General features: G+C 46.9%; 1 protein-coding gene and 1 pseudogene across 1 annotated transcript; both read left to right on the top strand.

The window, feature by feature from the left end:
* Positions 1-1,919: 1,919 nt before the first annotated feature.
* Positions 1,920-71,924, top strand: WNT9A (Wnt family member 9A). The gene is made up of 4 exons (XM_073329600.1): positions 1,920-2,045; positions 48,010-48,269; positions 56,707-56,969; positions 69,709-71,924. Exons 1-4 carry the CDS (start codon positions 1,951-1,953, stop codon positions 70,180-70,182), a joined length of 1,092 nt encoding a protein of 363 aa, XP_073185701.1. The 5' UTR covers positions 1,920-1,950; the 3' UTR covers positions 70,183-71,924.
* LOC140907948 (small ribosomal subunit protein uS12-like) lies at positions 22,241-22,673 on the top strand (annotated as a pseudogene).
* Positions 71,925-144,179: the final 72,255 nt, after the last annotated feature.

Consider the following 144,179-nt stretch of genomic DNA (forward strand, 5'->3'; position numbering starts at 1 on the left):
CTATCCTGGGAAGCAGTGGCTCTGAAAAAGATATAGGGTTTTGGGGCTCATGGTGGATAATCAGTGGAACATGTGTTCCCAGTGTAACTCTGTGGCCAAAGGAGCTAATCTGATCCTGGGATGCACATACAGGAGAATCTGGAGTAGGAGTAGAGAGGTTATTTTACCTCTGTATTTGGCACTGGTGTGCCTGCTGCTGGAATATTGTGTCCAGCGCTGGTGCTCACAATTCAAGAAGGAGGTTGATAAATTGGAGAGGGTTCAGAGAAGACCTGCAGAACGATTAAAGGATTAGAAAACATGCTTTATAGTGATAGACTCCAAGAGCTCAATCTAGTTAGCATAACAAAGAGAAGATTAAGAGGTGACTTGATTTTAGTCTATTAGTATCTACAAGGGGAACAAATATTTAATAATGGGCTCTTCAATCTAGCAGAGAAAGATATAACACAATCCAGTAGCCGGAAGCTGAAGATAGACAAATTCAGACTGGAAATAAGGTGTACATTTTTAACAGTGAAAGTAATGAACCACTGGCACAATTGACCTAGGGTTGTGGCAGATTCCCCATCACTGGCCATTTTTAAATCAAGCTTGGATGTTTTTCTAAATGATCTGCTCTAGGAATTGTTTTGGGGAAGTTCTCTGGCCTGTGTTATGCAGGAGGTCAGACTATATGATCACAATGGTCCCTTCTGACTTTGGACTCTATGAATCGATATAGGATCAAGATTTTAGTCTGGTTAAATGGGTCTTGCTGCCCAAAAAAGTTGGGAATGCCAGAAAGATTTTTCTATTTTGGCCTCAAGGAATTTCTTTTTAATTGACATGTTAACAATTTTATGATTATTTTATTTTGATAGTTTTTATAACATATGCGCCTGGAGGTTGCACTGGGTGCATTTTACACATGGAAAAATGAATCCATTGAAGTATAACCCCCATGTCCCTGGACTTTATACTTCTTACTACACCAAAACATTCATTCACATACATGTGTTCATTCTTTGTCTCTCATTCACACACATCCACCACACACTCCTGGTCATTCATGTCTATTCACATTCGCACATTTCCTTTGACTCTCAGTCACACACTTCATACTCACGTTCATGCACACTGTATACACTCGCATGTCCACGAACTCACACATCCCATTCATTCAGGCACGACAGACACACAGGCACAGTGAAGCTCCCGCACAAGTTCCACGTGCTCATGCTCACAATCATGCAAGCTCAGTCACACTTTCACCTGTCTCTCTCACTCCTGCAGTCACACTCAAGCATAGATGCACACTTCCGCACTCTCATGCGCACAATCATGCAAGCTCAGTCACACTTTCACCTGTCTCTCTCACTCCTGCAGTCACACTCAAGCATAGATGCACACTTCCGCACTCTCATGCGCACAGTCATGCTCATGCAGCTGATTCTCACGCTCATGCACACAATTCTCACGCTTATGCGCTCGATCGCAGTCATGCTCCCCATTCTCACGCTCACGTGCACAATCACGCTCACACAACTGATTCTCACACTCACGCACAGTCTCTCCCTTACACACACACACACACACACACACACTCCGTGCCTCGATCACTCCCCTCCCTCCCAGCCCGCTATATCTGCCGGCCTCTTTCCCAGGGAGCTCCCGCCTGCCCCGTTGCAGCTGCTCCCAGCCCGCCCCTCACAGTCCCATGTGCCAGCCTCTGCTGGGGGCGGAGCCTGAGCCCCTAACCCCGCCCCCTCCTCAGTCGTCCCCGCCCCTCCCCGCAGAGCCCTCACGGCGTGTGGGCGGGGCCTGTGGGCGGGGCCGGCCCCCGCGGCCCCGCCCCGCTCCCGGCTGGGCACTCGCTGCCTCCCCGGCTATAAGAAGGCGGCTCGGGCAGCCGGAGCCTCAGCGGGCTCTGCGGGGAAACGAGATGATCAGCCCTAGCGCTGCAGCAAAATGCTGGATGGACACCTCCTTCTGGGATGGCTCTCCTCCTGCGCGCTCCTAGTGCTGCTCGGCGGCGCCCCGGGACCCTCCGCCGCCTACTTCGGGTAGGTCCGCCGGGCGCCCCGGCCCCAACGCCGCACCCCCGCTTCCCCCCCCCAGGGCAGCTCCCCCTGCACCCCCGCTTCCCCCCCCCAGGGCAGCTCCCCCTGCACCCCCGCTTCCCCCCCAGGGCAGCTCCCCCTGCACCCCAATGTAGCTTCTCCTGCACCCTCACTTCCCCCAGGTCAGCTTCATCCGGCACCCCACCTCCGCTCCCCCTGTACCCCCATTTCCCCAAGGCAGCTCCCCCATGTAGCTTCCGCCACTTCCGCGCGCCCTGCACCCCCGCTTGCCCCCAAGGCAGCTCCAACCTGCACCCTCGCCTCGGTGAGGCCAGCGCCCCCCCTTCCCCCAGGCTGCATTCCGCCGCCCCTCCCCTGCACCCTTTCGGTGCCCCTGGCGCTCGCAGCCCTGCACCCACCGTCTCGCAAATAGCCCGTGAGCTCCCCCCGCTGCACCTTGCGCCCCCCCCCCAGCTCAGCGGTGCCCCGGGACCCTCCCGTCTCCTCCCCCGGGCCGGTCAGCCGGGGCGCCTCCCTCCATGGTCTAGTCCCCCGCACCCTCTGCAACTGCCCCCTGGACCAGGCGGGGGGCGCGCCGCCCTGGGCGTGCTGGGGCTGGCTGCAAAGGGCTTGGCTTGCGCCGGTCGTACTCGGGGGGGGGGGTGCGGGGGTCGCCAAGGTGTCTCTCTGCCCCTCCAGGGCGGGGATGCTCCTTCTCTTGCCTGGTGCAAGGACTGTCAATGCCCCCCCCCACAACCCCTTCCTGGGGCGGGTCGAGGCCAGGGATCTAGCCCACATCTGGGCGCCTTCCCCTTGAGGCGAAGGCGTTTGGGAGCCAGTTCCCCTAACCCTGTACTGTGGCTGACCCACCCTGCGAGTTCTTGTAGCTGGCCTCAGCTAGCCGGGGGCCAGCCCTGGGAGCCGGCGGAGTGTGTCCGCGTAGGCACAGAACAGCGGGGAGAGCAGTCGGGTGGGTGGGTGTGGAAGGGACACAGACCGGACCCAGCCTCTCCTCCCCAATTCACCCCGCTCTCGGCTGACTCTCACCCGGCTCCGGGAGCCTTGCTCGTTGTCAAGCCTCTGGAAACCGGGCGCAGGACGTTGCTCGTCGTCTTGCATTTCCAGGTTGTCCTTAATCCCCGGGAGTCTAGAAGCTGCAGGTTGTTGCTTGGGAGCTGTTTGTTTGTGGGATTCTCCCTTCCCCCCCCCCCCCCCCCATTTCTCATAGCAATTTACAGCACTGAGTTGTATTCATGGCTCTTGTATTTGGCGTCTGCTTTGAATCTCTCCCTGTAGCCTGGGCAGACTGGCTGAGATCATTTGAACTGGGGTTTATTTAAAAATAAATAAATAGTGCTGATTCTGGAGTCTTATTTTGTCTTTCCTGTAATGTTTAGTGGAGGGTAGCACTGCAGTCTCCAAGCTGATATTTTGCTTATGTTTGTGGTCCACCCTCCCCCACCCCCTTCCCTCTCTGCATACAGTGCAACTTCAGGGCACGACTTATACAATGGCAAAAGGCACGTTGGTGGGTCTGTCCTAGGGATCCAGCTGCTCCTGACTCCAGAGCTCTTCTGTTTAGGGGTCATGTAGCTTTGAAATCAAGTTACTCTTTGGTTTCACAAACAAAATGTGACTTCCAAAAATTGGCAGTAGCTGGGAAAACTCTCTCTCTGTGTATGAGAGGGAGTGATTTGCTTTGGGATCTAGAGGATGGAGAAGGGATTTGCACACTCAGCGAGGTGTGGTTTTGTTGTTCAGTTGTCTAAACTTGCAGTACATCATGGGAAGCCCCCTTGAGGGATAAAAGCTCCTCTGTTCTTTTCCCCTCCCCCCCCCCAAGAAAATGACCATAAAACACACTGGCAAAATCCAGATGTTTACAAACTGTTTTATAGAAAAATAACTCACTCTAATTGTGTTTTTTTTTTTCCTGGCTCGCTGTTCTGTTGAAAGTGTCAGATCATTGCTATTATGCACCTCCTTTGATTTCCTGCCCCAGAAAGCACAGTTACAGAACAAGTTTTTCTTCCTGTATCTCGAGACCCTCTAGTCTCGAAGTGTTCATGTGGGTTTTTAAATGTAGCTTTTGAATTGGTATTTGTTTCTGGCTGGAACACCCCAGATTGGTCTGGTTCAGTGATTCTGGGTCTAATTTCCCAGCTTTTTCTCAAAGGAAGTGGAGTGACAATTGCACTCTGATTGGTGCGTGTATACCAAAGACCAGTCTGCTTGCTAGTGCTAGCAGAACCCTTTCTAGTCTGCAGGTAAAGAACAGTGAGACGTAAAGTGTGGGGGTTTTGGGTGGGGGTTTGCAGCTTTCACTGGTCTTGCATGCAGTTTAGGTGGCTTAGCGCTTACAAAGCTCAAGACTGGTTCCTGTTCTGCAGATTCCCCTGTAACAACAGCAAGCTCTCCTGGAATACACCTTTTCTTGGCTACATGGCGCCTCTTGGCCCCCTCTCCTGCAGTGTGAATTTGGTGTGCGGCTAGCATGGGTGGACCCCCGACTTCCCTGCTCTTGTCACCTGTCACGCCTTCCCCAAGTTTTGCAGAGGGTGCTTTGCGTGCAGTTTCACAGTTCCACCAGCAGAGGGTTCCGTCAACCCATGAATGGAGCTGTGGAGTTGGAGGGGCATTGACTGGCGGAGGCTTGCAGGTGTATCCTGTTCTCAAAGAAAATTAAATATTTTCATGGGAAAGCTTGCTTGGGGGGGGGGGTCTTCTCTGGGAGGATCCATTCTCTCAATACTCTGAATTGGGGTCTAAAGCTAATCATATGTAAGGAGGAAAAAGTACATTTCCCTCCCCCACCCCCCCATCTGCTTTCTTCTCCTGCTTTACCTCTGCGTCCTCCTGAAGACCTGGCTTTCCCTTTTAGCAATAGATCTCTCTGTAATTCTTCCCATGTCAGTCACTGGGCTAAAACCTCAGTGGCAAGATCAACTGGTCTCGGTAGAGAAATTTGAATTCAGACACCGAAGCAGTCGGGGCAGTTCAAGTCTTTTATGCTCTGTTAATCCTGGTATAGTTGCACTGCCGGTGGCTGGGGGAAGCATTGTGGGGTTATTTCTTGTCTTTTTCAAAGAATCTGTTTTGAAATGGGATCAGCTTGCAATGGGTAGAAGGAGCAGGATGGAGTGCAATCAGGAGAGCCAGTCCAGTAAACCAACATGAAATCTAATAGTGAGTCTAGCTTCTGTCTCTGGGGTTTGTATACTCCATCACCTTGAGCTACACAATCCCCAGTGAGTGGTTTCCTAATGGAGCTGAGATTTCCTCTTCCAGTAAGACATGTCTATTGTCTTGCTCTGTGGTCTGGCAAACTTCTCAAAACACTGCTGCTTGCCTGCTGCCTTCCCAAACCCATGCTGTTTAACTTTTTGCTCCTGGGCTAGCTTCGTGAGGTAGGCCCTCTCCTTTTGTGATGGTTTCGTGGTAAGGGTCCTGCAGTCCCGCGAGCACACTGAAGTTTGTGCCTTCTGCAAACTACATCACACAGCATCTAAAATATCAGACAACGCTAAGCATTTGCAGTCTGGCTCTAATCTCTATGCTGACTGGGGATTGTTCCGAGATCTGTTTAAACCATGCCGTGCTAATGCTGTAGTGGAACAGGTAGTCTATTGCAGCTGTCAGGAGTAGCCTTTCCTAAAGTCTGCCTCCAATGGCCAGTTTAGATTATAGGCACTTCAAAACTAATAGTCTGGGTCAAGAGAAGGGCACAGTGAACATTGCACCTGACTTAATTCCAGATTCCCTTCTTGGTCTCAGGGAATTTCTTGCATTGCTGAGCAGAGGGGCTGTTTGTGTTGCTACTTGAATTCTCCAGACTGGGCTTGATTATTCTTAAGCATCTTGCAGGGTAGGTTGGGGAGGAAATGCTGGCTGTTTTACCTACTAGGTGAGCATCCCGTTTTGCTGTGCAAAATGAAGTTTGCTTATGTTAATTAAGAATCTTTTCTGTTTGGTTAGAGCCCTGCAAATGATTAGCATCTGCTGCTAATACCTTCTTCTTTAAGAGGACTAAAGCAGAGATCATGCTCACTGAGCCTTCTCACACACCAGAATATTCAATAACTGGGTTCATGGTCCCTGTTAATCCACAACAATACATGATTTACAGAGTGTGCGTGGAAGGTATACTTGAGTGTGCTGCACTCTTTAGTATGGGGACCCCTAAGGTTGCAAATGGCAGAGCTTCTGCTTTACAAGCCAGAATCAGGGTGAAAAGACAAGCCACAGGGCACTAGGTGGCTCTGACAAACATGAATGTGATCAATTTGCCCCTGCCAGGCAGCATGGGCTGTATTTGACTCCCCTTGGCCCGAGTTGGAAAGCTGATCACCTCCCTTGCAAAGGTCTCCTGTGAGATTCTTTACTTAGGTATGAGACTAAAGTGAAAACTGCACTAAGGACCTAATCTCCAGGGAAATGCTGAGTCAATTCTGCTCCTAGATCTCTACCGGATTAACTAACATATACCCTCTTTCAGCATACTTGGGATTTACACCAGAGCAAAATCTGCCTCAGCTTGTTGTTAGCACCTGCTTTTAAAGCACCAAGATGTCTAGTGTGACTCTAGCTTGGCCTCCAGCACCCACCCCTAAGTGGCAATGCTTCTCTTTTGGCTGTTAAAACTGACTTCACTTCTTTGTGGAGCCTTTCCTAGGAGACGTAAACATCTCAGCAGTGATTCTTTAAAGTCTCCATGCAGAGAGGGGTGAACTGCAGGTGGCCGTGTTAAACAGATGTCACCCGGGAGCTCCCAACTTGGCTGCTCCGTTCCGCAGTCCAAAAAGGAATTGAGACAGCTGTGGATGATGCCTTCTCTTCCCTCTTCCTCTCTTCTCCCCCCCCTGCATTCCACCCAAACGAATCGTTTCAGGGAAAGAATTCGGTGTTTCCAAATGGGTGGCCTACCCAGTAATTAGTGCCACTGGGACAGAAATTGTGCATGGTTACATGTTAACAAGATTGTGTCAGCAGGCAGTAGTGCTGGTGTCTGCTCGCCTGCAAAGGAGAGACTGCAGAAGTAGCAGGATGGTCTAGCAAGGCTGAAGAGTGTCCCTCTAGAATGTAGAATTCAGGTTGATGGTATGAACACAATGGGGGGGGGGGGGGCTCCTTAATTTTCTTCTCTGGATTCCTGAAGGCCCCTCTCTTGAGACCGATCCACTGGGAATTGTAGAGTACTGAAAAGTGGTGAAGGAGGGAGAAAATATAGCCTGTTTTTCCTTATCTTAGTTCATCAAAGTTCCTTGCTTTGTGTACATGCTATATTGTAGAAGACTCTCTTAATTACTAGAATCACACAAGACCGTGTTTGTAGTCCTCTGGTTATACCGTGTTCTGTCCATGAAACTCAAAGAGCTTTACAAAGGCGGGTCAACATTATCCTGTAACAGAAAGAAAAGGCATAAGCTGTTTTGCCTGACGTTGGACTACCAATCTGTAGCAGATTGGAACTTGGATCTCATGACTCCTGTCCCTTTAATCCTAAATCTCTTCTTCCACTTGGGGGAGGAGAAGCAGGTGTTTTGTCAACTGATGTGCTTAGTGTAATATTAGATTGGAAGTGACTGGTCACAAATGTTGTTCCTGGAGTGATGGTGAAGGTGTGGTGCCCAAACAAGTCTGAATTCAGGCACTAGAGATGGAAAGAATATATGGTGGTGGCCCAAGGAAGCCTAACAAGCTTATTCCAAGAGTACTAAAGTGTATTTAAATGGAATACTCTAATCTGTGCTGATAGGGCCTCAGCTGGAGTATTGTGTCCAGTTTTGGGTGCCACATTTCAGGAAAGATGTGGACAAACTGGAGGAAGTCCAGAGAAGAACAACAAAAATGATTAAAGGTCTAGAAAACATGAACACCCCGCCCCCCCAAGGAAAGATTGGAAAAAATGGGTTTAAGTCTAGAGCAGAGAAGACTAGGGCGGGGGGGGGGGCATGATAGTGCCTTTTCAAGGACATAAAAGGCTGCTCCAAGGAGATGGGTGAAAAATTGTTCTTAATGTCTGAGGATAGGACAAGAGGCAATAGACTTAAATTGCAGCAAGGGAGGTTTTGGTTGGACTTTCCAACTGTCGGGGTGATGAAGCACTGGAACAAATTGCTTAGGGAGGTTGTGGAATCTGTCACTGGAGGCTCTTAAGAGCAGGTTAGACAAACACCTGTCAGGGGTGGTCTAGATAATACTTAGTCGTGCCATGAGAGCAGGGGACTGGAGTAGATGACCTCTTGAGGTCCCTTCCAATCCTATGGTTCTATGAACACTGGGTAGGGGAGAAAGACCTGTGATGACAGAAGAGGAGTCTGCCAAGGGAAGTGTGTGTGTGTGTGGGGGGGGGGGGGGGGGGAGGGAATCTTCCTCCCTTGTGTCTGTATGACTGACTTCATGAAGTCTAGAGCAGTGGTTCTCAACTCAATGGGGTGACTGATCATTAAGGCCAGTCATGTGTGCCACGCTACTACAGGTGAGTAGGAAGCAGAGGTGGCTGTTAGGCCCTGGTGTGTGTTTTGGTTCTGAGATCAGCTAGGGTTTTTCTGCCAATAGTCTGTCATCAGATCTGTCCCACTGCAAACACTTGACAAGGCAAGGTAATAACATTCAATAACAGTTGTGTTAGTGGTGTCCATCTTGACAGACCCCAATGTTCTTCGCAAACCTCACTGACCTGTACTCTACACATGGATTGCTATAGCTACCTCTGGGGTCAGGGCAGGCTGGCTGGGTTAGAGGCCAGCACAACAAGCACTTGCTGCTCAGGAATGCCTTCTCTGGCCCCAGATGCAGGCTGACTCTCCTTCCACATCCCAGGGGATGTCCTATACCCACCTTTGGTGCTTCTCCTGCATCTGCAATGTGGAGTGACTTCCCCTACCCCGGTTCACTCCAATGTTCAGAACTACTTACTGGTCCATAAGCAATTTCTGTCCTGGCAGGCCAAGAAACACTTGCCCTTTTAGTTTGGGTATTGCCTGGTACTGGTACTCTTACCAAGTGGTCCCACAGAAGTCATGAGACTGTCTGGATACCTGCATACTTCTGTCCATTATAGCACCTTGGGTAATAAACAAAATTAAGGATTCTATTTCTTTGTCTACAGTTGCCAAAGTCAATGTAAACATACTCTAAATATCCTAATTACCTTTCCATTTAGGGAATTTCTGTAGCTGACATTGGATGGTGGTGTGATCTAGGGAAAGTGGTGCATAGACTGAAGGTGTTACCTATGCTGCAGGTTCTTGAACTGTGGTATAGACTATGGACTAGTTATAACACACTCAGGCCTGTACTTTTGACAAGTACCATAGGCTCTTTCATCTTTCTCCAGAGTGAAACGCAGCAGCTGTTTAGAAAAATGAGCTATGATGGCAAGTGAGGAATACTGTATCCAGTTGAAACTACAGCTGGAATTTATATAGGCAGAATGTAATTCCCCAAATTGGAATCTGGCCAGGAATGTGGGTCTAACACCCCTCAATGCTGTTTAATGCTTCTATGGAACTCTTTAATGGTCCCAGTGGTCCATACAGAGGTCTCAATCCTCCAGACCCAAATGTGTGGTCTTGGAATCCAAACAAGGACAACACGCAAAAGTAGTACAAGAGGGAACTGGGAAAGGGTGAGAGATTCTCTAGTCCCTTTACTACATGGGACATCGGTTCAAGACTTTGCCTTTCCTCACATTTACTCCCATGAAGTACAAGGAAGAAGCATTTGGTTTGGTCCTGAGCTGGAATAGTAGTTTCTTCACCCCTTTTAAAATGAGTGAGGTGCATGTATGGGCTTTTTTATGGATATGATCAACAAACCATGATCTCCAGCTTCCAAATTGTAGGCCTTGACCTGGGTGAATTCAAGAAGCTGCTTTTAACGACCCCCCCGCAGAGGGAACCACTTACACAGGAGCAGATGATGAAGATGGAATCATTTACATTTTAGCCTACCTAACAGGAGTACTGGACTGTATTTGCAAAGTGCCCTGAAGATGGAGCTGATTGGGGTGGGGGGCTGCTGACCTATTCCTGTGGCTCTTTGGCAGTGTACACTGGTCAATTCTGGCCCCTTCTCACCCCAGGCTTGGAGGGCAGCTCTTGCCCATAGACCTGATGGAGTCTGACCTTAATGGACTTGCTGTTGCCACAGCAGCACGTGAAGGCCAGTGTTTTCAGACCTGGATGCACAAATCCACATGTGGGTGCTTAACTTCCTGGGATCTCAGCTCCCTCTGACAGAAGTGTGCAAGGCGATCTGGGAAAGGTTGCCCTACAGCCTTGGGAGAGGAAGGATGGCCCTGCACTTCAGGAGGCCTGGGTTCAATTCCTGGATCTACCACTTTTTTATTGCCTCAATTTCCCTTCTGTAGATGGGGGCTAATGCTTTTTCCTCTTACCCTGATGTTCAGCACCTGAGTAGGTAACCTTGCTTACAGCACCTAGTACAACCAGGCACCAAATTGGCTGGGGCTTCTAGGTGCAACTGTCCTCCACTCCTTAAGGAGGAGATCATCAGCTCTGAGGAGTTTAGTGTCTGACTCAGCAGGGTCTTTTCTTTCATGGAACTGGCTATGCAGAACTTGACACTTGAAATCTTTAGGACTCTGGTCTCCTGGTGGAGGGCCAGGTCAATGATTAACTTGCTTTTTGGAAGCTGCTAATCACAATTAAAGGAAGTCCAGTTTGCAGCCTTACAACCCCAATTCAGAAAGCTCATGTGTGTAATTATTAAAGGGCTCATGCTTTATCACCGCATAACCAAGTTGCCTAAAACTTATTCAGTGGCTGGTAATTGAATTAAGTTGCAGGGTGGGTTGGTGGGGCTGTGAACAGAAGGGGCTTGAACTGAACAAAGACAAACCTGATACATTCAGAATGGGGAACTATCGTGCCAGACTCTAGGTCATGTCAACGTTTGCTTGTCCCCCTCCCATTCCCATCAGTTCATTGCTAGCTCAAGGAAAACACTTTGTAGCACAGGATGCTCTGCTGGGCTAACCAACATCAGTGATGCCCTTTTAGGGCAGAAGGGAGGAAAATTGGGGGTACTTCTAGGATAGATTTCTTTCTCCTGTATTTGAGGAGATGGTGAGACTGGAAAAGCAACTGGGGTAGAAGGTAGAAGTGCATTGATCAAACTCCCAGTGCAATGCTTTGGCCAAAAGGGCTGTTACAGTACTTGGCTGTATAACTTGGAGTACTAAGCATGAAGAGGTGAGATTCCCATCATACATGGCATGGAGGATTCCACTACTACAATCTTTGCAGTTCTGACATCTACCCTAAATAGGATGGTAAATAAGGAAAGGATCAGGGAAGAGTAGCACACAAGATTCATAGTCTGGAAAATGCCCCCCATCACAACTAAGAGCTCAAGCTTCTGCAATAATCAGAGAAGGTTAAAAGGTGGGTCGATCAGTCCAGACAGTATCTACGCAGGGAGAAGACCTCCTCAAAGTTGAGGATGCTCTAACCTAGCAGACATAAGAGCCGATGGATGGATGGCTTCACCTGCCAGCCAAATTGGAAGTACAGTGCAGACTTTTCAGTGTGGGTAATTAACACTGTAGCAGCTTCCCAAAGGATGGGGTGAATTCAGTTACTGAACTTGAGGCAGGAATTGCTGGGTGAAGTTGTGGGCTTGGTCATGCCGCCACATCATGGTCCCTCTTAGCCTTTAAATCTACAGCTCTCAGCATAAGCATCTTTAGCTATTGTCACAGTGCAGTAAGTGAGGCTGTCTCCCCCTGAATGGAGATGACACCAATCAACCTTGAGACTTCTAGGGACTGACCCCAAAGTCACTTGAAAAGCTCCCATTTACTTGTGTGCTTGCATGAGACCCCTAATGAACATGAGTCTCATGAAAGACTCCATAGATCACCTTATATTCTGCTCCAATTTAGTGTGGTACAAGCCAGCAGAGCTAACTATGACTCTTAAATGGAGTGACAGAATCTCGCCAGTCAAATCCAATGTGGGGAGCAGGCATTCACGTTTGTGCTACCTCTCCCTCCCCCTCATAGTAATAGTGATGTATAAACACAAAGGGAGGAAACCATTTTTTAACCCTCCCTGCCCATGTTAAGCATCTGATCTTAATTCTCAACTGAGATGGAAAACTTGATCTAAAGGCTTGGAACTGCTTATGAAGAAGCACCCTTCCCCATGTCGCCTGAGGCTTGTTTATTGCTAGTATCCTGCTAATACCACATGCCACCGTCTGAATCTGCAAGCAAAACCATCCAGAAATGCACATCAGTGGGTGGCCCTTAGGTTCCAAGTGGGGCAGCTGGGTCAGACACTGTAGGACAAGATAGTATCTAGAAGCTTGTGATCTAAAGCTACATCTTAGACCACATGGTGGCAGACCCTGTGATGTGCTCTGAAGACTGTACCCCTACCAAATACTGAGCATTGGGTAGCCCTGGTTGTAACCAGCCAATATACACGTGTCCACTTACTCATCCTGATCTGTCAGATCCCACTGCTGGAGAACTAGTCCAAGTCAAATGACAGGTTTCAGAGTAGCAGCTGTGTTAGTCTGTATTCACAAAAAGAAAAGGAGTACTTGTGCTTTTTTTTGCAAATACAGACTTACACGGCTGCTACTCTGAAACCTGTCATTATGCAAGGCACTGAATTTAGCCATATGGAGTGGAAATCTATCAACTTCATGAAAAAACTCAAGGTGCCACAAGTACTCCTTTTCTTTCTCCAATTCCAGTGGAACCCAAGCCAGTGAACTGTGAGATAAAAGCTAAATATCTTAAATGCAACTGTCTTTGTTTAAAACAAACCTTCATTTGGGAGGTTGGGGAGTAGGAGGATAAAACCTTTAAGGCAGAATTTTGATTTTCGTTGGAAGGGGTAAAGTGTTAGCCTACGTACTTCTTTTAGACCAGGATTTTCAAAGGAGTCTATGGGAGCTAGACTGGCTTGAAAATCCTGACGACAAAGTCCAAAAAAAGTTCCTAGCTCTTTAGAGCTTTACGTGTTTTTGTTTAATATAGATCATAAGAAAGTCATAAAAGCCAAGTGCTAAGGAACCATTCCAGTGTCTAAAATAGATCAAGATACACAGAACTAAATGATTTCTGACTAGGTTATCTCATCCTTTTTTAATGTCAAAGATGCTGCAAAATGAGCTGTCATGTTTCTACAAAATTTAGTTCTGTCACAACTCCCTTTTTACTTCTAAAACTAGACGGCAAAATAAACTATTTGACTTCATATTCATGCAGTCCCCAAGCGCAATCTAGATCCAGAATCTGACCTTTGCTGGATGAAAAGCTGATCTTGGTTAAAATCTCAGACCTTTTTAATCTACCACAGTAAGCTCTACTCCTTATGGTAGCAGCACAGTGCAAAGTAGTAACTAGAACAGGGAGTATTTCATGACTTTACACAGATAAACATATTGGCTAAACTCAAGGGAATTGCTCTGGCATATGGAAAAATCAGAGTAGCTTTTTATATAGTGTTACAAACAACTTCATATTTGAAATGGTCAAAACAACTTTCTGACATGTGTAGTTCTTTGCTTTTGCTTCCAGTATTAAATCATTTTTCCAGAAGAGTCAAGGGTGGGGAGCTATCTTTACAAAAACTTGAGGTGAGGGGAATAATTTAAAAAATATACTTGCACTTTCCCAAGGGTTGCAAATAGGCAAAGATACATAGTAGATATTCTCTGAGCATGTCTAAACTGGAATAGATCTGGTGTTAAAGCTCTTAGTTTGTACGTACTTGGAATGCAAACACCACATCACTTTTCATGATGAGACAGATCCTTATGGTATTACTACACAGATCCCAAGTCAACCCTCTTTATATTAAGACTAACACTTCTTCATTAGAAGTCTAGATTGCTCATTCACCAGCTCTTACAGGATGAGACTGGAAGAAAAGTCACACTGGTCTGGTTTTTATTGACCTAACCATCCAGCAGAGCTACAAGATCATTGATAAGTATCTAGGGAAGACTGGAATAAAAACTCCTTTTGACAATGAGTAGCTGCTGCAAAAATGCTTCCTTAAACTGGGGGGGAGGTGGTGACAGAAGGCTTCAAAAACTGAAGTTATTTAGTTACACTATACCTAGTGGGTGGCTATGTAACAACTGTCCCGCCACTGTTGTGGAAGGATATGAGAAACTGTGCATTGACCTTCAAGGATGGAGCATTCAGGAGCTTAGAATGGGCACATTGTCTCCTGGGTCCTTCAAAGAACTGTAGAATGTGTACTATAGCCCATCTCTCAAGGGAAGTAGACCTAGGCTGTGGGGTTCTGGCATTCTGGACTAGAAAATATCTGAGAGGGAGCACTTTCATTGGGGGCGGCAGCAGGTGAATTAAGTGGCTTTTCCCTTCTCTACTGTGAATCCACCCACATAATCCTTGCTCCTTCCATGGAGCACCAATGAGTTTATCACTTGGGTACCTTAGTCCACTCTAAGGAATAACATTGTCACTAATTCTGATCCAGTGAAGATCTCACTGCTTGGAGAAGGCTTCATTAAATTTTTAAGGGAGAAACTTTCTAACGTGCCTCCATGATTTTAGCCACAAGTCCTCTTGTGAATCTGTGGGATTTGTGCTCCTATATCTTAAACATTCCTGAAATATTTCACCCACCCCAGTATCCTCACCTCAATCTGTTGGTCATTCTAACCTGGTGTAAGCGGAGGCTCTCATTGATTTCAGCTGTTTTGTAAACTTGTGCCAGGATAGGTTTGAGATGAGCCAATTCATTCTTAGGAGCCCTGTTAGGGTAAGCACCAGTCAGACACCTCAAGCTCCATCTTCATGAGGTGCCTTATTTATGGCTGTTTCTGTTGCCAATCAGCTGCATAAAAGATTCCTGAATTTAAAATTCCACAGCTGTGTGAGACCCATATGAGGGGAGATTAAGACTGAGACTTCATCTTGGAAAAGAGACCACTAAGGGGGGATATGATGGTCTCTAAAATCATGACTGGTGTGGAGAAAGTAAATGAAGTGTTCTTTACTTCTTGCCATAACACAAGAACCAGGGGTCACCCAATGCAATTAATAAGCAGTAGGTTTAAACCAAACAAAAGGAAGTATTTCATCATACAAAGCAGTCAACCTCTGGAACTCCTTGCTAGAGGATATTGTGAAGGCCAAGATTATAACTGAGTGCAAAAAGGAACTAGATAAGTTCATGGAGGATAGGTCCATCAGTGGCTATTAGCCAGGATGGGCAGGGATGGTGTCCCTAGCCTCTGTTTGCTAGAAGCCAGGAATGGGCGATGGGATGGATCACTTGCTTACCTGTTCTGTTCATTCCCTCTGAAGCCCCTGGTGTTGGCCACTGTCGAAGACTGGATATTGGGCTAGAAGGACCTTTGGTCTGACCCAGTATGGCCGTTCTTATGGTGCATTTGTTGAAATGAACAAGTGGTATCTGATGCCCAACAGGGAAATGGAGTAGGAACATATACAAGACTATTGCCCATAAGAGTGCTTAGTCGTTGTCTCCTGGACTTGGCACACACACAGTCCAGGTTGTACCAAGTTGTTTTCAGCATCTTGCAAAAATCCAGCTGTAACTTAAGACTCTGGTCTCCACCGCTTTTACTACATCCTTGACTTGCACGTGCAAGTCGATATTGATTCTGCTCTGTGAACCCTTCTAGGTCAGTTTCTGGTTCGTCAGCCATGCCTTGAAGGAGTGGGTGCTCCATGCAAACAAGTGTTGCAGGTTTTTTTGTTTTTTTTTTTTTTTTTAAAAAAAGCTTCCTGGTTGTGCCTCTCCTTCAGGCAGATCTATTCCTAATGCTCAAATAAAAGGCCAGGTCTCTAAAGACCCATCCAACTAACCAGCCTGATTCTAGTCCCACAGCCCTGTGCGCATGGCTTTTTCATAACTGCAGGCAGATCCCAGACAGCCCACAGGCAACATAACCCCTCCCAATACACCACCCTGACTTGGCCCACCAAGATCCCTTCTATAAGACGCAGCTGTTGCATTCAGGCTCATAGGTAGCATGGCATCAAGTTGGCATGTGCTTCCCTGGCTTCGCTTGAATAGGCGCTACTAGCTTCCAGTCTTGTATGTTGGCCCTAGGGATCCAAAATCTCATTAGACTGGGTCTGTGTGGGCCAGGACCGAGGTGAAAACCCTTCTAGGGAGAGCATAAGATGGACCAAACAAGGGTTTGAGTGGGTTGGTCTCAGTGCAGTGTAACTTCTCCTGCATCCTTCTCGTTTCTCCCCAGCTAGTCCTCCAGTCCAGTGTACTACAAATTGCCCAGGGTGAAGAACCCAATGAGAGCATATACCCTTGAGGAAATCTAGTCTCCTGACTGGTTAGGTACCATCCCACAGGCTTGGGTGGAGGCAAGGTTCTCAGAGCTAGGGGAAAGGAGCAGGCTGCAACTTGCGTTCTTGCACAGACTAGTCTCAAAACTCAGGCACATAGCAAGTGTGCGTCTCTAAAGGAATCGAACACTGATCTTGTAGGCACTTACTCGGCACAGATGCCTACATTAGTGACTGCTTCTTGTTGTGTACACACCAACTCTACTGGTACCTGAAACTTTTGGGTCTTGGTATTCTGAGGGGTAAATTCTGCCCTTATCTACCATATGCCCATGCAGCTCCCACTTATGTCAATGGGAGTTGTGGGTGTAGCCAAGGTTAGCACTTTGCTCTCACACACGTTTAAAGACAACTGCAAGACCAGCAATGGTGTCACCAAGTGTATTAAAATCAGCCTGCTCTCTGCAATGAGTGCAGAAATGCTCCCATGTGGAGGGTACTGACCAGGAGGAGGAAATGGGGATGGTTGAGATGGTAGGTGTGGTCTGGAGAGCTGACCACTGAGCTCTTATGCTCAATCACAGAGAACTTGCTCAAGACTGTCTCCAGAAATTACTGCTTGGCTCTCTTCTGGAAGAAGCCCCACCACATGTTAGGCTACTAGACTTGCTGTTCTAGACCTAGATTCATAGATGGTTTGGGGTTGCTTAAGGTTGAAAAGACTAGATCACCACAACGGGTCTGATCTTCTGCATAACACAGGCCCTAGGAGTAAATTCAGGGAAGTCCTATGTGAACTAAAGTGATCTCTTTGGAAATTTTAAATCAAGATTGGATTTTTTCTAATGGTGGACTTGATGGCATCTGGACAAGAGGATGCAGCATTAAAATTCTTGATCAGTGTCATGAACTGGTTCCACTTATTCCTGAAGTCACTTGCCTATGCTTTATTCCAAGCATGGAGCTGCAGATGGGTTCCAGAATGACAACCCACAACATACCTGTCTCTGTGGCTTTTGTTTGCTATTCCTGTTTTGTATTTACAGTAGCACCTGGAAGCTTTGGCTGTGATCAGTTCTGACTGCAAGGCAAAGTAGTCTTCACCCCAAAGAGTTTGCAATCTAAATAGACAAGCTCAATATAGAGAGGGGACATGGAAGCACTGGAGTTAACTACCTGACACTAAAAATAGGTCCACAGCATTGCTGGGAACAAAACCAGGTCTTCTGATGACCAGTGCCAGAGGGAATGAACAGAACAGGTAATCCTCAAATGATCCATCCTCTGTCACCCATTTCCCAGCTTCTGGCAAACAGAGGCTAGGGACACCATTCCTGCCCATCTTGGCTAATAGCCATTGATGGACATATCCTCCATGAATTTATCTAGTTTTGTTGAACCCTGTTATGGTCTTGGCCTTCCTAGCATCCTCTGGCAAGGAGTTCCACAAGTTGACTGTGCGTTGTGACTATCTACTACCTATGCAGCCCTCCTCTTAGTGCATGGTAATATGGGATTATATTTCATTGCATGAGCCCCTGCTGTGGATTGGGCAGATTGGATCCACAGTCAGCTGCCCTCATTCTGCCACAAGAGGGCACACTCAGATACATAAAGAGCAACTAGACTGGAATCCCCATCTCTGGCATGCTTTTGTTCTCAGGCATGTGGATTGCCAATGTGTAATAAAGCTTGCACTGAAGTCTGAGGAATGGGGCTGAAGGAGGAGGTGACATGGAGCTAAATGATGGCTTTGAAGCCTCAAACTCCTTCTGAAGACCTGAAGCCACATGGGCTGGCTAGCTAAATCCCCAGTGATCTTCTACATTCCTGGCCAGGTGCCTCTTGTGGCCTGGACCTTCAGTGAAGCACCTCACAATAGTATGTGGCTATAGAATGAGGAGCAGTCAAAAGCAGTCCAGAGGTCTAGGAGGGGAGCAGGGGTAGAATTTGCTTTGAAGTGCCCCTCCTCCCCAATCAGTAAAGAATTCCAAGACCAGTAACCACAGATCAGGCTTCCAATGGGTCTAAGTGCTGCTTGGCATGAATGCATTGCAGGCTAGAGCAAAAACAGTCTCCTGCAGCAAGAATAAATCCTGCACTTGTTCTGTAGGACAGCATTGTCTCAGCTTGTTACTGCCTTGCACCAGCTGTCATTTTTGTCCTCCACAAAGGCAGTATTTAGCAATCAGACTGCTTGAGCCCTCCTGCTGTCTGACCAGGTGACACTCTAAGACCCCAGAAGATATGTGCGTGCATGCTTGCCCTGTTGGTCTTTTTATGGGACTGTTGCTGGTGGGTTGTACTTGGTCAATTGTTGACCGATCTAAACTTGCCTTCCCTAAAACCAAGTGAGATTAGACCTCTGACTGTCCTTCCTCATTTAAGACCCTGCATTGGGACTCTGGAGATCTGGGTTTAGTTCCTGGCTCTGACACAGTCTGTGACCTCTGGCAAGTTACTTAGAATTCTTGTTTTACAAGAGTTTCTTGTGTACTGAAGACTTTAAGCCCTCCTGATCAGGAACTCCTATTAAGCATATCTAATGCTCCTTGCACAGAGCTCTGATCTTCATTGAGACTTCTGAGTGCTACTGGAATATAAATGTCTTGCTGGTCATAGTTCTCCCTCTCCCCCCTGCAAAACAGAAGCCTGCTGCTTGCAGACTGGAGCTACTGTTCCCATTGCAGCATCTAAAGGAATGCCAAGAAACACCAAAAGAATGATCGATTGATCATGTAGCCTAAGCCAACAAAGCTGGAATCTTCCCCCAGCGTTGTCCCAAGGTGTTTGGCCTTGCATCAAGTCTGATGCTTAGAGCTTCATCTGCTGGGGTGTAGCAATGTACCTACTGTGACAAAGTTCCTCCTCCTACCTTGGTGGGTCTTGCGCTTATTGGCAGATTTTTGCTCACCTTGGAGCTTCACAGCATCCCTCAGTTTGGCCATTTTCATGAACCCACGGTCCAGGTCAACTCCTCCAGTGTCTCCCCAGGAGTTGGGGGGGAACCCGGGCCCACCCTCTACTCTGGGTTCCAGCCCAGGGCCCTGTGGAATGCAGCTGTCTAGAGTGCCTCCTGAAACAGCTGTGTGACAGATGCAACTCCCTAGGCTACTTCCCCATGGCCTCCTCCCAACACCACCTTTATCCTCACCATAGGACCTTCCTCCTGGTGTCTGATAATGCTTGTACTCCTCAGTCCTCCAACAGTCCACATTCTCACTCTCAGCTCCTAGTGCCTCTTGCTCCCCACCCCTCACTCACACCACAAACTGAAGTGAGCTCCTTTTTAAACCCAGGTGCCCTGATTAGCCTGCCTTAATTGATTCTAACAGCTTCTTGATTGGCTGCAGGTGTTTGTCTTGTCTCCAGAAGGTTCCTGATTGTTCTGGAACATTCCCTGTTACCTTACCCAGGGAAAAGGGACCTACTTAACCTGGGGCTAATATATCTGCCTTCTATTACTCTCCTGTAGCCATCTGGCTCGACCCTGTCACATTACTTACAGCACAACATATGGCTGCAATGATGGAGATGAATGTCCAGTGTGCCTGGTGCTAAAACAAGCCTTGGCTTAGGCAAGAGCTACTGTCCCCTGCCTGAGCTCCTTTATTTAGATATCTTAAATTTGAAGGATGGAGAATGAAGAAATCTGACCAATGCAATGGAAACCTTCAATTCTCTTCAGTCCCATGAGGAGAATAATAGTTTCAGACTGTAGCTAGGAATGAACTTCAGTTGTACACTGCCTAGCCCAGCCAGGAATTCTAGCCAGGAAAAATATCAACAGTTCCATTAAAAAGTCTGCTGGTTTGCTAAAGTAGTGAAATAAACATACCTGTAGGCACAACAGGCTGAACCACACAGGAAACTTTAACTAGAATGAACAGACACAGATGTACTCCTTCTTTCCCTGAATATCTACCAGATAAAAACACTGGGCTTGAGTGGTAATATGTAGATCAAACAGCAGCCATGTGGATTATTAGTAGTGGAAGAACTCGTTCAGATCAAAATGAGAAGGGCTCAAATGCACACTCTAGAAGCAAAACTAAAACTCAGTCTAGTTTTGTTACCTTCCAGCTTCATGCTACTGTATTTGGCAAATTCCATCTGGAACTAGAAGGGCCATAATGACCAGCAAGAGGCTTTAGGTAACTGGTTTTCTGGCACAGAGTTTTACTAACTTGGTGGTGGTCTAAATTGGATTTTGCAGTTTAGGTCCATCTGGGCAGTATTTCCAGCCCAATTCTGTAGAGTTGGGACTTCAAAAGCACTTTCAGTGGCCATAAAGATTTGGTATCTTGTTCTATCTTACCTCTGCTGCTAGGCAGTAATGCCCAATGTGTTTCTAGAGCATTCCCTATTTACTGGGCATGTGCAGGGCTGAATTCTTCCAGTTCCATCACAGTTTGGGTCTAGGTTTGTCGAAGGCTTGAACCTTGCTTCATTTTAAAGGCTGTAGGTAGAACCTGCAATCCTACAAATGCAGCAGGCAGTCTCTGAAATTTGGACCAGTCCTCCGCTTGAGGGTTGGTAGACAAGTCAGGCATGAGGGACAAAAGAGATGGGAATTTCTCTGAAAGAAAACCAGCCAGCACAAATCTAGCATCCAAATGACTGGCCTGTGGGGTAGAGAATAACGTGTACTCTGCAAGTGAGTAGTTTCGATCTCCTGGAGCCTGTAACCCACTAAGATTTTTGTGGGGAGGGAGTTTTCATAGAACTACTGCTACCCTCATGGAGGGGGATGACCTACCGAAGGCTGCATTGCAAATGTGTCCTGCATGGAGGAGAGGCTAAAGCAGTAGTGAAATAAGCTCCCATGAAGTTCCCAACCCCCAAGCAGACTTGTGTATAACATTACAGGCAAAGTGATCTACCTACTGCAAGTTCAGTAGATTTCCTCCTCTTCAACCCCCTCACCCCCCTTCATACACCTCTAGATGTGGACAATGTCATCAGATTTGTTCAGCTAGGAAATCTTTCTACAAACGTGATGCCTAATGAGTTAAATGTCGCCATACCAAAGCAGTGCCTAAAAATTAAATGGGGGTGTGGTGTGGGTTTTTTGGAGGTGTTCAGTCTCCTCTTGCATTCCCATGTTATTACATTCTTGTCTTTTTCTTCTCTCCCCCCTCCCCCAACCCTGCATGCATCCTTTTGGCCATGCTACTTGCTTTTTCACTTAAATCCAGGGCAGCAGGACAGTGTCACTTTTCTCTGCGGCTTTAACCCACTGGAGTACAGTGAGCAGCTCCAATAACCACACTGGGCCCCTCATGAGCTAGGTATCCCAAATAAACTGCAAGTGGCGGTACCATGAAAAGGAACCCTCCTCACTTGTTAGTGGTTAGCCCTTGTTGTGGTTTACTCTGGTTCTTTGCTTCAGACAGCTGGAGTGAGGGAATGAGACTTCATTCCCCAGTCTTTCAGTAAGATTTAAGGGGGGCTGGGAGAGAGAATCCTGTCAGGCATGGGGCAAGTTAATGTCCACTTTTCTGGGGTCTAACTTCACCTGTCCCAAACCAACCTCCAGTATTAACACCCCCTCAAAAAAAAGTGTCTATGGAAACCTGAACTCCTCTCAATCTGGGAGAGGTGTTGGCACATGATGTGGGAGACTTTTTTCTCTTCCTAATCTTGGCATGGGTTTAAATTCAGAAGCCTCTTCTGAGATGCAGGTCTGAAGTCTCAAGAGACAAACCATGTCCCTTAAGTTGATGGCTGTGATGTGAAGGGCAAGAGTGAAAGACTGAGGTTTTCAGAGCAGCCCTCTTCATAAGGAGGCTTAGTTTCCTGATGTCTGTCATTGCAAAAGATGGGATCTTACTTAAAAATCCAGCCACCCACCTCCCCTGTGCTCTAGAGACAGCTGCCTGGGTAGAACAGCCTGCCCGGCAGCACAATGGGTAAGTGCCGGGGGCTTCATCCCACTAGTAAGCTTTGCTGCCACCAACAGGATCAGAAATGGCACGACCCACAATACAAGAAGGCCCACTTGAGTACTGCCCTGAAAGCCAACCCCTTTGGAGGAGCTTCCCATGCAAAGGGAATTGTTCTTGGAAAAAGCTGGTGTAGAGACTAAGCAGCCCAATTCAGCCATCAGGAAATGTGTCAGAGTCCAGCTGATCAAGAACAGCAAGAAACTAGCAGCCTTTGTTCCTAATGACAGTTGCTTGAACCTCAATGAGGAAACTACTGAAGTTCTGGTTGCCAGCTTTGGCCGGAAGGGATTCCCAGTGTCCACTTCAAGGTTGTCAAAGTAGCCAGTGTTTCTCTTAGCCTTGTACAAAGGCAAGGAAGAGACCACGGTCATGAATTCCTGTCATGCCATCTAAGCTACTAATAAACTTCAGGTTGATTTTAAAAAACGAACAACCAAAACATTGAAAATTCCTTGCAGGTGGGCTGTTCTGGGAACAGCCCGTGAGGTTATTCATAGCACTCTGCCTTGTTTCGATGTTCAAAGGGTAGGTGGCAGCAAAGCAGTTGAGAAAGTGTTAAAACCTGTGACTGAAATGTCTGCAATCCTCATTGCTACTGTTCCTTCAGCCTGCCAGAACTAGGGTGACCAGACGTCTTGTTTTTTAAAGGGGTGGTTCCATATTTAAGCCCTCCTGCAGGTGTCCTGACTTTTTCTTTAAAAAGGGGAAATTGTTCCATATTTTCTTTCCCCCTCTTCTTCTCTTCCCCCCTCCCCCATCAGTACTAGCAGGTCCTGCTGCTGGTCAGATCCCTGCTCGCCAGTTGCCCACGCACCAGCGCGGGGGCTGAGGGGTGTGTGTGTGTGTGTGCAAGGCTGGTGGCGACACAAAGATGCAGGGCCAGCCGCTCCCCATACTGGTCCGTCAGCACAGCCCCTGCTGCGTGCTGGCTCTTGGCCAGCAGGGCCCCATCCTGTTTCCAACCAGCATGAGCTGCGGTGGCTGGTAAGGGCAGGAGACAGCCAGTTACATGTCGCCTCTTCTGCCCCCACACTGGCCCTTTATGTGCTCCCCCTTCTCGCTGTCCTCTCCCTTCTTTGCCCCTTCACCCGCCCCACTACTCCTCCATATTCTCCCCCCGCCCCCCACAGGTGCATCCTGCTCCCAGCACACTGCAGAGAACCAGCCCCAGGTCAGAGCACTTCCTCCCCCCACCCCCCCGCCTCTAGCTGGAGCTACACTCTGGGGGTGGTGGTAGGGGGAAGCTATTTCCAGTCAGTTTGTGCCTCTCTTCCTCCCCTGCTGAGCCACCTCTCTGGCTGGGTTCACGGAAGCCCCTGCAGTCCAGTTCCTTGGGCCCTGGTGCACAATGCATCTTGAGGCTTAACCCCTTCCTGCCCACGCTGTAGCCAGGGCACAAGAGGCAGCTGTTGGGTTACATCTGTGGCCAGCAGCAGCCTGGAGTTGTTAGCTGCCTTTTGACATTGTGCAGGCAGGGACAAGCCGCTTCCAGCCATAGGGGAGCAGAGTGAGGGGGGTGACTGGGAGGGGAGAAGAGATGAGCTCTGCAAAGACACTGGCCAGGTCCTCCCTCCCCTGCAGCTGGAAGCAGGTCCTGGCCCTTCCCTCCCGCAAAGTGCTGAAAGGCTGCTGCTGGTCACATTCTGGTGTGAACCCTGGCAGAAATCTGGGGAGGAGGGTATGTGCCCACTGCCCCGCACCACACATGTTGCCTTGAAGATGTGGTACCAGGAGAGGCAAGTCTGTCCCAGGGGCCTAGCCAGGCATGGAGGGCAGAGAGCACCGGGCAGGGAGGGTTGGGTCAGTCAGTCACCCCTGGTGTGTGTCCTCTCCCTGTGCAAACCATAAAGCCTTAAAGATAAGAAGGTAAATAAAAAATGAATCCAACTACACAGGATTTCTTTTTAACACTGGCTCAGTCAACTTAATGTTAGTTTGAATGTTTGTACTGCATAGTTCTGATTTTTTGCTGTTGAACTCGCTTAATATGAGTAATCTGACCAGGTGGCCCATATTCAGCATGGGGAAATAAGGTCCCCCTAGCCAGAACTGAGGTTTATTTCGCCAGTAGTTCTGTCGCCTTCCAATTTCCCATCTCTTCCCTCCTATCTCAATTCCTGTACTTGGTTCAGCACTATTTAAGAAATACATGGACCATTTGGGTGCTCATAGGAGCAGTTGACCATTTCACAGGCTCTCTTTCTGGGAACAAACCTACAGTTTGCTTTGCTCAAACTTTTCATCTTTCTAAAGAGCCTGCTGTGGGCATGACATGCCAGAGAGACTGTAACAGACCTTGAACAAGTAAGTCAAACATTCCATTGTTACCCTCTCCTGGAGCCTTGAGTTGCCTCTACATGGTGGTCTTTGCAAAGCAATGACTCTAATCTTTTGAGGAATCTGCTACATGACCACCATTGAGGTGTTGCTTATTCAGATGGAGGGGTGGATGAGGTTACATTATGGGCGGTCTCTTTATTCAGGCTTCAAGAATTGTTCTGATTCTGGCCAACCTCTTGCTATGGAAGTTCTTGTAACTTTTTGTCAATTTTCTTGACCATGTGCATAGCATGACTTAAGAAGCTTTTGGCTTCAGGGGGTTGAAATTCCTTGGTGGGACTCGTCAGTACAGAAATGGGTGGGTAAACATGGTCATGTACGTACATAGCTGCCTGGGTGGGTGACTGTGTGTTTTTGTTGGTTGTGTTCAAAGCTTCTGAAGCTCTTCAGTTACTATAAACAATAGTACCACAAATGTTCATTTTGCAGCATTGTTGTAGCTGTGTTCTCTCATATGCTGGGACCAAGGTGGGTGAAGTAATATCTCTTACTGGACCAACTTCTTGGTCAAAGAGACAAGCTTTTGAGCACCACAGCACTCAAGGCTTCTAATCTGTCCCATAGGGTTAGATTTACATGGATCTCCTACCTACAGGCCACCACAATAGGTGGAAACCCAGGGGCAAAGATTGATGCTCCTTGCAAGCAACAGACTGATGCTTGGCCTTTCATTCCCAGCTCCCAAGTTGTCCAGTCTTAGCAACCAGCTCCCAGGTAGGCACCTCCAGCCTGCTGCTCCTGTGCAGTCAGCCTCCGTTCCCTCCTGAGCCAAGCCCTCCTACAATACTCAAGAGCTTATGAAGGGAGAGGCAGCCATTTCAATTGATACTCCTTGCATAGCAGGGAGAAAACTGAACCATTTGTGTCTGGAGATGGCCCTGCCAGAGCTGAAGCAGAGCAGTGGAGCAATATGGGGACATCTTAAGCAGCAGTGTCTACTGTGCAAGACAGGAGTGATGGTGTACAGAACCTTGTGGCTGACTCCTTAATTTATGGCATGGGGTTCACTGCTTAAGCACATGCAAGCTGACATCTGCCTGCTCCCACTAGAGATGGTGAAAGGCTGTCTTCTTGTAAGCAGGGGAATAGTCCCGCTATTGTGGGGAACTTTCCTGGCTTCTGCACTACACCAGTGAAATGGGCTAGCAAAAGGATCTGAGGACTCCCCTTCCACTCTCCTGTCTGGCAGAGTCCTCATAACCCCAACAAGGCTGGGCCCAGGATTCCTGGGGGGCTTGACCCCCAACCCTGCTGTGGTCACCTAGGACAGGGGCTAGAGTGTCCCCGCTCCAGGGTACTCTCTCTGCACTGGGCCCTTCTCTGACCATTACATGCAAGTTAAAGCAAATGCAAGTTATTTAATCAACAATTAATTTTAAAAAGAATAAGGAATGAGATAGGTTAAAGGAAACCCATCACACCGCTCTGTGGCAGGGAACATCACAAACAGTGTCTGTGGAAAATCCAGGCAGTTCAGTCTGTTTCTTGTAAGTCCCAGGTCTTCTGCTCCGGCCCTGGCTGTGCTGCAGGGATGCCGTGGGTTGGACACTTGCTCTGGTGGTGGCCACACACTCTCAGGCTCCAAGTGGTAGGACTCTTCTTCCCAGTGTCGCCCCCACCCTGTTGGAGTTATGATCCAAGCCTGGCCTGCAGAGCCTCTTGGCTGAGGCGTCTCCCTGTGCTGGGCCCACTGCCCAGGGTCCCCCCTCGCTCTCCCCAGCTGCTCACCGCACCCAGCTCCGGACTGCTCCAGCCCCAGCTGCACCACTCAGTCTCTGCACAGCTGCTGCTCTGCCTCCAGCTCCCTGGGCTGCTTCTTTGGCCCCTCTGCCTCTGGTTGCCGCAGCTCTTCTCCCAGGACAGGTCTGCTCTGCAGGCTGCTTCTGTGACTCTGCTCCCAGCACTGACCTGCTTCCTGGGCTGCTTTCCTGGCCCCTCTGGCTCTGGTTGCTGCAGCTCTCCTCCCAGGGCAAGTCTGCTCTCTCTGGGCTGTGCCTCTGGCTTTGGGGCTGCAGCTCTGCTCCCAGGACAGGGTCTGCTCTCACTGGATCTGGCACAGCTCTGCTCCCCAGCTCAGCTTGCACCCCTGCTTTCTCCTTAGCTCAGCTCCACTCTTGTCTAACCCAGGCAAATCCAGCTCACACAAAGGACAGGACCTCCCTGGCCTCCTGACTCTCTGATTAGCCTGCTTGCCCGGTCATTCAGGCTGACCTGGAGCATTGGCCTCTCCTCATTGTTCCTGGGGGCTGTCTGTCTCAGGGTCCTGATTCCCCATCAACCCTTCCCTCTTTTTTTAGTACTGGGAGCTAGCAACTAAAACACCCCCCACTGAATGTTAGTAAGGGGGGAAACAGTCCCCTTACATTCTGCAGGTTGACACACTCCAGTAGCTGCTAGCTAGCAAGCTGTGGTCTCTGGTTGCATTACCATGCAACAGCACATGTATTACATGGCGGGAGGTGCATCCCTGTCTCAACACTGTGCTAAAGCCAATGAGGTGGTCAAACTGAAGTTGGCACAAGAGCCCTGGGAGAGAGGAGTTGCTTTCTGGGCTCCAGGCACCTCACGTGGATCATGGTTACAAAGGACCAGAACATCTGCGGTTTGGTAGTTCCCGTGCTGTTCTTAGCACCGCAGCCTGGGCTCTAGTCCGAGACTTGGTGCTGTGGGTTTTTTGTTGCAATATAAAGTACCCTCAGTGTCTTGGGATCCTTCCTTACCAAAGGGTGGAATCTCTTTAGAGCAGGGACTTTCTTGGTTCTTTACCTAACAGAACAGGCCCACCAGTCCTGATTGCACTAGAAGTAAAACCTTGTAGCTAGGAATTTGTGTGCTCAAACTTCACTCTAAGCTAACACAAATTTTTAAGAACTCTATTTCCTGTCTTCCTGACACTACTGCTGGAGGCAGTGGCTGACTCCTGCAACCCCTTGGGATATGCATGCACAGAAATGATCCGTGATCTTGAGGTTACCTCCTGAGTGTAGCTGGAGTAAGACTCTATTTCTCCCCCTTCCCCCTAACTCCAGAGACATCTAGTGGGTAGCCACGTGCCAGTCATCACTCTTCTGACCCCGCCCCCAGCACCTCCTTTCCATCTTTAGCACCTGTCACCAACCCAGCTCCATAGGGACTGCTGTGAAATAGCTTGACTATGGTATGTGGGGTGGGGTGGAGGAAACAAAGTGGAATAGAATCTTTGTTGGGTTGGAGTGTTAGGTTTACAAGCACTGGACTAATGGAGTGATTCACCCAGCATCTATGTAGATAGCAGTCTGGATTCCTTTTTGTACACTATACTTGCAGTGAGGGTGAAGGGGGACACTTGTACTTTGAGATGAAGCTGCAATCTGACTGGGAATACTAACTAAACTGTGGCTCCTCTTACTTCATAGGGTATGTCCTGTTGTCCCACTACTGACCTCAACTCCAGCTGCAAAATGACCTGCTTTTTGCAAGAAAGGAGCAGGCTGGAATCCATAGAGTTCAGGTGGGGACTCCTTAATGATGTGCAGATGGCTTAGTGAGTGAGAGGAAAGCCTGACCCCGTTCAGGTCCTTTCATCCCAGGCTCTTGACCTCTCCCACCTTGGGGAGACGGGGTGAGGGGGGACAACCTGTAAATGGTTTGGTTTGCTCTCCAGAGGATGTGACCCTCCTCCTTTGTCATGCACTGGAATAAGACAACCCTGAAGAATAACAAGATATTGAGATCTACCACTACCAAGCCTTCTGAAGACAAGCTTACGGCAGCAACAGCCTTTCTCTAGAAAGGCTTCTGGAGTGGGACTTTCAGATTCTGCAACTTAAATGGATAATAGCAAGACCACTGAACATGAAACCTTCTGCCTTTTTAGGGCTTGTCTCAACTTGAAGTACTGCAGCTGTATCAATGTAGTACTTCAGTGTGGACCTTCACTATGCCAATGGGAGGGGTTTTTCCACTGCTGTGGAAAATCCACTGCCCCTGAGAGAGAGTGGCTAGGTTGACAGAGGATCCTTCCATCAGCCTAGCTCTGTTTACACCAGGGGTTTGGTTTGCTTAACTACACCTCTCAAGGGTGTAGATATTTCCACACCCCTGAGTGATGCAGATTGGTCAATCTGACTCTTGAGTGAAGACCAGGCCTTAAAGTGTCACCCTACCTTCAGTTTCAATAACGCAACTTATTTTCTACTATTTACCTCTTTCTGGAGGCTTACTTAAGCGAAGGTCCTGTAACAGTTCCTTGATGTCCATTCAGAACAGTGGAATTAATTGGCAACCACTGTGTAAATCCTACTGGTTTTTTTGGCTTACGAACATACAGGCTGCAGATTAGTGTGTTTCCTGGTTGCACAGGGCCCTTTCATAGCTGTTTGAATTCTCAGTGGGCCATACCAAGCTAGACCGACATCAGGAATTATAAGAATTTGTCCTCAATAGAGTCCACCTTTCTCCCACCCACTAAAAAAGTTGGGACATATAGAATTAAAGAAGAAACATTTGACAGTTTATTTTAAGGCTCCTGAGGTCCCTTCCAACCCTGATATTCTATGATTCTAACCCCTGAATAACTTGATCAAGTAGGACCTCCCACCCCTGCCCTACTAGGAAAACCTTGGAAGTAGGTTAATGTGCACCACAAACTCTGGCTTTCCCAATTATCATGCAATGAAAACTTTTTTTAAACTCTACTTAGCTTCAGCAGGGACCTTCTAATGATCTGTGTGAATGGCAGAGCTGAACAGAGAAATTTTCAGGTGAGAATTTTTCCCATATTGGGACAAAATTGTGACCCTCTGAGCTTTTTGGAGGAAAAAGGCTGCAGGGCTGGGTCTCCATCTCCCACTGGTCAGTCGCTTGCCCAGGATGAGACACCCAGGTTCGAGGCTCTGCTCTGAATCTGGCAGAGCAGGGGCTCAGACCTGGGTGTCTCATCCCAAGTGAATTCCCTAACTCCTAAAATTTGTTTTATTTCCGAATAGCTGAGTTACTTCTGGTCAGCAGGTATTTTCTGCTCTTCACATGTATCCAATTAAAATGAAAAGGCGTACTTGTGGCATCTTAGAGACTAACAGATTTATTTGGAATGCATCCAATGAAGTGAGCTGTAGCTCACAAAAGCTTATGCTCAAATTTGTTAGTCTGTATTTGCAAAAAGAAAAGGAGGACTTGTGGCACCTTAGACTAACACGGCTGCTGCTCTGACACCGATTAAAATGGTTTCTCCCAGGGTGGGAAGGTGCCCCCCATGCATGCACACCTATTTTATTGTACAATTAGATGCAAGTGTTGCTCTTGAGGCTTCATATAAAGGCAAAAAGTGCTGGCACCTTCCCCCTGAAGTATCTGGTGCAGGCCAGCATAGAAGACCTTTACCCAGTAGGAGTAGCAAACTAGCTTGATGGTCCACAAGGCAGTTTATTTGCAGGCTGCAAGATGACCTCACCATGGTCTTTAGTCCAATGCTTATCTTATGTCTAAATGGTCATGTCCATACCCTATTGCAAGTTTCCTGGTATAGTGTCTCCTTTGACTGGGGTAGTCAATAGGCAGACAGTGAGCCAAATCCCAACTGCCAGATGCTTTTGAACAGACCCCAAAATATTTGTATTTATTATGAATTGGTTTTTCTCTGGAGTCTGGACCTTCACTATTCCTTGACAAAGAAATTTGGAACTCGAAGGAAAAAATTGACTGCCCCTGCCTTAGCCACTGAGTAGAAGTCTGCTTTGTACATAACCTTCTGCATTAGATATTGTGTTATAGGAAACCCTGAGTGTTTACACACAACTCAGCTGAACCACATGCAAGACTTTTTTTTCTTTTTCTGGTTTTGTGGTGTAGCTCTTCTATAATTTGCACATACTTCAGGTTGAACTTTATTTTTAAGCTGTACCCTCCAGTTTTATCATTTTGAAATACTCTGGAAATGTAGTCACTTTATTTAGTTGGAATTTCCCTCCAACTTAAAGAAACTTTCAACTTGGCTAATGTTCTTGCTTAACTCAGAAGCTATAATAGATGGCTCCTTTCATCTCTAGAGTTAGGTGTCCTGATTCTCCTTTATTAAACCCATGTTAGTTCAGTGAAGTTGCTCCCACTTCTCTTCCATGCAAGTGAGAACAGAATTGCTGATTCATTGTTGAAGGTGGCAACACTAAATAAACTTGGATATCCTTCACCTGAAAAATTGTAGTGGGGAGGGAAATCACAATTCTAAGGGGTTATCTTTTTTGTTTTGTGCTTAAATTAACTGATGGTGGGGGAATAGATTTGTATAGACTTGCCATTCATTCAGGAGATGCATGAATGGTAATCCAATAGCAGTAAGCTTCTGCTGTGATGGTCCCTGGAAAACCAACATCACTGGCAGATAGCAAATGGTCAAAGTGCTTGGTTGAGGTGCTGCTGTGCTTGATCTGTGATTGCAAGGGTGGGTTACACATACAGTGCTTTGAGGTGGTAAGACTTGCAGCTTAACTCTCTCTAGCTTGGGGAGCAGGGTAAAGAATGTTGGAGGACTTCTTAGCCTCTGTGTAAGAGGCACCTGATGAGTTGTCTTCCTTGGAAGACCCAAGCAATTCCAAGAACTACTTCAGAAAGGAGAAACAAAGATGGCACTGATTCACTGAACTCCAGTTGGACTGGAAAGTATATATCCATCACTAGTCACCTTCGGTCTTAGAGTCAGAGGAGAAGCTCTTGGTGCTAAAAGAGCATTGTAATGAAACTTCACTGTGGAGCATCAACTTCTTGAATTAAATAGGTACACTATTTCCTAGCAGTTTGTCTTAAGACAATGAAGCTTCCACCACTTCCTTGGCCTTTGTATAAACTCTCAGTATCCTCCGCCTGGATTTTGTTTAGCTAAAATTTGTCCAGTTTCTAAATTTCTCCCTCCATCTGTATTTACATGCTAGCTCTGCCATTATGCTAGCAACACCCTCCTAACTCATCAGTTAGCCAGCTGTACATATAGTTAAGCCTTCCCTGCAGATCTCCAGCCCCTTGACCTCTTTCCTCTGAATACTCTAGTGTGTCTTTTTTTTTTTTTTTTTTTGTTTTGTTCTGGTGATGAACTGAATGTTATGTTCCAGGTCTTGTCATCCTAGTCCATGCAGGAGGATAGATTTGTTTTTAGGAGGGGGATTGTTTCACTGCTTTCAATTTGTTATGGCTTCTAACTTACTGGCATTACAGCTTTCCAGGTTTTTCCCTCTTTTACATTTATGTCCCTAGATGCACGGTAGAATTTAATCTGAATTCCTGCCACTGTCTCCAGCCTTCCCAGATTCCTTGTCATTTGTCCCTTACTAGTTTAGGGAAGGGGTGGGGGAATTCTACCTTCCACACAACTGAAAGGAGGGGGAATGTTGGTAGCTGTCCAACAGCACACAGCAGCGACCAGTTCCGAAGACCAGTGAAATGCCATATCCGATGGCAGTAGCTGACTGGACTACTGTAGCTGCACAGAGTATCTGTTGTAGAGCTGGGTATTGGAGAAATGGCATCCACTGTAACCCACCCAAATCCAGTTTAGTTCCTTGTCTCCCTCTGGCAGTAGAGTGACAAGCTTATGTTTGCTACCATCTCTTGAGCTGTAGAACCATTTGCTGGAGCAGTCAAAGTTCATGCTTTTATATCCATGGTCCCCAGTTAATCTCTACAAACCTCTTATGGGCAAAGATACCCTGGTCAGGCTCAGGAAGGAGGCGAGAGTTCTCATTTTATGCAGAAGATGGGATTAACTAGCTCAGGAGGTCTCCTCTTGGCTTGTTGACAATGGGCCAAATGCTAACCTTTTGTAAGAGTGTGTACACCTCCAATGACTTCACTGGGAGTTGCACACCTGTACTGAGGTTCAGAATCTGACACTAGGTGTATAAATCCCTCTCCTTCCTTTGACATGGCCACTCCTTGAAATCCTAGTAGCTTTTTGGCCCACCTTCTAAATGGGGGGTGAGTGGGGCTGGGGGAAGTGTTCTAAAGCTGTACTGTTTTTAAGAATGTTCTAGGTTTGTTTCCCCAGGGCTTATAACTAAAAACAGAAGTCCTTCGTGGGACTAGGGGCACTTCTCAAGAAAGCTATTGGACTGGACACATATATATTTTAAAAGGCAGTTTCTGAAAAGTCTCTGTAGAAATGGAGTTGTGTGGTTTCATGTTTGCTGGGTCTCCTGGATTTCTAAATCAAAATTCTATAGGCAATATGTGCCAAGTGTTTTTGGTTTTTTTTGATCTTTCAATGATAATAGTGTGACCTGTGGGCCCAAGATGTGTCTGCACAGGTGTCCTGGAAGGCATGACTTTTAAGGCAGTGAGGTAACATGGATGTAGCCAGAGGCCTAGTTTGGCCTGCTGAGCACCTCTAGATAGAGGTGTGATGGCAGGGACCCAATTTGGTGCATTTATGGGGCTGGCAACTGCAGGGGCAGAGTCTTGCAAAGTGACTGAGAGAAATATGGACTCCCACAATCCAAGTTGCTGGCTTTTTTTTCTTGGAGGGGGAAGCTGGTTTCTTTAGGGTAGAAACTCTCTGTAAGATATGTGGCAGAAGAACCATATTGTAAACTGGTTCCAGACCACTATAGGGAACAATCCTGTGTTGGAGTAGATCATGGGTAACATTGTGATAGGGCTTTCTCATCTGCAGTCTCACCCCTTCTAGTTGACACACAGCCCATTCAATTCATAATCTTGATGTAACACAACCACCTTGTGGCCTCTGTATTTGGGTTGATCTAATTTGGGATGGCAACCATTCCTGAATCAACAGCTTTGGGTTATTTTAGGTGGTGAAAATCTGCCATTGGCACCACTGAAGGAATTTACCAGTAGCAAGCTAATTGTGTAAAATGTCCACTTTAAGATCTTAAGTTTTTCCCTAGTCTGATTGGAATTTGCTATGTTTAATACTCGGTTGATTCTGTTTTTGGGGGTGGAGGTTTAACTTAATATATTGGATACATAATCAATACAGGAAGGAAATGCTTCTCTTAATACACCAGTCTGTGACTTTTGGAGAATAGATCTTTTTTATTTTGACCACTCTGTGTAAAGTACTGTGCAACTGCTAAGCGTGGAGAGACTCATCAGCATCAATTTGTTCATTCCACTCTCAGGCCTCAATTGAAACTGGGGCTCTTTGTACAAACATGCCAAGTAAGCCACAGCCCCTGCCCCCAAAGAGGTCTCTGAGACCAAAGGTAAGAAAGGGACTGTTTTCCCTATTTTACACGTGGTGGTGTCTAGGAATGATGCACAGCAGCTCCCATTGAAGTCCATGACCAGCCCAGCTGCAACCACTCACCACCTCTTGAAAATCCTACTCTAGGTGACATGTCCAAGGTTGCACAGAAAATATCAACACTTCAGACACATTCCTTGCTTTCACTCTTTTCTCCTCGGGTAAGAAGGGCAGGAGTGGTTTCTTGTGGTGACAGGCAGGGGTCTGGAGGACTCCCCTGTTTTCTACTAAGGCTTATCATGGACTTGGTCAAGGGGCCTCAGCAAACTTTCACCTCCCTTTGCCTTCTAGGCATGGAACTCGGTCAAGTCAGTGGAGCTACTGGCATGCGTGAAGCTGGGCATGTACTCAAGCACCTTGGCTGAATCAGGGTCTTGGTGTTGCCTTGCATCCATCTGTTTTGGCTGCGCAAGACTCAACATAAGCTGAGGTCTGGATCCGATTTGGTCTCCCTCTAGTTGTGTGTACTCATGGGATCATGGCAATCCATGTTTCTCTAGCTCAATCAGTAGATCTATACGAACATCACTGCCCTTCTACACAGGTGATGATCCTTGCTAAAGCTGCAAATGTGCTTCTTTCTAAGCTGTTCAGTTCCATCACACTCTTGGGGAGGCAGGATGTCACTGTCCTACGTTTTGCTGCTATTTAGGATTGGGAGCAGTAGCTAGGATTCCCTCTGAGGAGCTGCTGAACTCCACATCCATCACTTGGAAGGAAGACTGCATGCAACACAAAGCACTTGCTTTCCTCCTTCCTCCCACAAGGTATCAACACCAAAAGTTAAACCACAGGGCAGTTCAAGAGCCACTTATCCATTGCTCTTCTCCCTGGCTCATACTGACTCCCCAGCTACTTCTCCAGAAGGCTGCCAATGGATTTGTATATCTGTTATTACACCACCCTCATGACCAGAGGAGGTGAGCACCTTCCAGTAGCAGATTAAGGACTGTGGTGAATATCTTATCGCATTGTTTGCAGTGTGGCTGTAGCTGTGTTGGTCCCAGGATGCTCTATAGACGAGGTGGGTGAGAATTTTTTTTCCTTATTGGACCAACTTCTGTTGGTGAAAGACGTGCTTTTGATGGAGCCCTTCAGCTCTGTGTAGCTCAGAAGCATGTCTTTAACTAATAGAAGTTGTCAAATAAAAGAGATCACATCACCCACCTTCTCTCTAGTCTATCAGAGTTCATATTTTCTCTCCTTATCCTCCTATGGGGAGGGGGGTGTGTTCACTGAAGTGGTACCTTGATAGGGTTTTCAGTGTAATGCCACACTTTGTTAGAGCTTGGAGCCAAAAGTGGGGAGCCAAAAAGCCACTTGGAGCCAAAAGCCACTGCAGTGGTCCTTAGTTCCTGAGTGAGTTCATTCCACAATCCAGGACTGGTCCCAAGAAGGCTCTGCCTCCTGCACAGATACTTAACCTAACGAGGGAATCTCTTAGAGCAGTGGGCCAGGTCTTCAGTTGGTATAAATTTGTAGCTCCATTGACTAGCTGGGCTTTGCTTACACTGTGCTTGCCCAGAAACAGTAGGGTGCATATCACTTGTTAATTACAATTGTTATTAATAAGAAAAGGAATACTTGTGGCACCTTAGCGACTAAATTGGTTAGTCTCTAAGGTGCCACAAGTACTCCTTTTCTTTTTGCAAATACAGACTAACACGGCTGTTACTCTGAAAATTGTTAGTAATAACACTTCCACTGATTCGCTTCAAAAGCATGTAAATACCCCAGTCTCCCTTGAAGGAGTATCTTAATTGCCTCCTCTCCTAACTTACTAAGGACAGAACCAGCCACTGCCCTTCTTGGGTTCAGTAAGAAAAGCCTATACCATCCCAGAGGCATAATCCCCATTCATGCATCCTGGTTTCTCCAGTGCCCCATAGGTTTTGTTTTTTCACCTGTTCAGTTTTTAAACCTGCCTCCAGGATAATATGACACTAAAGCCAGTGGCTGAGTGAAATAGCTATCGCTGCTGTGCGGCAGAGGAATTGCAGAGCTGTAAACTGCTCCCGAAATAGAGCAGATGATGTGTCAAACTGCTCAACCATCCAAATGCTCTATGATCTGATCGCTGTGGACGGTAAAATGGGGATGGGTGAACTGTTTGGAGGAGCTGGGATGGAAACTCATGCACCTTCTGCTCAGCTGTGCACAGCTCAAGGCTAAAGCCTCTTCTGACGGTTCCCAAATGTTTGGGTGAACCCTGCTGAGTCTTATCTCCACCTGTGGCACACAAGTGCCGAATACAAGGAGAGAGGCTGTTCCAGAAGTATTTCTGGCCCCCCCCAAAACCAGGGGTACTATGTTAGAAATAGGAGCTTTCTATCTAACTTTGCTTTTGTGGAAGGCTCAAATAAGCATAGAGAGCCAAAGCTTGAGACTTCCATTAAACCCTTATCGTATTTAAACTATTGTGCTCTAAACACGCTACTTAATATCTCTGGGCCATTAGGGAAACTGTTGCCTTTTGCCACAAGGAGTCTTCCTTCTGTAAATCTTTGTTGGCTGAGCCAGGGCTAGAAAACTCTCTGCGTCTGAACGAAAGCAGGATTTCTAGGACCTGCAGGATTGGGGGAGCGTGGAAAGGGAGAGGCCAGTGCTTTGCATGACGTCCATCACGGAGCTGTTTAAATTTGGGAGGCGAGGCTTAACAAAAGGCTGGCTGAGGTGTTAGGGAGACAAATGAGTGATTCATTACAAAGTCAGATGTGTTTTTTGGCACTGGAGCGGACAGACGAGACTGACATTAACACATGGCATGCTGCAAGGATTATTGGAGCTGTGCCACAAATGCCCATGTCCTGAAGAATTGAGGGCTAGCTTGACTCCTAGAAAGAACAGGAGTACTTGTGGCACCTTAGAGACTGACAAATTTATTTGAGCAGAAGCTTTCATGGGCTACAGCTCACTTCATTGGATGGAACATATAGTAAGAATAAACTTTTATAGTGATAATCAAGATGGCCCATTTAGACAGTTGAAAAGAAGGTGTGAGGATACTTAGGGAAATATATTCAATATGTGTAATGACCCAGCCACTCCCAGTCTCTATTCAAACCCAAGTTAATGGTATCTAGTTTGCATATTAATTCAAAAGCTCAGCAGTTTCTCTTTGGAGTCTGTTTTTTGAAGCTTTTCCATTGCAAAATTGCCACCCTTAAATCTTTTACTGAGTGGCCAGAGAGTTTGAAGTGTTCTCCTACCGGTTTTTGAATGTTATGATTTGTGTCCATTTATTCTTCTGCATAGAGATCTTTTGGAAAGAGCAGAACTGTCACCATTCTAGTACCTAAATCCAGTAGATTGTGTAATCCAAGTAGAAGTGGCTCCCCTATAAACTTATGTCCTAATAGCAGCAGGGTCCTAATAACCAAAAACCCTTTTGGATGTGCTCTAATATTGCTTATTAACAGGAGGGCCACGTGAAAATAACCATAGGCAACACCTAGCACCTTGGTAGGTGACTAAAGTGGGGATGACTCATTTATAGATGGGCCAGAGATGCTGGGTGCAGACCTGGATAGGGTGGGGGTTGGATTTTGATGCCTCTCTAAAGGACCTTATACCCTTGCTCATGTCCTTTGTACCTGCTGTGTCCTTTGTAGCCACTTTGGAGAATTGGAATTTTGAGTGCCTTTTATTTTACACATGAAACTACTAAGCATGGAAAGCTCTTGGGCTAAAATCTCTAGTGCACTATATTGATGTAATTCTGTTTGTCAATGGAGCAGCACTGGCTTATGCCAACAGATAACATAGCCCATGGCTGTACGCTGTTGCTGTAATGACTACCCATTCTTGTGAGTAAGATCTCTGGTCACAACCCTCACATCAGCCTTGCCTTCTCTTGCTGACTCAAAGGTGGGAGGAGGGGATGTCTATTACTTGAACTGTCGAACTTGTAGCTGTCTCTTAGCTGCTGTTTTCAGCAAACCAAGTAGGGGGTGGGAGATGTCCTAGCTTCTGCTGCAGCTAATTCTGGAGCCTCTGTCCCAAACAGTGGGGCACTGAAGGGGTTAAACTCCCCCTCCCTCAGCCTATTGCTTCTTCTTATGCCTCCCTGTACCAACACTCCACAGCTACGCTTTGCCTGCGATCTAGTGGGATCCACGCCAGAAGGAATAACCTTAAGCCAAAAAAAGTATCACTAGAATAATTAACAGTTCTGGGTTGCTAAGAATTCTCCAGGAGGGTGGAGAGGGGGTTGTCCATGGAGCTGGCCAACCAATGTGGATGAGGGAAAAGACTGAGGCGAGAATATAACTCCTGGCACAAACTGCAGAGGGTGAAGCTAATGCTGTCTTAAATTTGTGAGTGAAAGCTCCCTGGCCCACGCATTCCACTGGCACCAGAGTTCACCAGCAGGTTTTAAGTTGAGTAAAAATCCTCCATAAATCTAGCTGATGGTTGTCTCATTCCTGAGAGGATGAAGGGCGGGGGGGGGCAAAACCCTACTCGCTTACAAACAAAATGGGTTGTTCCAGGGGAATTAGGTCACTGGGAGCGTGGGGTGCCAAGCTACCCAGAAGCTCCCAAACAAGGGAGTGAATGTAATCATCGAAAAACAAAAAACTGAAGAATGCGGCAGTGGTTCCAAAGCTGACATGTGGCAGGGAACTGGTCAACCTTCTGGTATGAGCCATGCTACAAGCAAGAGAATGTTGAAAAGACCAGTTGAGCTGGAGTCTAGATGTGCACATTTCTCACATTTCCATGCTGGTAAATCTCTGCTCTGCAACCAAAAATCCCAGCCTTAGTTAAAATAAAGACTTGGGGTGGGGATGGGGGAAGCAGCCCTGGAAGCTTCCAGAACAAGCTGCCTTGTGAGGAATAGAAGGTTTGGGGGCCTAGTCTACACTTAGACTTTAGATCAACACATTGCTGAGGGGTGTGGCATTTGGGTATCAGTCTACCTAACCCTTGGTGTAGACACAGCTAGGTCAATGGAATAATGCTTCCATCCACCTAGCTACTGTTGCTTGGGGAGGTGGCTTTCCTACAACAATGGGAAAACACTTTTTGTTGTAGTAAGCAGTCTATGCTATGGGCTGTAGCTATGCCACTGGAGCTTCTCTCGAGTGGATGAGCCCATAGCCTTGTGATTAAGGTCAAGTACTGGAACTAGCTGACCTGGGTTTGGTTCCTTGCTCTGCTGTTGAGTATCTGCATACATGGGCTTGTATCTTCCCCTTCTGTAAAAGGGTGGTACTGCCCTACCTGAAAGTAGTGCTGTCAGGCTTAACTTATTATTTGTAAAGCTCTTTTGAGGGCTATGGAAGCTTAAAATGTTTACTTCTGGTTGGCAGGAGGCAAAAATAGCCTTGCTGTATGTATTTTGGTACTACGGGTCCTATACAGGAATGCACCGTAATGAGAACTCGTCCAACTGGTCTTCACCATCTCACTGAAGCCAAGTCATGAATTCCCAAAGTTCAAAGCAAAAGTTCAGCATTATCAGCTCATGCTGTGAAGCATCTACACTTCAGGGGCAAAATTAACCCACCATCATATGCCAGCCATGAACTTCAGGAGAGGGCAAAGACTGAGGGAATCATATGGAAGTGGACAGGCCAGCAGGGGAGAGGTGGATTTGACAGGCCTCAATGTAAAGATGGCTGAGGGCACCCAAAAGGATAACCTGATGGGAAGTAAAAGAAGAGGAGGGCAAGGATGCGGCCCTATGGGCCCCTCATAGAGAATGCAGGAAGGAGGACCCTCTGAACAAAAGAGCACTGAGGAAGATAACTAAGGGAAAATGAAGTTGCAAAAACCAGCCCCCAGAGGGGATGATGATCATCGATGTCAGAGGGGGGCCACTGACCTTGAGGATGGAGTTGGCCCAGAGACTTATCTATCCTGAATTGACTCTGAATTCAGTATCTTACTGGTTAAACGCTGTATATTGCTAGCACATGACACGAATGTTCCATGATGTGCATGTAGATGCACAGGAAGTTTTTGGAAAGCGTAGGGGACAATTTCCTGGTGCAAGTGCTAGAGGAGCCAACTGGGGGGGGCGCTTTTCTTGACCTGCTGCTCACAAACCAGGTAGAATTAGTGGGGGAAGCAAAAGTGGATGGGAATCTGGGAGGCAGTGACCATGAGTTGGTTGAGTTCAGGATCCTGACGCAGGGAAGAAAGGTAAGCAGCACGATACGGACCCTGGACTTCAGGAAAGCAGACTTCGACTCCCTCAGGGAACGGATGGCCAGGATCCCCTGGGGGACTAACTTGAAGGGGAAAGGAGTCCAGGAGAGCTGGCTGTATTTCAAGGAATCCCTGTTGAGGTTACAGGGACAAACCATCCCAATGAGTCGAAAGAATAGTAAATATGGCAGGCGACCAGCTTGGCTTAATGGTGAAATCCTAGCGGATCTTAAACATAAAAAAGAAGCTTACAAGAAGTGGAAGGTTGGACATATGACCAGGGAAGAGTATAAAAATATTGCTCGGGCATGTAGGAATGATATCAGGAGGGCCAAATCGCACCTGGAGCTGCAGCTAGCCAGAGATGTCAAGAGTAACAAGAAGGGTTTCTTCAGGTATGTTGGCAACAAGAAGAAAGCCAAGGAATGTGTGGGCCCCTTACTGAATGAGGGAGGCAACCTAGTGACAGAGGATGTGGAAAAAGCTAATGTACTCAATGCTTTTTTTGCCTCTGTTTTCACTAACAAGGTCAGCTCCCAGACTGCTGCGCTGAGCATCACAAAATGGGGAAGAGATGGCCAGCCCTCTGTGGAGATAGAGGTGGTTAGGGACTATTTAGAAAAGCTGGACGTGCACAAGTCCATGGGGCCGGACGAGTTGCATCCGAGAGTGCTGAAGGAATTGGCGGCTGTGATTGCAGCGCCATTGGCCGTTATCTTTGAAAACTCGTGGCGAACCGGGGAAGTCCCAGATGACTGGAAAAAGGCTAATGTAGTGCCAATCCTTAAAAAAGGGAAGAAGGAGGATCCTGGGAACTACAGGCCAGTCAGCCTCACCTCAGTCCCTGGAAAAATCATGGAGCAGGTCCTCAAACAATCAATCCTGAAGCACTTGCATGAGAGGAAAGTGATCAGGAACAGCCAGCATGGATTCACCAAGGGAAGGTCATGCCTGCCTAATCTAATCGCCTTTTATGATGAGATTACTGGTTCTGTGGATGAAGGGAAAGCAGTGGATGTATTGTTTCTTGACTTTAGCAAAGCTTTTGACACGGTCTCCCACAGTATTCTTGTCAGCAAGTTAAGGAAGTATGGGCTGGATGAATGCACTACAAGGTGGGTAGAAAGCTGGCTAGATTGTCGGGCTCAACGGGTAGTGATCAATGGCTCCATATCTAGTTGGCAGCCGGTATCAAGTGGAGTACCCCAAGGGTCGGTCCTGGGGCCGGTTTTGTTCAATATCTTCATAAATGATCTGGAGGATGGTGTGGATTGCACTCTCAGCAAATTTGCGGATGATACTAAACTGGGAGGAGTGGTAGATATGCTGGAGGGGAGGGATAGGATACAGAAAGACCTAGACAAATTGGAGGATTGGGCCAAAAGAAATCTGATGAGGTTCAATAAGGATAAGTGCAGGGTCCTGCACTTAGGACGGAAGAACCCAATGCACAGCTACAGACTAGGGACCGAATGGCTAGGCAGCAGTTCTGTGGAAAAGGACCTAGGGGTGACTGTGGACGAGAAGCTGGATATGAGTCAGCAGTGTGCCCTTGTTGCCAAGAAGGCCAATGGCATTTTGGGATGTATAAGTAGGGGCATAGCGAGCAGATCGAGGGACGTGATCGTTCCCCTCTATTCGACATTGGTGAGGCCTCATCTGGAGTAGTGTGGCCAGTTTTGGGCCCCACACTTCAAGAAGGATGTGGATAAATTGGAGAGAGTCCAGCGAAGGGCAACAAAAATGATTAGGGGACTGGAACACGAGTTATGAGGGGAGGCTGAGGGAGCTGGGATTGTTTAGCCTGCAGAAGAGAAGAATGAGGGGGGATTTGATAGCTGCTTTCAACTACCTGAAAGGGGGTTCCAAAGAGGATGGCTCTAGACTGTTCTCAATGGTAGCAGATGACAGAACGAGGAGTAATGGTCTCAAGTTGCAGTGGGGGAGGTTTAGATTGGATATTAGGAAAAACTTTTTCACTAAGAGGGTGGTGAAACACTGGAATGCATTACCTAGGGAGGTGGTAGAATCTCCTTCCTTAGAGGTTTTTAAGGTCAGGTTTGACAAAGCCCTGGCTGGGATGATTTAACTGGGAATTGGTCCTGCTTTGAGCAGGGGATTGGACTAGATGACCTTCTGGGGTCCCTTCCAACCCTGATTCTATGATTCTATGCCTGTTAGTTTCCAGATAGAGGAGATTGTGTTAGGTGTTTCAGAGGCCCAAACCAAAGTGGTGTGGGATCTGTCTACCTGCAATGCCCCCTTCTGTGGTGGTGTGACACAGGGAGAAATCAATAGGGGCTTTCCACCTAGCTCTCCCTTAATTTATAACGGAGGGAGCTGCTGACAGGATGTTCTTGAGGGGCAAGGTGCTTGACTTGCACTGAGACACCCAGAAGGCCAACAAATCTGGGCTGAGGTTTGGAGGGAATCTTATTGTGGCATGGGGGTAAGTGGTGGGTGGGGTTTTTTGTGGTAGCCAAAGTGTGTGTGGGGGGGATTTCAGTTTTGTGCTGAAGTTCAGAGAATGGTGGAAGTTTGCTACTTTTTTTTATGGTGATGGACTTCTTGATGGCTTTTTGGATCAATTTGGATTGCGCATTGAAAGTCTGGTATAAGCATCTCCTGTTCTGTAAGTTGGAATCTATTGAACATACTAGCTGGATGGCTACTTCGGGAAACCTGAAATAACTTAAGGGAGGTTCCCCATGACTTGTATTGGTAAAATCAAAAATCTCTTCAGTTTACCTCTCATGTCTACAACAGAGCTATATGCTGTATTCCTCTTACAGACAACTAAATAGCTAGTTACAATTCACTGGTGTAGTATTTTCTGTAAGCACTGGACTAGTGAAAACAACTGTGGTGAATGCTTCATGAATTACTGGCCTTCAAAGACTAGGCCGGGCATCAAACAGATGTCCAGATTAATCTCCATTGAAGTCCATGTAATTGTCCCAGAGAGAAATTGGACCCATTAAACTAAGTAGTGTTTCTACTTTGTAGAAGGGGGTATGATGTGGGCCCAAGTTAGGAAAGTTATTGGGAGGAGGGGAAAATCCCAATTTGGAATTGCTGGAAAGCTGAAAGGAAAAGACATCAGATCTGTTCCACATGGTCCAGTCTGAACTAGTGTCTGGCTTCCTTCACTTGAGTCACTGGGCTATGTTGTGTGCTCTGCAGAGTCATTGGGCTGTGACATACATTCATACTGGATACAACAGAGTTGCCTCTCAAAGCCTTTTTGGGAGAAAGGAGAAGGTCAGAAGGAAGAGGGGCTGGCAAAGGCAGTAGAACTGCCGGCAAAGTAGTCAAGTAAAAAGGAAAGAGATCCACTGGGGGAGGGGGGGGTGTCGTGCAGAAATCCTGTGGAAGCGGAGAGTGGACTGCTGGATTTCACCAGGCCTGGCATTCCAGGCAGATATAGCCAAGCAGTTTTCTTGCAGTGATGTGGCTCTGCTTGGCTCAGGCAACTCCCGATTTATGTCAAATTGGGAGTGCTTTTGCCTCTCTCGTCCCGCTTGGACTGATCACCAACAAATCCTCTTGCTAGGCAGAGAACTAAAGCTTTAGCTTAGAGTCTGTCTAAAACCAGGGCTCATTGGGGAGTAGCATCTATCTAGAAGTTCAGGCAAATCCATATTGCCACAAATACATAGCTGTCTAGGGACTTTGCCACTGTCCGTGTGAGGCACGCTATGGTAAGCTGGAAGTTTCAAGATCCAGCCCTGCGCGCATGCTTGCGCTCTCTCTCTCTGAATATTAGAGCATGGATCACTGCAATTTGATATTAGAGGGGAAACCTTTTAGCATTGTAGGGCTGGGCACAACTGAGCATCCAGGGTAGTACCACTTGCCAACAGTTTATTGCAATATTGAAAGCAGATATAATGCCAGTGTCTCTTTAAAAAGAGATGAGACTAACTTTAATGATTCCCAACTAAGCACTGCATTTTGCAGTAAGATGCAGACTGAATGGTGAAACATGACTAATATAAATCCAGTCACTATTAGAAACTGTTCCCACTAACAATAAACCACCTCCTGGGGGGGGGAGCTGGGATTGTTCCGGGAACACCTCTACTGTCAAATGCATCCTAGACTTTTCGCTGAAATTATCTGTAGTGTCCAGAGGTCACATCCAAGATCAGGGCCCCATTGTGCCAGGTGCTGGGGGGAGAGATGCATAGTAAGAGTCTTGTCTAAAAAGACTACAAGACCGGCAAAGGGTGGGATGGGGCACAGTAGGGTGAAGTGTCTTGCTCAGTGTCACAGCAGGCAGTGGGGAATAGAACCCAGGTCTCTGACATCCAGTCCAGTGCCTGACCCACTAGCCCACTCTCCCTCTTAAGGACCAAAAGTAATTTTTCTTAGAGCCACCTGATTGATAAACAAGCAGTTGGGCTCAGTCCAGGACTTAATGGAAGGGCATTTTCCCCCTCAAGTCAAAATAACACCATTGCATGTAGCCTCCTAGGTGGCAGTTTAATCACCAAAGCTGAGGATTTTTTTCCCACAGGGGGAGCATACATGAACTTCCTTCACCCCGACAGAGCCCCGGACTCCTGGGCAGGAACAGCTCAGCCTCTGTGCAGAGCCCAGAGGGCATCTGACTTGGACACCATGGCCTCACAAGACCTCACTCAGCCTAGGTTGCGTAAAAGGACTAGATGGATTATAAGGGTTCCTTGCCGTGGCAGCCCTAAGCTAGCATTTCAGGCACCGGCACTGACATTCCCTGGCGCGGGGGGGGGGGGTGTGTTGGTGGCACTCTTTTGAAAATGCCACCTCAGCCCTTGGAACGGTCACAGTAAAGTCCTGATACTGCTAGGGTGGCACCCCCTGCTGGAATGGGCATAGATTTCATGCCACAGATGCATATTACTCTGCATCGTTTGTTCCCCAGGAGTCCTTCGCCTGGAAGACAGGCTCTGTGTAACAGCTAGGAGAGGCGCACACTTCATTTTACTGTTTTTTTTTTTTCTCCCCCCGCCACCTCATTTCTTGGTTTGGTTTTTCTGAATGGGACGACAGGCCTTTGTTGGTCAAGTAGCAGCAACTGCTACTGACCCTGTAAACTTGCTTTGGTCACGAGACCCCTTTTTATAACTTGTTCTCTTGCTTTGGCCTCAAGCAGACCTCAACAAAAAAGCCATGAAGCTGGGTTGGGTGATAAGTGTCCATTATCATGCTCGTTGGATGGGTCTTTTCTCACTGAACTGAGCAAAACAGGAGTTTTTTTTCTGAAGCTTCGGCGTGGTCATCACTTACATTTTAAGTTAGCGTAGCTATGGCACTCAGGAATGTGGAGAAAAATCTATACCCCCCAGAACCCTGTGGCTCTGCCCAGCTAACCCCAGATGTAGACCTAGCTTCCCTTGACCTAGCTACCATTGCTTAAGAAGGTGGAGTTACATGCTTTTTTTCAGAACTGGAGTATGCCGCAGGGTTCTAGCTACAGTGCTGCAATAGCCCCTGGAGTGTAGACCAGCTTTTAAGGTCCAAAGTTACTTCTGAAGGATATGGAGGAAGTGATGCCAAACCCTAGGCTGCTGAGCAAAGAGAAGGGCCGGCAAGCAGGCTGAAATCCAAAGAGTGGACTTGAATGATTTTTTTTTTTTTTTTCCCCCCTACTCACTAGTCAGGACTCTGAGCTAATGAGCTGTTAGACTTTCATGGTAGTCAAGTTCCATCTTTGGAGATGTCATTCAGGCACCTTTCTGTAAAATTTTATTAAGGGGGTGAGCAGGAACCGGTGGCAAGGGTGGAAACCTACAAACTAGAGTTGTCCTATCACCTTGGCTATCAACCACAAGCCCCCATGGTCAATCCTGGAAGCATCCTGCAAAGACTCTTTGCACAGAGCACTTAAAACATTCAGGTTACCACTGATCCATTTAATGCTTTGATATTTTACCATTTCTCTGGCTTTCCAAACACTAATCCCAAGCAACTGCTAAAGGCCTGAACTGACTGAGGGTTTTGGAGTGTTGCTATCTCTGTACTGTCTTTAAAGCCTGAGCTTTTTGATTAGTGACTAATTTCAGGAGCCGGGTGTGTGTGTGTTTTTTCCACCCCCCCCCCCTTTCAACTAGGCACCTTGAATGGGCCTTATTTTCAGAAGATGCTGAGCACCTGCCCTCTGAAAATCTGCTCCCTTTAAGGAGTCCATTTGGGCACTGGAAAACTGAGGCACCAAAAATCATCAGTCACTTTATAAAATCTTAGCCATATTGTCCATGTAGATGTATGTCCCCCTCATCTGTCGTATCCGACTGCTGCACAATCCTGGTGGTGTACATCTTCTGGAATATTGCAGTGAGTGGTCCCAGATCAAGTAGATGAGTCACTGGAGGCTGACTTGATTTACAAAATATGCCCTCCCCCCCATATTTTTCTTTTCTCTTAGATTTGCATGTGCCTCCTAAGTTAGCTGTAGAAATGTCAAGGAACAAACCGTTCAGGCAATTGTGCTGATGGGTACACATGGTGAATGGCCCACCGAATTTGCTGCAGCACATAAATATTGCGTGTTCATGTCAAGTAGCCCTGCCTCAGTGAGGTTGGATGCCCCTTTTCCTTAGTAAGTAAAGGGCCCGGAGCATGTGTTGTATCCACATCCCATTTACAAAGAGGTTTAAAAATTACCTTTTTTGAAAACAGTCTTTGGGGAAAATGGCTAGTTTTTTGGAATACTTTCACTCAGTTGTTTGTTCACTCTTTGATTTTTTTTTCACTTATCAGTGCCTCCCCCTTATTTCTTTTTGTCCCCTTTTCCTTCAGTCATTTAAAAAAACAAACAAATACTTCAAAAGTGGCCAAGAGGTGGGGGAGAACCTTCAACAAAATCAGCAAAACAATTTTGGAGAAACAATGGGTCCCTTTTTTTTTTAAATCCCACAGAACAACATGGACTTCTATGAAGTGGCTTTTAATGTTTCAGTCAACTCAGCTGGGTGTGGGGGCTCAGATCAGGACTTGGAATACAAATTTGTTTGTAAAGAAATATCTTGGCATTCCAGCTATTGGCTGGGGATTGATTGCCTGCTTGGTAGGGAGAATCCCTATGTTTAACATGAAATTCCTCCTAAATATTAAAACAAAAGGATAACTTTTTAAGGTTCTAGAACCTTATTTTTAACTCAAAGTTGTCCATTTCCCCCTCCCCTTCTTCCTGCCCTGTCTTTGCTGCCCTCCCCCCATATTGGGCCCTGTTAGGGGTCTGCAAGTTCTGAAACCAACAGAGTATGCTTCAGTGAAGGTGAACGCCCAGCCCCGCACTCGCTCTGTGTGTGTCTGTCCAGGGCTGAAACGTTCCAGTAAGCTTTTTAATTCTGGCTTTAGCAATTCTTCCTTTTTGGCTGGGGGGAAATGCATCTTCAGGTCCCTCAAAACCCTGTATAGTGATTCCCATTGACTGACTACACTGGCACCTGGCCGGAAGAGGGCAGAGCCAGGAGAGCTGGCTACTGTTAGAAAAACCAACAAACTGCTCATGCTTCCAGCAGATGTTCCTGCAGCTTCTTTACTCCCTGGGGCCGCTGCCAGCCTGGTCAGCGTCCAGCAGCCAGTCACTCGACACCAGGAACAGTATGCTAGCTTCTTTTGTTGCACATTGTACAAGTCAAGGACCTTGTGCTTGAAGGGGATGGGACACCTATTTTCCCCCCCACCCCCCCAAGCTCCCAAATCACTTAACTTAGAGGAACAAACTTGAAAACTAAAGCCTCTTGGTGGCATAACCTGAACCTAGGCCTGAAGGTGGGTGAGTTATGAGAGCAGGGGGGGTCATTGCATAGAACCCAATGACTGCAGAGCCATAATGCAGTACATGTGCTGTGTGTCTCTCTCCTTTTCACCCCCCAACTCCGTGAGGCAGGGTCTCCAGCCAGTGGCTGGCACCAACTGGAGATGCTAGAATGTACTTTGAGCATGGTAGCTGTTTTTCTGACTAGTCCATTCTCTTTTGTCACTCCCCAACCTTGTGCCCTGGTCTCTTCACAGGCTGACTGGGAATGAACCTCTGACCATCCTCCCTCTGACTTCAGAAATGGAGGAAGCTGCCGTCAAGGCCCATTACAAAGTGTGCGACCGCCTGAAGCTGGAGAAGAAGCAGCGCAGGATGTGCAGGCGGGATCCAGGGGTGGCCGAGACCCTCGTGGAGGCCATCAGCATGAGCGCCCTGGAATGCCAGTACCAGTTCCGCTTCGAACGGTGGAACTGCACCCTTGAGGGGCGCTACAGAGCCAGTCTGCTGAAGAGAGGTAAGTGGGGGGGGGGACCAGTGGGGGATTTGCTCAGCCTTCTAGAGCAGTAGTTCTCAACCAGGGTACATAAGGTGGATAGAAAGACTGTCTAGATTGTCAGGCTCAACGGCTAGTGATCAATGGCTCCATGTCTAGTTGGCAGCCGGTATCAAGTGGAGTGCCCCAAGGGTCAGTCCTGGGGCCGGTTTTGTTCAATATCTTCATAAATGATCTGGAGGATGGTGTGGATTGCACCCTCAGCAAGTTTGCAGATGACGCTAAACTGGGAGGAGTGGTAGATCTGCTGGAGGGTAGGAATAGGATACAGAGGGCCCTAGACAAATTAGAGGATTGGACCAAAAGAAATCTGAGATTCAACAAGGACAAGTGCAGAGTCCTGCACTTAGGAGAGAAGAATCCCATCCCCCGCTACAGACTAGGGACCGAGTGGCTAAGCAGCAGTTCTGCAGAAAAGGACCTAGGGGTGACAGTGGGCAAGAAGCTGGATATGAGTCGACAGTGTGCCCTTGTTGCCAAGAAGGCCAATAGCATTTTGGGATATATAAGTAGGGGCATTGCCAGCAGATCGAGAGACGTGATCATTCCCCTCTATTCAACATTGGTGAGACCTCATCTGGAGTAGTGTGGGGCCCAAAACTGGACACAGTACAAGAATGTGGAAAAATTGGAAGACATCCAGCAAAGGGCAACAAAAATGATTAGGGGACTGGAACGCATGACTTATGAGGAGAAGCTGAGGGAACTGGGATTGTTTAGTCTGTGGAAGAGAAGAATAAGGGAGGATTTGATAGCTGCTTTCAACTACCTGAAAGGAGGTTCCAAAGAGGATGGATCTAGACTGTTCTCAGTGGTAGATGACAGAACGAGGAGTAATGGTCTCAAGTTGCAGTGGAGGAGATTTAGGTTATCTATTAGGAAAAGCTTTTTCACCAGGAGGGTGGAGAAACACTGGAATGCGTTACCTAGGGAGGTGGTGGAATCTCCTTCTTCCTTAAAAGTTTTTAAGGTCCGGCTTGAGACAGCCCTGGCTGGGATGATTTAGTTGGGGATTGGCCCTGCTTTGAGCAGGGGGTTGGACTAGATGACCTCCTGAGGTCCCTTCCAACCCTGATATTCTATGATTCTACATCTAGATCTCTAGAAGACCTTTTCAAGCCACCAGGGGTACAACTCCTCCTCTAGATATGTAGCCTGTTGTAAAACTAGGCCAATAAAAAGTACTAGCAAAGTCAGTACAAACAAATTTTGTACAGACAATGACTTGTTCATACTGTTCTCTATGCCATACCTTGAAATGTAAGTACAGTAATTACATTCCAATTTCTCATATGGTAAAAATGAGAAAGTTAGCAATTTTTCAGTAGTAATTTGCTGGGACACTTTTGTAATTTTATGCCTGCTTTTGTGATCAAGTAGTTTTGAAGTGAGGTGAAACTTGTGGGTATTTAAGACAAATCAGACAGTTACAGCAGTCTAGAAAGGTTGAGAGCACTGTTCTCTAGAACACAGTGGACCCCCAAAGTGGGGTGTGGTAACAATGGATCCAGTAGTATACTCACATACACGCCAGCTACCAATTGACTTCAGTGGAGTTTCACAGATGGACTCAATAGGCCAAATTATCTGCCCTCTGTTCTGTCTCTAAATGCAAGAGTTTTAACAGAGGGTAGAATTTGCCCCAATCCACCCCCCAGACTTTTCTTTTAAGGTAAAAAACGCTTTTAATAAACCATGAAACAGAGTGGTGCCTAAAGAGTACACCACTTTCAGACCAAAATGCTTTGAATCTTCTCCTTAAAATGAAGGCATAAAGCAGGATGTGCCCAGCTGCTTTATTTTGTGAAAGGGAAACAAAGCACAAATGAAGGGGCATAGAGGATATGCTGAGTCAGCTTTTGCCAGGTCCTAGTGCAAAGTAAACGTTGCAAAAGCTTCATTTCATTCAGCCCTACTTGTCCTGGCCTGGAATGGCTCCAGGTCAAGGACAATATGGATGGTTAATTTACACTGTCTCTGTGAGCCGCTCTGGAGAGCAGAAGAGGGCAGTGAATATTGGTGGCGAGTCTTGTAAGTCACATAACCTTGTGTGAAGGGAGGGAACTAAGTCTCACTAATACTGCATACAAATGAAGCTAGTTGGAAGAGGCAAAAACCCACTTCCTGTTTTCCCTAATGGAAAATAAGATGGTGTTTTGGCAAAGTGCTTAGAGATTCCCTGGTTGAAAGGGGGGGGCTCTGGAAAGGCAAAAACTAACTTTAGACTCTCTCTCCATCCCCTTTGAGATGGCCGAGTAATGCTATACCCCTCTTCCAGACTGAGACCCAAGAGACATTAAGGGAAAGTCATCCCATCAGTGAGAGCTGGGAATGGAACCCAGGTGTCCTGACACAAACACTTGCTCGGTGGCATGCTGTGACATTTTGAGTCAGGCATGCAACTGTACACTTGCTTGCAAAATGGCCTTGCACGTACAGTGCATGTGAAGTCTCTCTGTGCAGAGGCTGTCATTTTGTTCAGGGAGTAGATGGAATCGTTCTGTGGGTCTGGCTGGTCATGGGGCATACAACATGTGTCATTCGCGTATGCACGGCACAGTACTGCCTCTGCTCTGACCATGAGACACTCCTTCCTCTCTGCACCTATCTTCAGGTAGTACAGAATTTAATCACTTGACGTGTTGGGTCTAAACGGATGGCCTGTCCTTGACTGTGTGGAACAAGGGAAGTCCTATGAAACCCTAGACTCTGAACCTGAGCTATAAGACGTTTAAAAATATCTCCGCTTGCCAGAACTACCCCTGGTTAATGGAGCTTACAGAGTACAGGCTCTTTCTTATACTGACACCTGGAGGCCACAGTCTGTTCCTTCCAGCTGAGAGCTGGCTTGATGGACAGCCATTACCACATTAAAGGTGCTCGAATTTTAGCTGCCTAAAAACATGGCTTGTCATAACAAATGACAGCCCTGCAGGTTCCAGTAGTCTGCCTGCTGCCTCGTTGTTCCATGTTTTATTTCTTTGGCATTCTCTGCCCTCCAGAGGCTGTAAATCCTGCCGATATTGTGCCGGTAGCATAATATGCTGCCCTTGGAATCTTTCACTTCTCTACAAGGGGAGTTCTTGGTTCCTGTCTCGGCACTGCAAGAGCCATTACCCTGGGGCAAAGGGGAAGGTGTTATCTAGTAATCTGCAGTTACTCAAATGTGCCAGCATGGAGATAGCCGCCCCCCAACTTTCTTTGAGCTACTGCACCTTTTGAAGGAGGAGAGAAACTTGCCTGTCTTCTCTGTATCTTGCATTTGGTCACCAAAAGTGCCTGATCACTGGGTTGTAACTTCCAGATAAGTGCTCCTTTTTAACGATTTTTTTAAAAAAAATCCCTTTAACTGTATGTATTATCCTCTTTGGATGCCGTTTTTGGAGACTTGCAAGTGATCTGGAAATGGCTGAAACTGGATCACCGTAGATGGCAGGCTCTCCAGACACTTGAGGTTAGAATGCCTGCATTGATTTAGAGTCTATCTTGTTACAAAATATCTTGGTGCAATCAAATAGTGCACTGCAGAGATGGCTCTAATTCTGGCCAGAGCCAAATGTCACATGAACTTGACTGAACTGGCTGAGCTGCCGGAGAGAGATGATACGCAGGCCGGTGGGCATTGGGAATCTAAGCCTCAAAGGATGGAGGAGGGAGAAGTGGAGAACAAGCTTTTATACCTTTATGGGCTGGTTGTGAAATCAACCTAAGAGGAGCAAGCTTACATTGAAGTTTTGCCACTAAGCAGTGCCGTGGCAGCATGCCAGCCAAATGATCCCTTCTCACCAAATTAATTTTCAGGCTGTGTTTTGATACGCCCCCTGCAGTGCACAGAGCCTGGGCTATTTTATCTGGGGCCTGTTGCGCTCCCTGTGTATCCAGGGTAGCATTGTATTGACAAGGCCAAGAACCCAGATGCAAAAATGCCTGTTGCCTTTTTCTAGCACATCTGTTGCTGGCTGTTTCACATTGATGGCTGATGGCGTTTCCTTCAGGATCTCTAGCCACATAGTGTATTTTTGATCTCCTGTTCCAATATCATGCTTTATATTGTAAGCAGGGTCTGAAGGAATGCTTCCTTGACAGCTAGCTGGGAGGAGAAGAGACTGTATTTACATAAACACACCCACAGTTTGCTCCTGCTCTTTTTCCATATTCATCATTTACAGCTGTGTCAAAGGATCAACTTTGGCTGGTGTTGGGTACAAATGACCTTCGTACTGAATGGTAACCATATTTCAGCACCCCAGCAATGTTGTAATTTATTGTAGGAATACAGGAAAGCAGGACTGTGCTTAACCTGTCCCAAATGAAGGGGGGCACCCTCCATCGAAAAAACCTTGTTAAGCAGGGGCTTGAATGTCAGAGCCCTGTGAAAGTAAAAGGGGGTGGGAACAGGAGTTGTGGTGTCCTGGTCAGGAGGCTGCACTGCCCTGCGTCGCGCCCCCCCCCCTTCCCAAGGGGTCCTCTCTAGACTGGCTTAACCTGCTTTTCTCCTAAAAGGAATAGAGCTAAATAGGGTTCATTAGGAGTCTCTTTTGAGCAATTAAAACAAATCAGAGCTGAAATCACTTGATGAGGCAATGTTTCTGCCCAGCATGCAAAAGAGCTGCAAATCACTGAGACTGATGTGCAGAGGTCCCCCCACATCCACACACACACCCAGGGTGGGAGGTGAACTCTGCAGATGCACCTCTGAACTCTGGGTCTGCACTGACCAAGAGCAGCAACTGTGAGTGAGGTGCAGAAAAGGCTCAAGCATGTAAAAGGGACTTTTGGGTTGCTGGACTTAAGAACCTGAGGGGAAAAGGGCACTGCCCAACCTACTTGGGAGTTGGTCTTTTTCTCATGGTTTGTGTTTATGAACCCTGTTTGTGGTGGTTTCCCAAATTAATGCCAAGTTACTTCCCTCCTTTTATTAAGTTTCTTGTCTACACTCAGACTGTGTGCTTGCAAGAGGGGAAGTATTGCCTCTCAGAGGCGCCCGGGGTGGTATATTTCAGACTAACAGCCATGTTAGTCTGTATTTGCAGAAAGAAAAGGAGGACTTGTGGCACCTTAGAGACTAACCAATTTATTTGGGCATAAGCTTTTGTGAGCTACAGCTCACTTCATCAGATGCATCCGATGAAGTGAGCTGTAGCTCACGAAAGCTTATGCCCAAATAAATTGGTTAGTCTCTAAGGTGCCACAAGTCCTCCTTTTCTTCAGGGGTGGTATGTAATTTTCCCAGGTTACTAGGTGGGAACTTGAGCCGGTTCTGTGTTGGATCGATGGAAAGGAACCCCAGCTCTGGCTGCCGCTGGCTCCACCTGGCAGAAGGGTTACAACATGGTTGCAAATTCTCATTTCTGTACTTTATAGTGTAGACCCTGGCCGTCAGCAGGTGGGATCGAATCTGGGACCTCTTAGAGATTGACAGCCTTGGCTAAGTGGTCTCAGTTCCACTAGATGGGACAGAGCACCACACCCAGGAGATGTGTGCATTACAATAGCACTCGCAGCAGCAGAGAGACCAGTGTCCTGCTCCAAAAGCACTCACCTCTATCCCTATCTAAAGATTACCACCTCTAGCTATATGGAGCTTATGACACACACCTGAGCAGTTTGGAATCCCTCCAGTGGAGCACACTGCTTCACCCTACAAATCTAGGAATCTCTCTGCCAAATCCAGTTTCTTCTCTGTTCTGTTCGCATCCAAAAGTTAGCAGGAGAAAGTTGCCACAAACCAATGTTGGCGTGTTGAATGCTCCCATTGATTTTGACATTTGTCAGTGGCCGCTCTATAATACACAATCTGTCCTGTGTGACGGGGATCACTTACGGCAACTGAGCACCCCTGCCATGTTTGGAGCAAGTCTGCAACTCTAACAGAGGTTTGCCTGCTTGAGATGGGCCAAATCATGGGGTTGTGTGATGATTATGTGGCATGGGCAACAGTCACCTTCAGCCACTGCCCTTTGAATGTTGGGTTTTGTAACACCTTTAGAGTCTAGCCTGTCTGGTACCAAGATAAGAAACAGCCAACGAATGCTGCAATGGGTGGAATTGGGGATTTTCGTAGGGGCCATGCCTCTGTGCATTCGTATTGGGTGTGTGGGGGGAATGACCCTGTGTAGAGATGTTTAGCTCTGTGTGGCCTGCAGTAAATGAGGGGTGATGGGGGGGGGGGGGGTTCACCCACCCCAAGGGCACCTCCTCCTGGCTAGGCATGGCACAGCAGCGTTCTTGTCATATGGTGCCCCCTGCTGATGGCCACTCTACTGTGGTGGTGGTGGTCTCTTCCCATAATTCAGTGCTCTCTTCAGAGCTCAGCCCTCTGTTTAGGTCACTCCATGGTCCCCACTTCCAGAATATCAGCCTCACACAGGACCAACTGTATGGAGGGCACCTCCAGCAGTTCTGTGCCACTTCCCAGTGGCTGGTAGGGGAATCCCAGGCCCACCCTCTACACTGGGTTCCAGCCAGGAACCCTATAATCAGCAGCCAACCCCAACAGTTTCCTTCCTGCCGTTTCCTTGGGCTTCTTCCTACCCTGCCTTCTCAGGCAAGGCATTCTTTCCCCACAGGGGTTGACCCTTCTTCCGGGGCTCATTCTTCCCCCTGAGCTTCCTCCTTCCCACCTGGTCTCTCTGACGGCAGACTGGTGTCCCTGCAGCCTTCTCCTGCTACTACAGCTTCTCCCCCAGCTGGGCTTCATCAGCAATTAGTATTTATAAATCCCTGGGCCTCCTGTCCAGAGGCTTCTGGGCCACCTTAACCCCTTCAGGGCTGGTGTGGGCTCAACACCCCATCACATTGGGCTATGACAATATAATGCCCAGCTCCTAGACAGAGCCTTCCATCAGCAGATCTCTGTGTTTCACAATCTCTTGTGTTTATCCTCCCAACACCCCAGTGATGTAGGGCAGTGCAGTTATCCTCATTGTTCAGATGGGGAACTGAGGCAGAGAGGCCAAGCGGCATGCCCAAGGTCACACAGGAAGTCTGTAGTAAAGCAGGAAATGGAACCTGCGTCTCCCAAGTTCAGACTTCCAGTAGGCCCTTGCTGTCAACATGACTCTTACATAGTGCTGTGTCCCTAGAAATCCATGGATCTGGGAATGCCCTGCAATGCTAAAACTGGTGCTGGCCCAGCACCATGTAATCTCACTCCTGAAACGACTGCTTTGCATGGCCACTGCCCGATCCCCTCTAGCAGTGTGAACCTTCATGTCTTTGGGTGACCGACTGACAGACACTAGCCACTGTCTCACCCTTTGCTTGAGTGATTCACAAGATAGGGATTCTTGAGTCTGATCCAGAACGGAATTCTGGGATCGGATCTCAAACATGCAGTAGCTTTGTCTTGATAGTAGGGGACCTAGGAGCCATTTCTGTCTTCATCAGCTCCTTGCGTAATCTTGATCCAAGTCACTTAACCTGTCTGTGCCTCAGTTTAATTAACTGTAAAATGGGTACAGTCGCTACGTTGTGTGGGGGTGTGCATGCACATGACACTTGTCAAATGTGACCGTGCCTTTTGGTAATGGGCCAGCTGCTGTGTAGGTCGCTCTCCTCCCTGCTCAACTCTTTGGATATTTATAAGGAATAATAACATACCTAGTTCCTTGAGCTCATGTGCTTCTGGAGCAGAAAGTCTTGTTCATATTCCCCACTGTAACCATTTAACTGCAAGTGGTTCTGCTGTGCAACACAGTCATGGTCATGAAGCTCTTGCTGACCTCAAATTTGTTGTTTGTGGATTACTTAATGAGGATTTTGACTTGTTCCTCTGCTGGTTTTGGAGGCTGGGGATCTTCACAGATGCCATCCCACCCTCCCCCCCCCCAAAAAAAAACCCCAACACTTTCCCTCCTCCTTCCCCTCTGATTTAGGTATGGGCCTGGTCTATACTAACAATTCCTAACCATCATACCTATGCTGGTATGAGTGGTTTTTCTTTGTTTTAACTGGCATAGCTATGCCAGTTAAAAAGCCCTACTGTAGATATAGTTTATAGCAGTATAAGTGTCTTTGCCAGCATAGCTTCTTTCCTAGGGAACTGGAGTGAGCTATGCCAGTAGAAGCCCTTTTTATGACAGTATAAACTGCGTCTACACTAGGAGGGTTTGCTGGAGTAGCTACACTAGGAGGGTTTGCTCGTGTAAACAAGGCCTTAGCCACACATAGGATGAGAGCTGCAGGTTGAGTGCTGATCTGTCCTTTCTCTCCTCACTTCTCTGCCACAGAAAGATTGTTTTTATATTCTCCAATATTTCACTCTGTCATATAACCCTGTGTGGAGTAATGCTTTTGGCGATAACTTAATCCCGTCAGTCAAGTCCATTGGAGATAACTGTGTCCAGCAAGGCAGTCCTGCCACAAAGTAACACTGTCCTTTCTCTTCCTCTCCTAGGTTTTAAGGAAACAGCCTTCCTTTATGCTATTTCCTCGGCCGGGCTCACCCACGCCATGGCCAAGGCCTGCAGCGCTGGGCGCATGGAGCGCTGCACCTGCGACGAGGCCCCCGATTTGGAAAACCGAGAGGCCTGGCAGTGGGGCGGTTGTGGTGACAACCTCAAGTACAGCAACAAGTTTGTCAAGGAGTTCCTAGGGAAGAAATCCAACAAGGACCTGCGAGCCAGGGTGGACTTTCACAACAACCTTGTGGGCATGAAGGTGAGAGACTGCTCCTTCCAGCCACCCAATCTGGCTCCTGTGGAAATCGGCTCTTGGGGGAGTTAAGGGATGGTCTGGGTTAATTCACTTTGCCTTTCACCTCCCTACAGTTGGGTCTGAAATGGAATCAGAGGAAGTCTCCCCTCCCCATCTTCTGGACTTGATCACATCTGGTTACCTCTTGATAATACCATGGCCACTGCCAGGGTGCATGAGCACCTCCCCTCAGGAGGAGCAGAATTGCACGCTGTTGCTGTCAGGACTAAGATGCCTCCTGCGGAGCTTTTGAGAAGCTTCCCACCTTCTGCAGCAAGAGAGACTTGGATTAGATATTCAGATAAATATTCTGTAAACTCTGGAATAGGCTTCCCAGGGAAGGTGTGGAATCCCCATCAATGGAGGATTTTTAAGAACAGTTTGGACAAACCTGTCAGGGATGGTCTAGGTATACTTGGTCCTGCCTGCATGTAGCTTAACGTAGCCAGGATAGTTTGCCCCATCATCATTCAATGATAACTAAAGATGCAGACAAGAGGCTGTTGTTTGACCTGGCTTTGTTCACTCTGGCTGGCGAAGCAATGCTACCCCTGGGTTGGCCACAATAAGAGCTAAACACTACTAAAACCTGGTGGCTAAACCTATTGGTATGGTGTGGCTGTAGCTGTTCTTTGGGTAGAATAAGAAGCGTTCCTTGTAACCTGTTTTTTCCTTGTGTCCATCTTGTCACTTGAACATGGAGCTGAGCATTAATTCCCAGGGATAACAAGGAGAGCTAGGTGCGCATGTCAAGGGAAGTGTGGGAACCCTCTGCTTTGGCAGCCTCTCTAGCCCGATACCTTCATGGAGGGGGATGCCAATAAAGGGTTAATTAATCCAGTTCAAGGTCATGTTTCTTGGCAACCTCCTTTTCTTTTCCTAAAGAAACTGGACCTGGCTTCTTGTGCTCCAGCTTCTCCAACCATTGACTAGCACCAAAAGCTAAATTGATAGCTCTGATGGGAGGGCTGCTCGAAAACCAGCTGGTGCCTTGACTTTTTTTAACTAAATGGGGGAATCTACCCTGTTTCAAAATAGGCAACTCTTAATCTGAGTTAGCACAAACCAACTTGAGAGACTGCAATAGAGCTCCCTTTTAATATCTAAGGTACCTGTAGGACCCCTGTTACTGTCATATCTGAGCATCTCCCAGTCTTTAATGTAGTTATCCCCTCACAACACTCATCTGAGGTGTGATCCCCATTTTACAGATTGGAAAGCCAGTGACTTGCCCAGGGTCACGTAGGAAGTCTATGGCTGAGCAGGGAATTCAACTTTAGGGCTCTAGCCTGGGACTTGGAGCCTGAACACTGGGCCACAACTGTCCACGTTAGGGGTTGCCCTGGCTTAAAGGCATCCGTTTAGTTAAACTAGTGTGGACCAGATGCATCCATGTAGTGCACCGTAGAGTCTGCTTTGGGTTGGCTTGGGGGTGGGCAAGAAGACTCCTCCCTCCCATAGCTTGCCTTCAAGAGAGCCCTACCCAGATGCTCTCTCCACCCCTGCCATGGACCGACACTGGAACAATCTGATAAAGGTGCACCCCAATTTTGGGTGGTCTCTCCCTGCTTCTCAGCAGCATGGATTGCCCCTCCCGCCCCGCACACTACTCCCCAACCCTGGCAGAATGTGTCACGGGTGCCTGAGATACAGCAGAAGGGAACTGCACCTAATTCACTGGGCTGGCAACAAACTCTAGTCTCCTTCCAGTCAACAGAGCAACTTCTCCATGGACAAAGGCTATTAAATGTGCCATGTATTCCTAGGTGGTGGTATTATTCTACCCCATCCATTTAAAAAAATAAAATAAAACCAAAAACCCTAGTTTTGCCTCTGGTAGAGGTTCTGACTTCACTTCTTGACACCATTGATGTGTCAACTGTAACTTCCCGCAAAGACTGAAATCCTCACTGAGTTGGTTATGCCCGTTCGGCCTTGCAAAGTGCTTCCCATATGACCTCAATTGCTAATGAAAGGGCAAGCTTGTCTGGCGTGAGGATGAGGTAATTAGACTTTGGACCTCTCCAGCATCCTCTTTATTGTGAAGCATGAGCTCTGAATAGCCCACTTATTAAAAAAGCAATTTCCCTTCCTCTGCCAAATCTACTTGAGCTCACTCAGCTATTCTCCCCACGCACCACCCTCTGCTGAAAGAAGTCAACGCCACAAAGCTCCATGGCTGGCAGCAAAGTGGAAGAGGCTCAGTTATATTACAAAGCGAGGCTGGACGCTATTCCACCACCCTCTTCACCCCCTCTTTTGTAACCCATTAATGAAAAGTCAGAATGTTAGCACACTCAATTAGTTCCACTGGGCTTGAGTAAGTGATGTTTTAATTAAATTTCCTCCATGTTTCTCAGCGAAGTATCATTAAACGTGACTTTGCAACTGTCTCTCTGGAGCGTTGCTAAATTCCTGTAATCCCACAAAGGCCTGACCTTTTCCCTGAGGCATGTTTGGTCAAGCATGCCTTACCAGTCTGAGGGGCACTACGAGAGGGGATGCAGCTACCCAGGAAGGACCATTGTTCCCAGCCCTCTCTCCCTTCCTCCCAGTCAGCTGAAGGGGACAGGAACGTGGGTGACTGTCAGCTGCCTCTGCAGGGTGGTGCATTCAAAGGCCTGTTCCACCAGGGAGGATGAGGGTGTAGAGCAAAGGAGGCAGAAAAACTGCAAAGCAGCGAATTCCCACTGCCCAGTCTCTTGAGACCATAAATCCATCAGAAGTTGTTCCCCCTCATGCAGTAATTAAGTTTCCTTGCTTTATTTTGGAGTAACCTGAAAGGCCAGTTGAGGGGTTTTGGCCTGCTGAGATTATGTACAACTACTAAAGGCCTGTTCCCAAGCCAGCTGCTGAAGGCTATAAAATGGATCCAGCTTATTTCAGGTCTCTGCATCAGTGGGGTGTTTCTTTTTTTCCCAAGCTCATGTTTGTAAGGGCAGGAATAGGAGGGAGAATCCTACTAGAGCACTGGTTCCCAAACTGTGGGGCATGCCCCCTAGGGGGCATGGAGGAACATTTTGGGAGTGGGGGAGAGATCAGGGCAGGAGCACCAGCCAGCCATGGTTCTTCGCCTGGTCCTAGCCTCGGCCACTGGCCATGGCTCGGTTCTTGGCCCCGTTTCCCATGTCCGTGCCATGCCCCTCCCTCCTCCCCCCCCCCCCAGGAGCTGTGGCCCTGTTCCTGGGATGGGGGTGCACAATCAGGGTAAGGACAGGGGCAGGACCATGAAAAGTTTGGGGACTGCTGTACTAGAAGTGGCTTTAGCAGCAGGTGACTCTTCCCTTCGAGGCCCACAGGGTATGTCGGACCCCAGCTGGTAACAACTACGGATAGCCGGGCTTTGGCTTTCAGCACCCAGAGTGTGGTTGGGCCCCATTGTAACTGCCAAAAAAGAGGAATTTGGTTGGTGTCCATAGGGAGCTCTCAGACTGAATGGTCTGGCTGGTCAGCTCTCCTGCCCCTGGAGGTGACCTCTCCATATGAGGCCTGAGGTGGAAGTCTAGCCTGTCCCTCTCTGGGGTACTGTCCCTGGCCCCAATCACTGGAGTGTCAAACTATCTGACCAGAATGCACATTAAGGGGGAAGTGCTAATATCCCCATCTGTAAGGTAACTGAGGCATAGTGACTTATCCAAGGTCACATAGGACCTCTCCTAGAGCAGGGACTCGAACCTAGGACTCCCACAGCCCAGATCGCTACACAATCCTTCCTTTTTCTACCTGTCTTTATTCCCTGCAGACAAGGAGATTTCATCTCCAGAGCTGTCGGGCAGGGTTTCTAAGGCTAAATGCACGCAAGGATGTGTAATGATCACTCCTTTCAACAAGTCAAAGCATAAGACACAAGCATGTTGCATATGCAATTCTTTAGGGGTACATATGGCTGCAAATTGTACCTGCATTTTTCCATCCGCAGCAAATTGCTCCTGCAAAATACTGGCATCTGGAGGGTCAATTACCTGACCTATACCTACAAATCAAATGGCTAGCAAGGCAACTGCAGGTAGAAAGATACAGGCATACGTTTTATTTTTCCAGGTTCAGATCTGCCTTGCAAAAGCCATTCTGAAAAGGAAGGCCTGACCATGAACTTGCCCCTGGAATTCTTTCCAAGTTAACCCATCAGGAAAAATACTTATCCCTCACAAAGTGCTTACAAACATTAACCAAATCAGGAAGAATCTTGAAGCTAAAGTTTCCGTGCAAAACACTGCTTTAAAGCTGGGTTACATTCTTCTAAATATCATTAAATTGAATAATAAAAAAAATCTAAATGTAAAAGCGGATAGGGGAGGAAACAGATGCAGTTATTGTTTCTAGAATGACCATCTAAAGGGAAGTTCTGTTAGCATATACCTCTTGGATTTTTCTTTCCCTGTTCTGAACACGTGTCTGAATCCACACCTGGAAAAGTGTGAGGAGCAGGTTATTGATCTGAGTTAGAGAGCTGCAGGCTGAGCTCTAAGAATAAAACAGTCTAAATTCCCATGACTATGTGCCCAGCTCCTGAGTTTAGACAATTCCAGGAACTGGTTTAAAACCATTCAACGGTTGATTGCCTAGTGGGGGGCGAATGGGGATCTGTGCTCAGCGTTTTGGCTAAAACTGCAAGCTTGTTTGCAGAATGTCCAAAACTCTAATTTTTTTTTTTTTTAGACTGGACTTTAGCTGGCGACCAAGCGTAGGCTACAGGTGCTGCTGTTGTGGGAAGGATTATGCCACTGCATTGCAGAGTGGTGCTCTGCTGTGATCCCTCTTCCCCGAGTGTGTGTCAGAAGTGGGGTCCTCCAGTGCTGGATAATCAGTTAGCTGCTGTGTGAACAGATGAGAGGCAGAGAGTCCTGTGGTACCTTATAGACTAACAGATGTATTGGAGCATAAGCTTTCATGGGTGAATACCCACTTCTTCGGAGGCATATAGTGGAAATTTCCAGAGGCAGGTATAAATATGCAAGCGAGAATCAGGCTAGGGATAACGAGGTTAGCTCAATCAGGGAGGATGAGACCCTCTTCTAGCAGTTGAGGTGTGAACAGTAAGGGAGGAGAAACTGCTTTTGTGGTTGGCTAGCCATTCAGTCTTTGTTTAATCCAGAGCAACAGAGATGCTCCAAATTCTTGAAGTGGTGTTGTACCCTAATCCTCTTCCCATGCATCCTTAAAGGGGATTAAGTGAGAGACGCCCAGATAATCCTGGCAAGTGACCCGCATCCACACGCTGCAGAGGAAGGCAAAAGTCACATGGCCTCTCCAGTCTGACCTGGGAGAGAATTCCTTCCTTATCCCACATAGGGTGGTGCATCCGATGAAGTGAGCTGTAGCTCACGAAAGCTTATGCTCAAATAAACTGGTTAGTGTCTGAGGTGCCACTAGTCCTCCTTTTCCATTAGACCCTGAGCATGTGAGCAAGAACCAGCCAGCGAAGCACTAGAGAGAGAGAGAGACTATGCTCTGCCACCTCAGAGCCCTGGCCTGCTCAGTGTCCCATCTCCAGCTGTGACCATCCCTGATGATTTAGAGGACAGAGAAAACTCTATTTAAAAGAAGTTCTCTTCCCCCGTAAATCCAGTGGTGTTGAAGGCAGTGTGGTCGAGTGCATCAAGCAAAGGCCTGGGCATAGAGCAACCAGGCTTCTGTTCCTGGTTCTGCCCCAACCTGCTGTGCGAACTTGCATCACCTTAGTATCACAGCTGAAATATTTCTGATGTAAAAGGACCCCAGTGGTAGATGCAAGATCAGAGTAAGTCTGTGAGAGATGGGGGCAAAGCGGGTAACTCTGCTCCCCATGGGCTTCCGCTCAACTAGCTCGTATGTGTTCCAATCGACACTCCCTTCTCTAAACTACAAAGTGTGAGGTAACCTGACCTAACACGCTGCAGAAATCCTATTCAAGCCACACGTGCCATCCCCCTTCTCTCCCCTCCCACCGTCAAGTTACGGCAACCGGCCTGAATGAGCTGGCATTGCTACTGCTCCTTCTTGGCTACGCTTCTGTCCCAGGGGCCTTGGCACTGGAATCCATTCTCCAGCACCGCGCAGACCTGTCCACCAGCAGGTGCCCTCTCCTGGCTGCCTCTCTTGCAATGTGGTGAGACCCCCAAGCCATGGCTTTCCATGGAAGACTTCCATGAGGTGTGACTGATTGGCAGTGAGGGAGGGTGGCTGCGAGAGGAAGCTCACTAGGATTTTCACTGTAGCCACCTCGTAAGATTCTTGAATCTTCACGAGCCCCAGAAGAAATTTTATGGGGAGCTTGGTATGTGTCCCTGTTATGCACCAGCACTGTAAATGCACCCTTCTGGAATAGAGGAACTGGTACGCTCGTTAAAAATAGGGGAGTAGAAACTTGATGCTCAGTTCCACCCTGTGCCAGGGCTGAGTAGTCCTGGCTGTGGGTAACCGTGGGGCTGGCAGGGAGATCAGGACAATGTTGCCAGGTTTGTCTGGTGGTTTCAATACTTATAGTTCATAAACTGCCGTGTTTCTTCTCCAACAGACCCACCTCTATCAAACACAAAAACCTCAGCCAGACATGATAAATCTCCACTCACCTTTGGCCCTGCAGTGAAGGCTTGCACCCATAAAGCCTTGCAGCCTGCATTCTTTGCACTTGCCTGCCCTCTAGGGGGTGCCATAGGGTCTTGCGTTTCCTCCAGTGCTGCTGGCATACCTGCAGAGATGGGCCAAGGTGGTCAAATTGTCCATCCCGTCTGATACTGCAAGAGTGTCCAACAAGCATCTTTTAAATGGATCTGAATACATCTGGCACAATCACATTATACAGGATCCTACTCACCAGCCAAGTCAACAGTGGGGTGCCAGAGGTAGATAATCTCACGCACTGGGTTGCTTGCCGGAGCACAAGGGAGTGGGTTGTAGGAGTGAGGAGGAGAACCAGCAGCCTCAGGAGTTTGCTCCAGGAGCGTGAAGTGACTGCAGTACAGACCTTATGCAAGCCTCTCTCGTCAGCTTTGCCCAGCACACTGGTGGTCTGGGCATGAAGTCAGGTATAAGAACTTGTTTCAGTTTTCGCTGGGGGAGTGGGGTGTGGGGGGAGAACCAGTTTGAAGTGACTGCAGGAGAGCAAGCATAGGGGCTCTCTCTTAGTGTTTTGAAATGTGTTCTGTGTGCTCTTGTCTAACGTTGTGGGATTTCTTGCGGAGTTGGCTAGACAGTTTGGCACATAGCGTGTAACAGCTTCTGACCAAGCTGGCCCAGCTGAGCACTGTAAGCAGTAACACATCGCTCTCTGTAACCCGTCACTTGTTTGAATGCTACTGTGTATTATTGGATTGCATTTGAGAAGGTCTTGGCTGTCACAGGAATGAAGTGTGACCATTGGCTGGGGTTTGCTTAAGGCCATACGATGCGAAGCATCTTTCTAAAAATGACTGTAATATCAGGATTGGGCCAGGCCCCAGCTCCCAAGTCCATGACCTATTGCAGATTTGCATGTGGTGGATTCATGCCGCCAAGTAACTAAGAACCCGTTGGTCGGGGAAATGGATTTAAGCCAGTCATCTGCTGTTGTGGGGCTATAACGTAGGCTGACACCGTCATGGGTGGGAGGGGGGCGTGAAGGTTGATTTCAAGACACTGAGTAAAGCCAGATGGCCCAAAGGAAGAGTGCTCAGCAGTGGTACCTTTTACAGGAGGGAGCTTATAAAACAGACTGTGTTCTGCTTTGCTGTTTTAAGGGATGGTTATAGCTTGTCCGTTTAAAGTAAAAACAAAGCCTCTCTCGTGGAAAATATGGAGCTGGGCGTTTTATTGCCCTCTGGGGTAGGGGGGAAGAACCAGAACTATAAAAAGATTATTCCAATCCATGAAAAGTACAGGCTACCCACGACTGTCCAATTAAGGTGTCCTCTTGGTTTTCCCAGCAGCTACAAAGTAGTTGCAGGGCTCAACCCCCCTGTGGAGAGGGATGGGTGGAGTAGGTTACCTAGCCCTTTCTAAGGGGGATGGGCTCCAGCAATAAGAAGTCTCTCTGGGACAGTCTGGTAAATAATGCCTTCAAATTGGACCAGATCCTCCACTCGGCTAAATCAGTCAGTGGAGCAATGGCGCTTTGTTCCAGCTGAGAACTTGGCCTGTATTCCCCCCTCCTTGCAGTCACCTAGTGCTGGCCGCCTCCGGCTTCCTCTATTAAACCAGGCGACTTCTGCAGCAACCTCCTTTCCTGCAGCACTGGGCCTCCCTGCGTCCTGCCATCTTCCCTCCCATACCTCCTATCTCCTGCGAAAACACATTCCTTCCATTGCCCAGCCCCTGCTCCTCCTGAGCTCCAAATTATTTCGACGTGCAGTAAGTAAGAACAGCCTGTGTACAAATTAAAGCTGTAACGGGAAGAACTCCCTAGGTTGACTGGTGTGTGTACACCTTGGAAATAGATACTGTCGGTCTTTCCATTCCCGCCCCAGCCCTTCTCCGAAATCACATCCTGCTTCGGATGTCTCCATCCCCTGACATCAGCCTTTCCGCAGCCACAGAATGCGATAGTGGAAGACTGAGGACACTCGAGTAAAGAAATAAACACCTCGCCTCCAGGCCAGACGCTACCCCTGCAGCCCCACAGAAGTCGATGGGTTTAAACAAGGGCAGAATCTGACACGAGACCCCGTACAAAGGTGTCAGTTTTGGTTTCAATTTGCAGGGCTTCCCAGCGTCCTTCAAACTCAAAGCTGGGGGTGGGAAGGAGAAGGACTCAAGTGGAACTGCCCCTCCTTTGTGTGGGGGGGGCTTGAAATCGTGCAACTGTGGCCTCTTTGAAAAGCAGTTGGTTTTCCCACCCCCAGGGTTGTGACCCACTGAGGAGACCTGGGTTGTTCCTGGCTCTGCCAGTGGCCTGCTGGGTGACTTGGATAAGTAATTTCACCTCCCTGCCTCAGTTTCCCCATCTGTACAGTGGGGATAATTATGAGGATCCTGACCTTTTTGTCACAAGATTGTGTAGGCTCGCTCTGTAACATACTGTGCTGAAAGAGGGGAGGGATAGCTCAGTGGTTTGAGCATTGACCTGCTAAAGCAAGGGTTGTGAGTTCAATTCTTGAAGGGGCCATTTAGGGATCTTGGAGGGAAAAAAAATTGGGGATTAGTCCTGCTTTGAGCAGGGGGTTGGACTAGTTGACCTCCTGAGGTCCCTTCCAACCCTGAGATTCTCTGATTCCAAAAGGCTCCAAGATTTGCCCAACTAGCATGCCTTGGAGGGAAGCAGGAGATGGGAGAATAAAAATGGCCAAAGAGGCCACATGAGTCACTGGTGTGCTGAAGTTTTCCGCAAACCTGCATAGTGTGCTCATGGCTCTGCCGCTCCGCCATAGACTCTTTGCAAACTAGTGGGCTTTGATTCCCGGCCTCACTTGCCATCGCACTCTGGGTCACATCCTACCCCTGGAAGGGCCAGAAGAGCTTAAACTGTGGCTCTACTGTGGAATGGAGGCAAAATACCATAAAGGCTGGTGTTTCTTAAATGCAGCCACCTGGGGCTTTTCTTGCAGCCACAGCTTCCTGGGCTGTGATGGGGAGGGCAAAATAGTGCCCCCCTCCCCAGATGCACTACCTTAGTGTTGGTTGCTGGGGCTGCCAGCAGGGGTTGGGGCCCTGTCCCCCTCTGTAGTCACCTGGGGTACAACACTGGAGGAGCAGGCAGCCGGTGCGTTCCCCACCTTCCCAGGGGTGGTGGGGCTCAGGCTTCTGGCTTGGGCTTCAGCTCAGGAGTGGCTGGCAGGGGGCAGCAGGCTCTGGCTTCTGGATCCAGCCCTGGGCACTGGCTCTGTGGCGGCAGGGTCCAGCCATATGGCTTCTGACTCCATCCATGGGCCCCAGCTGCAGGACTTTGGGTTCTGGCTTCAGGCCTCACTAACTCCCCCACCCATGTCCCCTGGCCCTCCCCCAGGGTTTAATTTGTCCCCAGGCTTGCCTGGGCTGAGTAAGTCTGCTGTGGAAAGTGATACTTGTATGTTTGCTAATCTCTCACTTTTCACAACAGACTTACTAGCTGTCAGTAAATAAATGACAAAGATTGCAATGTGCATATTTGATTTTTCCTAAGCTACTTAAGTGTTTTAGGAAAAAGGGCAAGAGCGGCCACCAGCCAGAGTTGGTGGCCATACTCTGAGGCCACCAAAAAATTTGTCCTGAGAACCCCTGGTATAGGCCCTGTGTATCCTGCATCCCACTGAGCACAGAGAGGCCCATTACAGATCTATGGGATAGGAATGGAAGTGCTCATCATTATGGGTCTTTCCACATGACTACAATGTCCCTAGAGAACAAGTAGCTGTATCCATTAATATGCCTCTTATATGAAGCCACAGGCTTCTACCCCCACTGAACTTCCTCATAGTTCCCACTCTTTTGGATCACTCAGACTGAGGCTTGGACCCCTCAAGCCTCTTACATCAACTGGATTTTGAGAACGCCATTGAGGTCTCTGGAGTACCATACACTATATAATTGGGAGGGAATCTGACCCTGCACAGGTAATGACCTATAGCCTAGTGACGTATGCAGAATTGCTTCTGAAGGCTCCAGGTTTTTAAAGACTTCGTCCTTGCCTGTAGCATTGAATAGGGGAATTATTAACCCCAGGTGGTGACTCGGGCTAGGTGAAACCTTTTTTCACTGAAAAATGCTGATTTGAGTTGACTGAAACATTTTGCCAATTGGTGTCTATTTTGGAAAACTGCTTCAGCCCAGGGGGCCGGTTCAGAAATCTTGAAATGGTTTAGTCCTTTCCACAACAATGTTTTGCCCCCCCCCGCTTTTTGGACTAAACTCATAAGGGGTTGTAGGAGCCATTCACAAAGTGGTGATGGCCCCCTATCCCGGTGGTTAACAGTTTCCAGTTCTTACTCCAGAGCAGGGATTCAAACTGGGTCTTGCATCCCAGGCAAATACCCAAGAGCCCAGTGGTTACAGGTATGGGGGTGGGGGGACATCTCCTTCTCCCTTTTGTTAATGGTGCTTACTTCCTCTGTGAATCTAGCCCTTTGCTTCCTTCCCCAAAAATGTTGGTTTCAGCTTGACACAAAGCAAACTTTTTTAAAAACTGCCAGTGAACCAAAAAATCAGTTATTAGCCCAGCTCTGCAGCTGACACAATGAGATCATTGTGTTCACATACGTGAATGTGTTCCATCCTTTCCCATCTGAACCTCTCCTTTTGGAGAGGAGAGAACAAAGGAGCGTCCTGGATTTTCATAGCAAATTACAGCATGGTTCATTAAGCCTCCACTTGGCCAGTGAGCAGTGATACTTTGTGAGAACCTGTGCCCACTCGCTGTAAGTTCTGGCAGCTCTTTGGATGAGCTGTCGATCTGTAGAATAGGATAATGAACTGGAGGGAACCCTCGATCTTGGTTGTATGCAAAGGTGTCCTGTTGATGTACTCAACTGACTGGTGTCTGTATGCTGTTGGCATCTGCTCGCTGGAGTCTGAACTGCTCAACTGTGTTTCCATAGGTGCTGCCCTGTGATGCGGGTTCTGTGCCCTCATGTGATAGGGACCCTATGCTTTCTGGAGCAGGAAGGTTGTGGCAGAGGTGGAATTCCAGTCATGAAGTTTTGAGTAGAGCGTAATGACAGCTGTGAGGTTCTACAGGGCTACTGATTTTACAGTAGCTTTCTCCTGCTTCCTCTCTTACCCTGCTTCAAAACACAGTAACTCGTTCTCTGTATGCTCAACCTGAGAATAGACACTTAAATCCCTCTAGAACCTCATGCCTACCAGTAGGACAGTGTGTAGTATGGTCTGAAACCTAGTGAGCTGCTTCTCTGGTGTTCCTAGATGCTGCCAATTTGGAATCTAGCATCCTTGTGCACTCGCGCGTGCTCTCTCCCCCCCCAGCATCGTCGCACTAAAATTACTGTAAGTGACGCATCTGAAATTGGCCTAATAGGCTCAAACTTTTTTCGAAGTGTAGCCCGCAACTCCTGTGGGTGCTCCCCCTCTATTCATGATTGCTTATCTGCCTGTGATTAGATGCGGGAAGTGTTTAGCTGTCTTTAATTGCAATGTAGTTACTGGAAATGGAGGAAAGCCTGCACAATGTGACCAGCAAGTATCATGCAAACCACTGGTGGTCTATGGACCACCACTGTAGAAAGACTGAACTCTAGAATCCAACAGGGGGCTACTAGAGGTATGAATCTAAGACTTGTAACAAAGGATTACATTTAACCTACCCAAATGAGTCTTAGAAATACTTTTTTGCTTAACCACTAGTAGTTGTTGGTAACTTACCATGGAAGGGCAAATGGTAAAAATGATAAGCAAGGTGAACATTATAGTTATTCATGGACACAGGAATGATCCCACTGCAATATACAACTTCTGATTCATCCCAGCTTGAAAAGTCTACCTGTGCAAATATAATGGGTAACAAGAAACTCCAGGTTAGTACTGCAGGATCTCTAACCACTTCAGATATTAACTAGCCAAGCATTGCAACTCACCTGGGAGGCCAGGGAAACTGAGATACAGAAGAGTTAAATGACTTGTCTAAAATCAGTGTGACAGAACCAGGGAAAGAACTGTATGCCCCCAGTTTCCTGCTCCAGCCAGGAGATCGCTCTTGAATTGCCATGATTTCATGGTTTCACAGGGTAGCCTGTAGACTGTTTGCTCGCTCTGTGGTTACATTTCTTGTGCTCCCATAAGTGACTGACTTTCTCTTTTGACTGCATTCTTCTATTTGCAGGTCATCAAAGCTGGCGTGGAGACTACTTGTAAGTGCCATGGTGTGTCCGGATCCTGCACTGTCCGAACTTGTTGGCGGCAGCTCTCTCCGTTCCATGAGATCGGCAAGCAGCTGAAGCAGAAGTATGAGACGTCCCTCAAAGTGGGCAGCACCACCAACGAGGCCACGGGGGAAGGGGACATCTCGCCACCCAAGAAATCCACCCCTGGCCACAGCGATCAAATCCCAAGGACTACAGATCTCGTCTACATTGACGATTCCCCCAGTTTCTGTCTGATGAGCAGGTATTCACCTGGGACTTCAGGAAGGAAATGTTACAAGGACAAGAACTGCGAGAGCATTTGCTGTGGCCGAGGTCACAACACACAGAGCAGGGTGGTCACGCGGCCATGCCAGTGCCAGGTTCGCTGGTGCTGCTACGTTGAGTGCAAGCAGTGTACTCAACGAGAAGAAGTTTATACCTGCAAAGACTAATGCATGCTCTGCCTAATGGATGTCCTCTGTGGTGGGAGATCGTGATCTATGAGAACTACACATGGAGACAAACAGGGTTTGACTGACGTTCTAGGATCTGAAAGCTATGTTGAGACATAAGCACTTTGTAGGGTACAGGTGACCCAGCTGTGTTGCTGTTTTTTGTTTTTTGTTTTTTTTTGTTTTTTTTTTTTCCTGTAGACTGAATTTTAACCATGAGGTCCAACCGTGTGGAAATAAGTGCCTGTCACCATTGGGGTTAGGTACCAGTAGACCCTCACCAAAGCTGTCCATGAACCCATCAGCTTGATAGATCACTCACTTACCTTGAGGGGTTGATTATTTCACCAGTCCTCTGCAAAACTCCTGGAAATCTACCCGACTGTCCAGACAGCCAAGCAAATGAACAAGAGAAACTGACTTAGGATCTTTTTGCCTTGAAAAGTTGTGGTCAAGGTAGTAGTGGCTTTCTAAAGATAGGGGGTGGGTAAAGCATAGAGAGTACCAATTGTTCCTCTAGTGGAATTTCTGCAGATCTAGCATACGAAGCTCAGACCCACTTTTGAGGGTAGCTCTTTGTCCATCTTAACTCTGGCTCCATATCAGTGTTTTTTGATCAGTGAACATAGCTTCAGAAATGTTGAGGTCCCTCCAGCTTGCCATGTTGCAGACAACAAAAAATTTGGGAAGAGTTCCAAGACACACTCGCCCCCTTCAGTCTGATCAGACACTCGTCCTCTTCACATGTTCTTCAGATGCAGGTTTTTAGCACTATCACTGTCTTTATTGAAAAAATAAAACCACTAGCAGACCTTTCACTTTTCATTTTGTATAGGGTTAATTTCTCTTTCACTGCTTGTTGATTAGACTCACCCTGTGGCAGCTGCTTCAAAAACCCAAATGAGGACTCTTTAGCCTTTATCTAGGCTGAATTGGAACTTATTTTGTTTTGATAGTCAGCTTATGACCATATCAATTCCGTTGCATCTCAGAAGGCAAGGCTGACTTGATTCTGGACTGGATCGGACCTTTTGGCGAAGATTTTATTTTACTAGTCAGCATTCCATTTATTCTAGAACATGGCACAAGCTATATATAAGACCCCATGACTTTAACCTTTTTTTAACCACTAGATTGAGAACCATATTTTTAAAGGTAACAAACCATGGGATTCCAAATGCCGAGTGAACATATGGTTCTACCCAACGGCGGACAAAGAAACAAGCCAAATGCAATGGCCGAGAGCTCCAATGCTGTGAACTAGATGACAACCGTCCCCTTTTTTTAAAGAGGATACTTACAACCTAGTACTTGATGTGGCAATGTTCTTCGGTCATATAACACTGCTGGGATCAGAAGTGGCTGGTAAATGCCTTAACGAAGCTTTCTAAGGAAACACTGGAGAGTGGAGGGCATTTTTGTTTGTGTGGTGTGTTTTGTTTTTTTTTTTTTTTGGTAGCAGTCTTTGTCTAGTGGTAGTGATTGTCACTAGTTTTATAACCCATATCTGGCTTTCAAGGGAGGAAGGCTGACTGGCTAATTTTTTTTTTTCCTTGGCTTTCAAGGATAAATAGATGGTTGTGTAACAAGAGCCATGTGACCTTCCAGGAAGGACTATCATTGGAGCGTCTTCTCAAATAGTAGCCACTAATATTTAAGGTGTTCATGTGCATCTACTGGGAAGGGATCTTTTCCTAATCAACAGATAACTACCGTCCAGCCTGGCCTGTTGGCATACTTTTCTTCTGGGTGGGTGGGTGAGCGGTGGGGTGGGGAACAGTGCGGGAGGGAAGGTGTTTTTTTCCCCTCTTTTTTTTTTTTTAAATAGCTTTACGATCCTGCAAAGCAAAACATACTAGCTCTTTCTTTGTACACTTCTGGAGACTGGGTGCACTGGGGAGGGTGGTGGGTAGTTCTGGGGCACCACCTGTCCTTTCTGGTGACCTCTGTATGGCAAATGCACATCGACGCATTGAATGCGAGGTATAAGGAGGATTCCGCGACTTCTGCCAGATGTGCCAGTTCGAAAGTCGCACACAAGCAGTTTACCTGGTGGGTTTTTTTTTAAATAGACTGAACAGAAACCTATTAGTCAGTGTGGATATATATGCATAATTATATATAAATATTGAACGAACATTTATTTATTGTAAAGCCTTTCAGAAGGACCTTGTGGTTTCAATGTGGTATTATGTCCAATCTCTCTCTGACACAAACTCATTGCAGTAATATTTTCAGATCACCTTTTTCCCCAAAAGAGGCTTAAACCCAGATCCAAACATACCCCGAACTTGAGGAATTTTAGATTTCAGTGGCTGGGTCCAGACCCCTCTCTACTCTCAGCAGGACAGTTACATGCTGGATTTCATTTAGTTTTTTGTAACGGTGGGGCCTGATTTCCCCTCTCCTCCCCCAATCCTTTTTAACCTGTGTATCCGTATGCATTGACCTGTCTGGGGTAACACCACACTTTTGTCAATGCCAGAGGACAATGAAGCCCTATATATGTATGAAGAGCTATATATATATGGCACTGACACTGAGTTTGGGGGTTGTGGATGGGACACATCAAATAGGGTAGCTTGCACATGGTGTATATTTCCAAGCAATGTGTTTGACAACGGAGAGAGAGAGGCTGGGGCAATAAGGCAAACTAAACGATCACAGAGAGGTAAAAGGCAAAGAGTGAATGAACTACTGAGTGAAAGAGCTCTTCTGTGTATTATAATTCACGCACTGAAGCCTGGATGCTTTCTGTAAGTATTTAAAAACAAATTGTATTTATGTTAATTTGGATATATTACTTTCCTGTTATATATTGTAAATAGTAAGGTTTATTCTCCTGTGGTTAAGCAAAACTATAAATAACTAAAATAGTAGCGAGGCACATGCATTAAATGTATAGGCAGTGTATAAAATATACTAACACCCTGAAATCAGAACTTGCCTTTTTGACCTAAGGAGGTATAACATACACACTTGGTTTTGTTTTTTAAATCCCAGGGGTTTCCAATATTTGCCTTATTTTTGGAAAATAAATGGATTGGGGGGAAATTAGGTCTCTCCCTTGTGGGAAGATCCTATAGAACTTAATTAAGATGGATCCAGTAGTGTCTTTACAGAAATGCCTCTGAACGCTAAAGAGAATTATAAAAGTTCCTAACTCTTCTCTCTAGGTTTTTTTTAAAATGATCTTATGGAATTTACCAGAGAATTTATATCCCTGCTGGTAGCTCAAAAAACCCTGTAGAAGACATAAAGATAAGCATCTGGAGGTTGCTCTAAAAACATCTATTGACTTCATCCATATTAAGTTCTAGTTTTCCATAAGGGCTGGTTTTGCTGTCACTTATGCCAGTGTAACTCCATTGCAATTACTCATTATATAAAGCTGGTATGAGAGTGGAATTGGACCCTGACTCTGTCATGGTGCCATTTTACAAGGAAAGCAAAGCTTAAGCTTTTTTTTCTTTCTAAAATGGACTCTTGCAGCAGATAGAACTGGAGAGGGATGGCAGGGTGTGTATGGGGAGCTTTCTGCTGTCCCCTCCCCCTCCAGTGTTTATGGGCTGGTTCTCCTTTATCTGATCCAGCAAGACTTGGAAGGTAGTGGGAGGGTGCAACCATTATTTATATAATTTTATTGTAATTTTTTATAATAAAGAAGTTAGCCGATGAAAAAATACTTTTTTGAGCAGTGCGTTTAGCTATGTCAGAAATATAAAAATATCTTTTGTAAACCAGGCAAACTGAAAACGTTTGTTTTATATTAGATTTTTCTATTAAATAATAAATCCCACAAGAATAATTGTTGCACCCATCATCTCTTTAACAAGCTTCTGAACTCTGCAACTGACTTCCATATATTGGATGTGAAGAAGTGCAAAACCAATCCTAAATGTTACAGTACTGTTCTCTTCCAACTTCAGAGGCCTTACCTTGGCAAACCAAGTAGTATTTACCTTAAGGTGACGACCGTGTTTGTCCATCCGTTCCTTCCCTCACACTGAAATGAGAATTTCTGATCAGAGGTGGAGGGAAGCAGAAGTTTACAGTAAAGATGCCCATACCTAAAATTTGTCAGCTGAACTTCTAAGATCTGCTCTGTATCGGGTGGAATATAACGAATCCAGGGCCAAAACCACTGTCCCTGAAATGAATGAGGCTTTTGCCAATGATTTTTTCAGTTGGAGCTGCAGAGGTGGCTATTAGGAAAGCAATGGGGAGTGAGAGGGGAGGAATGAGAACACATGGAAGGGTTTAAACAAGCAGGACCTAATTCTGGCCTCCATCACACACCGCTCTCGCTGACTTCAGTTCAGTAGTTGTTGCATGCGAATGTGAGGCTGGAATTGTCCATTGCAGCTAAGGATGCTTGGCAGTCCTCCTTGGAGGCAAAGGATAGAGTTGAGGACCTGTTGTCAAAAGCCATGACTTACTGTAGCTGGCTACTTTGGAAAGGAACGTGAAGGGGATGAGGGAGACTTAACACCTGTCATGTCCTCGGCCAGCCATCTACACTCCTTCCTGTAAGGAAATACCAGGAGGGTGGGGGCCTGCAAACTTACTCTTTCATTGGCTCCACTTTTGCCATGGGCATTAGCCATTTCTCCACCTTTTTGCCAAGTATCAAGAGTACAAGCTTGATGAGGGAAAACCTTTCTAAAGGGTCACTGCTTGGAAGGGAGCATTTAGAGGGGAATGGTCATTTGCAAACACTACTTTTAATGCTCGTGAAATGTTCCCAGCAGACATCCCAGGAGAGTTGAGGCCTTTCTGTAGCCCACAGAACAGCTGCAGGCCGGGCAATGCCATTGCTAGCTTCTTTCCCTGCCTGTTCATTTCCAGCAGCTACATAGTTAATGCAGAAAATCTCTAGTTTCCCTCACCCGTTCAGTCCTTGGGTTATGCATTGTGGGTGGCTTTGTAAAATGGGTTTCACCTGAGAGGTGCTGAGTGCCTTCCTCTCCTATTGATGTCAGTGTGAGGTGGAGGATGCTCAGTACCTTGCAGGATTGAGCCTGTAGACATCTCTCCATGAGGACCTGGGCTGAGACAGTAATTTACTTCCCTGCAAGTTGCCAGAAGATCGCTGAATTGGTGACTGGATTTAGAGTGCAATGTGGGGCTAGAATTGGATCAGCCCCCCTAGAGGGAAAAGGGTCCATAATACAGAACACTTGAATCTCCAGTCACTTCTCAGCCTAATGCTAATGATTAAAGCAGAAAGAGTATCTCTGATGGGAAGTTCTATAGCTCCAAAGCTTGTAGGAAAGAGTAGAACAGAAATGCAAACAGCACCTTCACTTGGGTGCCATTTTATGCTAGCTCTTACTTTAAAGGGATCATGCTAAGTGGAAAACTGAAGTTAATGAAATACTGAAATAATGGAAATGCAGTTCAATTGGATCCCCCCCGCCCCCATCCTTTGTGTTCAAATGCACATGGCTCAATGTTTTCTGAGAGCCAAGCTTTGAAAAGTCACTTTCTTACCACAACCCACTCTCCCATTGCGCATGCTGTATTCATAGGGGTTGTGCTGGGCTGGGCTGGCCTCCATTCAGTAACGAGTGTAGAAGCACTTAGTCTCTAAGGAGTTGGAGAAATGCACTTAAATCACACAATTTGCAAAGAGGTATGAACAGGAAGCTGGGTTGCCTGTTGCATTTATCCCAGCCTTGCCAGCTCTCCTTTTTTTTTTTTTTTTTTTTTTAAATTAACCCAACCCAAACTAGCCTTTTCATACTCTGCACGTGACCCTCCCTTTCCATTTTGCTACAGTTCCCTGTGTGGTCTGAATGTGGAGTCTAGGATTTGTTTTGTGCACTTGAGAATGGCATTTCCTTTTGCAATGGAGATGGGGGACTGAACACTAACATATGAAAGATTAGTATTTTCTTTGGGTTTTTTAATGTCTTATGGGAGCCTAAGTTATTTTTCTCTACCTCATATGTACAGCTTGTAGGTATAAATCTGATTCTGAGTGACTGTTGAGAATGTATTTAAGTTATTTAACATCTTTGTATAACAAAAGCCAGAACAAATGAAACAATAAATGTATTTTAAATTATAATGACGTCTGTTCCCCTTTCTTCGCCTGTGCTGGCTGGTGTCTGATGCAAACTCCTCTAGGGCAGTGGTGTCTGATCCTTTCAAAAGAGATCAAGTGGCCACAACCCATCCTTTGGGGTAGCTTCTGGACTATTTCCCACTCGTTTCAGGCTGCCCTTGCCATGTAATGGATGGGCATCAGGGGGAGCTGTGGAAAAGCCGCATCAAGGAAGGGGCAGTAGTTATGTGGTGCTCCCTGCTCATGTCAGAGCTGCTCCTGGGGCTGGAGGGGTGGGATGGAGTTTAGGAGGCCCTACTCCATCTCTGGAATGATGGGGCTGAGCCAAACATTTCAGTTTAGAAATCTGAGGGTTTTTTTTAAATACAGTAGCCCTCAAAAGCAACAATTTATAACCTCAAGGACCACAGGCTGGATGCCCCTCCTCTAGCACGTCAGAAGACATAAGGGGCTATTAAGGCTTAACCCTGTACTCCCACCCATTTGAGCAAACGTGTGCGAGTTAAGGTTGTGCAGGGTGATATTAGCTTTGGACTTCTGTTTAACTTTTGGTAAGATGCCAATACACATGAGCTAAAGTATAGCAAAGCCTCGTACAGGCAGATACTCCCAACCAAGCTCTCACCTGAGATGGTTCCCTCTCCTGTTTGCCTTTGTCTTGCCCTAAATCCCTCCAAGCCAAGTGAATAATGCACAACAATCCTGCTCATTTTATTTAGAGATATGGAAGTGCGTACTTGAAACACATGGCATAAAAGTCAGCAGAAATAAGAGTATATGTGTCTATGGATTCACTGATAACTTGCAGGAAGACCATGAGACTAAGTCTGGAGGGCTGGCCACTACTAAAGGTACAGAAGTTCAAGTAGCTTGGGTTAATAGTACAGGACAAGCTGGGAGCTCAAGCAAAAATTTACAAGCAGAACAGAAAAGTCTTGGAGAGAAGCAAGCGGAGTGATCTGTGCTAGGAGAATGCCTATCCAACGGAAAAGTAAGATCTACAAGACTATAGCTAGAATCAGGCAATAGTGCAGGCCACTGAGGAAGAGATGAGTGCAGCTCTTGGATAGAGTGGAAATGAAAATGTTTGCAATGAATGAATTAGGGGAAACATTGAAGGAGGTACCCATTGTAGAACCTGAGGGAACTTGGGTTAGATGGTTTGGGCATGTGAAAAGGACATAGGAAGAATATATTGGAAACGGGGTGTTACCCTCCCCTTCTAAGTTTAAGAGAAGGGTTGGAAGAGCCAAAACTAGATGGCACACAAGGATTTGATTAGCTGCAGAGCTTCTGGGGAACTGCTTCAAGACAGACTGAATGGAGAGGGACTTGAAAAGCTGGTCCCACTAAGGCTAGGAAAAGAACTTGTAACTCATTCTGCTGCTGCTGTGTTAGCAGATTATCTGCTGGTTGAGGACCCTTTTTCCATAACACATTTGTCAGTTTGTGGGGTTCCTCAGCCAGACTTCTAAAGCTAGCCTTACTAGCCTGGCACTAAATGCCAACTTCTGAATGTTCTACCCCAATGGGATTTAGGCCTTGAAGAGGAGGCTCTCAACCTTTAATGGCTCTGAGACTCAGGTGCACAAAGGATGACTGTATTCATGGTATTTCCCAGCACAATACAAACTGGAGGAATGGCACCCTGTGAACTGGTTGCTATGGGGGTGTTAAAATGGAGATAAATACTAGTTTTGGTGGTATAGCATCCCTACCTGATGCCCAAAGATTGCGGTCTTGTGATTTGCTAGTTCTGATACCTATCTAAGGTACGTCATATGTCTCCCATTCCCACAGCATCTGACCACCTCAACATTTATAGCGTGTATGCTCACAACACTCCTGTGCAAGAGGGCAGTGCTAGGCTCATCCTAGAGATGAGGTGGAGCAGTTAAGTGACTTTCCCAAGCTCACCCAGGAAGACTGTGGCAGAGCAAGGAATGGAACTCACGAATCCTAAGCAAGTGACTTAACCACTGGGCCATCTTTCCCTCTACACTAATACTGTACTGTGTGCACTTTAATGCTGTACGAACTGTGGGACTATTAAAAGCCCTAGAAGTTCTTCAGGGTTGCCAGTGCAGGGCCTAAACGATAAGGATGTTTCTACACTGCAGTTAGACACCTGTGGTTGGCCCATGTCAGTTGACTTGGGCTTGCGACACTTGGGTTACAGGAGTGGCACTCAACATTTGCAGACTACTGTCCCCCTTTCAGCCGTCTGATTTGTCTTGCACACCCCCAAGTTTCACCTCACTTAAAACCTACTTGCTAACAAAATCAGACATAAAATACAAAAGTGTCCCAACACACAATTACTGAAAAATTGCTTCCTTTCTCATTTTTACCATATAGTTGATAAAATAAATCAATTGGAATATTCATATTGTACTTTCAATGGTGAGTTTATAGAGCAGTATAAACAAGTCATTGTCTGTCTGTCTGAAAGTTTAGTTTGTACTCGCTTTGCTAGTACTTTTTGTGTAGCCTGTTGTAAAACTAGGCAAATATCTAGATAAGCTGATGTACCTCCTGGAAGACCTAAGAACCACTGGGCTACAGGACTGTCAGATTGTAGTGTAGACTTTCAGGTTTGGGCTAGAGGCCAGGCTCCTCTCTCATGGGGCCGCAGAGCTTCAGCTCTGCCTTCAGCCTGAACTTCTGTGCCCTGATTTTACAGTCTTGTAGCCCACACCTGCATCAGCTGACACGGGCTGCCTACAGGTGTCTGTCTAGAGTCTTAGGGTATGTAATGTCTACACTGCAAAGAAACTCAGCAGGCATGTGGACATGACACTAAATTTTTGAGAAGCGCTTTTAAAAAGAATTCAAGTCGTCTCTCCCAGGACTTTTCTCCAAATGCCCTTTCCTTTCAGATCTGTGGCATGCAGGGCTTCATTTGTAATGAAAGAGGTGCTGGTGCTGTAAGCCATTCTTTCTTTAAACTTTCAAAACTGATGCATAAGGCTACGTCTTAGTCACTGGTATGTTTAGTAAAAATCATGGACAGGTCACCAGGCAAAACAAAAATTCATGGCCCGGTGACCTGTCCATGACTTGTACTATATACCCCTGACTAAATCTTGGGAATGCTGTGGGTGCTCGTGGGGGGACCACGGGTGCTGAGGGGTCAGCCTGGGAAGGGAGGGTGCCGTGAGTGCTGGGGGGGGGTGGTCTGGGGTGCACTGCAGGTACTTGGGGCCTGGGACCCCTGCAGCTGCTTGGGGTGGGGGTGGGGGAGGAGAGTTGGCAGAGCTGGTAGGTTCCTGACCTGGCTTCTCGGAAGCAGTGACATGTCCCTCCCGAGCTCCTAGCTCTGCCCACTGCCAACTCCGCAGCTCCCATTGACCGGGAGCTGTGGCCAATGGGAGCTGCAGGGGTGGCGCCTGTGGGCGGAGGCAGCGAACGGAGCGAGGAGCTGAGGGAGGCACACATTGCCACTTCTGGGGGGAGCCCCACCAAAGTAAGCGCTGCCCTGAGCCCCCTCTCAAACCTAAACTCCTGCTGCTGTGGGGAGGGAGGGGGATTGAGGGTGGTGTCCCGAGCCTACCCCGGCACCAGCCGCTGCGACTGGCCCAGCAGCTGCCTGAGCTGATCGGGCGGCCCCGGAGCCAGCCACACCGGCCTCTGCAGAAGTCACGGAATCCGTGACTTCCGTGACACTGGCAGCCTTACTGATGCACCGAGCCTAGAGGTGCTGGGCTATGAATGGCCAAGCCTCCAGTTGCTGGTGCTCAGCCCTGGCACAGATTAAGCGCTGGTGGCATGCAAATGCCCAAAACTCTCATAGGTCACCCTTGCAAGAGTGGGGGCCTTTAGCACTCTTGCAGGGGGCACAGTGGGCTGCAGGGGTGTGTGGCAAAGTCTCCCAAGGGAAATGGTGAAAGCCCAGTGGTTTGAGATGTTAAAAAAACAAACCAAAAAACCAGGACTAGGCAGAGCTTGTACTGCAAGGCATTCTCACAGGCTCCATGCCCTGCTGGAGAGAGAGGTCCCAAGAATTGCTATGCTTCACCGCAGCAATCAACAGCACAACTCCCATCAAAAGATCTGTGGGTGAGCAGGATACAGGGAGCTTTATGCCAAACATAGGTCTGAACTTGGGGCTGCTCCCATGGTCCAGTTGTTGCAGGGCCATGCTTGGATTTTAATACGGATGCTGTTGTAGGAAGCGCTGTGACAGCCTGTTTGTTCCCCCCTGTGGCTGGGGAAAGGGTTTATTCGGAGAAGGCAATGTTGTCTGAACGAGCCATACGTTTTTCACCTTCCTCTGCAGCATGAGGCACGGGTCACTTGCAGGTTCAAACTAGGGCAAATGGTGGATTCTCTGTCACTCAAACTCAGCCAGAGGTTAGGGGTCTATCACAGGAGTGGGTGGGTGAGGTGCTGTAGCCTCTGACATGCAGGAAGTCAGATTAGATCATGATGATGATCCCTTCTGGCCTTAGTCTAGGAGCCTTGTCCGTATCATTTTGGTTTCCGTTCATGAGTGAGGCCTCTGGGTGTGGAAGATGTTTGCAGTGAAGGGCTAGCCTAGGGCAAACTACAGGCCAGGAGCAAATCCCTCACATTACAAACCACTCCACGGAAACACGATGTCTGTGCACTGACCTACCCCTTTGCCCCATAGGTGCAGTGTACCTATGGCTTAACAGGTGAGCCTGCTTCTTCCAGCCTGAAAAACCTCGCTGTATTCTGCAGAAGTCACCAGACTCTAGGATTTTTTTTAATTAGCAGATACAAAACTGGACAGCACACAGATCCATAGCCAGTGTGTAGAAAGAGGCAGAATGCCCTGGGGGTGGCTGTCCAGGTTTTTCTGCTTGCCCCCCCTTTGAGTCTTGCAGGTTACGCTCTAAGGCAGAGAACTGATGCTATCCAGTTGTGGAGACTGTAAGGGCTGCATCAGCAGTGGATTAAACTAAGTGAAGCTCTTCTGTGTATGTCTGGTATTTCTAGGTTACTCGTCACTGTAGTCTCTAAAGGGAGGGGGGAGGTTTCTCAGGTGCTCAGTATCCTGCTTTGGGGCTAGATATCTTGTTTTTTTTTCTATATACCTTAAGCGGTGGCTTTCTCTGAGCCTTTTACAATGAGTAGGAATACCACAAGAGGTTCTATGATGAAAGATGGTCAACATCCCATCTAGCCTGCAAGCCACATGGAGCCACATTTTCCATTTCTTTCAAACCAGACTGGCACTGTGATCCATTGGATTATTAGTGAATGCCAGCTGTGCCCAGTAATTGGTCAATAGTAAGTTAATAATTAACGGGCTGGGGCCCAGCCGTCTTTCCCCGCACCTCCTTCGCGGGCAGAAACAGCAACAGCATTGAGATAAGACTTCCTAACTTCTAAGCTCCGGCTGGTGTTGTGTAAGGAAGTCCTGGACAGTTGTCTTCTGTTTCCCTCCGTCACTGTAGGCCCTGTGCACGTGCCAAGCATTTAAAAATAGAAATCATAATTTCCTTCTCGCTTTCTCCCTTCACTGGCTGCAGGAGAAATAGTTGGATTAGCTTGGATGTTTCCAGTTTGCGCGGGAGAGGGCATGTTTGTGCGTCTGCCTGCGTGCATGAGGACCGTTCATTGAGGGAAAGCCAGGCTGAAATGAGGTTCTTGCCTTTCATTCTGAAGGTGGTTTAGGTCCACAGTCGTTCTTGTTTCACATGTCAGGGAGCCCTGTAGTCTAGATCAGGCTCTGGTGAAAGCTCTGTGTCCTGTACTCCCTTGCTAATTGACCGTTTTGTGGTTTTGGCGGCATGTAGCTATTGTCTGAAGCCAGGGTTGCGGAATTAGAGGCTATTACTCAAATGGCTCCAGTCAGTTTCATGGAAGGTTTTGAATATCTGGACTGAGACCTCGAACTGTACTCTAGTTCGAGGAGAGCAGGGCAGAGACCAGAGCCCTGGGTAGATGGGCTCATGGTGACCTTTGTTGCTCAGCAGAAGGACTTGCTGTGTGGGTCCACCAGCTGCATTGTTTTCCAGGGCATGTGGATATAATGAGTTGCAGTAGTGTAGTCTGGAGGTCACGTGAATGGATCATGGTAGCCAGGTTGGAGTCCGACAGCTGGAGAGGGTAGCCATCTGGCTAGTCAAAGATGAAAGTGGGTTTGGGGTTTTTTTTGGCCACCATGACTGTGTGGGTATCCAGTAGGATTTGGGATTGCAAGGCAAGACCCCCAAGACTGTGGAGTGAGTTAGCAATCTGAGGGCAGATGTTCCTAATGGAGAGATGGCAAATCCTTGGAAACACTTTCCTCTTCCTGCCAGCATCGGTCCTGCCTGCATCCAGCTGCAGCCAGCTGTCTTGCATCCAGATGTTGATCTCAGCTAGGCATTGAGAGAGCTGGGAGATGGCTCTGTTTTACGTTGGATGTAGAGTGGGGTGTTGTCTTTGCTGGCTCTTCAACCTGACCAGCTCTCCCCGTGGCTTCATATAGATATGAATACCATGCAAGAGATGAGCTCTGGAGGTGGAAGACAGTTGCATGTAATGACCATTCTGGGTTCAGTCTGAGAGGAAGGACTTGAGCCATTTCAGGGTGTTTCTATTCTGCAGCTTCCTGCCTGATGGATAGCATTGCCTGGTGCTCAGGGGTATGGAATGCTGCAGAGAGGTCCAGCAAGGCTTGCACTTGACTCATCAGCGAACAGGAGACCACCCACCAGGGCAACACGTGTTGTCTCTGTACCATGCTCTGAAGCCTGACAGAGGGATCCAGGACACTGGCAGCTGACAGGTGGCATTGGAGAGGTTGTGCTTTGCTGGCTTAATAAAGGGAGGCCAGACTGCAGGTGGTGGATTCTGGGAGCTCTTGGATTGAGCAATGGTATTGGTGGAGCTGGTGCATGTTTTAGGATGGGTGGTAGATTCCTCTCATCAAAGGAGATGTGAACAGTCCCGGTTAGTGGAGGGCCTCAGATGTTCTTGTCTCCCCTTTACGGTGCAGGAAGGGCCAGGGACTGGGTCACAGGAGATGTCGTGGAGGCCCTGAGAGCAACCAGAGACCACATCACATGCCAGTGGACCATGTACATGGAAGGAGGGTGTTGCATTTCTGCCCCAAGCCCCTCTTCTCCATTCCCTATCCGCTGCCAGGCTCCATGCAGGGGGCTGAGGCAGGGAAAAGGAAGCTCCCTGCTTACTCCATTGGCTCCCGGTGCTTGGTGGCCCTGCAGAGCAGACATTGATGCCATTACACTGGGGCTTTTCCATTGTTTGCACCAGCCCTGGGTTAGGCTTGGCACAGTGAAGGCTGATGCCAAATGCGGGGTGGATTCCATGGGAAGGTCATGAGCTTCACTGCTCATTATGCATGCGTCCTGTTAGACCCTCTTGGGTTCTGGTTTGTTCAGGGGCTAAGGCACTGGAGTTAGGGACTGTGGGACATGCCAGGGGGTGTGTGTGGTGGGAGGTTGGCACTGGAAGGAGGCTGACTGGAATCAGTGATTGTTGAGGGCAAGGTGGCTAATCTGGGCATGGGTATGGCATGGGAGGGAGCACAGAGACAGAAATGAACAGAGCATTGTGGCGCAGAGGAGACAGCAGGGGAAGGGAGGTAAAGTGAAGGCACGGGGTGAGCTGTGACAAGGCCCTGAGGAACTGGAGCAGAAGTATGGCTGGAGAGTGTTTGGCCAGCCTCGAGAAGGGAAGGGTGTAGGCGGTGTGATCCGAGCTGGAGACCCCATGGGGCTAGCTCCGGGCTGCCTCCTGCCAGACCTGCCACATACCTTTGGTGCTTCCCTTCTGACCTTACGTTACACTTCCTGCCAGTTGGGGAATGAGAAATTGCAGGCTAAAACCTCACAGCCAGTCTCTGCCAGACCCTTAAAGAGCTGCTAATGTGAGTCGTAAAGCCGCAGTAGCCTCGCATCCAGCCACGTTTTGACAGCTGTTCCAGCAGCGGAAGGAGGCAAAGCTAGAACACATATTGTAAAAATTTGGGATTTAAAAAAAAAACCAAAACACAGAATGAGAGAGTCCGTCTCTCTCTCTCTCTCTCAAAATAAAATAATTAAAGCCAAGGCTCAGCCCATCTGCCTGAGGCCTCACTGAGCCCTAACGTGTGGGGTGGCAGATCTGCTGAGAACAAGTGGAGCCCAGTATAACTGGGACATGACACTTAAAATGCAAGGACCTGGCATTGGTGCGTCACACGCTCTTACCCATGCAGCCCTCTAGGGTTCTCAAACTGATATGATCTCTCCCTACTTCTTTCTGTCTGTAGTAGTTTATGCCCCTCCCCCCACCACACAGGTACATATACCAATTAAAAAAAATCAACATGGAACTCTCACTAAATATTAAAAACAACAAGGCCTTGATTAACAGAGCTCCGTCAGAATGCACAGCGCCATCGGAGGACCTGATTAGTCTGGTGGAATCAGCGTTGCTAATTATTCATTGCTGGGGCCCTACTAAATTCACACCCATGGAAAGCGCATCATGGACTGTGAAATCTGGTCTTTTGTTTGCTTTTCCCCTATACTATACAGATTTTTATGGAGGGACCAGCGTTTCTGTAATTGGGGATCCTGACCCAAAAGGAATTTGAACGGGGGTCATGAGGTTATTTTAGGGGGGGTCATGGTATTGCCACCCTCACTTCTGTGCTGCCTTCAGAGCTGGACAACCGAAGAGAGGCGGCTGTTGACTGGGCGCCCAGCTCAAAGAGTACAGAGTGGGGTGGTGTCGTCTTATCCTGGCTACAGGGTTTCTTTCTCTAGTCTACAGCAACCTTCTCCCCAGCCCACGTACACCAGATCTCAACAGCCACAGGCTTAGGCGGGGTTTGTGGAACCCACACCAGGATCCGATCTGACTTTTGAGGCTGGCAACTTTCAATAAAAATCTAAAGCCCAGGGCATGCTCCAACAGCCATTGAAGTCAACAGAAAGACCTCCATGGGCATTGGATGGTGAGTGAGTGCAGTTCCAGGTCCAGATCTCTGAGTTCAGGCAAGTCTCTCAACCTCTATTATTATCATTAATTATTTCTATACAGTAGCACCTAGAGCTCCGAACATTATCAAGGCCCCGCAGTGCTGGGAGCTAGGAGCAAAAGTCCCTCTCCTGCCGAGGCTGCAATCTAAATAGAGAAGACAGAGGCACAGACTTGCCCAAGGTCACATAAAAGGGCAGGAGCAGAGACAGAATTGGAGCCTGGATCTGCTGAGGCCTTGTCCACTAGACCATGTTCTTCCAGTCTTTAATCATCTCCCAAACTTCTGTTCCCTTCCTAAGGACTTTTGACAAAGCAGGAGAATGATGTTTCTGCTCTGGCAACATTTTAGGTTGTTGTCTTGTCAGCTTCCCTGGTCAGTGTTATCTTTTGAGGTGTAAATTACAGGAACATGTGTTGTGAACTGTCCCTCACTGCTCCCGCTCCTTAAAAGAGAAGCACACGAGGGCTAGTCTAATTAAAACAGGACCCTTCTCTTCCAAGCCATGTCACTGTCAGCAGAATTGTAGAGCTGTGCTGGGAGTTCTGACAGATGAAGCTCAGAAGGAAAATGGGGGGTGGGGTGGGGAAAGGTCAGCTCTGGAGCCCTCCTGAGCGCCACTGGGGTCTTCAAACTTGATTTGGAAACCTTGTGATTCTTCTCTCCTTTGATTTCAAAGCTTTATTACTATCCTTATTTATTGTCATTGGGGAAGTGGGAGTGGTTTACAGGCTGTGAAGAAAAGTCCTTCCATGCAACCTAAATAGCACTATATTGACAGGAAAGAAATGTCTAAGTTGTTTGACTGGGGTGACATTGCATGGCCTCTTTATAGCACCTGGTTTGGTTTGGAAGATGAGGGTGGATTGATTGATTGATTGGAATTGGGTGGCCCAGGAAGAAGTGCTAATGTGGCCATTGGGCTAAATGGGAATGCTGGATGTAGAGAATATGGGAAAGGAAAGAGAGTGAACAGTTAAACTTGATACTGATCTTAGAGAGAGAGAGAGAGAGAGAGAGAAGGTGGGTGAGGTAATATCTTTTGTTGGACTGACTTCTGTTCGTGAGAGAGACCAGCTTTCGAGCTTACAGAGTTAAACAGAAGTTGGTCCAATAAAAGATATTACCTCCCCCACCTTGTCTCTCTAATATCCTGGGACCGATATGGCTTCAACAACAATGCTTACATGGTACTAATCTTGTGAATTCCAAGGGGGCTTTTAGTTAGTGTTGTTGTGGGTTTAAATTGCAATGCCATCTGATAATACCGGGGAAGCACCTAGTGTGGGGGAGAGCTGAGTTTTTAGTCATGTGAAGGAAGAAACTTTTTAATTCCACTTCCACTTATGGCTTGGGGCTGCAAGAATGGAAACTAAATAACATTTTATTTCTCAGGTTTTGGAATTTCCTCGAGCTTTGTAAAGATTTGGCAGGAGAAAAGGCCTGGGGATTGTAATTGTATCAGAATGGATCTGATGGCCATGCTAGCTCCCAGAGCTGACTGGAAAATGGGTTTTTTTCACTATGGATAATTTAAATTTTTTTTTAATGAAAAATTTAAAACCAAACTCTTTCCATTTGGATATGAGCTGTGGTACCTCATGGAAACTGTAGTTTGTGTGCCTAATCCTCCTATTCTCCTCTATGGACTGGGCTCCCTGCATCTCCCATGACTACATCTCCCATGATGCACCACACTGTCCGTCTTGGTGCACCATGGCAGTCCCTTCATCATGGGATATGAAGTTTGGCTGGGGAGCCCAGACCACAGAGGAGAATGGGGACATGAGACACTTGAACTAAAGCTCCCTTGAGGCACCATGGTGACATATATAAATTAAAATATTTTGGCTTTCAGGTGTTCATAATTTTTCTGAAAAATCAAAATTTTCTGCAAAAACAGACTCTGTTCTTGAAAAACGCCATTTAGTTGAAAACCAAACTTCCCACTGATGGAAAAAATTTGACTAACTCATGGTGGCTCCATTCTGGTATGTGTGATGTCCTGGAAAGATTCCCTGTGTAATAGCATAGACTCCTGTTTTCAGAGCCTTGCCTCCCACCACCTGAAACTGCCCCCTGCCCTCCAGATCCTGGATGACTACCTGCTTCGGTTTTCCATCTCATCCCCAAAAGATAGCACTATGCTGGGGCACTGGCTCAGAGCAAAGTGTATCTCCTGTTGAATCTCCATCACTTCCTGAAGGGCTGTGTTTTTTATTAGTAGTAGTTGTTTTCTAGTGACACTAAAAGGCCCCAGTGAGAGGTTGAGGCCCCATTGTCCTAGGTGCTGTTCATACCTATAACAAAAACACAGTACCTGTCCCAGAGAGCTTACAATCTAAATACCAGAGGAAAGATAACAGGCTCTTCCTGGCAAGGTTCCCCTCCTAGCAGACATCAAGCCAAATGCTGCTTAGGTGTAAGAAGTGACAAGACCACAGCTTATGGTGCCTGAGATTCTATTGGTTCGTGCCGGCTCCACATTGCTTCTTTGCAAGCATTTCAGCTGGTTCTGGAGTTGGGGGATGACGACTCCCTTTTGGTTGGAAACGCCCTTTGCATTATTTTTCCCCCCTCACAGCAAGAGGGGGCAAATGTTGGGTAAAACGCAGTGTTTGCATTGTCATCTCTGGACTCCCCTAGGGACCAGCCCCAGTGGGTGGAGGACAGTCGGCAGCAAACTGGCACTACTTTACTGGTGGGTGGAGGTTAGATTAGGACAACATCTGCCTTTCTGACCTGTGTTTGCCAACAAATTCCAGGCACACATGATCTGGCTTTTTTGTTAATATGTGTTTGGGCCGCTTATGGAATTCTGATGGGTTGGAACCTCCTGCATAAGTTGGCAGGGGTGAGGTTTTTTGCAGGTGGTTGTTTTTTTTCTTTTTTCCTTCTAAAGCGGCATCAGAATGTTTTGGAACTAGGTCTCAGGCTTGCTGTGCATGGAGCTTCTGCCAAACATTTCCCCCCTCCGGACTCAAAGCTTCTCCTACAGGTACCCTCTACTCCAGAGTGAATAGGTTTTGAATGCTTGGAATCAGATCTGTGCTGGTGTTCGGTGGGTGAGGCAAGAGCCCTTAATAGAGTTGAACATACCCTTATGAGAGCGTTTCCAGCAACCACAAATGTCAGTGCTGGTATTTGTAAGTAGCTTTATGTAAAAATCCATGGCATTTGGAGTTTAGGTTTGCGCCCATCTTAGTTAGCTAGCTAGCTACCAGAGCTGGTCAGATTTTTTGCTCATATTTTTATATCCAGAAAAAAATTGAGAGAATTTTTCGTAACGTTTTCTCCTTGTTTTTTTCAGCAGCTGTGGAGCTGGTCCATTTTTTTAAGTTTTAAAATTACAGATCCCTATCTGTATAATGGGATGGTAACACTTCCTTGGTCTGTCTTGTCTGTTTGGACTATGAGGCCTTAGCTGGAGTAGTGTGTCCAGTTCTGGGAACCACAATTTAGGACTGAAGTGGAAAAACTGGAAGAATCCAGAGGAGAGCCAAAAAAAAAAAAAAAGATAAAAGGTTTGGAAAACCTGACCTATGAGACCTGCTACAGACTATGGACCAAATGGCTAGGCAGCAGTTCTGCAGAAAAGGACCTAGAGGTTATAATGGATGAGAGTGGGTGGGTGAGATTCTGTGGCCTGCATTGTGCTGGAGGTCAGACTAGATGATCATAATGGTCCCTTCTGACCTTAGTATCTATGAATCTATAAGCTGGATATGAGTCAACAGTGTGCCCTTGTTGCCAAGAAGGCTAATGGCATTTTGGGCTGTATAAGTAGGGGCATTGCCAGCAGATTGAGGGATGTGATCATTCCACTCTATTTAACATTGGCGAGGCCTCATCTGGAGTACTGTGTCTGGTTTTGGGCCCCACACTCTAAGAAGGATGTGGAAAAATTAGAAAGAGTCCAGCGGAGGGCAACAAAAATTATTTTGTTTGAGGCTGGAGCAAGAGGAGAGGCTGAGGGAACTGGAATTATTTAGTCTGCAGAAGAGAAGAATGAGGGGGGACTTGATAGCTGCTTTCAACTACCTGAAAGGGGGTTCCAAAGAGGATGGATCTAGACTGTTCTCAGTAGTACCAGATGACTAGATGATCTCCTGAGGTCCCTTCCAACCCTGATATTCTGTGATTCCTGAGTAATAACAAGACAGAACAAGGAGTAATTGTCTCAAGTTGCAATGGGGGAGGTTTAGGTTGGATGTTAGGAAAAACGTTTTCACTAGGAGGGTGGTGAAGCACTGGAATGGGTTACTGAGGGAGGTGGTGGAATCTCCATCCTTAGAGGTTTTCAAGGCTTGGCTTGACAAAGCCCTGGCTGGGATGATTTAGTTGGGGATTGGTCCTGCTTTGAGCAGGAGGTTGGACTAGATGACCTCCTGGGGTCCCTTCCAACCCTGATATTCTGTGAAAAGGTTGAAAAAACTGGGCATGTTTAGTTTTAAGAAAAGAAGACGGAGGAGCACCCAACAGTCTTCCAATATTGTAAGGACTGTTATAAAGAGGACTGTGATCAATTGTTTTCTATGTCCACTGAAGGTAGGACAAGAAGTATTGGGCTTAATCTGCAGCAAGGGAGATGTAGGTTAGATAGTAGGAAAAACTTTCTAACTATCAAGGTAGTTAAGCTCTTTGGAATAGGCTTCCATGGGAAGTTATGGAGTCTCCATTATTGGAAGCGTTTAAAGCCAAGTTGGACAAACACCTGTCGGGGAGGGTCTAAGTTTACTTGGTCCTGCCTCAGCACAGGGGGCTGAATTTGATGACTTCTCAAGGTCCCTTCCTGCCCTACGATTCTGCAATTCTGACCCTAGCTCACCCCACTGAGAAAAACATAAATTGGACACCAGGGTCTATTTTGTTCCACCAACTTACGAGAAGTTATAAGATAAACAAATAAGATAAACACTGGGCCTGATCCAATTTCTATAGAAGTCTATAGAAAGACTCCCATTAACTTTGTCATTTATCCGGTTCCTTGGCCATCCAATTATTAGTCTCCTGAATTTCGGGCATGGAACATGTCATCGGGTCCAACCACTGCCTAAGAAGACTTTCTCAGTGTCTTTGGAGGTCAGGAGGGTCTCAGGCTAGACAGAAGAAGTACACAGAAGGGGCAGCCAGCTCCAGACCCTCTCTGCTGTCTCACAGCACTCTCTGATCCCTCTCCATTACTATTATCATGATAGCTCCTAGAGGCACTAGCTGAGATCAGTGCTAGGTGCAGTACAAAAACCTAGCAAGAGACAGTCTCTGCCCCAGAGAGTTTACAGTCTAAGGAGACACGACAGACAAAGGAAGGATTTTTATCCCCATATTACAGATGAGGAACTGAGGCCCAAAGGGGGAGTGGCAGAGCTAGAAACTGAACCCCGATATCTCCTGAGACCCAATTCAGTGCCTAAACCCCAAGTGTATCCTTCCTCTCCACCACTAGATGGCGCTACAGGAGAAGGACATGATTGTCTTTTAAAGGGCCAGCGCGCTACCTCCTCAGATTATTACAAAATCCATGTATCTGACTCTGAGAAGTTAATTATAGGGACTGTCAAACAGCCGCACGGAAGTGACCCTTGCCTTTGGGAAAGCAGCAGAATCATTTTCTTCTTCTTGTTAAGAAAAAATCTTAGAAACAAAAGTCAGGTTTGGTCTTGTTTTCAAACAATTCTGTTCAGCTGAGGTGTAAATCTTTTCTTGGAAACCAGGTAATCCACCTGCACTTCAAAGGCAGACCATCACGGGGAAGGGAAAGCTAAAGCCACATTATTATTATTCCTGTTTATTTTGTGCATTTGATAGAAGGTTTCATGCCAAGTATGGCAGGTAAGGTAAGCTGAGGCTGTGTTAATGAAAAGAAAATAACGCCTGAGTTTGGCGTTCAGATAAATTAATAGGAGAAAAAGGCTTCCTGCAGCATTGTTCTTTATTTACTTAATTTGTTATTGCAAACAACGGTTTTATGCCCATCACCCTGGTAACTAGGCACATGATACGACTCTTGGAGTATCAATAAGAGAGCTCTCATACCTCCAATTTTACCAGTAAGTAGGAGAGCAACATTTTGCATTAGTTGGGAAGGCCTGGGCTTGGAGTTGCTTCCGAAGGTGGCCAGGGTAGCGTTGAATATTATTATGCTTCTTCGTGTTCTCCTCATGGATGGATCATCCCAAGCAGGCAGTGGTCCTCCAAATAATGACACAGGCACAAGCTCAGTAAACAACAGAACAGCATCTGTTTGTTACTGAAAAAGGGTACAGAGGTGCCAGCCCCAAGCACTAAAAAATTGTGAGTCAGATCCCCCCCCTAGATCATGAGATTGGTTTAACAATCATGAGATTTAAAAATTAAAAAAGAATGGGGCTCTTTTTATTTGATCTCTGACCATTGGGTTGCTCTCGCTTCATGTTTTCAAGCTTTTTATAGAATCATAGAATCATAGAATATCAGGGTTGGAAGGGACCCCTGAAGGTCATCTAGTCCAACCCCCTGCTCGAAGCAGGACCAATTCCCAGTTAAATCATCCCAGCCAGGGCTTTGTTTTCTTTGCAACAGCAAGGGCTAGACATTTACTTTATTAAAAAAAAAAAAAAGGGGTGGGGTGGGGTGGGGAGATTCTCATACAAAGTCCTGATTTCAACAATTGCCCTTTAAGAAACGCTAAATACTGTGAGATTCAGGAGCGTTGGTGACACTGCAGAGGTAGCTCCTCTCCTGTTGCTGCTGTTGATGTAGAAAAGAGTCTGGCTTTCTCCTCCACCGCCCCCCTTCAGGAAGAACAAACGCACCCCCCACCCCAAACTTCCTCAGACCAGGGCCTTTTCCTTCTGGGTGAAGCCCACCCCCTTTTGGGGCCATCTGTGGGTGTGCTTCTTTCACTGCCGGCACAGAAACGCTTGCAACAAATATTTCTGCAGCAAGGGTGTTCCTGTGAGTGCTTCCCTCTTGGGACATTCATTTCTAATGGTTGGTTTGGTCTGGTTCCAGCATGGGGACAACGGTTTTCATAGTTACTTATCCAAACTGGTTCTCCCAGCCCAGATTATACTCTGCTGGATGAGCTGTGGGCACAGACTCCATTCTCCTCTAACGAACGCAACTTGATGTGTTGGTATTATTTTAACCTGGACGTCACCCCATGTGCTCTTGTTTTCACCTCTCATCGAAAGAATCCCCTCCCTGTTTTTCCCCTTGCAGCAAGATTCAGTGGCTTCCCTTTTGTTTTATTTAGTGATATTTAATATTTATATTGGTTCAAAGACTTTTGTTCAACTCTCTTCCAGCTCACAGATGCTCTGGGTGAGAAGAGCTACGAAAAAGGCAACTCCGCTGTTTCAAAGCTCTGAAGGGTGGGTTTAGTCTGGAAAGTAACTGTCTGCGTCTCTGTTTGCTTTGTCTCTCCCCGGTTCCAGATCGCATGTGCTCATTGGTGTTTATATTTTGCATTGCAGCTGTGCCTCGGGGTTGAGATCAGGAGCACATGGAGCTAGGCGCTATGCAAACACATCTCAAAAGGACAATGCCTGCCCTGAAGAGCTTAGCTGTGTTCTCTTCACTGCCAGCCTTGCAAACACATCTGCTTATCAGGCTGGGTTCTTTCCATCTCATGCCTCGTGGGAATACAGGAAATACCAAAATGGATCAGAGCGGGGATCTAGTTAGTCTAATATCCCATTTCTGTTGGATTCTTTTTATTTGCCTCATGATTTTTGAGCCTTTAAGTTACACTAAGGAGCATAAAGAAAAGGAGTACTTGTGGCACCTTAGAGACTAACCAGTTCATTTGAGCATAAGCTTTTGTGAGCTACGAAAGCTTATGCTCAAATAAATCGGTTAGTCTCTAAGGTGCCACAAGTCCTCCTTTTCTTTTTGCGAATACAGACTAACACGGCTGTTACTCTGAAACTAAGGAGCATGTTTTCAAGCTTTTCTCTGCAACCATGAGTAAAACTGGGCAGAAAATGATCATCAAAACAGGTTTCCATCAGAAAATGCCGATTATTTGAAAAAATTTTATAGATTTCCACAAAACTTCCCACAAAACAGAAATTCCAACCATTTTGAACCACGAGGGCTAGAAACGTACTTAGGAAAAAAAGAAAAAACACTGAGATGCTCAGGAAATCACTTTTGTATTCAGGAGCTGCGACTTTCAGAAAAATATCAAATATGAGAGTCTTGGTTGGGGCCTGTAGGTGCTGCTTAGAATAAAACTAATAAATAGCTGGAATTAGACTGTCTCCATCCAAATCCCAGAGTTGCTTTTGTTGTTTTAGTGGTGGGCCTGTTTTTGACCAATTTGATCAGAGTGGTGGAGGCCGGGGGTTTAGAGCCTTTTACCCACACGCATGGCACAGGTGGTAATAAGAGAGTGCTGGTATTTCAGGTATAATATGACACACAATCCGATTGGGCTGCTCTGCATGTCCATATCTGGTCTTGGTGATTAAAGTTACTTAGATGCTAATGCACAGCTCTCTTCTTTACATCTTCTAACTACAGCTATTTATTATCAGCGTCTACAGGCCCCAACCAAGATCCAGGCTCTGTTCTGCTAGGTATTGTAGGCACATATAGTGAGAGACAGTCCCTGCCTCTAAGAGCTTACAACCTAGCTGGACAATGAAAACAGAGGCACTGAATGGTGAGGTGATTTGCCCACGGTCAATGATGGAGCTGGAAACAGAACCTAGCTCTCCTGATCTCCAGTCCATTTTCCTATCCACTGGACCATTCACAGTGGGCTGGCTGTGAATGTTGGTTGGTCTTGCCTGTGAAGTTCTTCAATGTTGCAGAACAGAATAGGGGGTTCACGCACCAGTCCAACCCATATTCAATAGCGAGGGCTGAAAATGTTCCACCGTGACCGTTCTCTTTTGGAAAATGCTGATTAGAAGGAATCGACGCATTTGGTGGGAACGGACAGATTTCATCGAAATGTTTTGTTTCGACGATACCCTTTCATTCTGACTTCATCGTTTTGATATTTGTTATGTGATAGAACATAAAATTTGAAACATTACAATATAAATGGTTGAAATGATCAGTTCTGATATTTTGACTTTTCATCCAATTTTGGGACAAAACCAAATCTTGAAATCTAGGGATTTCCCCCCAGCTCCACCCCCAGTCAGTGCTAGTATTGGTAATGGTTTATTGCCATCTTTGTTCAAGGTGAGCAGGATTTGTGGGCAAACTCAGTCTTGTGCCGAAGATCTATACTTTGTGAACTTATGTGGGAAGTAGCGCCTGGACCTTGGGCAGACCACCTGCAGGAGGGATGCATTTCACCCTTGATGAGCAAGGGATGATAAGTCGTTGCAGGGTGGGTGGTTTAGCAGTATCCCTAAAGGGAGAGGAACCTCAGGGCAGGGAAATCCACACCTTCCCCCACTCATCCCCCTCCAGTTGAACGCAGTATTTCATTAGAAGACAGTGAGAAATTTTTATTGGAATACTTTGTTGAATTCTTTGAAACAGAGTAAAATTAAGACAACTGGGGACTTAGGCACAACCCGTCCATCCCTCCCCCTCATCCTACCCTCCATGCTGTGTCCCCACCCCTTCTTGGTGAGGCGGCAGGTTTCAGATTTAAGATATATAGGACAGTTCACACCTCTTGGAGTTATAGGTTCAGGCTCTTTGCAAACTCGAGCAGGCATCAGTTACACTTAGGTCAGTGTTTTCAAATTTTCCTTTGCTTCTATGAGTGTTAGGAACAGAGGGTAAGATTTTCAAAAGCCCAAGTGACTTAGATGCCTAAATGACATTGAAAATCAGACTTTTGAAAATGTAATCTATTTGTTGTCATTTTGTAATTAACACGGCGATTCTGATCTCACTTGACTGCAGGAGCTCAGCCCTAAGCCTCTAGTGTCTATGCCTTATCCCAACCTTGATTTGAAATCACAGAATCATAGAATATCAGGGTTGGAAGGAACCTCAGGACGTCGTCTAGTCCAACCCCCTGCTCAAAGCAGGACCAATCCCCAGCTAAATCATCCCAGCCAGGGCTTTTTCAAGCTGGGCCTTAGAAACCTCTGAGGAAGGAGATTCGACCACCTCCTTAGGTAACCCAGTGCTTCACCACCCTCCTAGTGAAATAGTGTTTCCTAATATCCAACCTAGACCTCCCCACTGCAACTAGAGACCATTACTCCTTGTTCTGTCATCTGGTACCACGGAGAAGAGTCTAGATCCATCCTCTTTGGAGCCCCCTTTCAGGTAGTTGAAAGCAGCTATCAAATCCCCCCTCATTCTTCTCTTCTGCAGACTAAATAATTCCAGTTCCCTCAGCCTCTCCTCTTGCTCCAGCCTCAAACAAAATAATTTTTGTTGCCCTCCGCTGGACTCTTTCCAATTTTTCCACATTCTTCTTGTAGTGTGGGGCATAAAACTGGACACAGTACTCCAGATGAGGCCTCAGCAATGCCGAATAGAGAGGAATAGCTAAAAAGCATTCCCAGAGGTTCCGTCCTTCTGCCATGTTAACGATGGCCCCTTTTTTCGCAAATAGGTCTTGTATGCAAACAGATGGGCATTCATGGGAGTACCATGCTGTGCCAGCAATCATGCACATCTTAGTAATGAGGAGCAGAGCTTTAGTTGCCCCACCTCAGTCTCAATTATACCCAGTGGGCAAATGATGCTGAGTGTAAGGGAAAGAACCATATTTCTTCCCCCCACTGCTCAGTATTTACACACAACCAGGTTGCTTCTGGTGGTTTTTTCCTTTCACCCAGCTGTGCCATCCAGCCTCACACTGCTTTTATTTCTTTTCCATACTGTATGCATTCTTCCCAAGCCCTCTGGAAAAGGCTCTGGGGGCTAACACGGAGGTAGTGTAGGTAATAAAGTAGACATCATCAAATGCTGTGCAAACAAGTTATGTCACACTGTTTAGTAAATCTGTTTTTTTCTCCCTGACTGTGGAAAGAACCTGCCCTTTCAGAATGCTGGAAAGTCTAACGTCGGCCTTGTTTTCATGTTTGTATTTCGTTGAGCTAGCCTCCCCCTCCTCGATTTCTCGATCCTTTGCGAGGAGCCCACCGTATCTATCCTTGGTACGGACTGTGGTTGGGTAACTGAGGATTGGTATCTCTGTGAACAGAGCACAAATCTCCCATCCCCGTCCCCCCGCAATTCACCCATCCTTAGCACCAGAAAAAATCTCTGATTGCTAACGTGAGCTCTATTTTCGTTGGTGTCTGGCAGACATGGAAATGCCTAGTTTTCCCTTGAAGACCAATTATAAATCAATACCAAACAGCTGACTTTGCAAGCAACTGCTATATGCAGAATACTTATTAATCAGTGCCAGAAAGCTTAGCCTGCAAAGGATGGTGCAGTGGGCCCTTCATGTAAGATGGGAACCAATGAGATTGCAGAGTGAATGCGTTCTCAATGGTAGTATCCGGCACATAGGCAGGGGAGGACATGGTCTAGAAACAGACAAATGCCTGTTTCATTGATAAGACGGTGAATACAGAGCACATGTGTCTCTGTGTTGATATCCACCTACCCGGGGCCTGATCAAAAGCCCATTGAAGTCAGCAGAAAAGATTCCCATTAACCTCAATAGGCTTTGGGTCAGGCTCCAAGTCAAGTGAGGTTTTTGGGCCCTGATTCAGAAACTCAGTTAATCACATACTAGGATGACCAAATGTCCCGATTTTATAGGGACATTCCCGATTTTGGGGTCTTCTTCTTATATAGGCTCCTATTACCCCTCCCCCACTCCCTGTCCTGATTTTTAACATTTGCTTTCTGGACACCCTACTACATACTTACTTACTTTAAGGACCTGAGTAACCCAAATTATGTACTGACTACTCACTTGCTTAAAGTTAGCAGACAGCTAAGAGCTTTGCTGAGTGTATAGGGACTGTAGGAAACCTATCAGTGCCCTCAGATAATATATTGATGCAAGTATAAAAGCCTAAAACCGGCAGTATATAAAACCGGAGGAGAACTGGAGGAGTCAGCTATATAAGGAGTACTGAATGCACCCATTAAAATGGACAATACGTTTTTATTAAAAAGGCATCCTTCAATGGCACTACAGGCATTCTCTCCTATGAAACGCATTTCCTAATATATCAATAGTTGAGTAGCTTAAGTCCCTGGAGCAATGCAAAAACAAAAGGCGAATTCTTAGCTGTATATTACATCGGTACTTATACATGCCTTTAATTTCTGGCTATGCAGTGTAGTTGTAGCAGTGTCAAATGAAAGTCCCAGGATATTAGAGAGTTCGCCAGATAAAAGATATTACCTCACCCACTTTCTCTTTAATTTATGGTGCGTATTTGATAAGGGCATAAGAAAAAGATTTTGAAATAGACTTTCCAGGAAGGTGGCAGAACTTCCCATTGTTTAACACATTTAAAAGTTGGTTTGACAAAGACCTGGAGAATATACTCTGGAGCACAATCTGACACTGGCAGGCAAATGGACAAGTTGTTGACCTAAGAGGTCTTTGATATGATTCCATGAAAGGAGGACAAAATGCTTATTTTGGTTTCAGGGTTTAATAGACTTGGAGATATTTCAAGCTACTGGAGGCTCCAAAACTGGATTGAGAGTGCTTCCCTTTTTCAGAGGCTCTAGACTGGTCTGGAAGGAGGAACAACATCACTGAGTTAAACAAAGCCTTTCCCACGTTACCTTTGGGCCTAGGGTCATGTTTTCAGCTGAAGGCTGCATCCTTTATTTTATTGCTTTTCCTTCTCCCCTGCCCTGCTACCGAATCCTGCCGGTCCACTGAATGCCATTAAGCACCAGGCCAGTGTGACGAAGATAATGTAGAATAAAAGAGAAATTAGGCTCCTAAAATAACATGAATTGTCTTGTTTGTTGCTGTCTTTCACCAGGCTCACGTCTTGTGTATATTTAGGTTTTTCCCTTCTCTCCTTTGTTTGCACTGGCTGTTGACACTTTCCCCAGTGCTCTGCAATCAGCTGTATTTTCTTGTAACTCCAAAGACTTCACTTTCTTAGTTTTCCGAGGGCATGTCAGGAAGCCAGAGTTCTTGGAAATGTCGACTCAGAGGGGAAACAGGTGATGTGAACTAGCCATGAGTAAGGCTGGAGCAGTGGCGGGAGAAGTGTTGGATTCCGAGTGTTCTGTGTAAATATAGAGCTCTTGGAGAACAGCTCATCTTCACCTCCTTTCATTGTGTGTGTCCTTTTTATTACCCAGTGAGGCTGTGTGTTTTGGATGGCACTCTCCTGCTACAGGACACAAAGACGGGTCCACCAAAGAACATTAAGAGAGCAGATAAACCTTGGGAAACCTCTGAATCCAAGCATGAGTCATCACAAGAGTTGATTTGAAAGGGCAGCTGTACTAACATTGACTAAGATGCCTATTAAAAATATTGGCAGCCAAAGAAGGCTCCTTTGCTATTTGATCATTCATTCTGGAAATTAGCAAAACAATCTGTAGAGATTCTGAATAATATTTTCATGTTAAGATAAGGACTTTTCATTTTTCATATTTTATGATTTTGTCTTTATTTTACTCAGGAAACAGTACGCATTTGAAACACTCCTCCTTAGCTCAGACGAACTTTTTATTTTTTTTTAAACAAACAAACAAAAAATCCTACATCCCTACCTATGACACTTCCTCAAAACCTCATTATTTTCCCCTTTCCAGTTGTTCTCTGTGCCCTTGTAGTAGGGGGCTAGTGCACGGGCTGGTTCTAAAGTTGCCAAGTTTTTAATCGCACAAAACCAAACACTCCTGCCCTGCCCCAAGGCCCCGCCTCTTCTCCTTGGCTCCACCCCTGCTGGCTCCATCCCCCTCTCCCTCTGTCGCTTGCTCTCCCACACCCTCACTCACTTTCACCAGACTGGGGCAGGGGGTTGGGGAGCGGGCTCCGGCTGGGCTCTGGGGTGAGGCTGGGGATGAGGGGTTTGGGGTGTGGGAAAGGGCTCTGGGCTGGGGATGCAGGCTCCAGGTAGGGCCAGAAATGAGAGGTTTCAGGGTGCGGAAGAGGGCTCCGGGCTGGGGAAGGAAACTGGGGTGGGTGAGGGCTCCAGCTGGGGGTGTGGGCTCTGGGGTGGGGCCGGGAATGAGGAGTTTGGGGTGAAGGAGGGGGCTCAGGGCTGGGGCAGAGGGGTGGGATTTGAGGGGGTGAGGGCTCCAGCTGGGGGTGCAGGCTCTGGGATGGGGGCTGGGGATGAGGGGCTTGAGGTGCAGAAGGGGGCTCAGAGCTGGGGCAGGGGGTTGGGCTGCGGGAGGGGGTGCGGGGTCCCAGCAGCGCTTACTGCGGCTCCCAGGAAGTGGCCACCAGATCCCTGCGGCCCCTAGGTACATGGGTGGCCAGTGAGGCGCCGCGTGCTGCCCTCGCTTCTGCAGGCGTTGCCCCCACAGCATCCATTGATTGCGGTTCCCAGCCAATGGGAGCTGCGGAGCCAGCACTCGGGGCGCGAGCAGTGCGTAGAGCCTCCCTGGCCACCTAGGGGCCGCAGGGACCCGGCAGCCGCTTCCAGGAGCTGCGTGGAGCTAGGGCAGGCTGGGAGCCTGTCTGAGCCCTGGGTCCCCGCTGCACCGCCGACCAGAGCTGCTGCACCGAAAACCGGACGCCTGGCAACCCTACCTGGTGCTGGTAAATGAAGGGCTAGCTCCAGCCCTCCTTGGGCCCACCTAATGGCTGTCCCAGGGTCTCTTTGTGCCAGTGATGCAGAGGGGCTACTGGGCACCTGCTAGGGCCTCTGGGGCATAGCCCCAGCAGCAGAATTGCTTTGGTTGGCTGTGCTCCACCTTCACAGGAGTCCCCCCATGTAGGGGCACGCCTGGAAGGACCAGGTGTCTGCCTGCAGCAGCACCAGTCTCTGGGCCACCTCATGAGCGCAGCTGGCCCATGGTAGGCTGCCTGGTTGCCCATAGGGCCCGATTGGCTGACCAGCGCTGTAGCCCAGCTGTAGCAGCAGTTTGGTTGAAGCCTTTGCCCTGGGCTGTGATCAGGGCCGGATTTACACCTTACGTGCCCTTAGGCACAGCATCTTCAGCGCCCCTCCACCCACAGACTCCCTACTGCCCAGCACCCCCTGCACAGACCCACCACCAGAACTGCCCAGTGCCGCACACAGACTGCCCAGCGCCCCAACACGTGCAGACCTCCCCCCCCTCCCAGCACCCCCACAAGCCCCTTACTTCCCAGCACCCCCACCCCCGGCTGCCCAGAGGCCCCCCACATCTCCCCCCAGAGACCCACTCTCCCGTGTCCTGCCCCGCTGGGAGGTGCTCATGTACACAGGGCTGAGCTGGCGGCCAGTCGGGGGTCGCTCTGGCCCCTTGGGAGAGGTGTGATCAGCCAGGCTGGAGCAGGAGTGGGGCTTGCCCGGGCCAGGCTCCCTCAGGACCCGCTTGCTGGCAGGGCCCCCAGCGTTGGACTTCTTCTGAGCTCTTCCCCTGCCACAGGGAGCTGCTCCGCCTTTCCTGCTGGCAGGAGTGCTCCAGCAGGGCTGTGTGGGGCAGTCTCCCCCTCAGCTAATCCCACCCCTTGCCGGGATCTGGGAGCGGCGAGACTTTGAATTTTTTTTTAGCATGCGGCTGGGCCGCCCGCAGCTGTGTGCTTATTGGGCTGCATGCAGCCCGCAAGCTGAGAACTGCTGGCCTGTGTATGAACTTTTTAACTTTTAACCCACTTTTAACTTTTAGGCACCCTTAGAATACAGGCGCCCCATGGCACGTGCCTACGGTGCCTAATTGGAAATCCGGCCCTGGCTGTGATATCTCCTGTTTGTTCCCAGTCCTGTTCCAGCCCTGTTCATGCTTCGCCCGAAGGCCTGTTCCTGCTCTGGGCCCAGCCTTGCCTCGTTCTAGGTCAGTTTTTCCTCAAACTTTTGTACTGGTGACCCCTTTCACATAGCAAGCCTCTGAGTGTGACCCCCCTAATAAATTAAAAACACTTTTTAATATATTTAACACTATTATAAATGCTGGAGGCAAAGTGGGGTTTGGGATGGAGGCTGACAGCTCATGACCCCCCCCCCATGTAATAACCTTGCGACCCCTTGAGGGGTCCCGACCCCCAGTTTAAGAACCCCTGTTCTAGGTAATCCGCCTCTGTCCCTTGGCTGACTTGTCCCAGTTCCTGACTTCAGCTCTGACCCTTGGCTCTGGCATCTGGCCTATGGCTCTGGCTATGACCCTGGGATCTGATTAGTGACTACCAGCTCCTGCTCTAACCAATAGGCATGGCTGTCCAAGGCACTGTGTCCGAAATCATGGGTGCGTTAGGGCTGGGCTAGGGGCAGGCAGACAAAGTCAGGGTGGACCCCCCAGATCCTTTCCCTGACTATATTTAGTTCCTGCCACCCCAATTTTTTTCCAGTGGGGAGAAAAATGAGGGCAATTCCCCTCTCTCCCACTCCGACCAAAACAAAATGAAATTTTATGTTGAAAAATGGAAAATTTCACAGCAAATGTCAAACATGAAAAAGCTCATTTATTTTATAATTTTTTGTCCCGCTAAATATACTAACCTTGCTTTCCTGTCCATCTGTAGTTGTGATCCTAAAAGCCATCCCAAAAGAACCCAGCTCTCCCATTTAATCATAACCTCAGCAGGATATGGACTAGACTCTGTCCAAGACCCGGTTTGGATGGGAATTGGGGGAATGGGGTGGGGGGTGACTTTAAGCTATCTTTGTGCTACATGGATTCTTCCTGCTTGGTATGGCTCCCAGAGTAAAATAGTAGAGTAGCTCATGAGGCCATAATGGCCAGACTGGGTCAGACCAGTGGTCCATGTAGCCCAGTATCCTGTCTCTGACAGTGGCCTGTGCCAGATGCTTCTGGCATTTGGAGGTTTAGGGACACCCAGAGCATGGGATTGCATCGCTGACCATCCTGGCTAGTAGCCACTGATGGGCCTATTCTCTTTGAACTCATCTAATTTGTTTTTTGAGCCCATTTGTACTTTTGGCCTTCACAACCTCCCCTGACAGCAAGTGCCACAGGCGGACTGTGTATGTTGTGAAGACGTACTGCCTTAAGTTTGTTTTAAACCTGCTGCTTCTTCATTTCATTGGGTCACGTTCCCCCCCCCTCCCCGTTCTTGTGTTTTGTGAAGGGGTCAATAACACTTCCTTATCCACTTTCACCACACTATCCATGATTGTATAGACCTGCCCTCATAACTTATGGTAGTCTCTTGACACCTATCAGTGGGCTGTGCAGAGCTCAGGGTTATGACCACTCCATCTCCTGGTCCCAACTCCACCCCAAACATGCTTCCTACCTTGGGGCTGCAGGAAACTTACACTTACAACTATCCACTGACCTTACATAGCTCCAGAGGAACTCTCCTTTGGGCTGCCGTGATTTCTCCATGGCCCCTCTGTGCTACCAGAGTGATGTAAACTCTGGTTCTGTGTCCTGCTTCTCATGCTACATCTATTCATAGAATCATAGAATATCAGGGTTGGAAGGGACCTCAGGAGGTCATCTAGTCCAACCCCCTGCTCAAAGCAGGACCAATCCCCAATTTTTGCCCCGATCCCTAAATGGCCCCCTCAAGGATTGAACTCACAACCCTGGGTTTAGCAGGCCAATGCTCAAACCACTGAGCTATCCCTCCCCCCCATTATTAGTCTCTTAGTATTTTGACCTTTCCTCTCATCTTCCAGGCCAGGATCTGCTCAGGAACGAATGACCCCTCTGAACCGTCTGGTGATGCTTGTATTATCCTCCCCATTTTATGGATGGGGCAAACCAAGGCATGGAGAAACCCTCTATTCCAGTTGACTCCAGTGCTATTTGAGGGCACTTATCCACTCTCAAGAGGTGCTTAGTACCTCTTTGGTCAGATTTGCAAAAGCACGCACCACCCGGCAGCTCCAGTGAGCAAAATGGCGAATCTCTCCCCACTTTCCTCCCACTAAAGAACCATGGTAGGCTCTGAGGGAAGTACCTAAGGCAAAACAGGAAAACTCTGACAGATCCAGGGACAGAGAATCCAGATTTCTTTTCTCCTAGGGCTTTTGCTTTAGCCACAAGACCATCCTGTCCCTCTTTAACCAGGAGACATTTGATCTGACTTACTCTAAGATAATGATATGTTGTTCCATTGTGCTCATGATGACTATCAATTAGTGAAGGTTTTTGGGTAACCAGACATAAAGCTAGTGGCACCCTGATCTTTCCTGAAGGAACCAAATGCAAGAGTATCACCTAGCCAGCCAGAGCCCACCCAGCGAGTTGCAGTCTGGTGCGTTGACAAAATCCAGATTTTGAATCTTGGAGACTGGCCCTTTTAATGGATTAAACATTGTATTTTGTGGTTGCCGCTTAAGAAAGTGGACCATTCAAAGAAGCAAAATTTGCCTGGCTGGTGTCTTCATCCTTCAGATTGGAGTCATTTGTCTTCCTCCCCCCCCCCCTCGAGTATACAAAGAAGTAAATTTTGTCTCCGTGATACTTCCTTGGCTGAACATGACTCAATAGCTGGCACTGCAGTTGAGATAATCATAATAATCGTGTCCTTTTAATCCATTACATCGGTCCCAATGTTGTGTATTACATATATAGTTTAAGGTTTGGCTCATGTATCACTGACATACTTCAGGCCAGTGAAATATCAGGACTAGTGTCAGGAATAAAACAGCATTGTTAGTTGCCTGCTTTCATCCCATGCCAGACACCTGCAGCTCTCCTCAGGCCTCAAAGAAGAACTAGCTCTGTAGAAATGTTCTATCCAACAGGAGTTCTTTCTCGATGCTACATTATTAGAGGAAAGGGATTCATTAGGGAGAATGGTTCATGACTAGGTGTGTGTGGAGGGGAAGCAACTCAAAGAGGATTGGCTGATGTAAACTGGTGTCGCTCCATTGACATCAACAGAGCTACGCTGACCATTTACTCCACCAGAAGATTTGGAGTAGTGTCAGTGATATTCTTCATGATGTTCTGAAGCTTACCCCTCTCTGAATTTTGAGTATATTCGAAGTATGGCATACTCCATACCCTCAGAATTGACCTAATGGTGGTTTTCTGATGGAGGCTGCTGGATATTACAGATGGAAATGTAAAATAGCTGTAAGGGAACAGAATCAAAACCCCAGCAGTTGGCATAGGCTTAGTACAGATTAATGCTGGAGGCTAAAGCCCAGGGCTGGGAGTCAGGGGATCTAGGTTAGATCCCTGATTCTATCACTGACTGGCTGTTTGACCTTAAGCAAATCACATATGGCCAGTTTTTTCGAGAGAGCTCTCAATTTTGTCATGGTCCCATTGTTGGGTGCCCATCTTTAAACCCCTCTGGGCCTGGTTTTTAGAGGAACTGAGCACCCATTGACTTCAATATGGGTTCTGTGGGCGGTTGGCATTTCTGAAAACTGGATTGTAGCTGTCTCAGTTTGGGTACCCAGAAAAAAATGGAGGCACCCAAAATGACAGGCCACTTCGGAAAACCTGTGCCTCCCTTCCCTGCTTCTGTAAAATTGGGATACTAATGCCCATTGAGGTCAACATGAAAGAATTAACTTTTCCCCAGAGTGGCTGCATGACAATACCTGAGATTGTCATCATTCCCAATTCTAAGAACAGGCTTTGGGAAGCCAATATAGGCTCTTGGGATGAAACTGACTCAGAATTGTGAGGAAACCTCACTGAGAGGTTATGATGAACACAAAGGCCAAAAGTGGCACCTTCCAACTCACAATTTATTTGCCCAAAGAAATCCCCTATTAATTTTTATGGCACATAAATACCAGAAAACCAGACAGCCCCATGTTAATTAGTGACTGGTTTGGACCTTCACCTTCAATCCAAGCCAAACTAGAATCTTTTAAGAGGTTTGGGGGCGGGAATAAAATGTGGATAACCTGGTTTTGTTGCTTCTTATAATTTCCAAGTACCTCTGACTAGACATGATAATTCAGGATCTGATGTGCTGAACTATTCTGAGAAAGGCCAGGGTTCTGGCTACTTTAGAGACCAGGGATCAAGTCCAAACCTGGCTTAAACTGGCTCAATTCCCATTCCAATCGGCGGGCCCTGCTCTTGCTTTTGGGATGGTTGTTTAACTACCGCTCTCCCCCATGTGCCCTCTTGGCAGCTGAGAACAGCTGTAGTGCTCCAGTGAACGGTCTGCAGGTGCAGGTTCTTGGAGGCCAAAGTCTGGGAACTTTTGGTGCAGGACCTTTTAGAGCTTGAGCCGATGTCCGTAGAAGTCAATGGAGATGTCCCCACTGACTTCAGTAAGCAGATCCGGGCGCCACTGTGGAGCTGCCTTACTGGAGACCCGGTCACAAGGCCTACGATTCCATGTACGACATTCTTTCACCCCATCCCAGTCTGCTCTTCCAGGCCAGACAGAAGAGAGGAAGGCCCGTAGAAGGTGGGTCCAGAACTGATACACTGCTCTCAGGGTGCTCAAGCAGTTCCCACAGAACTCTGTCAGCACAGCCCCACGTGGTTACCGGGATGTGTCATCCCATCAACCACATCCCTGGAGTGCTGGAGTCCCCTGGAGCCTGTCATTATGGCTTATCCCTTTACAGAAAGCCTTTGGACAGAATTTGGGCAGGGCATGTCTTGAGCCAAACTCAGCCCTGGGATGTAAGGTAACTCTACAGGAGTCAGTGGACCTACCCCGAAAATTAACTTGACTCTTAGCACCCAGATGACTGATAGGGGAAGGTGTTTCCGAAGGCCTTTAAATCATGGGGGTTGTCAGTGATTAATCTTGGGATTATCTCTTTGCTATCAGTTGTTGGTAGGTTTTTTTACTCTTGTGTGGGTTGTTGTTTTTCAAGAGGCCTGTGTGATGGGTGCATGGCTGCAGATAATAAATTAGCTGGCAATCTGATATATGAAATAGTAAGATCTGACAGCAGATGAATCCAATGAATTATTGGCCATTGGAAAGGAAAAAGAGGTATTTCTCTGTGCATTGCACCTGCTAGTAAATCACATTGAGGTCCTGCTCCCAATCTTTTTAGGTGTTAAGAATGTGTCTTGGGCATTTTTTTACTTTGCTGCTGGGCTGTTTGTGATGGGTTGGATCACAGAAACCCCCTTGGGGCTGCCAACTGACTTGCCAAGACTACTTCTGCCCCTGCTTTCCCTGCCCTCCCAGCTTGGGACTTCAGTGCCCTGCCTGGCTGGAGCCAGACCTGCTAGCCTGCTGCAAACCCAGACCCAGGTCTGAACCACATCCCCTAACAGCTGTAGGCTTATCTGAAAGCAGAGTAAGAAGTGTTCCTGTCTCCAACACTCAGATGCCCAAGTCCCAATGGGGTCCAAACCCCAAATATATCCATTTAACCCTGTATAAAGCTTATGCAGGGTAAACTCATAAATTGTTTGCCTTCTATAACACTGATAGAGAGATATGCACAGCTGTTTGCCCTCCCCCCCCGCCTCAGGTATTAATACATACTTTGGGTTAATTAATAAGTAAAAAGTGATTTTATTAAATACAGAAAGTAGGACGTAAGTGGTTCCAAGTACAGAACAGACCCGTTTACATGCGGATGTCGGGAGTCAAGCCATCATGACTGTGTGTTAATGGACCGCAGGTTAAGAGCGCCATGCTGAAAAAAGTGTCTATGATTCACTTAGAGAAAACGCCGTTATTTTCTGCTCTTTCTGGCTTGCATTTTTTTCTTTCTTATGAAGTCTGTCATTTGCCGCAGATGAATGATTTTGATATTTTCTGCATTTTGCTCCTCCATAAATCTTACAACAGTTTCTACAGCACTAAGGGCTTCTGTGGGCGAAATTTTGACCTTTTGAATGACATCCTCACCATCACTTTTGCGGTCTGACGTAGCCTCACAGCCCGTTAATATTTCTTCCTCAGACAGAAATTCTGAAGTCAGGCAATCTTCATCCATCTCCAGCCACTCGGTAATTATTTCCGGCAACGTATCCAAACTAAAACCTTTTATCATTTGAAAGAGAAGTTTACCTTTATCCTCTTTTGTCTGCGTGCGTGTCTGTAGGATGTCTTCTTCTGAAAATCCTTCAAAGCTTTCTTCTGAATCAGGGGCCACTGCTGGAGTTTTCCGAGTCTGAGCTGTCTTTGATAGAACAGGCATCACCGAGAGCCTTCATCCAGCAGTTTTCAATGGACTTTTGTTTTACTCTGTCCCAAGTTTTTTTTAACTAAATAAATAATTTTCTTCATGTTAAACTGTTTCAGGAATTCGGAAATGCCTGAAGACGTGCATGACACGATCGCTGAAATCAGCTCCCGTTGATAATTGTTTTTAAAATTCTGAATAATGCCCTGGTCTAAAGGTTGAATTTTTGATGTTGTGTTGAATGGTAGGTATAGCACTCGAATTTTTCCATCGCTCGATACCAGTGATTCGGCTGGAGAATGGGCTGGACAATTGTCAAGTAGCAAAAGTGCTTTGGCTTTGAGTTTTTTCAACCGCAGATGCTTACGAACAGCTGGAACAAAGCTGTTCTGGAACCAGTCATTGAAAATGTGTCTCGTCATCCAAGCAGTTTTGCGGTTAGCGTATATTACTGGCAGTTTGGCTCTACTGAGGTGATTAAAGCGGCGAGGGTTATGAAAGCAGCCAACAAGAAGAGGGGCAAGCTTATGGCTGTCCATCTTATTACTACAAAAAAGAACAGTCACACAATCTTTTATCTTTTTAAATCCATCTGTTATCTGTGTCTCGTAATTAAAGGCTAAAGTCTTATCAGGTAGCAGTTTTGCAAATAAAACTGTTTCATCACCATTATAAAGTTGTTCTTCGTGGTAGTCTTCATTTTGTAAAATAGATTTTAACTCAGCGGGAAATGTGTTCGCGGCTGATTCATCAGCTGATCGGCTTTCTCCAGAAAGCGATACCTGCTCTATGCCATGACGCTTTCAAAAACGACTCATAAACCCCTTGCGGGCTTGGAACGATTCATCCCTCATTACATTTCCAAATTTTGTCGCTTGGGCTTGAAACATTGGCCCACTGAGTGGCATTCCTTTCAGCCTTTCCTGAGCAAACGCCGTGCCCATGGCTTTGTCTATTGTGGGTTTTCCTGAATAACGCACACATTTTCCTTACGCCCCACAGCAGAATCGATATTTTGTACAAAGCTGTTCGGTTTAGATTAGGTTTTTAGCCATCCTCAGGGAGTAGATTCGGCAATCCCAATATCTTTTGAAACTTTGGCCTGGGTTTCTCTGCTATTTACTCCATCTATTGCAGCTAGCTTTTCTTCTACAGTGTAGGAACGCTGACAATTGCCCTCTGCCATTATATTAGGCCTATGGTTAAAATTTTCTCATGTAGTGTATATATATTACGATATAACTACTATATATTATCTCTTTCTCTAGCATGACAATGACTAAGCGTGCACGATAAGTCTTTACCTATATCGGTAAAGACTTACAACTTGTTTCCGCTCTGCACTTCCTGTCGATTTCTAAGTCAGTGAGTTAGTGAGCAAATCTATAGCGCTACATAGCAAGTTCCTGTACCGCGTGTTCTTGAGTCTCGCGTGTTAAATAGGTAGCACTGGGAGGCATGGCGCTACTGCGCGTTAAGCGGATTCACGCGTAAATGAGTCTATACTGTAGTAACAGACAGAACAAAGTGAATTACCAAGAAAAATAAAATAGAACACGCAAGTCTACGTCTAATACAGTAAGAAAACTGAATACAGATAAAACCTCACCCTCAGAGGAGTTCCAGTAAGCTTCCTTTTACAGACTAGTTTCCTTCTAGTCTGGGTCCAGCAATCTCTCACACCCCCTGAAGACATCACAGTGTCTTGGTGGGCTGACTAGGGAAATGCATTCAGGGTCAAATTCTGGCTGCACTAAAGTCAAATAAAAACTCCCATTAACTTCATTGGAGCCCGGCTTTCCCCCTCCATGTAGTGGGGGCAAAGCACAGGGCAGGAAACCAATGGGCTATGGAGGAAGATCTCATTTTACCCTTTCCATGGTCGTGTAGTGCCTTTAATTCCCAGCACAGTCCCACTTGTTTAATTTCTCATCCCTCCCATGTAACAAAAATAAAACAGTGATGCAATCAATAAATCAACAAATCCAGGCAGGGTTTTCTCTCAGCCATCTTATTTTGGTTCAGTTCCATCGGACCAAGCCAAAGCACAAAGAGTAGAATTCTGGTCCATTCCTGCTCCTAGAATGATTCATGCTCCACCATGTTGTGAAAGCCATTTAGCGACATGGGCTGCCTACTTAGGAAGGAGGGAAAATGTTAGGCCTAGGGTCATATCAATCTCTTTTGAATGGGGAGACTAAGCAAAATACAATATCCAGGTGACTAGACCACAGAGCGGGAACAGTGAGGCAGACTGTAGGTAGCACAGTGGTAAATGATGTGTAAATAAACGCATGTCTTCCAGACTAGAGTGCACCTGTGGATCACAAAGGTAACTGCTGGTGTGGGTTGTGCTATTCTCTGCTGTGCTCATACCTATTAAGGGGTAGAAGACACCCTGACAGTGGTCTCTGCAGATGGTATGACCTGCATGCCCCGTACAAGTCTATACAACTTTAACATTGCACCTTTCCTGGGGAAAGGGAGTGTGTTTGAAGCAAGAACTCAATGGTAGGCTGAGGAATTTACCCTGCAGGGTTGGGAACGGAGCTAGTGGGGAATTTTTTATGAGATTTTTTTTTTTATAGGAAAATGCCAATTTGTTGAAACCTTTTGCAGAAGAGTTTATTTCAGCAAATCTGTTGGGATGGTCCCTAAGGTCCAGGATGAAATTTCTGGCCAGTGAGACCCCAGAATAGCCTTCTTGTTAGGGTACTCATGTGGGGAGGGGGCTGCAGAAGACCCAGATTCAAATCTTTCCTCTTGCAATAGGGACTTGAACCTGGGTCTCCTACATGCTAGGTGAGTCCCATAGCACCCAGCTATTGGCTAGTCTGGGTGGGGCTTTCGCACTGTTTGCAAAAAATGTCAAAAGGTCTCAGTTTTGTCTTGATACGAAGTGGGAATTTTTTGGAAATCTCAATTTTTTTCATAGGACGGGAAAACCATTTCCTGACCAGCTGTAGCAGCGCATCCCATGTGGGACAGAGAGAATTTTATGGGCTTGGGACTGTAGTGTATGGGATGGGTCTGGCCTTTATGTATGTAGCATGTTTGATTTTTATATATACACTAGTGGACGAGATTGTGCAGGACAAGGGGGAATTGCAACGTGGAGATTTAAATGGGCAGCCAAGGTTATGAATGGGAAGTTAGCAAGGGAGACCTGTCGCTGTGTGCATGGGAAGGGAGAATCCTGCTTTGGTTTTACATTTTGTGTGTGAGTATATATATATCTATTGATATTTATCGCTATCTATATGATGTGTATATAGAGACATACACACCGTCTTGAAAGAGATTGTACGCTGCGGTCCAGAATCTGCTTCAACTTAATCCTACCCATGCAGCGCCATGGCAATCTCTCTCTTTAGGTTTTTACATCTTAGCTTCTGAACACATTTGGTCCCCTGCTTCCAGAGGTATCTGATCAGCTACACACAGGTTGTGGTTTTTTAGCCACATTCTGTTCATGTTATTGTTACCTCCTCCTCCCCCACGTCTGTCACTCATGTGTTGTGTCCTGTCTGACATGTCGATTGAGAGCTCTGCAGGGCAGTGACAGTCTTTGTTACTTAGCTGTACAGCACCTAGCATGCATGGAGATCCTTGTCTGGGGGTTCCTAGCTGCCACCAAATACAATCAAATAATCCCTGTGGTGTGGCTGGGCTTGGTGTGTGTTGGGTCTAATTCTGGCTGTTGATGTAGGGGTGGTTGGATGGTGCTGGTGACCTGTGATATAGAGGAGGTCACCCAAGATGATCCTGTGGTCCCTTCTGGCTTTAAACTCTATGACTATATTGGCCATTTAAAATTACCCAGTCCTACTACACTGGCAAGTCTTCCTAATGAAGAGAGCTTGGGATAAAGACCACTGAGGCAGTTGCTTTCATTTTGGGCATAAACCTGCAATGTTTTTAAAATCTTCTAAAATGCAGGATATTTGCTCTTGGTATTGCACCATTTTCCAAGGGAGGAATCCCAAACCCACTCCCCACACTTTTCTTTCTAAGTGCACCCCCAGCTCTTCACGTGTGGCACCCCTTCCCATTCCCCCACAAACCATTGCAGTTTGACTCCCTCCAGGGCTAGGGTCAGGTTCCATTCAGAAAGCTTGCCTGCAGTGCTTGTTGCAAGCTATTCATTAGCAAAGCAATGATCTTCTCCCACATGGTACCCACTCCTTGCTATTGCGGATATTTTGAAAAGCACTTTAAGGCATCGCTAACACACTTTTCCATGCTGCATATCTACTGCAAGAGGCAGGTGTAGGACCAGATTCCCAGCTGGCATAAATCAAAGTAGCTCCAATGAAGGTAATGGGGCAAGATCCCCAGCCAGTGTAAATCAGCGATTTACACTAGCTGAGGATTTGGTATCTGAGGTGGAACTGAGTTCAGCAAAACTAAAAACTTGTATCTGAACTTTGGTGAATTCAGTGTTTGCTTTGGAACAGAACCCAGCACCTGGACTGGAATGTTTAAGAACCTGGATCTGAATTGCCTTCTGGTTTTGGCTTTGCAAAATCAAAACCCTGGTCAGTGCATTAGGGAGATAGCTTCGGTTTTGTCCTAGCTAGACCTTGTTCTCTTCTCACTTACACTGGTGTAAATTAGGACTAACTCCAGTTAGGTGTCTGGAGTTACGCTGCTTTAAAACAGGTGTACATAAACAATCAGGCCCCTTTCATTCAAACAACGGGAGGTTGCTGTCCACTGAAAGCAGTTAAGTGAAAGAGACACAGAAATATGAATACAGAGGCATTTTATAGAACGGGTAAAGCTCACAATATATCTGATTTGAATCAGTGCAGGCAACAGGCACTCAGATGCTACTGGAACGGGGACTGTATATTTATGGTAGGAAGGTATGTCGATAGACAGGAATCGAGAGTTGCATGGGAACTGGAATTTCCATTTTGTGGGAAATTCTGCAATTTTGAAATTTGCTTCGATATGAATCCGAATGAAAATAAAGAATTTCAAAATTTCCCGTGAAGTGACATTTCTGGAAAAAATAAATCGACTCAGCTGAACTATTTCATTTGGATAAAAAATCAAAATCAATATTGACATTTTAAAAAAATTTGCAAAGCAATTGGAAAACAGCAAGGGGTTTCATAATGAAAAATCAAAACATTCCAGTTTGGTAATGTCAAAACACAATGTTGTTACTTTTCTCCCCTCCCCCCCTTTCTTTTCTGAAATGAAATGTCATCAAAATTGGCATGTTTCCACCGGAAGCTTTGATAAAATGGCATTTTCCATCAGAAAAACGTTCCATCTGAAAATTTCCAACCAGCTATCTAGGAACCTCGATCCTGGACACTCTTTGGGCCTGATTCTCCACTGCCTTGCACTGTACAGGGTTGGAAAGCAACCTTATCTGAACATTGATTCTGGTGCCCTGTGATTTTGCAGAATCAGTGTTCAGATAAGGTTGCTTTCAAACCTGGATTCTTTTTTCTTCTCCTCTTTGTGACAAAAGCTTTATTTACTATGTAGCTTTTCCCTTGCCAAACCCCCCTTCCTTCACAGCTCCCACCCTCCCATTGTGTGCTGGATGCATAGCAATATCTTTAAGTAAGCCTTGTATCATTCTGATGACCTTATTGCTCAGATACGTGTATCGCACTTGCATGAAATTGGAGACTCTGATGTCCTCACCAATACGCAGGGAAAGAAATATTCAAGTGGTGAGATTACAGGGCAGAGCCAATGTGTCCTACAGCTGCAATAGATCCTGATACTGTCTGAGATGGCCCTGGGGGCTCGCCAGCTAGGTAACATGAACAAAGGGATGGTTCTACTTATTGCGATGCATTCTCAGTCGTCTGTGATGCCAATAGGCTACAGTGGCTCTATGCCATAGAACCCTGCTCGTGGTGATTGGATTGGTAGCACTGACCCCACACAGGCTGTCTATGCCTGGTGGCAAAGTGGTTTGGGGAGGAAGTAGTTGGGGTGTGTGTGTGTACGGGAGTGATAATTTCAGTACGCCACTCTGGAGCCAACACTCCGCTCTTTAGAAATATCCCACGCTTAGACGGCCCGACCCAGCTCTGTTTTGTCCTCACCCTCCCACCCTTCAAATGATCTCTGTTTCCTTCGGCGAGTGTAAATTCTGCACAACTGGTGATCTTTGCTCTTCGAGCTAGCCTTTTATGTTTTTAACATGCTGTGGAATGCAGGATTATGCGTTGTAATGTGGCATTAGGATCCTTAAAGGTTAAGATCTTGGTTCCCAAAGTCATTTTTCGGCCCATTGCTTTGCTAATGAAAAAAAGGCAAGGCGGATTTAGGAACGGGATCTGAGGGCTCACAAGGAGGGGAAAATGAAAATTAAAAAACATCCCTCCCAAGACATAAGACCCAGGAGCCCTTCAGCATTTGAGGGAGTCAGCAATTTAGTAACTAATCCATTTGGCAAATGCAGGATGGTGCATACGGCCATTCTTCCCAGCCTGGGGTTTTTGTGTGGGGAATGTTTGCTGACTGAATTAAGGGAAGGGATAGGAAAATACCCCACTTGTTTCCATGAAGGCAGCCGAATAGCCTTACTAAGCCCAGAGCTCCCCAGGCTGCAGGCTCCGGAGGCGGACGTTGCTAGGCCTTGTTCCTGAGAGTCTGGGAAGGATAAGAAGAGAAGCTGCTGCCGTCTTGTGAGAATTCCTGTTTGCTTGTCGGCCCCGCCGAGTCAGGGAGAAGTTAATCCTCTGACATTTCACCCATCAAACACAGCGTTGGCTGTGGTTCAAGCCAGGCTTAAGTGGGAGGCAGGGGAGAAAGGGGAATCGGGTCGTAGGGGGGAGGAGGGTGGGAAAGTGTGAGACGCCAAGCTGTTGAAGCCACCTTGGTTGGCAGGGAGGCCCTGCTGGAGGGCTCTGACTCAGCGCGGCTGGTGCTTAGGAGGCGGAAGTGTGTCTAGACTGACAGGGTTCATGTTTCTTTTATCAGCGCGCCATCCTATATGGTAACGAAATGGCTCGGCCCCTTCCCAGTGCACAGGTGGGCATGCATGGGCTGTTGTGTTCTTTAGATCAGTGCGTTTTTCTGAGCTGTGTGTGTGTGGTGGTAGGGCTTTCCCCACCACTTTTGGGGTGGTGTGTAGTCCTGGTCGTGCAGGAAGGAGCAAGCTTCACTCTCCCTCGAGAGCAGGAGCTGCAATTGTGCATGGCCCTTTGGAAGAGGCTTTATAGCTGTTCTGTCTGCTGTGTAGCCGTGGAGCAGCAAACGTAAAAGAGAAAGCTTGGCTCGGGAGTTTAAGGGCCTGGACCAGCACTCAGCTGACCTGGGTTCAGTGGCTAGCTCTTCCATGGATTCCCTGAGTGATACTGGACATGTCCCTTACTCTCTCTGAGCCTTAATTCCCCATCTGTAAAATGGGAAGAATAATGTGTCTCTTATGAGCGTAAGCACCTGGGCACATGGCTGCATCTTTCTAGATGGCCATGTAGTGCTTTCCACAGTGGGCCCTGATCTTGGATGGGTCCTCTAGCTGCTAAGGAATATCAATAATATACAGCTGGCTGGGAAATGGAATTTCCACCCTCCACAAAATGAAGAGTTTTAAACCAACAAAATCCCTCATCCGGAATTGTGACAAAAATTTTAAAAAAAAATCTCAACATTTTTCACGGGACAGAAATTCCAAAATATTTTGTTTGGGAAGCATGGAAGCAGCTTCCTGGCCAGTGTGAAGGCTGGCCAGTCAGCCAGGCAGGGAGCTGGGCAGCTGGAGAACTTGGTAGCTCACCAGGGGGGCCACAGGGGAGGCTAGCAGCTCGGGAAGCCAGGTGGGCTGGCAGCCAGCCACCCTGCCTGCATGCCTGGTTTCTGTTGATAGTTTCAATTCCATCAAATCAGCGTTTTCTGACCGCAAAGCCTTCCCTCAGAAAATGTCTGACCAGCTGTAATAAATAATAATAATAACAAGACACGATCCGGCCTGCTTATTGCATGGTTGGCTGCATTTGGAAGCAGGGTTTTTATGCCTGCACTGAAATATCCAGTTTTATCCCTTAGCAGAGACTGGCCCCTGGACTAAATGTCCCATTTATCAGGTGATTTCAGTTCCTATCACCTTCCAGAAAAGATATACGAGCATGTCTTTAGGAGTGTATGTAAGAAAGGTGAAGGCTTGGTGAGCCATGCATTGGGGTGTCCTGAGGAAGAGTAAACCTTCCTTTCAGCCTCCATGCCTGATTCCATTCCCATCAACACCAGTTTACACTGGCATAACGCCATTGGCATCAGTGGAGTTGTCCATGATTTACAACAGTGTGTAAGTGAGAGCAGAACTTTTGTGCTTTGGAGCGGTGTCCTAGATGTCAACCTTATGTCCCAGGAGCAGTGCACTGAGACTGGAAAGCAACATACTGAGCGCTATGTTATCGGGGATCCTAGCAGCGCTGCTGGGGTATTTATTCACACTGAACTTCCTAAGTCCCACCCCAGCAGGCACTGAGCTCAGAGTAAAATTTGGCATGAATTATTGAGGGCATCCTTGCCTTTGTTTTTCCCACAGCCCTGGTCAGGAATCTGGAGGTGATGTCCTCAGAGCATTGCAATGAACAGTATCCAGCCTGTGGACTTGAACGAGTTAAATTGAGCTGTTAGGTCATCAGAGTTGGGTCTTCATTGCCACTTTTGCCCAACAATGGCAAGGACCATTAGAAGGAGGAGGCGTTGGAAATGCGTTCCTCCGATTGGTTGTGCTCGTGGGGGCAACGTCCCTGGAATTGTCCCACTCTTCACAGGTCCGGCAAACCCTCAGACTTCCAGCCAACAGCTCACAGGAAAGGCGTCTTTTTTTCCACGTCAGTGTCTGGTTCGTCTCCAGCTGAGCAACAAGAGGCTCCCGGACTAGGCCACAAAGAAGCAAAATGATCATGCGTTAATCTAAGCCTGAGGCAATGGCATTCCAGGACCTCGAGTGACAGCAACGCTGAGATATTTTCTTGCTTCCCTGTCGGTAACCCCCTATAGTGCCTGCGGGACGTTTGGGAGCTTTGTGACCTGTTCTACAATGCTAGGCTGAGGCTTTAAACACTTGGATGTGGCATAAATATCATCAAGGGGAGGGTCCTCTGCAGTGTGCCCTTCTGTGGAGGGACGATCTCTGAGGCTGAGGGAACAGTGTGTTCTGCTGGGTTCCCTCTGCCATGGGTTTGTTTGTCTGAGATCCCAATAAGGGGGGCACTTACAGCCTATTGGTTTCTTTCAGTATGTCTATGCTACATTGTAAACCCAAGTCTGTGGGATTCTGGACTTGGTGTTTCCAAACCCATGTTAGAGTGTCCACACTGCATTATAAACCTGGCTTTACAATGCCTGGACCCAGCATGCTCATGCTGCACTATGCAGACCTTCTGGCTTGGGTCCGCAGCTAGAACTGCATCCACACTGCAAAATGACAGGGCTTGGATCGTACAGAAACAAAGTGCGTGAGACAATATCTTTTACTGGACCAAATTATGTTGGTGAGGATCTGACTCAGGCTCTGACCAACCATCTAGCATGGTCCTCGATCCTGAGTCAGACTGATTTGTGTGTGGGCAGAAATGGGGCTTGGACTCAAATCTGAGTCAGACTCCAGGCTTAGTATGCAGTGTAGATATGCCGTGTGATGTGGCTACTTATCCACTGGGACTAGCTCATTCTGTGAAGGCCACAAAGGGGCCATCATGTGTTTGAAGATTTTTGATACTGATGGATTTGAGCTGGACTCAAACCACTGATGTAGAGGTGAAAGGCTTTGTAGGCAAGTACCAATTCTTTGAACCATCTATCTCCCGATGGTCTGTTGCTGCGAGGGGCAACCTTTCCAACCCCTGACACTGCATTTTGGCGTGGAGAAGAAATGATGCAGACCAAACCAAGAGGGCGAAAGACAGAGGAAATGGAGTAGTTTCTTTTCTTTTCACCAGGTTTCGTGATGACCCGACTGATCTTTTCAAACATTACTCCTATGCATTTTTTCATGAACTCTGTGAATCTGGAATTGATTCCTGAAAAACCTACGAAGCTGGGCCAAAAAGGAACAGGGTGTGCTCTGAATGTCATGAAGTTGTGAGCAGTGGGAGAGTTGAAGCAGGATGGCTTTGCGCAGCAGGTCCAGAAGATGAGGGGTGCATTTCAAATGGGGTTGCTGGAGAGTGCAATGTCTGTGCGTGCTGAGACAGGGCATGGAGAGCTTTTGATTGGAGAGAGCTGGAAGGAGAAATAGAAGCATTTGAGAGAGAAAATGGGATGGGCTCAGTGCACATCACCTCTGCTATGACGTTCTCAAGCCCAGCTCCAAACCCCACATATCTTTCCTATTACTGCAATTCCCAAATGCAGCACAGCACAGCAGCGTGCAAAGTACAAGCCGAAGAAATGCAAGTCAATAATTTACAGCGTTCTCCTATCACTTTACATGGAACAGACCACGGGCCTAGCAGTGTCATCATATCTAATGGAAAGAGTGATGCAAAATCTCTGCGATCATCCCATTTGGTCCCACGTGCCCTGTAAAAATGGGATTTAAGGACCAGCCCTCAAGAACTGGCTGTGACTAACTCTAATCTGACCCTTATTTCTTATTTGGTCTCCTGCCCTTTCCCTACGCTTCACACAATTTATGCATATATGCCTGTAGCCAGAAAGACATAATCACGTCCCGTTTCTGGAACACAGGTTGATGGGTTGGTTAGAAGTTTTGGATGTATCCAATTTATCAGGGCCTGACCTATGTGACATGAAATGGTGGTCTCACACCAGTTAGTACTAGACAGGTGGCCATGTCATCAAAATCCACTGGCACTAATTGACCCCCTTTGTCAGTAGAGAGGCCAAGGATAGAATGATCAGTAGAAAATGAACTGCTCTCTCTCTCTGTAGGAAAATAGTTAATGGTCTCTCCAGGTCAAGATGCAGGCATGCTGGTCGAGAGGGGTGGGAGAAGATTCTGTCACCCCATCAGACTTGTTCTGTGGATAAAGCAAACTCCAGCTCTCTCAACTGAGCAGCTACACAATGCAATGAAATTAAAGGGGAATTAAAAGAGGGCATCCCAGGGCTTGCAGAAATAAATAAAAAATCTCTCAGAAGAGACCAAAGCAATGAAAGGACATTGGACAGAGTAATCACAACTCCTTCACTGTAGCAAGTGCCCTCCTATGCCAGCAGGAATAGGGACAGTAGATTAAGTTCTGATGAGAATACTGCCCATCCCTGCATGTGTTGTACATATGGGTCAGCCACTAAAGTCCATGTGAGCTCCATGCTCTGATCAGAGACTCATTAAAAATCAATGGACAACCTTGGATCAAGCCCTGTGAAAGCTTGAAGATGAGAGGAGTCTTTGCTGTCACCTATGATCCCCATTAAGAACAATTACTTTGGCATTTGCTTAACAAGGATCCTGCAAGCTATAATATTAAAGGCCATAGGAAGAATGGAGAGTGGGTTTTCTTTTTGTTTTCTCTCACTCTATCTATTTTACACCTACAGCTAGATCATCTGTGTGTGTATCTTTTTTTCTTCCCTTTGTCTCCCTATTAATAGAGCCAACCCAGGTATCTGGGGGTTTTGCCATAACTTTGATCATTAACTTGGTTACACCCCGGGTACATCTACTCTATCACTGGGAGGAGTGAATGCAGCATGAGGGGACAGCTAATCCCTGATGCCACCGGGTCTTCACTGCTATTGTTACTCATGGTAGCTTTGGTCCAGCTAGGCTCAGGTGTAGATGGGTCTTTCCAACAGCAGTGTAGACACACCCTCTCAGACAAAAGTCACTCAAGGCCTGAACAAATCAGAAGCCAACATCGGTCCTTGGTCATGTGCAGTGACCTGCTCAGGAAGTCCAGGGGCTGAATTTGGACATTGGGGAACTGCATCTTTGTGAAAATCAAGTGAGAGCGGCATGTATGAATCTGAAGACAAAATGTGGACCCAGGTGTTCAGGTTTCATGCTCGCCAATTTCTTTTACAATGTGGTATTCAGATGGTGGCCGGTTGATTTTTACTTGGTATTATGCTAGCAATGTGTGAAGTATTAAAACCAGGATTGAAATGGGGGGGAGTGGGGGGGAAGAAGGAGAACCCCTGGCTGCCATCTGAAAGCAGAGAACCAGAAATCAGACATTAGTGGGGAAGCTAGTGGTGTCATGCTGGGACTCAGGAGATCTGGATTCCAGTCCTAGGTCTGCCACTGATCCAGCCCCTGGGTTGATCTGTTCTGATTCACACCCCTTCTTTTGTTCGTTTTTAAGCTCTTTGGGGCCGCACCCAATCTGTTGTGGCATCTAGGCCCTACTATACTAAAAACAAACAATTATACCCTAATTTTCAAACACACACACTGGGCCAATTATTTTCCTGGAAACATAAATTATGTTCTTGCAATTTTAGGCAATAATGATGGGAGAAAAGGGTATGTCCTAGGAAATTCATGACCAGATAGTCAGAGCTGATGGGTCAAGGTGCAATAAGGTACAGTATTGCTAAGTATACATTCAAAATGGAGCAGGGGTGAGGGTGGGAACTGTAGGCCTCTGGGCCAAATTCTGATCTCAGTCTCACCGGGATAATTCTGTTGTTGTCAGCAGAGTCACACAGGATTTACACCCAGCATAGCTGAGATTAGATCTGGGCTCTGGTTCTTTTGGTGGGTGATGCAGGGACAACTGGTATAGCTGTTATGTACAAGGCATTCCTAGGAGATTCATGCCTTCTCTGTTAGACAGCCGCATGGCTTGAATCACCTCTCTGCATGCCATTCATCTTAGAATTTCCTATAAGCCTCAGTCCAAGGCCTTTTGACTGCAGGAGTTGGGAGCATCTTTTCCCCCATTTCAAGTGTCTCCAGATGCTGTTTGGTTGGTGCAATTAAAGGAAGGAAATATTAGTGATATTCCCTTCTGCCCTGGCTCTCTCCCCTCTTATTTAAAAAGAAGATTGAAGGATTCTATGCTTTGGTAGCTAGGACCATGCATTTGTGGGTTAGAGGATCTAGATTCTAAGTCCAGCACTGCAATGGACACACTGCTTAAGCCTGGATAAGTCACCCACATTTCTGTGACTCATTTTCTCTAGCTGGAAAAAATGCCGGTGCTAACATTCAAGCCCTTTTTGTAATGAGATCTCTGGACAGAAAGGGCTCCGCATTATTCTTCTTAGCAGCTGGCAGGATGTGACCAACAATGTAGGGCTTCATGCAACCCAGTGACTTTCATGGCGAGAACAGATCTAGCAAGTCAGGCAATGGCATTGAAATGCCATCCGCTGAACTGACTCCTATCCCGGCATTTCAAGTTTCAGAAATTATTGGTCTGCTCATTAGCAGCTTTATTATAAGCCTGCTGCTTTGCATGCCAAAGGTTGCTAGCCAGTGATTACCACTCAAAGGAAAAGAGACGGCGTGACCGGAAGGTCAGTATCAAAACTGGGACCATGTCCAACGTAGAATCATATCTATTTTGAGGAGTTCATTGCTAGTTTTAATTAGGGAAATCCTTGGAACTTTGATCAGCCCCATGGCATAGCTGCAAACACAGGAGGCTCTTGGTTTGGAGGTCACAGACTCAGCCTCCCCCTGGGCATGACAGTGGAATTAGTATTCTTTAAGAGGTGAGCCATATGTGATCAGGGGAGCGGGGATATTGTGGATCAGATCTGGCTACCAAAACTAGGCTGGGAAGAGACGGGTTTCTGCACTGCCATTGGGGCCTTTTGCTACTGTGCTGTGACGTGCATAGAGATGGGACGACTGATATGAGAACAGCAGAACTGACAGGTATATGGTGTAAGTGTTATTGGGGAGTGATCCTTTGTGCTGCTAAACACCTGCTGGGCTTCACCCCAGAGTAGGCTGCATTCCAAGGGCAACGGATCCTGATATAGAGTTGGCATTACAGTGTTCATTTGTAAAGTCTTCCCCTTACGGATCCCAGATCATGTCCAGCAAGTTGTTGCTGTATTTGGAAATGGTCTTAGTCACGCTTCCCAGCCCCACAGATCCTCGTGGGTGTGTGACTGCCATATGGAAAATGTTTAACTGGCAGGTGGATACCAGCCGTGTGTGAACCAAATGGGGAAGTGATGTGAGAGCTGCCGAGAGCTGTGAAAATGGCACGGCTGTGGTGTAGTCACTGTGCCAACCTTAGCCGTTTTGGAGGCTAAGGGCAGCCAGCTGTTCCTTATGGAATGCTCCCTAATTTCCCACCAGATGCTCCTGATCAATGATGCTGACATATCTGCTCCTTATTCTCAAGATTGATTAATTCCCCTGGATTCCAGTACCCTTTCCCAGGGTCCCCCGAATAAAGGTGGCAGTGGGGAAGCAGCCAGATGGGTTTGTATTTTTTTTTATAGGGTCAGGGCTCGAATAGCTAGTTTGGGGTTTTCCTCTTCCTGAGAATAACTCCTCAGCTCCGGCAGATTTGGCATCTTCCATCGCTGGCACCGTACGTCACACCATAAAAATCTCACTCCAGCAGGAAAGGGCTAATACGCAAGAGAGCTTTCAACCAGTCTGATGTAACCCACATGCTTTATTCTGCAGCATGGGAATGGGAAAGAAGCAGTGGGGTGGACGGATGGATTTTAGTTGTGTACTCGGTCTCTGCCCAAGTGCAGAGGGCAGGGCAGGACAATTCAGCTAGAAGGGCCCACAGATCTCTAGAACTAGGGTATGGCAGTTACTGGACGTGCTCACGAGCTGTTGCCGAAGCTGTCTCGGAAGATTTAAGGAGTCCCGATACTTGTCGCTCCTTGGATACAGCACCTGCGGATCAGTCAGCTATTAACGCCGGGGGTGGAATGCTGTTAGCTGGGGAGACCCCCGCCCCCCAATGACTGTTTGCTGACAGGCTTTTGGAGGGACACTGAGATGCTGCCGTTCGTCTCAAGGTCAGAGGAGTCCAGGTGACGCACAATCCATATTATGGCCACACTTGGAGAACTGAGAAATCATCTCTGAGGGCGTAGAGCGGTGTAGCGTCAACATCGAGGTAGCTAGGTCGATGCAGCGTCAGTGTAGACACGGTGTCGCTGATGTTGACTGTTACTGACTTTCAGGGGCTGTCCCACAATGCCCCACATGGATCGTACAATCGATAAATTGCCCAGGGAGGTTGTGGAATCACCATCGTTGGAGATTTTTAAGAGCAGGATAGGCAAACACCTGCCAGGGATGGTCTAGATCAGGGGTTCTCAAACTTCATTGCACCATTACCCCCTTCTGACAACAAAAATTACTACACGACGCCAGGAGGGTGGTGGGGGAAGAAGCCTGATCCCACCCAATCCCTGCCAGCTCAGGTGGGGAGGGGCCAAAGCCAAAGGGCTTCAGCTCCAGGCAGGGGGCCTGTAATCTCAGCCCCACTGCCCAAGGCTTAAGCCCTCAGGCTTCGGCCATAGACATTGGGTTTGGGCTTTTGCTTCAGCCCCTGGCCCCAGCAAGTCTAAGCCAGCCCTGTCGAGACCATTAAAACAGGATTGCAACCCATCTTGGGGTTCCAACCCACAGTTTGAGAACAGCCAGTCTAGATAATACTTAGTCATGAGTGCAGGGGACTGGAGTAGACATGAGTGCAGGGGACTGGACTAGATGACCTCTCAAGGTCCCTTCCAGTCCTACCGTTCTATAATTCGATGATACAAATGAGCCTGGTGAGGACACGCACCACTGACACAAAGAGTAGACATGTGATGTAAGTACTGCGGCCGCTGTATGCTGACGTAAGTTTGGTTGACTTAATTTTGTAGCGTAGACGTGGCCTAAGAAACTGTCTGGTACTCTCTCTTTAGAGCTGATTTGGAATTATTGACCCCTATTTAGCAGGGTTGTACATATAACAGCCCTGAGGTTTAATTCGCTGTAGTGCTTTCTGAAAAGGCCTGAAAAGACAAACCTCAAGCCTGTGCTTTGGCAAAGAATTAAGCAGGGCAGTGCGATAGAGTTGTACATGTTATATGTGTACAGCCCTTAGCAATAACAATATAATAAAGAATTATATTAGTAAACAATGGTGATAAGGTTGGGAAAGGGAGTAGCCAGTTGAAAAATGGGAGGGAGGGTAGTCATCAAAATTTTCCCCAATTTTTATTTTGAATATATAAATTTTGAATTTTGAAATGTCTTGGACATTTGAAAAATTCAGATCAGTTCTACTCTGTGCATCTCCCCACCCCACTCCCCTTCTGCGAGTGTATTGTCGATCTGCGGAACTCCCTGCTGCAGGAGGTCATGGAGTCAAATAGTGGAGAGATGGGTTTTTAGTGTCAAATAGTGGAGAGATGGCCAACTTTAGGAGCTGTGTTTAGTGTAAACAGGCATCAGGCTTCAGGGCTTACCTGCAAGCATCAGGAAGGGATAGCTCTCTCTCTCTCTCTCTCTCTCTCTCACACACACACACACACACACACACACACACTTACATACACACACACACGCATAAGCAATCATGTGGCTGATTACACAGTTGGTTAGCTGCATAATGCTGCCTTTCTGCTTTCCACTGAAGCATCAGGTATTGGCTACTGCCAGAAGCAGGATAGTGGATTAGCATGTCAGTGCACTTTGCTTTCCCCTGTAGAACCTTTGCCAAAGAGCCTGGTCTGAAAATGAACACTACTTTCGACAAACAGTGCCCTGAATGTCAGGGATGAGGGTGGAACAGGAGCCGATGTTGAATGCATGATCGTGTAAAACTTTCCATTTGCTTAAGTCGTGTAGGGCTAGTATGAGAGCACCATCTTAGTAGAGGGCTCACGGTGCAGTGAAATGGATACCCCCCAGCCCCCCACACTCACAAACAGATGTCCAGTAAAATAGCAGCAGCCCTTCCTAATTTAAACTCATTGGCTGTAAGAGAGCACAGCCGAGAGACAATTGCTCAACCCCATCTGAACACACCAGACTCCTCAACCCCCTGGGTGACCCTCTTGTGAGCCGCGCTACCCCGTGTTGCCGGTCTCAGCAGGCATCACAAACTAAGGCCCCGGTCCAGCAAAGCGTGTGTGGCGGGGGGCGGGGGGTCCCCTGGCTGGTAGTTAGCTTCCCTGGGGGTGGAGAACCTTGAGGAGGCAGGAATTCACCCACGGATCACTTCAACTGCTTTATCAGCGAATGAGAAATCCCAGAGCCCCGCTCCACACCAGCTCCTCGGTCGCTGATCAGGGGCCTGGTGCTGGGTCTCTGCCGTGGCATGTGTCCTCTCAGGTGGCCTGCACGGTCCTTTCTCCGCCTCCCTCCTCTCTGCCCATTCCCCAGCTGATCAGCATTCCGGGGGCAAGGGTCAACCCTCCAAGCAGTGCTGCTGGTCTCCGGAGTTCAGGCTCCGCAGGTGTGGAAGTCAATGGGACTGTCCATCTGCTTAAAGTGAAGCATAGGGTCAAGTGCTTTGCTGGATCCGGGCCGAAGTATAGCCAGCCCTGCTCAGTATTTTTCAGGGAGAGACCTTCAGTCCCCTCAGCCTCTGGGATTTCTCTGATGTGGGTGGTTCTGTACGTTATATTCTTTTCTCCAAACCCAGTACGGTGCAAGGGGTGCACTGTACTGTCTTTCAGATGAGTCCTTGCCTAATTACAGCTCCCCTGGCCTGTTTTGGAGTCCCGGCTTGCAGATTATATCAGCTCTACAGATCATGAGTCCGCTGGCTATGTTAAACAGGCAGGAATTGAAGGTGGGAAAATAGACAGGGAGAAAGCCGGACAGCCATTAAGACAGCTGATTTTATACTGTGAGTGTTCCCTAAGGGAACAAAATACATTGTGATCTTTACTCACTGATTATTGGTTGAAAATGACTGAAGTCTAGAGAACATGTCCTGTGAGGGAAGATTGAAAAAAAAATGGATTTGTTTGATCTGGAAAAGAGAAGACTGAGAGGGGACAGAACAGTTTTCAAGTACATAAAAAGAACAGGAGTACTTGTGGCACCTTAGAGACTAACAAATTTATTAGAGCGTAAGCTTTCGTGGGCTACAGCCCACTTCATCGGATGCATAGAATGGAACATATAGTAAGAAGATATATATATATATATATATATATATATATATATATATATATACACACATACATGCATACATACAGAGAACATGAAAAGGTGGAGTAAGAGGCTAATTAATTAAGATGAGCTATTATCAGCAGGAGAAAAAAACTTTTGTAGTGATAATCAAGATGGCCCAAGGTTGTTACAAGGAGGAGCGAGGTAAATTGTTCTTGTTAACCTCTGAGGATAGGACAAGAACAAATGGGCTTGAATTGCAGCAAGGGTGGTTTAGGTTGGACATGAGGACAAAATTCCTGACTGTCAGGGTGGTTAAGCACTGGATTAAATTGCCTAGGGAGGTTGTGGAATCTCCAACATTGGAGGTTTTTAAGAGCAGGTTGGACAAACACCTGTCAGGGATGGTCCAGATAATACTTAGTCCTGCCTTGAATGCAGGGGACTGGATAAGATGACCTCATGAGGAAACTTTCAGTCCTACAACTCTGATTCTATTATTATAAATTGACCAAATGCATCCTTGTGACCCAGAGACCTTTTGGTATCAACTGGCAGAGGGCACATGGAGTGCATAGGGTTTTACCAGGATCCCCTGGGTCAGATATGAGCATAATAGTTCACCAAAAGGTGACGTGTGAGATCTCTACCATGAGGCAGTAGCCCACTGGTTGTCGTAATCACCACAAAATGTAAATACAGATAATATTTAAGGAGTTATGTATCTATAGGGACAGTTATGTTCTTAAGGTCTGGAAGTTAAGGCAGGAGACATACCAGAAGGTGACATACTCTGGATATGCTTCCATCAAGTAGGAGGTAGCAGATGCTTATCTCTGTGTCTGGCCATGTGAGTACTGTGCATTGTATGGCTCACAATGAGTTGCACCCTGAGCCAGATACCAGCTGAAAGATTGTAAAATGTATAAGAGAGAAATCTACAGGAAAAACCAATCAGCAGGGAGTGTCTGGTTTATGAATGAAGACCAAGGATGAGACTGGTATATTTAGGGGAGTAAAGAGTTACGTGGGCTCCTTCACCCGGGAAAAAAGCTGACAGCATGTTTGTTTCATGAAAAGAGGCTCACAGCCAGCCTGGCTGTAAAGTTTTTGGGTGAAGAATATTCTACAAGCCACAAGAGTATCTCCTTAATTCAGTCCAGGCTCTAGAATGCGTGTTATGATTTTGTTTGATCTGTAACCATTTGTTTCCAGCACTTCTCCCTGCTATCACTTGAATCTCTGTGCTTTGTTAAATAAACGAATACTTGATTTCATTAGACACCAGTGCTGAGTGTTATGCAGAGTGGTGAGCAGAGGTGGAACGGGTAAGCTGAGGTATACTGCTTCTTTGGAAGCAGCGAATCTGAACATTCAGTAGAACAGGGGCTGGATGCTCAGGCTTCCTCTCTCTAAAAGCAACTGGTAGTGAGGGGCATCCCAGTCCGGAGTATCCCTGGGGAGTGTCACAGCCCTCATGGGTCAATTTTTCCCACCTACTGCTGGACAGCATTGGCTTTCACTTCATTGAACCTCTGTTTCCTTTTCCTCTAAAAGTTCTCCTTTAGCTCAAGTGGTAGAAGCTTGTCCTTTTGGTACCAAAGTCCTAAATTCTATTCCCCAACCTGACAAGCAAAGAATCTGTTGGCAGATTGCCATGGCTCATTACAAATTCGTTGGACATTTTTTTTTAAAGGAATATAGGAATTGCCATCCTGGAGCAAGACTAGTCCTCTATCCAATCCAATATCTCTGACAGTGGCCAGAACCGGCTGCTTCAGAAGAAGGGTAAGAAACCCTGTAGCTGACAATTATGGAAATTCTTTTCCTAACCCTTGTTAGTTAGAGGACGGCTTATGCCCTGAAGCACGAAGGTTTGTATCCCTTTCAAAACTCTTTTATTAAAATCCTTATTGTGTTTTAAAGGCTGATTACTGGTCAAGGTAAATTTTGGTTCCATAGATAAAGAATACAATAGCAATTACAGAAATCATCATGGATACACTTTTTTCCCCCTTGAGTTAATGTCAAATCTCCCTCCCTTACAGAATTTGTTAAGCAATCATTTAGATCAGGGGCCGTTCTGGACTTAGTCCTAGAAAGCGAGCCAAGTATGATAAATAAAGTAAAACATCTGGAGGTCTAGCCATCAGAATATCATCAGATATGAGCTGATTCTAAGGAGATGTTATGTAGGAAAGGTAATAATCTGAATAATTGGGCCTTTTTTTAAAAGACCCCTTTGAAAGAATGTGGAATGGGATAAAGATAATGCTGATCGGAGTTGATTGTCTCGAAAATTTACTATGGAAAATTGCAGGTCTGTAATGAATAGTTGGAGAGCTTTAATGAGCGTCTGGGCCAATAAACTCCAAACATATATTTAAAAAGTAAAGATAACAGAAGCCAATCTAGCTTAGCAGAGCTGCAAGGAACAATGCGAAGGATAAACAGTTTTTTAGGGGGGGAAAGGGCAAATAAGGATCTAATTAGTGGGAGGGTTGAGTAGATTATACAAAGAAGATAAAAGCAAGGAAACATAATTGGAACCACAGCAATGTCGTATCAAACAATCCAAAGCATTTTATCTAGCACAAATGATTTTGCAGCTCTTTTCATGGGCAAGTGGTGAATTAAAAGGTTGATGCTCTTGAGGCTGAGCGACAGGAAGCAGACAGAGGGAAAATCATCAGGGCAACATTAATAGTCTTGACTGAGCTGTCCAGTCCCCAGTTGAGTGATAGTGATGTACGGAGCCTTTCACCTTCCTGCAATCCCTTAGCCATGTGCTTAATTCTAACCATGTGAGTAGTGAAGTTAATGGGACTACTTATGTGCATCTTTATTGGATCAGGGACCTCGTTTGGTACTGACAGAAAGTTGTTCCCCTCTCATGGCTGTTTGACGGTCAATGTGAAATGGAGTTTGGTGCATTTATTCCTGGGGTGGCTTTCACAAAGGCATTTAGCACCTAACTCCCACTGAATTCAGTAAATGCTTTTTGTGAATCCCACCCCTAGTGGAAATGTGTCTATATGAAAAAATACACTGCCACGTTTGGCATGATTGCCACCCTTGCTGTCAGTCTCACTGGAAATAGTCAGGATTAAACGGACATGATGATTGAGATGTTAGTTCTGAAATCCCATTCGCTCACCTCTCTTTTCAGGGCTGAGATTAGATCTGGGGACACAACTTGTGGTGAATAGTTTATTTGATGAATTTTGCTGAGTGTTTTCTTCTCAGACTATGATTTTCTTGAGGGAATTCACTGGCGGTGAGTATTCCATGAATACATTTCTGTAAATGTCTCCGCCAGTGGCTTATTTGAGAGCCACTGGTTATGGATGTTGGACAGTCTAAACTGGAGCTGTTTTGAGTGGCCACATGGTATCATTTCTTTTTCCCTGACTTGATGTGCACCACTCTTGCAATCAGTGACCAAAGTGTCTATCACTGGAGTACTTTTGCTAAGGTTGAATTATGGATCTGTCATCTGAGTTTGGCTATGTATATTTCTGTATATCCTTCTGTTTATTATTATTATTATTATAATTATTTATTACTATTATTTATTATTCATTGTATTACCATAGTGCCAAAGAGCACGGACCATTGTGTTAGGCAAGGGCCACTGTGGTAGGTGCTGTACAGACGCAGAACAATAAAGACAATCTCTGCCTCAAAGAGCTTACCATCTAAGTAGCAGACAAGTGATAACATACAGACAAGGAGACAATACTGGTCAATGAACTCAACACATCACACACTATATCTAGGATACATGGCCTAACTTTTAAAGAGTGGCTAGTGATTTGGGGGGCCTCCATATTTTTGGTACCCAAATTTGGCACACTTTAAAGGGGCTCCATTTTCCCCCAAAGGTTGAGCACCCAGCCTTTGAAACTCAAGCCCCTGTATGGTGGCTCAAATTGAGTTCCTAAAAACAGAAGCAACCCTAATTGAATGCATCCGATGAAGTGAGCGGTAGCTCACGAAAGCTTATGCTCAAATAAATTTAGTCTCTAAGGTGCCACAGGTACTCCTTTTCTTTTTCCTAATTGCTGGTCACTTTTGAGAACCAAGGCAATGGCAAAGCAATGAAGCTATGCAGTGGCCCACCCTCAGCTTGGTTGGGAGCTGAAAAGGCAGGAAACTGCTTGCAGAGTTCTAGCCGCAAAGCCAAATGAGCAAGCCCAGCTCAGAGTTTCAGTTCGTTGCCACCACTCCAGAGCCCAGACACCTTCAGGGCTGTAAAGAAGGGGAGCATACAAAATACAAATAAAGCCACAGAACAGGGTGAGGGGTGCAATAGGGCATTTGTTTGTTCTGTGGACCTGGAATGATGATTAAGCCAGCTTTGCAACAGCTGAAAGGGGAAAAAAAAAGGGAAATCCACTCCTGAAGCATAGCTCGACTAGCGTGAGGATGGTAAAGATGGCTGTGGGAAATGAATGCCAACTCTCAGTAGCATGTTGAGAACCTGGAGGCTTTCACCACCAGCCGAAGAAGACAGAGGGGCTGCCATATGGTTGCCTGATAAATCTTCCGCAAGAACTGGAAAGCATTCCGCACTTGAGGTTTATATCTAAGGTACAGAGTGATGGAGTAAGAGAAAAATTTGGCACACCCGCTAAAGGGCACGAATCATGGAACAGACGCAAGTGGAAAGTTTTGGGGCTGGACAAAGGTTATGGCAGTTAGAGAGATGATCAGTTTGTCCCAGCGTCCAGATTGATGTGGTATAACCAGAGTGATAACTATTTACAGTTGTTTCTAATCTGAATGGAAATGGCGTTTGTTTTTTCCCCTCCCTGAAAAATTTTCACTAACCAAGCAGAACTGTGCTGGATTGCTAAAGGGACTGATTTTAGTGTATTGGGCTTGCTGCCAAATCATCACATGTGTGAGACAGTTTGTCTCCTATTGCACTAGTGCTGTGTTGCTACCTCCGCTCTCTCATCCCCCCCCAAAAGTTTTGCCATAAACAGTACCAGATAATCTATTGTATATGAGAGTTTGGGATGTCTTATCTATGGCGAATATCAGAAAAGATCAGAGAACCGTCTTTAATTACTAAGGCACTCAGGTACTCTGGTGATCAACTTAGATGTGTTGTTTGCAAATGTGGATTTGAAACTAAATGTTTCCTTTTGAGTTAAAATGTCATTTTAAGTTGAAATGTCCATTTGAAATGGAACATTTTGGCTGCAGCTAACTTTTCAAAATGAAACTTTTCAACTGTGAATGGCCGCTTTGATAAACTGAAAAACTTCATCAAAACTGGCATTTGTCTTGCAGAAAATTTTTGATTTTGACAAAAATGACATTCCGTAATGGGGAAAAAAAAAGTTTTTTGTCTGGAAATTTTTGATTAGTTTGAATTATGGGCTCATCACCAGACACAGTTCAGACTTTGTGGCTGTTTACTAGACAAGATGTCTTTTTTGTTTCATATTTGTACAGCACCTAGCACCTTGGTCCATGAGTAGGGCTCTTAGGTGTTATTGTTTATACAAATAATAATAATAATAATAATGACCAGTTGGGCATGGGCCTTGTCTGACTTAATTGAATTTGAACTCCTGACAATGCCTTGTCAGGTCCATGGGTTTGCCATGACTTTAGAAAGGACTCCCCAGTAAGTTTCCCTTGGGCTAGGCTATGTACTGTTTTTTATCTGGTGTGGCTTTTTCCTATTTTAGTCAAGAAGACCAAAGAAGAGCCAATCAAAAGACATTCCTGGGATATTAGGGGTGTGGCCATGGAACCATTTTGTTTGTCCATCAACCAATAAAAGTGGCTGTAGGATAAAACCTCAAAGAGCCTTAACCCATTTGCCACCATGTCCTGTGAAATGAATTCCATCGAATGACATGGAGCTCCTGTAAAGAAAAAAATCCCCCTGGTCTGCTGCAAACAGATGAAATTTTAAAACTTCAGGACAATGCTTGCTATTCTGGCACTATTGAGGCTTTTATCTTTAGCCACCCTTTGCTCCCAAGTTTTTCCTGTCAGAGAACTCTTAACATCCAATGGCTGCCACTGTGTAACAAGCAACCCCAGTTAAATAAAGAGCAGCAAAATTTGTAGCAAAGTAGGGTCAATTCTGGTTCATTCAAAGCCAGGCCCTTAAATACACTTTGCAAGAGAGGGTTAAGTTACAATAATAAACTCAATTGTGCTGTCATTAGGTTGCTAGGAAGGGGAAAGAATCGTGCTCATCCACTTCTATATGACTTGGCAGGAGTTTGGAAAAGCAAAAGAAAAGCAGGGTTGCTAGCAAGTTAGAGTTGCAAAGATTCACTGCCTTTGAAAGGTCATCTGGTGCGTTCTGCCTTATTTTGCTGGATTCACTCAGAACCACACAGGTCAGGAGGGATTTAGGTCCGTGTTTGCCAGGGTGCATAGGGACAGCATCTGGTCAAAATGGAGAATTTCTGCCAAATTTCACAGTTGTTGTTATTTTTATTTAACATTTCTATGGTGGTAGCTCCTAAAGGCCCGTGGGTCAGGGCCTCATTGTCTGAAGTGTTGTACAAACACAGAGTAAAGGATGTTGCCTGCCTGAAACAGCTTCTCATAGCACTTTCCATTCATAGGGCTAGATTTGCAAAGAAGTCAGAGTTCCCCTTACATTGCTATGTCCCAGGGTCCAGGCACTGATCACAAATCAGGGTTATGTGCTGTAGCTGAGAGACCAATGGATTTTTTATTTCATTGGCAATTTAAAAAAAAAACAACAACAAATTGTTTTGGGTCAGACCGAAAATGAAAAGTTTTGAAGAATTTTGTTTTGGGTCAAAGAAAAACATTTTATTTCGACAACAGCAAAACCTTTCATTCTGATTTGGCCCATTTTCAAATGTTCTTGAATGTTTTACAAATAAAATTCAAAGACATTTTGAAATGAAAAGTTGTCTCAAGCCGAAAGATCAAGACGTGTCCCCCCCCCCCCGTCCCCTGTCCCCACCGCAAATGTTGAAATGAAGCATTTTTATTCTTTCAGAACTTTGGGGTTTTTGAATTTGTCTTTGTAAAGAAACAAATAGGTGAAATCCGTACGAATTTGCAAAATGTTTTGGTGTTGCTGAATCTGCATTTTTCACTGGAAAAAAACATCCTGGACCAAAATTTTTCTCCCAGCTCTGTCAGTTACTGTCAGTTACTGGGATGTGGGCAGTCCTGCCTAGTGGCTAGAGAAGGAGTTAGTAGTCAGGACTCAGAGCCCAGGGTCAGAGGCCAGGCACCACAGCCAGGGATCAGAACCAAAGTCAGGAATCGGAGCCGAGGGTGTGGGCTGGGCTGGGTTACCCACAGTGAGACAAGGCAGGGCAGGGTCAAAGGCAGGAGCAAGGCTGGGAACAAGCAGACACAGAAACTATTGCAGTTGTGGGCAGATGCTCTGAGCTGCTGTTGAAAGCTGCTGCTACTGGGGATAAGAGCTGGTCTGCTGACGCTTCCCATCAGTCAGGCAGCCTACAACAGGCCAGCTGCACTCATTGGGCTGCCCAGAGTCTGGCTGTGCCGCAGGTCCTGACACTTAGTTCCTATCTGGACCAGATGGGCGGGTAACGGGAAAAGCTTTAGTTCCACCCCTGTACTTGCTGCCAGTGCAACTGAGCCAGTGCAGGAAGTATCATAATGCGGGTACAGGCCAGCCTCACATTACGCCCTTCCAGAGTGAGAAGGAAGTGGTGATGGTGCTGTGTCTCCGAGGGGTGCTTTCTGGGCTGGAGCAGCTTACACACCACTCCTTGCTCAGAGATAGGCCTGAAGGGCCAGTCTGGCCCAATGAGGTCAAAGGTCTTTATTAAGGTAGGGCAGTGTTATCACAAATGGGGATGGTGCAGCTCACCAGCTGATGGAGGCCTCAGATAAATTGGCCACTAACAATTGCTAACTGACGGGGATTAGGGAGAAACTTCTTCGATAGACAGGCTGTCCCATAATTTCCCCTTGTGGGCCTGGTATATATATCATAGAGTCACAGGACTGGAAGGGACCTTGAGAGGTCATCTGGTCCAGCCCTCTGCACTCATGGCAGGACTAAGTATTATCTAGACCATCCCTGACAGGTGTTTGTCTAACTTACTCTTAAAAATCTCCTAATGATGGAGATTCCACAATCTCCCTAGGCAATTTATTCCAGTGCTTAACCACTCTGACAGTTAGGATGTTTTTCCTAATGTCCAACCTAAACCTCCCTTGCTGCAATTTAAGCCCATTGCCTCTTGTACTATCCTCAGAGGTTAAGAAGAACAATTTTTCTCCCTCCTCCTTGTAACAACCTTTTATGGACTTGAAAACTGTTACCATGTCCTCTCTGTCTTCTCTTTTCCAGACTAAACAAAGCCAATTTTTTCAATCTTCCCCTCATAGGTCATGTTTTCTAGACCTTCAGTCATTTTAGTTGCTCTTCTCTGGACTTTCTCCAGTTTGTCCACACCTTTCCTAAAATGTGGCACCCAGAACTGGACACAATACTCAAGCTGAGACCTAAGTAGCATGGAATAGAGCAGAAAAATTACTTCTCATGTCTTGCTTTCAACACTCCAGCTAATACATCCCAGAAGGATGTTTTGTTTTGTTTTCAGTAGTGTTACACTGTTGACTCATATTTAGCTTGTGATCCACTATAACCCCCAGATCCCTCTCTTCAGTACTCCTTCCTAGACAGTCATTTCCCCTTTTGTATGTGTGCAACTGATTGTTCCTTCCTAAGTGGAGTACTTTGCTTTTGTCCTTGTTGAATTTCATCCTATTTACTTCAAACCATTTCTCCAGTTTGTCCAGATCATTCTGAATTTTAATCCTATCCTCCAAAGCACTTACAACCCCTCCCCACTTGGTATCATCTGAAAACTTTATACATATATGCTCTCTATTATTATCTAAATCAATATTGAACAGAACTGGACCCTGAACTGATCCCTGGGGAACTCCACTTGATATGCCTGTCCAGCTTGACTGTGAAACACTGATAACCACTCTCTGGGAATGGTTTTCCAGCCAGTTATGCACCCACCTTATAGTGGCTCCATCTAGGTTGTATTTCCTTAGATTGTTTATGAGAAGGTCATGCGAAACAGTCTCAAAAGCCTTACTAAAATCAAGATATACCATGTCTACCACTTCCCCCCATCCACAAGGCTTGTTACCCTGTCAAAGAAAGCTATTAGGTTGGTTTGACACCATTTGTTCTTGAGAAATGATTGCTGAGTGTTACTTATCACCTTATTATCTTCTAGGTGTTCGCAAATTGATTGCTTAATTATTTGCTCCATTATTTTTCTGGGTATTGAAGTTAAGCTGACTGGTCTATAATTCCCCGGGTTGTCCTTATTCCCCTTTTTACAGATTGGCGCTATATTTGCCCTTTTCCAGTCCTCTGGAATCTGTCCCATCTTCCATGACTCTTCGAAGATAATCGCTACTGGTTCAGGTATCTCTGCAGTCAGCTCCTTAAGTATTCCAGGGTGTATTTCATCAGGCCCTGGTGACTGGAAGACATCCAACTTGTCTAAGTAATTTTTAACTTGTTCTTTCCCTATTTTAGCGTTATCCAAAACAGGGTCTGGAAGGTCAAAACCACGGGGCTGGGCTGTTGGATTTATCACGAGATAGGCATTGGCTATGTTTGAAGCTTGTTCTTACCCCCTAGGGCACCACCTGGTGGTAAGTAGGCTACTGGCCTTATTATTTATATGGTTATAGTCCTTGAGCAGGGACCCTGCTGTGCTAGGGGTGATACAAACACAGCTCAAAAAGGTGGTGCCGGCCCCCAGAAACTTACAATGGAAGTATAAGACGAGACAACAGCTTGATACAGACAGATTGATGGAGGAGCACAAGAAAACAGAGACAGTCTCGGTCAGCAGGATAAGCAGTGGTAACAGCACGCCAGAAGACTGTGCTTTGCCAAATTCTGATCCAGCATGGCAATTCCTATGCCACTAGAGTGAATGAGGTTTCACTGCCCATCGTTGTGCAGTGTGAGCGTCCAGCTAACTTCACCAATACACTCCTCGCTGTGCTATGACTGGGGCTGCTATGCACCAGACCTGCAGACAATGGCTAAACCCCTCACTGACACACTTTGCCAGAGATGCCTCACCGACATCTGAGAGCTGCGGCTCCGTGCAGGGGTATTTAGTACCCAGGCACCTCAGCTTATGGTGCGTCAGTTACGCTGCACCTGCATTGTGATGTCTTGGCAACTCAACCCTGAATTGGCACTGCTGTTAATATTGTGTCACTGGGAAAAGTAACAGAGTAGCCTTGAAATAGCAACACCCTAAACCTCTGTATCCGAGCCACGCAGCAGCAGGAAGCAGAAGGGTCAAAATACAGCCTTTGATGGCCAGAAAGTACAGCAGCTCTGAGGTTGCTCTAGCTTATGAAAAGGAGAGGTGATACAGCCCCAGAGAGTGGGGGAAGAGAAAGGATGCACAAAACCACATGGTTAGGGTTGCCAGATATCTGGTTTTCAACCAGAACGCCCAGTCAGAAAGGGCCCCTGGCGGCTCCAGTTAGCACCGCTGACCAGGTTGTTAAAAGGAGGCTGGCGGGGCTGGCAGGCTCCCTACCTGGCTCTGCACAGCTCCCCAGAAACAGCAACATGTCCCTTAGCTCCTAGGCGGAGGTATGGCCGGGGGGCTCCCCATGCTGTCCCCGCCCCGAGTGCAGGCTCTGCTGCTCCCATTGGCCAGGAACCAAGGCCAATGGGAGCTGCGGGGGTGGTGCCTGTGGTTGGAGGCAGCGCACAGAGGCACTGGGCCACACCTCCACCTAGGAGCCAAGGGACATGTTGCAGCTTCCGGGGAGCTCCCCAAGGAGGTAAGTGCCACCAGGATCCTGCACCCCTCACCCATCTCCTGCATCCCAACCTCCTGCCCCAGCCCTGAGCCCCCTCCCACATCCCAACTCCCTCCTGGAGCCCACAGCCCAGCTCCCTGCCCCAGCCCTGAGCCACCTCCTGCATCCAAACTCCCTCTCAGAGCCCACACCCCAACCCCCTGCCTCCCACACTGAATTCCTCAGCTCCAACCCCCAGCCTGGAGCCCCCTCCTGCACCCCAAACCTCTCAACTCTGGCCCACCCCAGAGCCCATACCCCAACCACCTGCCCCAGCCTGGAGCCTCCTCCTGCACCCTGAACCCCTCATTTCTAGCCCCACCCCAGAGCCCTCACCTCTAGCCAAAGCCATCACCCCCTCCCGCACCCCAATCCCCTGCCCCAGCCCAGTGAAAGTGAGCTAGTGTGTGAGGGTGGGGGAGAGTGAGCGAAACAGGGAGGGCGATTGAGTGAGCGGGAGCCTTGGAGAAGGGGCAGGGCAGGGGTAGGTCCTCAGGGAAGGGGCGGGGCAGAGGGCAGGGCAAGGGTGTTTGGTTTTGTGTGATTAGAAAGTTGGCAACCCTACACCTGGTCCCCATCTTGGATCCTGCCCTGAGCAAAGCGTTACTGTACTTTAAGGCCATTGTCCCTGTTCCAAGAAGCTTAAGCCTAGATCTTCAAAGGTGTTTAGGTGCCTGACTGATCTCATGGGAGTTAGACATCTAAATACCTTTGAGGATTTGGGCTTTACAGTCTAAGTAGACAGACAACATGAACCATACTGGGTGATCTAGAGGAAAGCTCTGGATCCAGTCTTTTTAAAAAATTGTAAATGTTTCCATGAATACAAGGGCTGAATTTGATTTGTTGTGATATTTATTATGTGAGGATATTTAGACAACTGCCAGCTATGTGGGAAAATGTTAATGGATTCTCCAAAGTTTCACAAACTTTAGCATTATTCTTTATTATCCTATTCAAAACAGTTCAGCCAGCCAATCAGGGAAGCAGACAGGGCCGGCCCACAACATTTTGGCACCTGAGGCGGGGAGCTCAAATGACACCCCCCATGTCCCCTCGCTTAGGCCAAAACTTTGAAAGGTCTTAATTCTGCCTTCTTCCTGTTCTGCTCCTCTCATGGTACTGCTCTGCTACCTACCCCAAATAAAGGAAAACTAACAACTTAAAATGCCTTCTTTAAAAATTTTAAGTAACACTTAACTTTCAAATGCCTGAACAGCAAAGGTAACTTTTCTTGTCTGCATAGTAAACACTGGCGTTTTTATCTGTTTGAATAATGAAAGTGGTGCTTTCCATGCCTTCTTGGTTGCAAAGATTTGAACTGCTTCCTGCTGAAGGTCCACAGTCTGGGCCAGCTCATGCTCTGTTGAGATGGTTGCAAGGCCAACCAGCCTCTCCTGTGTCCTTGTGGAGCGTAGATGTGTTTTTATTAACTTCAGCTTGGAGAAGCTGCGTTCTCCACTGGCAACTGTTACAGGAAATGTTAGAAGTATGTGCAGAGCAACAAAAGCATTTGGAAAGAGGGTGGTCATCTTATTTGTGCACATATATTCCAGGACAGCCTTTGGAGTTGATCCTGCTGAAATGTATCTTCAAAGGGCTTTCAGTTCATCACCTAAATCACTCGCACCAATATCGTGCATGTCATCATGTGTCAACACTGTCTCTAGTGCCCGGCATTGCTGGTGTAGGTCTTCTTCAGGTATAGTGAGGAGTTTTGGAATATCATACAACATCCCAAATATACCGCTGTGTTCCTTGCGCTGCATGAAACATTCTTCAACTGACTGTATTGTACAATCTAGCACCTGGTTAAAGAATTCAACTTTGCATTGTTGTTTGTGGTCTCTTATGGGATTATCCCTTGCCTCGTTATCAAAATGTCTTCTTCTTCGGTGACTCTTGTCTTCTTGAATGGGTGGGAAAATAGCTTCAGTGTGAAGTTCCTCTGCCAACTTCTGTGCACTTTTAAAACATTTTGAAATCCCTCTTCTGACCGGTACGACTGTAGGTATGACCTTGCTTTATCCACTTGTTCCATTACTCCAGATAGATCAAGGTCAACACCTTGGAGTCTGTTGCTTACAACATTTATTTCAAACAGTATGTCATGCCAAAACACTAAGCCACAAAGAAATTTGAAGTTATGTATGTTTCTGGTGATTCCATTTCCCTCTGCCACTGTTCTCCCACAAACAGTTCCTGTCATAGCATTACCTTCCATAATGGCAACTATGGAAACATCTATCTTCCCAATTTGGTGTTTGATAGGATTTATCTCCTCCACTTGACTTTCCCATCGTGTGGCACTCAGTGGTTTCCGTGTCAGAGAGGATGTTCCCAGATGTTGCTTCAAACTTTGCCATCAATGAGTTGATGCAGAGAAAAATACATTGATGCTTTGAATTACATTAAAAAATTCAGCAGCCTCACTAGAAGCTGATGCTGCATCACTGACCACCAAATTCAATGAATGAGAACTCCATGGGACAAAAAAAGCTCGAGGGTTTAACTCTCGGATCTGAGTCTGCGCTCCTCTGTTCTTTCCTCTCATGTTGGCACCATTATTGTAGCCCTGACCTCTTATGTCAGCTATCGCAATTCCCGTATCTTCCAGCTTTTTAAAAAGCACATTTGTCATACCAGCTGCTGTAGTATCATCAATGTCAATACATTCTAGAAAATACTCCCTGACGGTCACCATTGCAGGGACATTTTCACTAGGTTCTGTTGTTGTTACAAAACGCACCATTAAAGTCATTTGTTCTGTATGGCTGATGTCAGGTGTGCAGTCCAGAATAACAGAGTAATACCTTGCTGACTTCAGATCTGCAACAATCTTCTGTTTGACTTTTGTTGCCAGTAACTGTATGATCTCATTTTGAATTGTTTTTCCAAGGTAGTGGTGTGTGTGCATTTCTTGGGTGGTGACTCTTCTTAGATGCTCCTGGAGCACAGCACCAAACTCTGCCATCAGCTCCACAATTTTAAGGAAGTTTCCATTGTTTGGCACATACAGCTGATCTGAAGTGCCACACAGGGCTTGGTTTTGGGTAGCAAGTATTCTCACCATGGCAATGAGCCTTTTCAGAACATTTGGCCAGTAAAGAGACTCTGATGCAATCTTCTCTTGATGCTGATTATCTATGGCGGCCTTTAACCTTAGTCTCATCTCAAGCTCTTTCCACCTATGGAATGAATGCTCTCTGGTGATTTGCTGCCTTCTCATGGCATGCCAGATTTCTAGCCAGATTTTTCCAGTCCTTTGTTCCTGTAGAACCCAGTGTGGCTGGAACATTAGACTGGAAGAGTTTGCAACAAAAACAGTATGCAGCATTCTGGTTTTTTTAGTACATAAGCCATGGCCTCTTCACTTTGCCACCATTGGGGATTTTATGCCAGTAATGGGTTGGATGTAAACTTCTATTTTCATTGTCTTTGAGGAACATGAAGTTTTTCACTTGCTGTGGCCCATGCAGTACAAGGAAGTCTCTCAGACTACTGCTCAAGTGGGTCCACAGTCCTGGATCATTTAGACTGAAGGAACTAAACTCAGCAGCGGCTGTTTCTTGTGACTCCACCACTCTCTTCTCTGATCTGCACTTTTCTTCAGGAATGTGCATGGTTACATCCATTTGAGATGGAGATACGGATGCTGCAGTAGCTGCCGGGTCACCTGCACTCTGACTAACTGGAAGATCAGGCATCTCCTCACCACTCACATCCTCACTGGGGCCGCCGGAAGGCTCACCGTGAACATTTGTGTCTATGTATCTCAGGAGACCTCCTTCCTGCCTAAATAGAAAAGCTTCCTTTGCTTGCTTTCTTTTTCTGAATGCTGCCCCAGAGGGGCGTTTTCTTCAGACTGCTGTTCTGTGCCAGCTATAGTGGCTCTCAACACTCAGTTGAAGGGGACAAATAAGCAGGCTGGTAGCAGGGCCTGAGTGAAGGAAGGTATCAGCGTCTTAAGGGCCTAACTGGCTCCTACTACTTCAGCTGACTGCCTGTTCTCCTCAAGTGGGTTCAGGGAAGCAGCAGGAAACAGGATGCTCCCTGAGAAGCTGGCGTTAATCAGTCCAGGCTCCTGGGGGTGCTAGAGAGGGACATAAGAGGCTCCTCCTCCTTTCTCTCCCTGCAGCTCCTGCTGCTTTCTGCTATTCCCTCTCACCTTTTCTCCTGCCTGCCTGTTCTGTCTCTTGTGCCCTCCTTCCTCCAGCACAGCACTCCACCATCTCTGTGCCTCTAGAGCAGAGAGAATCCAGATGCACCAGCAGCAGACACAATTTTCTACACTCTGGGTCCTAGTTGCACCCCCCCCCTCCCCCCAGACACACAGTCTGGCACCTGAGGCGGTTGCCTCAGTTCACCTCATGGTAAGGCCAGCCCTGGAAGCAGAAATAATACTATGTGATATATTTGACCAACCACATACAGACTAGCCAAAGCAAAAAGTCTGGAAATGTGGTTTGAAAACTGTCCATCCAACTCTTGTGATTTCCCCCCCTCCCCCCCAAGTATTATAATATTTGGTGCTTTTACAAAACCCCAGCTCCCGCAGGCAGGTGACTACATTAGAATCTCAGCTTTCATTTTAAAAAAACATCCTAGCCCTCAAGATTGCAAAGAAAAGCTCAGAAACATGTTCCCTAAAGCTTCCTGCACCAGAAGGCAAATAAAAGCCTAGGATTTATTCTTGTTAACATCTCGTGTATTTTTTTATGACAATTACATAATTTGAGGGTGCTTGGGGGCCTGGTTTATGATTGTTGAATGCTTGGGGCTGGCAGTACTGTATCTGGTGAACACTTATGAGTACTTATGTAGAGGAGACAAATCCCACAGCAGACAGGCAGGGATTAAAGAGCAGGCATTTGCTCAGTTAGCCCCAACCTACTACACCTGTGTTGGGTGTTGGATTTAAGAAGAAGAAAGCCCAGCAGTTGAGGCCTGTTGGTAAAGGAGAGTAGATAAATTGCTCCTGTGAGGGGCTCCATCCAGGGGTTATAGAAAGACTGTGGCCCGCTGGAGAGTAGGCCTCACCTGCGTGATTGATTAGAGGAAAGCCATGGAGCTGGTTGCTAAGGGGGAAGACGGGCTGTTGTAGCTGGGAGCCTGCCTGTGAGGAATGGAGCTCAATGCTGAACACAGATGGACTGAAGATTCTTTTGTTCAGTACGTCTATTGGATTTGGTCTAAGGGACTCTGTTGCCCCTGCGCAGGTTGAAGACTTTAAAGTGGCATGGCTGAAGGGCCGAGTCACCTTGACAGCCAGAGTTGGCTGAAGATTGTTGTGGGGAAACCGAAGCAGAGCTGCCAGCCCAGCCATGAGGGGCCGAGCTGGGGAAACAACTCTGTGAGAACTTAATAAGTTTGAAGGAAATGAAGATGAGTTCTTGGATGATTTGCTAGCTACAAATGAGGCTAAATCTGTAATGAATGTTTTCAAGTATTGCTGTGTTTTTAACTGTGTCATGGAGGAAGGCTGTTTTGAGTTGCAATGTTGCAGTGTCCAGGGCTGTCTGGATTATAAATCCCAGTAACTGTGGAAAGCAAAAAAGCTACTTGGGGATGTCTACATTTGGTTTCCTGTGCCCCTGTCTGGTCACATCATGCTGTCTGGGATGTCCATGCTGTCCTGGGTGGTTGGTTCCACAGATACCAGTCCTCTGCACCCTGGTGCCCACAATTCAAGAAGGATGTTGATAAACTGGAGAGGGTTCAAAAAAGAGCTACGAGAATGATTAAAGGATTAGAAAACCTGCCTTATAGTGATGGACTCACGGAGCGCAATCTAGTTAGCTTCATAAAGAGAAGGTTAAACGGTGATTGATTACCATCCATTAGAGTCTGTACAGTCTATCTACATGAGGAACAAATATTTAATAATGGGCTATTCAGTCTGGCAGAGAAAGATATAATACAATCCAATGGCTGGAAGTTGAAGCTAGACAAATTCAGACTGGAAATAAGGTATAATTCTTTAACGGTGAGCATAATTAACCATTGGAACAGTTTGCCAAGGGTTGTGGTGCATTCTCCATCACTGACCATTTTTAAATCAAGATTGGCTCTTTTTCTGAAAGATCTCCTGTAGGAATTATTTTTGGGACGTTTGCTGGCCTGCGCAATACAGGTGGTCAGACTAGATGATCACAGTGGTTCTTTCGGGCCTTGGAATCTATGAATCCTAGTTCAGCATCTTATTAATATTTGTTCAAATTTTCACTCATGGCTGGTGATGCTTGAAAACCTTCATGCTGTGAAAACTCTAGATGGCCGGACAAATTCTCCAGAAGGGCAACCGTGTAATGGCTACCTCTACAATTCAAGAGCGCCCTCCATCCATTGATATGGTGTTCAGCCACCAGATGTTGAAATATCTCCTTTGCATAGATTCCTCCACTGGCTTGGAACAGGAGTCCTTTCTTCCAGTCTGGCACCTCCAGTAGATTTATGTCTTCTAAGGCCTGCCCCAGGTACATATCCAAGGTCACAGAGGAGCCTTGTGGGAGAGTAGGGAATTGACCCCATGTCTCCTGTGTCCTCCAGTAGCACCCAAATCACTGGACCATTCTGCTACCCTTAATTTAGCTGATTATCTCTGTGTTTAAAACATCTTCTTGACAGTAAATTTCTACCATGTCCTCACATCTCATTTGTGGAGCAATAGAAACTGGAGATGGCAAAGACCTTATTGATCATCCAGTTCTCCCCCTGCGGGACCAATGCAGGACTGTTCCCTGAAGGACATTAGCAAACTTGCAAAGGCAAAGGAACTCTTACCAAACCTAATAGAATCCATCCTCCTCTCACACACACCAGTTTTATACTGGTGCAAGCCCACTGATTATATTGGAGCTACTCCTGATTTACACTGGTGAAAGTGGGAGAAGAATCCGGCTGAAAACCAAACTGATTTCCAGCCTATGGAAGTCAGTGGAAAGAGACTCCAATTGACTCCAATTGGCTTTGGGTCATTCCTAGTGTTGCTATGTCCGTACCTCCATATTACAGAGGTCCAGTACTTAAGTAATTTAAAGCTGGACCAAACAAAGCACCAGATAATGCAGCATAAGGAGGAACCAGGGCCTCAGCAGCAGAAAAGGAGAACTAATAGGTCTTTTCCATCTCTGCTGTGATAATGCCCAGTGCTTCTGCAGTCGTTCTCTGCTGAAAGCGTCCAAACTGAGCAGCAGCTTATGTTGCGTCTGCCACCTCTGAGCTCAGAGACTGTGGAATATGAGCTTCAGAGCTGCCACGGACACCTTGCCCAGGACATCATGGTGTCACTTGTTTCTCTCCGTGCTCAACACCCCACAGCCCCCACCTCTACTCCATAAACAGCAACGAGAAAGGACCCAAAGATCTGTCACCTGGAGAGTTCCTACTTCCTGAAATTATAGGCGATAGTTTGAGATGCAGTGGAGGCCTGCTCATTGTTACCTCCCTGTTATTCCTTGTTCGGCCGCAGGCCGCTTTATTAAAACGTGGATGAACTCTGACAAATTCTGCCAATTTTCCCTCCTCCCGCCCAGCAAGGAAAAGTCCTCCAGGCTGCCGACAAACCTCATTAGCCAAAGCCATGTCCGGCGCACAGCCTAGAAAGAAAGAGAGGAGGTGTGTTGCGTGAAAAGTAACAGCACTTCGGTGTCAAAGCTTTGAGCTGGGTTGCGAAAGGGGGTTGGGGGAGGGGCACTTGGGAGGAACTCCAGCGGGGAATGCCACTGAAGCAGGCCTTGAGTTAATTTAAAACTGAATCCCTTTTTCTCTCCCCCTCCCACTCAACTAGACAGATCTTTTCCTTATAGTGAGCTGAGCATTGTTGGTGAAATGTACCGGATTGAAAGATGGGCCCAATCCTCAGCTAGTGTGATGGCAACAGAACTGTGTGGATTTCCCCCAGCTGACAATCTGCCTCGAGGTGTTTCTGGGGCTCCCGTCTTGGCAGTATTTAAATGCCTGGTGAACGTTAATGGGTGTATGCTCAGAGCCCTCCTCTGCAGAGCCATAGGACAGGTGCAGCACCAGGGGTAGCAGGTCCTTTGGTCAATCTCCTTAAATGTGTGACTCTGC

This window comes from Lepidochelys kempii, chromosome 2 (genome assembly GCF_965140265.1).
Source record: "Lepidochelys kempii isolate rLepKem1 chromosome 2, rLepKem1.hap2, whole genome shotgun sequence".
NCBI classification, from domain to species: Eukaryota; Metazoa; Chordata; order Testudines; family Cheloniidae; genus Lepidochelys; species Lepidochelys kempii.

Bases quoted from the DNA above. Each gene is read 5' to 3' on its own strand.
- WNT9A (XM_073329600.1), top strand. From the start codon at position 1,951: ATGCTGGATGGACACCTCCTTCTGGGATGGCTCTCCTCCTGCGCGCTC. The intron at 2,046-48,009 runs GTAGGTCCGCCG...GTCTCTTCACAG, and splicing joins CCCTCCGCCGCCTACTTCGG to GCTGACTGGGAATGAACCTC. The intron at 48,270-56,706 runs GTAAGTGGGGGG...TTCCTCTCCTAG, and splicing joins AGCCAGTCTGCTGAAGAGAG to GTTTTAAGGAAACAGCCTTC.